This window comes from Gobio gobio (assembly GCF_949357685.1).
Source record: "Gobio gobio genome assembly, chromosome: 10".
In the NCBI taxonomy this organism is placed as follows: Eukaryota; Metazoa; Chordata; class Actinopteri; order Cypriniformes; family Gobionidae; genus Gobio; species Gobio gobio.
The window spans coordinates 6,977,836-7,116,725 of record NC_137116.1 but is presented as its reverse complement, the minus strand read 5'-3'; the positions used below and the strand labels follow the sequence as shown (position 1 = coordinate 7,116,725).

General features: G+C 38.3%; 1 protein-coding gene across 1 annotated transcript; it reads right to left on the bottom strand.

Moving 5' to 3' along the window:
• Positions 1–26,287: 26,287 nt before the first annotated feature.
• Positions 26,288–98,115, bottom strand: tcf7l1b (transcription factor 7 like 1b). Its single transcript, XM_079827853.1, has 12 exons — positions 97,174–98,115; positions 96,995–97,067; positions 95,809–95,936; positions 48,330–48,413; positions 38,890–39,022; positions 38,703–38,805; positions 37,316–37,399; positions 34,764–34,904; positions 34,326–34,485; positions 31,687–31,794; positions 29,956–30,007; positions 26,288–27,193 (listed from the first exon to the last, which is right to left on the bottom strand). Exons 1-12 carry the CDS (start codon positions 97,357–97,359, stop codon positions 26,724–26,726), a joined length of 1,722 nt encoding a protein of 573 aa, XP_079683979.1. The 5' UTR covers positions 97,360–98,115; the 3' UTR covers positions 26,288–26,723.
• Between the last annotated feature and the right edge of the window lie 40,775 nt (positions 98,116–138,890).

Below are 138,890 nucleotides of genomic sequence, written 5' to 3'. Positions count from 1 at the left end.
AGCCTGATTGACAGTTGACTGTGTTAGGCATCGGAAATGCAAACGCAAAGAGGATTGCGATTCCATTTGAATTTTGTGCAGGTTGTGGCAGGACACGAAGGAAATAAAAGAGCAAATAGGTGATTTGCTATTGCTATTCCAAAATGGCAGGGTCATAACTTGCAAGACATTGGAAATGCAATTGCAAACAGACTTTGCTTTTCCATTTGAAATTTGGCAGTCATTGTGCGTTTGCCTAAACGAAAATGCAAATGGTAATGCGCGATTTGCAATTGCGTTTGGATTGTGTCACATATTATGCGTCCACAAATTGAAAACGCAATTGCAAATACCATTTGCAATTCCTTTTGAAAATTGTCCACGATATCCTTCCATATATATATATATATATATATTTATTTATTTATATATTTATTTATTTATTTGTTTATTTGTTTGTTTATTTATTTATTTATTTATTTATTTATTTATTTATTTATTTATTTATTTATTTATTTATTTATTTATTTTTAAATGCCATTATATTTGATCAATTAAAGGGATAGTTAACCTAAAAATGAAAATTATCCCATAATTTACTCACCCTCAAGCCATCCTAGGTGTATATGACTTTCTTCTTTCAGCCAAACACAATCAGAATTATATTTAAAAAAATGTCCTGGCTCTTCCCAGCTTTATAATGGCAGTTAATGGGTGATTCTGTTTTGAAGTGTATAAAAGTGCATCAATCCATCTTAAAAGTGCTGCACACCGCTCCGGAGGTTAATAAAGGCCTTCTGAAGCGTTTGTGTGAGAGAAATATCCTTATTTAAAACTTTACAAACTGTAATCTCTTATTTCCACTAAATGATGCATGCATTCACGAGAGACTGGCGTTCCAGCGTATGACGTAGGACATTGTAAGAACCGGTGAAATAGCATATTCTCACTGGAGCGTCCTACATCATAGGCTACAATTTTTTATAAAAAGTGAAAATTATAAAAAATAAACAAAAAAATACGTACAAACTAATACTAAACTGAAAAATATACACTTAAACTGCAATATTTAAAAGAATAAAATAAAAAAAGCACTTAAAGTTCTTTATGTTTTGTTTTGTTTTGTTCCCACTATTCACACAGCATAATGGTGGACTATGATGTGTCACCAGATCAGGAAAGTTCACAGAGTGGCTAACAAGTATAGAGATTTTTATTTTGTTTGTTTGTTTGTTTGTTTGTTTTGTTTTGTTTTTTGTTTTATTTTGTTTGTTTTGTTTTGTTTTGTTCCCACTATTCACACAGCATTAGGGTGGACTATGATGTGTCACCAGATCAGGAAAGTTTATAGAGTGGCTAACAAGTATAGACATTTTTATTTTGTTTGTTTGTTTGTTTGTTTGTTTGTTTGTTTGTTTGTTTTGTTTTGTTTTTTGTTTTATTTTGTTTGTTTTGTTTTGTTTTGTTCCCACTATTCACACAGCATAAGGGTGGACTATGATGTGTCACCAGATCAGGAAAGTTCACAGAGTGGCTGACAAGTATAGACATTTTTTTGTTTATTTATTTTATTTTAATTTGTTTTGTTTTGTTCCCACTATTCAAACAGCATAAGGGTAGACTATGATGTGTCACCAGATCAGGGAAGTTTATAGAGTGGCTAACAAGTATAGACATTTTTATTTTGTTTGTTTTATTTTATTTTATTTTATTTTTCGTTTTGTTTTGTTTTGTTTTTTGTTTTGTTTTGTTCCCACTATTCACACAGCATAAGGGTGGACTATGATGTGTCACCAGATCAGGAAAGTTTATAGAGTGGCTAACAAGTATAGACATTTTTATTTTGTTTGTTTTATTTTATTTTTCGTTTTGTTTTGTTTTTTATTTTGTTTGTTTAATTTTTTGTTTTGTTTTGTTTGTGTTGTTTTGTTCCCACTATTCACACAGCATAAGGGTGGACTATGATGTGTCACCAGATCAGGAAAGTTCACAGAGTGGCTGACAAGTATAGACGTTTTTTTGTTTGTTTATTTTATTTGTTTTGTTTTGTTTTGTTTTGTTCCCACTATTCACACAGCATAATTGTGGACTATGATGTGTCACCAGATCAGGAAAGTTTATAGAGTGGCTAACAAGTATAGACATTTTTATTTTGTTTGTTTTATTTTATTTTTCGTTTTGTTTTGTTTTTTGTTTTGTTTGTTTTGTTTTGTTTTGTTTTGTTCCCACTATTCACACAGCATAAGGGTGGACTATGATGTGTCACCAGATCAGGAAAGTTTATATAGTGGCTAACAAGTATAGATTTTTTTTGTTTTGTTTTGTTTTGTTCCCATCATTCACATATTTATAGTATATGGGTAGACAGAAAGTGTCATATAGACAAGTGTGATTTCTCCAGTGATATCTGTCAAGTAATCTTGAATATGGTTCGATGATTTAAGTTTGATGGTTTAAAAGTCTAAAGACTAAAGAGCACCAAATCAGTTTGCATATTAGCTAAATTATCTACATTATTTTTTTAGATTATAGATATTTTTTAGATTCAATATCAGTTTTACATATACAATTATTTTATTTATAACTGTATCCTTGTGAAAAACTTCATTGGCAGAGCATTGTTTCAGATTATTTAATAATTGTCAATTCTAAAGAAAGTAGAAATATATATATATATATATATATATATATATATATATATATATATATATATATATATATATATATATATATATATATATATATATATATATATATATATATATATATATATATATATATATATATATATATATATATATATATATATATATATATATATATATATATATATATATATATTCATGTACTTGTTGATAAATTAAAGATACAAGTCTGGACTGCAGAGGGCAGTGTAAGACCATGAATTTGTCAAAAGCCTTTGGTTTGCTGAACTATATGCCTAATTCTGACTAAACTACACATAAACCACCACCCCCAGCCCCCCCTCTCTCTCTTAAGAATAAGAGCCTTTCAATTAGGCTGTGCTAAACTTCAAATGCTTCAAGAACTATAAATGTGGTCTGTCAGTTCATTTTAATTAATCATCTCATTCATGAACACAATGTTGGAGCCTGAGAGTGAAATGTTTTTAAAACCGATTGAACTTCAGCTCAAAACTCCCAGCATGCATTGATAGGACCCTCTAGAGACTCTCCCGCTCCTCCTACAGGAGAACAGAACAGACTCTGAATCTTGAATGAGCCAGACTCCGTCGAAACACAACGCCAAACTCTGAAATAGGGCTTGAACACGCGCGTTACTGACAGAAGAAGAGCGGATGTTAGAACGCAAGCGGTCCAGCAGATTTATAATGCTTTCTAGTGTCTCTATCACAGCAGATGTCCTGTTTAATTTTAATAACTAATCTGAACGCTTTATGTTTCTCCAAGTCTTGGGTTTGGGTTCTTAAAGGAGTAGTTCACTCAAAATGAAGCTTCTCTCATCATTTACTCGCCCTCATGTCATTCCAAACCCGTATGACTTTCTGCCTCAAAGATTTTTCATGTTTTTTTGTTATTTGGGAAAGTGCAGCGTTCACATTCTGCCTGATATTTGCTTCTGTGTTCTGGAGAAGAAAGTCATACGGGGGGGGGTTTTGAACAACATGAAAGTTAGTAAATGACCTCTTTTTTGTCTTTTTTTGTGTGTGTTGTTGTTGGAAAAACCACCACATAAAAACTCCTTTGTTTTTCTCTTCCCCCTTCAGACCACGTGCGTGAGATTATCTTTTCCAATGTAAATATGTTCTACAGCAAAACCATTGGCCTAATCTTTATCTTGTATGACCTTAACGACTGCCATGAATAATTTGTTACAGCGACCGAAGATCTTGCACAACATGCAAATCATGTTAATGTTAATCAATGTTTTAGACGAAACCCCTGCAGCCTCAAATTCTCCTAATGATAGTCGTGGCATTTAGTACTGAATACCATCCCTCTTGCTCTTCATCTGCGCTTCCTTCTTTAAGGTCAAATGGTCGTAAATAAAACATTAGGAGGCAGTCTTGAGCGCATCGCCAGGTGATACCTGTCTTCAACTGAGACGCCGCGGACAAATGTAATGAGTGTTGATCAAGCAATCGATGAATATGTTAGCAGCAATGCATGCGGTCAGTGTAAGTGTCCATCACTGCGGACAGCATCACAGTTTCCTGCAGGTGCAACTTATGGAAAGGGTTTTAATGCCAAGGACACATAAATCTGAGAATCCCTTCCAAAAATTATAAAAGCAGTTCTACACTCACCTAAAGGATTATTAGGAACACCTGTTCAATTTCTCATTAATGCAATTATTTAATCAACCAATCACATGGCAGTTGCTTCAATGCATTTAGGGGTGTGGTCCTGGTCAAGACAATCTCCTGAACTCCAAACTGAATGTCAGAATGGGAAAGAAAGGTGATTTAAGCAATTTTGAGCGTGGCATGGTTGTTGGTGCCAGACGGGCCAGTCGGAGTATTTAAAAAATCTGCTCAGTTACTGGGGTTTCCACGCACAACCATTTCTAGGGTTTACAAAGAATGGTGTGAAAAGGGAAAAACATCCAGTATGCGGCAGTCCTGTAAGCGAAAGTGCCTTGTTGATGCTAGAGGTCAGAGGAGAATGGGCCGACTGATTCAAGCTGACAGAAGAGCAACTTTGACTGAAATAACCACTCGTTACAACCGAGGTATGCAGCAAAGCATTTGTGAAGCCACAACACGCACAACCTTGAGGCGGATGGGCTACAACAGCAGAAGACCCCACCGGGTACCACTCATCTCCACTACAAATAGGAAAAAGAGACAATTTGCACAAGCTCACCAAAACTGGACAGTTGAAGACTGGAAAAATGTTGCCTGGTCTGATGAGTCTCGATTTCTGTTGAGACATTCAGATGGTAGAGTCAGAATTTGGCGTAAACAGAATGAGAACATGGATCCATCATGTGGTGGTGTAATGGTGTGGGGGATGTTTTCTTGGCACACTTTAGGCCCCTTAGTGCCAATTGGGCATCGTTTAAATGCCACGGCCTACCTGAGCATTGTTTCTGAACATGTCCATCCCTTTATGACCACCATGTACCCATCCTCTGATGGCTACTTCCAGCAGGATAATGCACCATGTCACAAAGCTCTAATCATTTCAAATTGGTTTCTTGAACATGACAATGAGTTCACTGTACTAAAATGGCCCCCACAGTCACCAGATCTCAACCCAATAGAGCATCTTTGGGATGTGGTGGAACGGGAGCTTCGTGCCCTGGATGTGCATCCCACAAATCTCCATCAACTGCAAGATGTTATCCTATCAATATGGGCCAACATTTCTAAAGAATGCTTTCAGCTCCTTGTTGAATCAATGCCACGTAGAATTAAAGGATTAGTTCACTTTTAAATACATTTTTGCTGATAATTTACTCACCCCCATGTCATCCAAGATGCTCATGTCTTTCTTTCTGCAGTCGAAAATAAATTAAGGTTTTGGATGAAAACAGTCCAGGGTTTTCCTCCATATAATGGACTTCAATGGGCTACAAACGGTTCAAGGTCCAAATGACAGTTTCAGTGCAGCTTGGATGACATGGGGGTGAGTAAATTATCAGCAAAAGTTTATTTAAAAGTGAACTAATCCTTTAAGGCAGTTCTGAAGGCGAAAGGGGGTCAAACACAGTATTAGTATGGTGTTCCTAATAATCCTTTAGGTGAGTGTATTTTCAATTATAAAACCCCATTTATACATGCGTGAGGAAATATTAAGTTATGCTGTATTATAGAGACAATTTTTTGTTTTTTAAATTATTATTATTACAAATGTATTATTATAGTTTATATTTCACTGCATTAAAGCTAAAATGTAATCTTTTTTTGTGCCCATGATGTAAAAAATTATTGTTGGTTTAATAATTTAAAGTCCCCATGAAATCAAAATGGATGGTTTTTTTTTTTGTTTTTTTTGCCTTTTATTATGAATAGTCTTACTTTTATCTATAAGCTCCAAAACAATGACAACATTCGAATTTGGAAAATATAAGCATTCAAAACTAGGGGAACGATCAGACAGTGCACTATATAGGGGATAGGGAAAGATCAGACAATGCACTATATAGGGGATAGGGAAAGATCAGACAGTGCACTATATAGGGGATAGGGAATGATCAGACAGTGCACTATATAGGGGATAGGGAATGATCAGACAGTGCACTATATAGGGGATAGGGAAAGATCAGACAGTGCACTATATAGGGGATAGGGAATGATCAGACAGTGCACTATATAGGGGATAGGGAATGATCAGACAGTGCACTATATAGGGGATAGGGAAAGATCAGACAGTGCACTATATAGGGGACAGGGAATGATCAGACAGTGCACTATATAGGGGATAGGGAATGATCAGACAGTGCACTATATAGGGGATAGGGAACGATCAGACAGTGCACTATATAGGAGACAGGGAATGATCAGACAGTGCACTATATAGAGGATAGGGAAAGATCAGACAGTGCACTATATAGGGGATAGGGAACGATCAGACAGTGCACTATATAGGGGATGGGGAACGATCAGACAGTGCACTATATAGGGGACAGGGAACGATCAGACAGTGCACTATATAGGGGATAGGGAAGGATTCAGACAGTGCACTATATAGGGGATAGGGAACGATCAGACAGTGCAGTATATAGGGGATAGGGAATGATCAGACTATATAGGAAACAGGGAACGATCAGACAGTGCACTATATGGGGGATAGGGAACGATCAGACAGTGCACTATATAGGGGATAGGGAAGGATCAGACAGTGCACTATATAGGGGAAAGGGAACGGTCAGACAGTGCTCTATATAGGGGATAGGGAATTATCAGACTATATAGGGGACAGGGAACGATCAGACAGTGCACTATATAGAGGAAAGGGAACAATTTGACAGTGCACTATACAGGGGAAATCAATAAATAGGGGATAGTGACCGATCAGACAGTGCACTATATAGGGTATAGGGAACGATCAGACAGTGGACTATGTAGGGGATAGGGAACAATCAGACAGTGCACTATATAGGGGATAGGGAATGATTCAGACAGTGCACTATATAGGGGATAGGGAATAATCAGACAGTGCACTATATAGGGGATAGGGAACGATCTGACAGTGCACTATATAGGGGATAGGGAATGATCTGACAGTGCACTATATAGGGGATAGGGAACGATCATACAGTGCACTATATAGGGGAAAGGGAACGATCAGACAGTGCACTATATAGGGGATAGGGAATGATCTGACAGTGCAATATATAGGGGACAGGGAATGATCAGACAGTGCACTATATAGGGGACAGGGAACGATCTGACAGTGCACCATAAAGGGGAAAGGGAACGATCAGACAATACACTATATAGGGGATAGGGAATGATCAGACAGTATTATATAGGGGATAGGGAACGATCTGACAGTGCACCATATAGGGGAAAGGGAACGATCAGACAGTGCACTATATAAGGGATAGGGAATTATCAGACAGTACACTATATAGGGGATAGGGAATGATTCAGACAGTGCACTACATAGGGGATAGGGAACGATCAGACAGTGCACTATATAGGGGATAGGGAACTATCTGACAGTGCACTATATAGGGGATAGGGAATGATCAGACAGTGCACTATATAGGGGACAGGGAACGATCAGACAGTGCACTATATAGGGAATAGAGAACGATCAGACAGTGCACTATATAGGGGATAGGGAATGATCAGACAGTGCACTATATAGGGGATAGGGAATGATTCAGGCAGTGTACTATATAGGGGATAGGGAACGATCAGACCGTGCACTATATAGGGGATAGGGAACGATCAGACAGTGCAGTATATAGGGGATAGGGAATGATCAGACTATATAGGAAACAGGGAACGATCAGACAGTGCACTATATGGGGGATAGGGAACGATCAGACAGTGCACTATATAGGGGATAGGGAACGATCAGACAGTGCACTATATAGGGGATAGGGAAGGATCAGACAGTGCACTATATAGGGGAAAGGGAACGGTCAGACAGTGCTCTATATAGGGGATAGGGAATTATCAGACTATATAGGGGACAGGGAACGATCAGACAGTGCACTATATAGAGGAAAGGGAACAATCAGACAGTGCACTATATAGAGGAAAGGGAACAATCAGACAGTGCACTATATAGGGGATAGGGAATGATCAGACAGTGCACTATATTGGGGATAGGGAACGATCAGACAGTGCACTATATAGGGTATAGGGAACGATCAGACAGTGGACTATGTAGGGGATAGGGAACAATCAGACAGTGCACTATATAGGGGATAGGGAATGATTCAGACAGTGCACTATATAGGGGATAGGGAATGATCAGACAGTGCACTATATTGGGGATAGGGAACGATCTGACAGTGCACTATATAGGGGATAGGGAACGATCATACAGTGCACTATATAGGGGAAAGGGAACGATTAGACAGTGCACTATATAGGGGATAGGGAATGATCAGACAGTGAACTATATAGGGGATAGGGAATGATCTGACAGTGCAATATATAGGGGACAGGGAATGATCAGACAGTGCACTATATAGGGGACAGGGAACGATCTGACAGTGCACCATATAGGGGAAAGGGAACGATCAGACAATACACTATATAGGGGAAAGGGAACGATCAGACAATACACTATATAGGGGATAGGGAATGATCAGACAGTATTATATAGGGGATAGGGAACGATCTGACAGTGCACCATATAGGGGAAAGGGAACGATCAGACAGTGCACTATATAAGGGATAGGGAATTATCAGACAGTACACTATATAGGGGATAGGGAATGATTCAGACAGTGCACTACATAGGGGATAGGGAACGATCAGACAGTGCACTATATAGGGGATAGGGAACGATCTGACAGTGCACTATATAGGGGATAGGGAATGATCAGACAGTGCACTATATAGGGGACAGGGAACGATCAGACAGTGCACTATATAGGGAATAGAGAACGATCAGACAGTGCACTATATAGGGGATAGGGAATGATCAGACAGTGCACTATATAGGGGATAGGGAATGATCAGACAGTATTATATAGGGGATAGGGAACGATCTGACAGTGCACCATATAGGGGAAAGGGAACGATCAGACAGTGCACTATATAAGGGATAGGGAATTATCAGACAGTACACTATATAGGGGATAGGGAATGATTCAGACAGTGCACTACATAGGGGATAGGGAACGATCAGACAGTGCACTATATAGGGGATAGGGAATGATCAGACAGTGCACTATATAGGGGACAGGGAACGATCAGACAGTGCACTATATAGGGAATAGAGAACGATCAGACAGTGCACTATATAGGGGACAGGGAACGATCAGACAGTGCACTATATAAGGGATAGGGAATGATCAGACAGTGCACTATATAGGGGATAGGGAATGATCAGACAGTGCACTATATAGGGGATAGGGAATGATTCAGGCAGTGCACTATATAGGGGATAGGGAACGATCAGACCGTGCACTATATAGGGGATAGGGAACGATCAGACAGTGCACTATAGGGGATAGGGAAAGATCAGACAGAGCACGACATAGGGTGAAATCAAATCGCCGGCAGATCGGGCTGGGTTTACCCAGTCTAGGAAAAGTGTGCATGCATAAACTCCTTCAATAATATTGAAAAAGCACCTCATGAGTTGAGAATGAACTCAAATAAGAGAATCTGTTAAAACTTTTGACTGACTTTATTGAGTTGAAGGAAGATGAAGGCCAGAGAAAGACATAAACCGCCTATGAACCAGACATTGCTCTTCATGTGCACCGTTTCTATGAATCGTCAAGCTTTCAGTCCTGAAATAGAGTCAAGTTTGCAGCCTCACTTCATAGAAAATTATTGATGAAACCATGAAAGGCTACAAACTCTCCCTCACATTGAACCTGAAGTCTCATTCAGTCTTCAGTTTCTGTCATGACACAGTACAGCAAGTTTCATCAATCGCAAGTCAATGAATTCATGCGTCTGCATCAACCACATATGAATCGACCGTTCAGTTAATCAGCGAAATGAAAACGACGTTGTTTCACCTCTTTTAAAGACTGACAATCAGGCTGACGCTCTATTAATTTGGCATTGCACTCCAGACGTGCTGGAGCTGATTTATGTATTCTTTTGTCTTAATATTGATTGTCGGAGTAGAGGAATGTAAACACAATGTCAAGTGATTCAGACACATCAAAGGCCAGACCTGGCATGAATTCAGGATCAAAGCCGAGCCCACGGCAGAAGCTTGGCCAGGGGCCAGTGAGCTCTAATGAGCTGAATTAACATGTATTAATTCTGACCTTGTGAGGAGCAGACAGATGTCTCTTATGAGAGAGAGAGATCATCGCACACTTTGTTCAATGCACACATTTAAAGGAGAAGGTCTGCTGTTGTGTCCCGCTGGCCGCATCGGATTATTAAAGTCGCAATCCTGCAAATGAGAGAGATCGGAGTGAGAAGATAAATGTGAGACAGTGTGTCTAAAACATTTGGCAATACAAGGGTTAAAAACAGTATACATTTTATTTTGAATAATACAAATATATTTGTATTATTTTATGGCATTCAAAGAGTTCTGATATTTCATATAACAGCACTTGTACTACAGCTTTAGTGATGCAAAAATCAACAAGACATTTTTGAACTTTCTATTTATCCTGAATTTTTTTTATCACAGATTCAAATATGAAGTAGCACAACTGCGAGCATATCATAGAATGATTTGTGAAGGGTCATGTGACACTGAAGACTGGAGTAATGATGCTGAAAATTCAGCCTTGATCACAGGAATAAATTACATTTACTATACATTCACACAGAAAACAGTTATTTTAAATTACAATAATATTTTTCAATTTTACTGTGTTTCTTTGATCAAATAAATGCAGCCTTAGTGAGCAGAAAATACATCTTTCAAAAACATTTAAAAAATCTTACCGACCCCAAACAGTAAGTTCTCAATATTAACTTGTTTTTAAGCATATTAATCATATTTTATAGTACATGGCTCTGATTATCTCACACCTATATTATTATTGTAATAAATAAATGTTTAAATACTTAGGAATAAAAAAAAATAATTCATAATTAAACTCTCTTAAAATTCTCTCTCTCTCTCTGTCTCTCTCTCTCTCTATATATATATATATAAATAAGCATTATGTAATTAGAATGATATGTTATGCAAATATAATTTTATAAATAAATAAAAAAATCTAAATTGCAAGATGTAAAATCAGAATTATGAGAAAAAAGTTAAGTCAAAATTGTAGGTAAACATAATTCAGAGAAAAAAAGTTTGAATTTCTAAATATTTAGGAACAAAATATTTTTATTTCATAATAAAATACACACATATTTAACTATAATTATATCTAATTTAAATATAATAAAATACACATATATTTATGTGGTCATATATAATATATATTGTGGTATTATATTGTGATAATATATTATATATATTGTGGTATGTTATAATAATATATAATAATATATAATGTGGTATGTTATAAAAATATATATTGTGGTATGTGGTATTACATTTTTAAATATTTAGGAAAATATTTTATTTCATAATTATAATTTTATATATATATATATATATATATATATATATATATATATATATATATATATATATATATATATATATATATATATATATATATATATATATATATATATATATATATATATATATATATATATATACACATATATATATATGAAAAAAAATCTAAATTGCTAGATGTCAAATCAGAATTCAGAGAAAAATGTCAGAATTCCTAAATATTTTATTTCATAATCAAATACACATGCATTTAACTATAATTATACATCATTTAAATATAATGTTATAATTCTATAAATAATTGAATATTTATTTTATAACGAAATGATTATATAAATATATATTATTTATGACCACAATAATATATGAATTATTACATTTAAAATATAGAACCACAAATTTCTAACAAATAACAAAAATGCTAAATATATATATAAAAACTAAACAAAAAGATTACTGCTTAAAATACTAGCGAGGCGTATTCCACACAGACAATATTTTATAATAAAATGGCTGCCAATGCAATGAAGTGCAACACAATTAAATACTGTCTGAACTCATCAGGTAAACACAGAATTGTGCTGTGCCTGCAACTCCAGCCGAGTTAACAAGCACTTTTCCAAGACTTGACTTGGAGAAAACAAGCTTGAGAGAATAATCACAGATATCTTTCTGCAGCCAATCTCTCTAACAGGCCAGTCATATTAAAGTCACTCAGCCTGGCTCGTGTGGGTCGCGCAGTGTGTGTGTGTGTGTGTGTGTGTGTGTGTGTGTGTGACGGTGGGCGTATGGAGAATAGGCCAGCGCATCAGAGTCCTAGCCTTAAGGAGCCAGGCCTCCTCTGTTGTCTGACAACTCATTACCTTTAATTTGGTTGATGGGTCTAGAGCTGAGGGTACACACAGAGACACGGGGCCCCAGAGAGCATCGCGGGGCCCGGGATGATGCAAGCCATGTTTCTCGCTTCTCTAATGACTGCCGAGCAAAATAAAATATAAGCTTGTGTGTGCATGTGTGTGCGCGTGACTGACAGGTCTGTACCTCACCTGAGGGCAGAGAGGGAAATGAGCACTCAACGTGTGTCAACCTGTCTGTCTGCATGCGCACACACGCGCGCGCGCACGCGGCGTGTCATACAGACACATCTGACAGAGAGGGCAGAGCAACAGTATGCTGTTAAAACCGCTCATAGTTGAGTCATATGGGAACCAACACACACTGTAAGACATCATTAAGCAATTAGCGATAATGATGCGTTGGATTTCCTCACACTCGACTTGATTGGCTGTTGCTGCCAGTGTGAAGCGCGGCGTTTAGATTCCTCTCTGAGCTGGCCTGAATCTTGTTATGGCACATTAATATTATTCCAATGTACACACACACACACACACACGAATTCATGATAGGCGGCTGAGTGTTTTAGTGCGGTTGTTGTGCACAAATGAGCATCGGCGGGTCTAATTTTGTCCCGTTTGAGACTGATGCTGAGATATGGAAGATTATTTCCAGCACGGGATAAAAAAATAAACAATTCTGAGTTTATATCTTGCAATTCTTATTAGAAAAAAAAAAGAACTCAGAACTCACAATTCAGAAATCCAGTCCAAAATGTGAGATATAAACTCACAAATGTGAGAAACAAAGTCAGAATTATATGAAATAAGAAGTTGCAATTATCTTTTTTATTTTTTATTCCGCAAACAAAAAACGGAAAATTAAAAAAGGTGAGATATGAACGCGCAATTTCAAGAAAAAAAGACATTTACTTTTTATTTTTTATTCCATAAACAAACAAACAAACAAACAAACAGAATTGTGAGATGTAGCCTAAGATCAGAATTAGGAGAAAAAAAGTGAATATTGTGAGAAGAAAACTAAATTCTGAGGGGGAAAAATTCAAAATTGTAATATGTAAACTCAGAATTATGCAAATTGTTCAAATTATGAGACGTAAACTCAGAGATATAAACATGCAATTGCGAGAAGAAAAGTCAGAATTGTGAGATAAAAGGTTATTTGCCTTTTTTTATTTAATTTTTTATTCTGTGACTGAAACTAGCTTCCATATGGAGGCGTTGTGTTTGTTGGAAATGTACATTTTATGAGTGGGATTCTTTTGGACTTGACGTTTTAAGTGCGATCAGGAGGTGCGTGCCGTTCGACCGTGAGTGGACTACGAAGTGGACTTAACAGGGTGTTCCGCCATTTTAAGTGAGATTCCAGTCCGAAGGCAGGGAACATGTTATGTTCGAAGGCACTGCGAATGGCATAGGGAATAAGGGAGCATCGATGCATCATTTCACAGGCACTGTCCTGGCACTTCATATGCACTAACAGTCTTGTTGACTAAGGCCCTGTCCCAAATGGCACCCTAAACCCTCACGGTCTTCCACGAGTCCACACTTTCACAACGTAATGCCGCTTTGACTGCCGGGAAGAAGTCCGCTGCGTAACCCGCACCAGTGCGGGTTCGGCAGAAGTGCGCATCGAGGGCGCATATTGACCTCAAAGGGGGCGCTCGCGAGCACCCTTCTGAGACCTAAAATGACAAATGGGACACCCTGCCGTCTCGTGGACTTAACGGACACGCGCATGCAGTGGCCATTTAGTCCACAAGACCGAAAGTGCACATGAAGTGCACATGAAGCCTTACAATGGCCGCTGCGTGCGTGTCATTAGGAACTCAACAGCTGCTGATGCTGCCTTCCTGCATTGGATTTACCTAAGTTTGTTTTATTAAAGAACCTTTTGTTTGGAGAAACCGGTTTGAACCTTTTTCATCATCTTCATCTGAACCCAACCGTGGCAGAATACCGGACCGCAAAATGGATTTTATTAAGGAGCAACTCCGATCCCTATATCAAGGAGACCGGCCACTGGAGGATTTTGTAGAGGAGCTGTGCCATCAGGTATGTCGGGATGAGTTCTGGAGCGGGCTAAACAGCAAACTGCTCCAAATAATGCTTGTGGGGAACGATAACTGCTCATTATTTGAGTACATAGAATATGCACTGTATGTGGCTGGTTCTCCACTTGTTATTGAGGAGGAAGCCCGCACCGAACCATCTATACTCGTCCAAACCCAACTTGCCCAAGATCCTCCAGTGGACCACTCGCAGCCCAAACCAGAGCTCAACCCTCCATCATCCTGCAACATGACAGATATCTGGAGCCAGAGCCCACCGCAGAACGAGAGACTGAACCATTACCTGCCACGGACATCAAACCTGAGCCTAAGCCCGCAACGGAGCCAGAGCCAGCTGCCTGCCGCAAAATCCGTGCCTGTGGGAATATTGGTGGTGATAGATGAGAAGGAAAGCCTGATCGACTTGCAGTCGGATGTAATGCTTCCCACCATCCCACCCACAAACTTCCTCTGCTGTTGGTCCCTTCCTGGACAAATGTATTTGTCACCGCTGGTCCTGCCCAGCTCGGAATCTTCAATGCCTTCACCGTCGCTGGTCCTGTCCAGCCCTAGCTTGTCGTCACCACCAGTTCTGTCCATCACAGAGCCTTCATCCACACCCAGTCTTCCTCTTCTGCACGCTCCACCAAAGCCAGCCATTCCCTCGGCTTTGCCTCTGTTGTTCAGCCCTTCACTATCAGCCCTGATCCGCCTTGGAGCTTCCGGTCCCCCAGCTCTGCCCTGGCGTGAGGAGTCCTGGGCTCCGCCTCATCTCTCTGAGCCCTCAGTTCCACCTTGGACCATCGACCAATCGGTTCCGCCATGGCTCCTTGCCCCCTCGGCTACACCTGGGACAATTGTCCCTTCGGCTCCACCGGGCTCCCTCGTCCCACCGGCTTAGCCCTGGTCAGTCATCGCCCCACCATCGCCACGGACTTCCGGGCTGTCTGCAACGCTCCATACATCCACACCTACGGCTCCATTGGGCTCCTCAATCCCTCAGGCTCCACCGGGGTCCTCACTCACACCGACGTCACCTTGGTCCTTCGGCCCCTTGGTTCCACCTCGGCCACTCGTCGCCTAGATTCCACCTTGGTTTCCCTGTCCGTCAGTGTCACTGGGTCTCTCGGTCCATTGGCTGTCGCCTGGGCCTCACGATCTCCCTGAGTCACCTCAGTCGGTCGGGCTCAAAGGTCAACCTTCCCTCCATCACTGCCACGTGGGTCGCCTCCATGGCCATCTCCTGGGTCACTCTGGGATCTCGTAGGCTGTCCATTCCCTGGATCCTACCACCATCCACTCCTCCATGGCTCCTCCCACTGTCATCGCCTCCATGGTCTCTCCCACCAGCTCCTCCCTGGCGGGTACACCTTCTGCTCCTCCATGGTCTTCTTCATCTGTCTTTCTGCCTGCTTTTGCCAGCCCCCTGCCTGCCCCTTTCTCCAGCCCATCGCCTTCTTCTCACCCACCTCCAAAGCCCCCACCATCCCTCCCTCATCTCTTCTGTTTTGGTGCGAGATCACGTCATCCAGGAGGGGGCGTTATGTCACGTTTATGTTTCATTATCATGGACTTTTAGTTTGTTATTTTCAGTCCCATGTGTTCCTTTTTTCACTTTCCCACCATTCTATCTGTTGGCATTTAATGAGCTCAGCTGTTTGTCATTGTCTCCATCACTGTGAATTTAAGTTCCTCTTTGCGCTCACTTCAGTGACAACACAAGCTTGCTTTTCTCTTCTTTCTTTATCAGCTCCCAAAAGATACTGTTTGGATGTCACTTCAACTTCATTTTATTCTCTCTCTCATTATTTTGTTTCATTTAATTTAAAATAACAATGTGTTACGAGATGAATTGTTGTTATGAGCGAATTGCTGAGACTGAGACTGCTATTACCATAGATATTACAATAATTGGGAAATTTATATTTTTGACCACCTTTTCGGGAATTTAACATTAATAAAGAGTAAGTAAGCGTGTCAATAAAATAGGACATGTTTCACGTTTCTATCGAATGTGAGCATTTTGGGGAGAAGTGTGGTGAAATCTTAGCCTGGATGCCAGCCGAACTTAGCCCCGCCCTCAACATTTTTACTCGGGCAGTTCGGTCTGGACTTTCTCCGTAGAGAAGTAATTATGCCCGAACAGAAACTGTTCGGACCAATGAAATTGTCAGGGCGGGCTTTAGACGATGACGGACAGATGATAAACAGTAACGTAATCATCCACGTCACCAAAGAGCACTTGGGTTCAATTTGTTTTAATCCTAAACAGAGAACTTGTTCGTATATGCGTTCACCTTTACTATTTCTCTCAGAAATGATGATCGTGTTGGTAAGTACTCTGTGTATCCTTAAATTCTTTTTTTACAACACGTAAAAACACAACACGATGTGTTTACGCTCATCTTTTTCTTCTAACGTAACTTATTCCAGCGTGCGTGCAGACAGGGTTGCCAAGTTTTTACAACAAAACCACCCAATTGCTAACGTTCCTCAAAACTAGCCAAAAACAAGCCATTTAGGAAAAAAGGCATTTGGGGGGTAAAATATGTGTTATTTTGGCAAGGATGGCAGCTAAAATCGCATTCCTGGGTCTGTATATCACATAATTGGGGTCGCTTCAACCCGCAGACATGGCAACACAGTGCAGTTGAGTTCTGTTGACATTTGACAACTAACGTTATGCGTCGCTCCGTTGCTCTGATTGGTTGTAGGTCTTTCCAATTGAGGTCTTTCCTGGTTCGGTTGAAACACGCCCCATAATCACAGCCCAACGGAGCAGTATCAGACTCATATTCTGATTAGAATTGAGTATGACGACGTCAGGCTAGTGAAATCTGTGAATACTGTGATAATTACAGTACTCCAGTTCTCACTATATTTCATGTCGGAATTATGCAAATTAGTGTGTAGTGCTACTGTGTATGTTTCTAATTTCCTCTGCTTTTATTTATACTGTTGTTTTGTATTTATTATCATTTTCAGTAATTTGTCATGTATGAATAATAGGCTACAGAACCATCCTTTTTATTTAAAGGGATAGTTCACCCAAAATGAAAATGAGCCCATGCTTCGCTACAGAAGGCCTTTATTAACCGCTGGAGCCGTGTGCAGCACTTTTATGATGGATGGATGCACTTTTATGGACTTCATAATAGAAAGAGTCATTCACTGCTATTATAAAGCTTGGATTTAGCCAGGATATTTTTTAATATAACTCTGATTGTATTTGGATGACATGAGGATGAGTAAATGATGGGGTAATTTCAATTTTTGGATGAACTATCCCTTTAATGTGGTGGGTAATTTATTCCTTACCCTTTTTGTGAATGGTATCATGTTGAAGTCCATACGTTACGTTTCTATCGACTACGTTGTATTTGTACAGTCCATAGATTCGATAATTAAAAGCATTTTCATGAAGAGTTTCGTGGCTGAGGCGACCGCCTGTACTCTGTCAAAGCCACTAGATGACAAGCCTTCGACCATTAGCCAAAAAAGTGTAATGGCTAATGCTAAAGCTGGTACGCAGGAAAGGAGACCAGAGGCTGTTTTTGAATGCAAGTCAATGGAGAAGAGGCTTCACTACACACTGAATAAACCACTTTTGTGAGGAAAAAGCTTATCATTTAATGAATCGACTGCCTGTCTGCTAATCTTCAACATGTTTCACGCTAAGCAATACTTTTGTTGGGAATGATATGTAGATTTTACTATGATAAAAAGGTCATTTCATAAGAAATGGCAGATAAGGGAATGTCGCGACAGGTATGACTCTTTTACGGCATTACCATATTTAATAGTAAAATTGAGCGATATTGTATATTGTCTAAAGAAAGTAAAAAATACAGATGTTTTCTTTCTTTGGCTTTCAGGTTTTACCATGATAAGACTTGAATGATAATGACTATTATAACTGCATGTATGCACATGACGCTGATATTATGCATTTTAATGAATAAAGCGAAAATGAATTATTTAATTATTGTGTTATATTGTATGTTGTTTTATGAAAATCTATCGCTGCCAGTTTAGTCTTGTGTTGTAATGATTTATGACTCTGCTGTGTGCCTAATGATAATGATATAACACTTTTTAATGAATGAAGGTAAAACAATACATATAATGAATTAATTAAATATGTATTAAATTACAATTCCGCACAGTAAAGCTCATTCCACAAACAATGCAGCCCGACTGTACCTTTGCTAGCGATATAACACCAAATATAGAACATTTATTCACAAGACCAGCGCGCTAATCCACAAGAAATTGATTAAAAGAAAAATATGTACGATTTTTGGATTAAAATATCCAAAAACCACTAGAACTATGTTATATATTTTGTTGACAAAATTTTTCCCCAAATGTTTCCAAGAATGTTTAAATCCAGAGAAATAAGCAATTTATACCAGGACACGGACTGTGTCCATGTGTTGCCTATCAATGACATCATACCCGCGTTACCCTCGATTTCCGATTTTTCCGTTTTATTTTGAAGAAACCATGGAAACTTTATTAGACAGGTGAGCAACTGTTTGGATCATTCATCGACAGAAAACGAATAATTGTTATACAGCTCAACACAGTTAGTTTTATTGTTTAAATCTGGTTATCTTGATTCAGGGCCTTAACCACCATAGATATTGAGGGGGACAAGTCCCCCCAATAATTTGAAATGACCAAATTGTCCCCCCCAATATTTGAAATTCTTGCACTGCTCTGCTGCACTTCATTATGCATTATGTGTTAGGATGACAAAAAGGTTTAAAAGTTACATTTTAGTCTGGTTTGCCTCAGAGGTCTAACAGCGCTCGTCAATGTCAGAATGATTGAGATGGCCAATCAAGTCAAAGTAGGCGGGGTTTACGTTCTCTTTTGGCTCATCTTCACAGAGACGAGCGCGTCGCGGAGAGAGACTATTCTTTCTGGTGAAATCACAAAACAAATTGCACAAAACAAAATGAACAAAAAACATGTCCCTGCTCTTAATATACAACCATTGATGAACATCTTTGATTTTAATGAAGAAGAAGAAAGAAAAAAAAAAAACGATATGAGGGCGGATTAGAACCCTGAACCTTTGACGCGGTTTACAAAAATCTACCACCAGACCACTAGAGAATTCAAAATCAACAGCAGATCTATGTATTTATTTACTAATGTGAAGAATCTCGGGACTAGTAGCCTAATATATTTAACGCGAATTAATGCAAATATTGTTTGCAAATAGTCCCAAAAGGATTATTTCCCAACTGGAATTAGACCTAGAATTTCGTTCACTGTTCTGTTTCTTTATGCTTTATAAAAATAAAAAAAATTGGTCCCCCCAACGTTCAAGACATGGTTCCGGCCTTGTCTTGATTTACTGCGAGTAGGCCTACCATGTTTTACCATGCCTAATATGGATCTAGCTCACTGCAGTGTGAACAAGTGTCTTGTAGTCGAGTGAACGCACAGTGTAGCATTATAACATAACTTTCAACACACTCAAATGTGTGTAATTTGATAAAGAGCGCTGGGTTGTTCAACTGTGGCAGAATAAAAGCTCCGCGAAATCAAGGCGTCATCAAGCTATATGCCTTAGTTTTGAATAAGCGACCTCTAGCGGCGAAAAAATTACATATTGTGCCTTTAACTTAAACTGTAACTGACTGTCATATGATAAAACTTTGAACCGCGGGCACTGACGCCACTGCCATTACACGATATTCTGATGTGCCGCACTTGATCCAAGTTAGCCGTTACAGACCCTCTCATCTCCCAACCTGCCTCGGTTTTTGCGGGATCCTTCACCCGTCACGCGCTCACGTGAGGAACTCCCTCAGGAATATTCGAGGTCTGTCAGCGGTGTCACCTCCGCCCGTTCCCCAGCTGAGGGGGAAGTAAAGGGGAGCGTTTTTGGCATCTCTGGCCGCTTCTAAAGTCCCTAAAAAGCAGAGGACTCTACCTTGTGTATTTCTCACTAATTGAAAAGACTAATGAGCTCCCTGGAGCTCCATCCTATTACCGCGCACTTAATTACAGCGCCAGCATCAGCTTCAGCCAAACCACAAATAAAGACGCAATGCGAGAAAGCGAGAAGGCAGGGTTTGACCTGCTTTTTGTCGTTGTTTTGGGACTTTGCATTCCAGGAAGGAACAGATGTCTATTATTTTTTTTAAAACCGTGTTTATTTTTGGCAGACATTTTTGTTGCTCTGGCTCATCTGTTTATTTTCCAGTGCGGTTTGCCTAAATTCCACCTATTAAAGATTTAACTCGAATTCCTCTTGTATCAGCAGGGTTTCTCGAGCAGTTTATTATGCCATCATTCTGGGCTCTGGATGTTGTTTTTAGAGGATTACAAAACCCCGACATTTCTGAGATTTACTTCCCACGAATAGGGTACATTTTGGTGTTCCGTGACTTTAAAAACTCATTAACTAATATTGTAGTTGTGAAATATTACATAAACTATAATTTATCTAATAAACTGAAAAGTATTTTGGTTTATTATGGTCTACTTGGAAGGTCTTGACCTTCTTTTGACTACATTCAACAATTTAAATCATACAAATGCAATTGTAATTATATTCAATACATTTTAGTAAATACAAATTACATTTATATTTTAATTACGTTATATTTAGCAGTGTGGTACAACCCTGTTACTGCATGATTTCCCCCACTGCAAAAAAAGTTAAATTTCTTAATATGGTGAGAATAAACCAAATGTTTAAACAAAATGTAATGTTGACTGCATTAGTCAAGATCAACCTTCAAATTTATTGCAATTTAATGTAAATACATTACCATTTAGTAAGATTTATTTTTAAAGAAATTAATGCATTAAATTGATCAAGTGTTAGACATTCATAATGTTACAAAAAATATATCTCAGATAAATGCTATTCATTTTTGTTCGTTGATTTGCATGATTTCTGAAGGATCATGTGACACTGAAGACTGGAGTAATGACGATGAAAATTCTGCTTTGATCACAGGAATAAATTACATTTTAAAATATATTCACATAGAAAACAGGTCTTTTAAATTCTAATAATATTTTACAATATTAGTGTTTTACTGTAGCCTGACAGGCCACATCAAGATGTTGAGTCTGGGAACACACCATTGGCAGGGCTCAATCCGAGGGGCGGGATATACGGATGTCTTTCAAATTCCCTCTGCACGCAATAGGATAGCGCTACAACCAACCAGAGCAACGAAGAAGGTGAAGCGGAGCTATGCTGCGTTCCACTCCACTTTTAGACACACTTGCATACTTCCCTAAGCACTTACCCTCGGGGCAATCCCCGCCGCCATTTTGAAGTGCATTCCACTTGGTGAAGTGGACAAGGGAAGTTTATATGGACAGACCCTTGCGCCCTCGATTTTGACGAGTCTACTTCATATGTACACTTCAGGCAGATTCATATACCACAATGCAACACGATTGTGACGTCACCGCCATAGATATACATAATAAAGGCTAGATGTCTTACGGTGGAGTCTCATCACCGGTGGCCATCTTGTCACAGGCAAGTTTTCTGGCGGGCTCTGTGGTACCTGATGTAAGGCGAGTGATCTGCACGAACACAAATACTCTTATCTCACTGAAATCTTGACGGATTTACAAATGGTTTGGTTTCTTACAAACGTTATTAACGTGGCTATAATTCTGGAGGCTTGAACAAATTATGAATAATTATTCATAAGTATGCAGTGTCATAACTACATCTCTGACGTTTATAACAAACCAAACAGTTGGAAAATCGGTAGAAAATTGAGCAAGTTATGGTTAATTAAAAAGCACATGCACCATTAAAACAATGTTACGAGTGAGCGAGCTGACTGTGACAAGATGGCTGCCAGGTGCGGACGTCGACCTCCATTGGCCAGCAGCACGGACGAGACATCCAGAGGCGAACCAACATTGAGTGGGGGCCCCAGGCAAAGTTAATCAATGAGGCCCTATTAAATGTTTTTGTTTTATGTTAATATATCTTCATTATCTAATTTTATAACATACAAAAAGTAGTCAAAATACATCTAAAAATACATCTAAAAAAATTTATAATAATATATTTTTAAAATGTTTTAATTTTTAAAACATTAAAGTGCTTTTTGTTTAATTAACAAAATGTCAATTTTTATCTTCGTAATGTAAGATACAATATCTTCAAAATACAGTAAGCTTCATATTGATGACCAATTGTCACCTTGAAAACGGTGCTTTGTGTGTTGGTGACAGGAAAAATCCATTCTCCGCATATAGAAATATATGGTTATTATAATGTAATCTTTATTTTATTAGTTTATCAACTAGCCGTTAACTCAAACTAATTTAATGTAGAAGAGAGGGATATACTAATTAGCCTACTAATTAAATAATGGCAACTAAGTAAATGTGTTGATTAGGGCTGCCCCCGACTAAAGATTATTCTAGAGGACAAGTCATTCATTTAATCGCACATTTTAGCTAATTAGGCTGCTTAAATGTATACTGTGTGCATGGAAGCGGCGCGAACGCTTGCGAAAAGCACCAGCAAAAGTAATGATTATAAATGTGTTGGGAAAAAAATAACAAGGAGACATTTTATTTGTTTATTATTAAACTAGTATTTTCTGAGTCAGTGTCAGCTGGAGAGATGAAGCCGATGATGCTGCCTCTCATATGGACGCGCCTTTAGAGAGAAATACACTTTTCATACGGATTACATGTTACGCTTAGTTTCGGTCCATTTATGAGATGCGCTACAGACTATAGGACGAAAGAAAGCGCGCGTCCTGTTTGTTCTGTATGACCATAAATTATGGAGTATTTTAAGTTGTTTTTGCTGTCAGGAAAAAAAATGCCAGTGACCGCGCTGGCGCCTTCATGTCATGCAAGCACACTATACTTCAGCTTCCACACTCCACACAAACACTTGGATATGTGCCGAATAATAATGCATATTTATCTAGGTTAACATAAGAGCGAACGGCCAAACCAGACGGATAAGTTCTCTTCATGCTTAGTTGTTAAGCATGAAGAGAACTTTTCCGTCTGGTTCGCTCAAATCCTGCATTTTCTACAGTTTGAAGAAGGCGGCCGATGCGCCGTAGCGAAAGCATTAACGAGAGAGGGGCCCCACTAAGGGGGACGCAGAGATGTCGCTGCATGTTATATGACTATTTCTGATTGTTTAAAGGATCAGCCCTCGGGGGCCCCCTCAAAATGCAGGGCCCCAGGCAAGTGTCTGCCTTGCCTGCCCTATTGCGACGCCTCTGGAGACATCTAGCCTTTATTATGCATATCTATGGTCACCGCAAATCGCGTTTAATTTACCCCACCACAAACAACTCTTATGATATTTTAATTATTTTTTTTAAACATTTAAAACAACCCAAACGCACCTGTACACATATAGAATGCTGAATTAAACCAACTAGGCTACTGGGCGGCTGGGCAGTAAAAAGGACTGGGCGGCAGTGGCTCATGTAGGTTGTCTACAAACTGGAAGGTTGGTGGTTCGATCCCCGGTTCCACCTGACCAAGTGCCGAGGTGTCCATGAGCAAGACACCAAACCCCAGCTGCTCCCGACGAGCTGGATGGCGCCTTGCATGGCTGACACCGCCGTCGGTGTATGAACGAGTGTGTGAATGGGTGAATGTGAGGCAAATGTAAAGCGCTTTGGATGGCCGTAGGCAGGGCCGGCTCTGTAAATCTGGGGGCCCTAAGCAGGATAATTTTGGGGCCCTGCCTTGCAGTGAATAATGGAGTATTGCACCGCAAACCAGCAACTGTATACAATCTAACACATTTCATCTGTATATCTTTTAACATGATTGCCTACAATTATTTTACTGCTTATTAAAGTACACTCACTGAAACAGTAAAAGTAAAGATTACAGATTTGCAAATTTCTTTCATACATAAGGTCAATTTGTTGTAAACAAATAAATATTAATAATTTAGCATTAACAATATATTGCTAACTTACAACATTAGCCATAGTGGTATGCGGCTCGCTATGCTCAACTGAAGCAGCAGTAGAGTCACCTCCTCCAGCTGTTGAGATTACAATATAATTAATAATAAATACAGTATGCAGAGTAAAGTACAATTAGACAACATAGTGAATTATGATTATAAAACTAATTTTTTTATTGGCAAGAGGAAAATTAGCTATGTTGAAGTTGCGCACAAAACTATTCAAAAGAAAGGCAGTGGGAAATATTTACTCGTGTCATCTCTGGTGTCAGCCTCCTGAGATGTTTCTCCACGACCACCAAAATATTTAAGAATGGCTCCTCCTGAGAAAGTGACATTTAGTTTTTTACAATTATGTTAAGGGTAAATTAAAAGAAATCCAATGTTAAATTATATTATTTAATTATTGGTTGATTAACTCTTACATACTGTTCATATTTGAAACCTTCACAGCATGGAGTGATATACTTTTTACCTTTTATGATTACATACAGTACTACATTCACTGTAAAAAAAAATCAGGTGCCCAATTGAAAATTTTCTAGTGAGCGATCACATCTAAAATTTTCAGTTGGCCAAATGTAATTTCTTGAATTTTAATTGAATTAAATTGCATCAATTCACATTTATTCAATTTGGCCAACTGAAAAATTTAGATGTGATCGCTCACTAGAAAATTTTCAATTGGGGACCTGCTTTTTTTTTTACAGTGTTCTTTACTAAAATTTACCACAAATCCATTTTGCTTTTAGGTGTCTTGTATCGATCAGCATTCAATAATGTTTCAGAGAGGACACTGTGTTTTCTTTAGGTTTAAATGGTCTGGGCGATTTAGCTTAACAATATATAAAATATTTCATAATAGTATATAGATTAATATTTAATAATAATCTTTAATTGCCTATTCAGTTAAGACCATAAGAAAAAGCTTGTATTTAACTGCTTTATTTAACTTAATTTTGACTGTCAAATGATTGCTCTTTCTCTTCCTTTTTACTTTCTTTCTCTCGAATGTTCAATAATTAAACTATTTTTATTGTAATTAAGCGTCTATTGAGACAAAGATTTTTCGTTTTTTTCTTTCCCAGAACTAGTGTAGGTCATGTAACGTTAACTGTTAAAAAGAAAATACATTCATAGGAGGTGGGTCTGTCTCTACGCGGTCTGTAGCCCAGAGCTGGGGCCGACGGCTGGACCATAGCGCAAGCAATGTTGATTCAGCATAATCGACGGACAGCTAACGTTATGCTGCGTTCACACCAAACGCAAATAGAGTGTCTGGCGCGAGTGATTTGATTTCAATGTTAAGTCGATGGAAAGGCGCGTTGACGTGCGTCTGGAGGTCCCGCGGCGCGGAAGGCGCTTTTCGCGTGGTGCGAATGACGCGCGTCTTGCGTGATAAACTGCGGCGACGCTGGCGAGTGCAATCTGTAGTTAGGGGGCCCCCTAGTGGCGGCGGGGCTCTAAGCAGCCGCTTAGTTCGCTTATAGGGAGAGCCGGCTCTGGCCGTGGGTCTGTTAAAAGCGCTATATAAATGCAGTCCATTTACCATTCCAACTATCTCCTACTAAGTGACAGCTACATTTTGGCTACATTTCAATCATTTTTTAATTATTTAATTAAAAAAAAAAAAGTAATATTTATTGTTTAATAAACAGTTAATTTTTTTCCATTTCCATGACTTATCCATGCCTGGAAAATTACAACAAAAAAACAACAACAACAACCACTGAATAAATAAACTTAACTCCAAGACGACAATAAAATCCATTTTTAGAAACAATTTACAAGTTTTATTTATCAAGTTCACACACTTCAAAACTGGGGTAGAGGGGGGTCATTGCAAAGAGGTCTAATAAATTGCCAGAACTATGAATTAAACTCCAAAACTACCATTAATTACAGGCAAGCTTAACTTTTTTTGTTCCTTCTTGTCTTTTAAAAGTAGTTTTTAATACATGTATTCTTTATACAAGATTACTGAATAAATGCATCAAATAAGAAACCAGTTCCAAAGTAGACATTACAAAAAATACATTGTTTTATACAGACACAGAAAAGCGGATGATCAAATATTGACCAATAATATTTATTTCCTTTTCACTTATCAAAAAAGTTAACCTGACATCTATTTCTCCAAAAAGGTAAAAAGCAATATACAGCATTATTTAAAAGACATTAAGAAAGAATTGCTTTAGAAGAGTCAGTCAGCTGATTTGGTTACCAAAGAGAGCGGCTGAGACTGGAACAAAGCATGATGGGAGTGAAGGGCGGCCTGATGGAACGGGGAGGGCGGAGACAGGAGGGAGGCATGCAAGGAAGCGAAGGGGTGTGGCCGAGACAGAAGAGGCGGAGTTGACTGACTGCTTGAGGAGATGCTGGGCTGGGAGGAGGAGGAGGAGGAGAAGGATGATGATGAAGGGCATGAGGAGGAGGAGGGTTTGGACAGGAGAGGGAAGTGAGGCTGATGGTGGCGATCGGGTTTGGTGGTGAGTGACAGCGGCTGAGCCTGCTCAGAGTGAGTGGGGGCCGGAGCAGCGGGTGAAGCCAGGGCCGCGGAGGGCGTGGCCGGGGAGTCCAGCATGCTGCCGTGGGAGGAGCCTGGGCTGTCAATCATCTTCTCCTGAGGGAGGTACTGCATGCACGGTACCTTCTTGTTATGTACCGAGAAATCTGAAAGAAGACGGAAATCACAACATTAATGCCAAGAACTTCCAACGGTTCAGAGTAAACATTTCTGCACCATCTTTACAGGGTACCCAAAAACACTGAAGTCACGAAACACATCACAAACATTATATTTAGAGCCACTGAGACGATTTCCCACCAAATTCTCATCATAATAAGGTTCGGTCACATGATACTTTTCGACTTCCATTCACATGGATGTGAATGCAAAAAGACCAAAGTTTCGTATTTTGCTGCATTCCAACGCTCAAGTTTGGTAAACTCTGGCTGCTGTCAGTTTTTGGGATTGACAACCGCATTTACTTGCAGGTGCGAGTGTCAAAATGTAACCATGAGATGGCGACTTTTGTTCATACAGATAAGAGTAATGCATCATTCGAAACTATTATTTGTGTAAACTCACAATAACAACTAGAGGTCGACCGATTGATCGGTTTATCAGATTAATCTGCACTGATAATGATCGCTGGAACAATCTGTTATCTGGAAAAATTCACACGAATTTTCCCGGGTTGTGCTGGAGCGGCTGAGAAGGGTCAGCTGTCATTATACAGTACGAGAGCGGTCTCAAGAGGCCGAATAAAACTATCACTGACACTTCAGATGCGGATTTAAAACACAATGAAACGGTGTGTATTCAGTACACTACCGTATGTGATGGCAACACGACTTTTCACATCTGTTTGCATGAGTTTATATCCAGCTGGTTGCTTTTATGCATTCATTATGCAGGGAATTTGCATATTTAAAGGGATAGTTCACCCAAAAATCAGAGTTATATTAAATAATATCCTGGCTGTTGAATGTGGGAAGAGATTTTGAAGCCCAAAAAAGTGCATCCATTCATTATAAAAGTGTTCCACACGGCTCCAGTGGTTAATAAAGGCCTTCTGAAGCGAACCCATGCGTTTGTGTAAGAAAAGTACAAAAGTATCTTTACAGCCTAAAATAACTAGCTTCCGACAGACTGACGTACACATTGATTTACAGGTGAACCTGACCTGACACATGACGTGTTGATGAATGATAGAGCACAACAAAACACCGGTCATGAATTAGAAGTCTAAAAGGAGAATTTTTAAAGAGAAATGCTGGAGGATTTCGATATTAGAGAAGAGGGGCTTGAGTTTGTTGCCCAGCCCTATTTGTTTGAACCGCAAGAGGCATCAAAGCTTACGCTACTCCTACATCGCGTCAGGGGTTACTCTTTTGACGCAAGCCGACGTGCATAGGTCACCCCTGATGCTAGTTATTTTAGTTTATAAACTTTTAAATATGGATATTTTTTCTTACACAAACGGCTTGGCTTCAGAAGGCCTTCATTAATCCATGGAGCCGTGTGGAGCACTTTTATAATGGATGGATGCACTTTTATGGAACTTTCAAAATCTCGATCCCCATTCACTGCCATTATAAAGCTTGGACTAGCCAGGACAATTTTAAATAGAACTCTGATTGTATTCGTCTGAAAGAAGAATGTCATATACACCTAGGATGACTTGAGGGCGAGTAAATCATGGGCTAATTTTCATTTTTGGGTGATATATCCCTTTAAAACTAGTGACATGAGAAAGCAAACTGTACCGTCATGCAGCCGACAGAAACACATTTGATTTCAGTTCTTTTTTCATCGTCACTGTAATACATATTTTGCTATTTTGATTAGATAATCAAGTGTTCAAGCAAGTGTAAGAGTATACATACAATATACACGTGGCTAATTTCAATGCTATTGTGTTTGTGTAGATCTTTAAGCATGATTGTTGAGGTCAATAAAAGTATTGTTCATTGTTAACGTCAACATGTACTAATACATTTAAAAGTTGTTTATCTTAACCTTAGTTAATACACTATGAATGATCATGGTATAATTCATGGTTCTGCACTGATTTTAAAATTTTTTGTAATAAAGTTCAGCACAATTTTATGAGTTGTTTGTTTTCATTCAGTATCTATTTGAAAAACTATTGTTTGATTAACCGGTTATCGGCCAGCGTGGGCCAACCTAGCTATCGTTATCAGCAAAATCCACTGTCGACCTCTAATAACAACAAAATGTGTTTTTGTAAAGTTAAGAAAAAAAAACAATGCGCTTTCTGCTGTCTCGGTCTCTGTGGACTGGAGCGTTATGAACGACTAGTAAAACTCTTTAGACAGGGGCAGCTCTATAGAAATATGACACATTTTGTCTTGTATTGTATTGTATTAATGAGAATTCAGTGGGAAATGTACTTAGTAGACATGATGCTTCATTGTCTTTAAGATTATTGACTTTCTTTTGATTTCTTCCGGACAGTTTTCATGAGATTCACCCATACAATACTGAACACAAAATGGAAATGGCGTCATGTGTCGATCTGTTGACGTCACGGTACTCAAACTGTGGATGAGATCACAACGCTGACACTGGCTGTCTGAGGAGCCGTTCACACAGGACACGGCCTTGAGCGCAACAGAGCAGAATAAACACTCTGTGCGCTTATATCTGATTCACTGCACTGACATCGCTAATGGTGCAAGATGATGGAAACACAGAAAGATGTGCATTTGTAGAGCAGCGACTCTGTGTGAACGGCCCCTGAGCCTGCAGACGTACTGTACCTGCCTGCGCTAGCACTGGACCTCATAAGCTGCATGTCAGCAAGGAGGAGAGAGCGGGGTTAGAAACGCACAGGAGAGAGAAAAGTGTGAGTGTGTGTGAGAGAGTGTGTGTGTGTGTGTGTGTGTGTGTGTCCGTCGGTCCTCACCCTCTGCTGTTGAGTCTGTCTTATTATCTCTCTTCCTCTTCTTCCGCTTGCCCTGGAGAGCACATACACACACAGAGAGAGAGCGAGAGAGGGCGAGAGAGATGGAAACAGAGATAATGTCAGAAATACAGAAGGAAGTCAAAAAATACACTATGTAGGACAAATGTAGGTTTTTGAAAGTGAAATAGCAGTGCAATTTTATAATAATAATAATAATAATCCAATTTCCATGAATAGGGTAGAATATAGGAATATTCCCACACAAATTATTAGTGAAAAAGGAGGTGCAACTTTATTTTTATATTCTTATTAATTAACAACATGTACTTACTATAGGGTTAGGTTTAGTTGCATGTAAGTATGCATAACTTATAGTTATTACAATAGTAACTACATGTAACAAGGACTACGTTTCAGATATTTTTGCAGTTTCATTTTCTATTCAGCTTGATATACTTTAAAACACTGATTTGTGTGATTTTTTTGGTAAGAAACGCTTTACAGTAAGTTCCCCTTAGTTAATGCATTAACTAACTTTAACAATGAGCAATACATTTGTTACAGTATTTATTAATCTTCGTTAGTTATTTCCTAAAAGTGTTAATTGTTAGCTCAGTGATCATGTGAGCTCAAATCCATTAAATAATATTAACAGATACAACTTTTGATTTTAATAATGCGTTAGTAAATGTTTAAATTAATATTAACAAAGATTAATACATTAGTTTCAGTGTTAATTCATGTTATCTAACTACAAATTCAGAAAATATATTAAGACATTTTTAAAAAGGTTTCACCTGGAATCATTTTAGAATTTCTATCATATATTTAATTGAAAGATTCCATATAATTGTTATTATTACTATTGTTGTTATATAGGTTTGTTTTTTAAGAAAGATTGTAATCATTTTAAGCAATGTATTGAAATGATATTGTAATCATAATTATTTAAAAAAATAAAAAAATACTGTTTATTATTCCATGAATATAGCCATTGCTGCTGATATGGCGTTAAATCATAAATAAATAAATTACTATGAAAAACTTTACAATAAGTTTAATATGTAAACATTAAATCCTTTAACATTAACTAAAATGCTAACGTTAACAAAGATTATTAAATGTATTGCTCATTGTTTGTTAATGTTAATGAATGCATTAACTAATGGGAACTTCATGTAAAGTCTTACCAAAAACACAAATTGTGTAAAATGGAATGAGAATATTTACTTCTGTCATGCCGTAGAAAAGGTCAAAAGGGTATTTTTTGGGAGAGCAAAAACTAAGGAATGTTACTTTTTTTTTGTAATTATTAAAAAAACGTAACACTTTACAATAAGGTTCATTAGTTAACATTAGTTAACTACATTAGTTAACATGAACTAATAATTAACTGCACTTTGTTCATGTTAATTTCAACATTTACTAATGCATTATTAAAATCTTGTTAACATTAGTAAATGCACTGTAAACGAACATGAACAAACCATGAACAGCTGCATTTTATTTAACTAACGTTAACAAAGATGAACTAATGCTGATCAGAGTTTATGTTGTTCATGGTTAGTTCATGTTAACTAATAAAACCTTATTGTAAAGTGTTACCAAAAAAACAATGCATGATTTAAGAGGAGATACCAAAGTGTACCGTCTTCACAGAAAGTGCCAAATGTGAGCATAAGGCTGTGTGTGTGAGTGTGTGTGCGTCGGATCCTGAAGTGCCTGACTCACGTAGTTATCTCGGGCCGACCAGCCAGGGTAGAGTTGAGAGTGCAGCTGCCGCTCTTTCCTGGCCAGCTCGTAGTATTTGGCCTGTTCCTCTCGTGATAGTGAATGCCACTGCAAACACAAAAACCACAGTCAGCCAAAGGGCAAACACACACATATACTGTTCATACAGGCACTGCTTACACGACACATATACCAGTCTGACCACACACACACACACCCATGTCTTGTGTGTACATGCAACGTGTGTGTAGAAATAGTCACTGCTGGTTGAGGTGGGTGAGAGTTTTAAAAGGTTTTTGACAGAAGTCTCATGCCGAGGTAGGAAAACAATCTATATACCATAGTATTGCGATATTTTGCATGGCAATACTGTATCAGGACATGGACGGCAAGTATCCATCTTTTATCAGGGCCTGAATGTTTGCACAGGATTGTGGTTATTGCAAATAATTTTACTCATACCGCATATAATGCAGGAAAACATTAAAGGGTTAGTTCACCCAAAAATTCTGTCATTAATTCCTCACCCTCATGTCGTTCCAAACCCGTAAGACCTTCGTTCATCTTCAGAACACAAATGAAGATATTTTGGATGAAATCCGAGAGCTCATCCCTTCATAGACAGCAATTTAATGAACACTTTCAAGGTCCAGAAAGGAAGTAAAGACATCGTTAAAATCGTCCATGTGACTCAAGTGGTTCAACATTAATGTTATGAAGCCACGAGAATACTTTTTGTGCGCAAAACAAACAAAAATAACGACTTTATGCAACAATCTCAGACGCAGTTTACATCGTTACCGCAAGTGCAGAGCTTCCTAGTTCTACGTCAGTTGCCGACTCACCATTGGCCGATGATGTTTACGTGAGCACCATGACGCATGCGTATGATGCTGGCCAATAAAGAGCCGCTATTCTGACGTAGAACTAGGAAGCTCTGCACTTGCGGTAACAAAGTAACCTGCGTAGGAGATTGTTGCATAAAGTCGCTATTTTTGTTTGTTTTGCGCACAAAAAGTATTCTCGTGGCTTCATAACATTAAGGTTGAACCACTGGAGTCACATGGACTATTTTAACGACGTCTTTACTTCCTTTCCTGACCTTGAAAGTGTTCATTAAATTGCTGTCTATGGAAGGGTCAGAGAGCTCTTGGATTTCATCAAAAATATCTTCCTTTGTGTTCTGAAGATGAACGAAGGTCTTATGGGTTCGGATCGACATGAGGGTGGGCAATTAATGACAGAATTTTTGGGTGAACTAACCCTTTAAATCGATTTGATATCAGACTGTAATGTCAGAAACAGCTTGATTTATTCCTGTGATGCAAAGCTGTATTTTCAGTCTTCAGTGTCACATAATCCTTCAGAAATCATTCTAACGTCCTGATTTTTTTTCTTATTAATATTAATTCTGAAAACAGTTGTGCTGCTTAATATTTTTCTAAAAATCATGATACATTTTTTACATTTCAACAGAACAGCACTTATTTGAAAGCGATATTTTGTGATAATGTATATGTCTTTACTGTCACTTTTGTTAAATTTAATGCATCCTTGCTAAATAAAAGTATTCATTTCTTTGGTAACACTTCAGTTTAGGGTCCAATTCTCGCTATTAACAAGTAATCAAATACTAATGCATTATTCTACATGACCATATTCTTCATCCCTTAATCCTAAACTTAACAATTACCTTACTAACTATTAATAAGCAGTAATGAGGAGTTTATTGAGGCAAAAGTCGTAGTTAATAGTTAGTAGTGAGAATTGGACCCTAATCTACAGTGTGACAGTTTTTTTTTTTTTTTTTTTTAATCTTACTGACCCTAAACCTTTGAATATTAGTGTGTGTGTGTGTGTGTGTGTGTGTGTGTGTGTCTGTGTGTGTGTATACACACATCAGCTTCAGTTTTATTAAATAATGAATCAGTTAAGGAACAAACAGAACAACATAAGCCACAAAGAAAAAACTAACTTTTTTTGGGCAAAGTTGAAACCTCTAGTTTTTAGTGCAGTGGTTGATTGTAGGCGGCATGTTGATGTTGTCGGACACATTAGTGTTTACACAACAAACGTGCAAATTGACTACATCGCAATCATCGTAAAATTTCAAATATATATCTTTGATCAGCGCAAACAGAGCCGTGTGACTCATGTTTGCATGTCTCGCTGGCGGGACCAAACCTTGCCCTGTATGTGATTTTAAAATGTAAGACGATATCTAGATTTCACTTCTACTGGTAATAAAGTTTCGATAGGCTACATGGTTTTCACTATGAGATGGATTGTCTAATTAAGTCAGATGGGCTACAGGTTGTTTTTAATGGTAAGCCAAAGTGTTTATTTCTTAAATGTTATCACTGGTACATTTTTACCAGTATTTACCATACTCTCAATACAAAAATTAAAATATGAAATTTAAAAAATATTTTCAAATAAAAGCATTTTCTTTATAAAATACATGATTTGGTCTTCAAAAAGCCTTTTTCCAAAAGGTGCATCTTGAAAAAGGTGGGTTGTCTTATATTCGGAACAATATGGTAATATCAGCATTTGTTGCTGACCACTTGTGATTGGTAGGGGACAGAACAGCATAACAAATAGGACATGACGGCATCACACACACACTGTTCACTCACCCTGCGCCCGAGGATCTGGTTGATGGCGGCACTTTCTTTTAGCGTGCACTCGGCCACCACTTTTGCCCTCATCTCTTTCATATAGAGCATGAAGGCGTTTAGAGGCTTCTTTATGTGAGGTTTCTTCTCGTCGTCCTTCTTATTCGGGCCTGGAGACTTTCTGCAAACATACACCACAGGTGGGTCAGACTTTGCACTGGATGCGAGGGAGTGACAGTGAGAAAGACAGATCTGGAGGACTGTGTAGCACTGTGGTGAGTTAGTAGACAAAACAGCGATAAACTTATTTTCTCCAAAATATCAGAGTCGTTTGCAGGTGAGAGTGTGAAGCTAATGCTGTTTAGTTGAATGGAGCATTAATAGGGGGCCTGTCTATTTAGAATAAAAGCAAGAAGAAAACAAAAACAGCAGGAAGGTGTGTTGTATGCTTGTGCTTACGTGTGAGCCGCTGGGCTGAGTTCTCCGTTGGGTTCTTGTTTAATAGCCGGAGAGACGATGGCTGGGTGAGGGATGCCTGTCTGATGAAGACCGTGATGATGATGAGGAACAATATGAGGAGAAAAGCGACTGGACACCAAACTGTAAAGAAATAGAGCGGTAGATTACCATTATTGCCTTCTGAAACCAGGGAAAGCACATCTACGCCCTCCTATCTTAATGGATTTTGGACTTTGTGGCCAGCGGAATACTGTTAGCGAACATACAAATGAACCTGTTATTTAGTTAAATTAATCTGATGTACTAAACTAAAACTGAAATAAAAAACATTTAAAAACAAAAAACTAAATAATGACAAAACAACAGAACTATTCACTTGTACTTACTAACTTTTAACTAAAATTAAAACGAAAGCAGAATTAAATTGAATTAAAAATATTAACAAAAACAAAACTACACAGTAACATAGTAAAGTAAAGTAAAATAACACTAGTATGGCAAAATCTGTTACAGTGTATTTATAAATGCAGAAATAGTTAGTTGTGCCCCTAAAGTTTCTAAATGTGCTCCTAAATTTTTCAATTTATGAGCGCAGGTGCACCTTGGGGAAAAAGTAAGCATCAAGCCCTCAAATGGCTATCTTTACTCTAAAGCAAAACCTTTTCAACTCAGGACCAAATAAAGGAGGGATTTAAATCAAACACTATGAATAGGGCACTTCTCAAAGTAGCTACAGAAAGTGTAGTCCTTGTGTATCACACAAATGCCAGTGGAGAAACAAGCACGGCTGGGCTGTACTGACAATGGCTGCAAAGGTCTGGAAGAAGATGGGCTATTGATCACTATGAACTCTGTATGAATAATTCAACAAATTCCTCACACACACACACACACTGAGAACAAGAGAAGCTCAGTGTAGATTATTCTTATTTAATCCAGTGTTACCACTAAATTAAGAACAGTTCTTCATCAACTCAGATCCATTTCATCTTGAGCGATTGTGAATGAACTCTGACAGCTGACATACAGAGGTAAAACAGGAGACAAATTCAGTATTAAATCCCCTTCAAAAAGAGAAAAATTACAAGAAACATGGATTACGGCAGTCAGAAGAGAGCAATTAGTTCTTGTCAACACCACAAAATAATTTGTCATTATATAAATAATTAGCTCACCTTTACAGTAAGACTACATATTAATTAATTCAACAAACTATAAAACAAATAAAACAAACTAAATAAGTTGGCAAAACTCAAAAATTGAGGCAATCACTTTAAGTTAACAAATTGAGCAAGTAAACAGAATTGCAGACTTTTATTTTGTAATCATACATTTTAATTGCTCTGAACTTGAAATTTTTGAGTAAGCTAATTCATACATTTAATTAAAAAATATAATGTAATCTCAAATTTTTAGTAGTGGAAACTTGACTAGCTTTAACTAGCTAATTCAAGAAATGCCACCTTGCTAATTGGTCACACAATACTTTAGTAGCATTAGCATAGCACTTGCTGAATGAGGACAGCAATATAACACATTTAACATAAATCTGTTCTCAAACTAAGCTCATGCTCCACTTGTCACATGATGGAAACCCTACAAAAAACCAACATAACAGAAACTCTTCTAAACTAGCATAACAAATCATTAAACACTAATAAATCTCCCGCTTAACATTAATCTTGCACAAAAAAACCCATTATATAACACTTAATTTTGGCATTTACTCCCCCTTTTGATTGTCATGGCAAAGCATGCTGGGAAATAGAAATCCCAGCCCAGTTTCAGTTAAATTTAGAAAATGAAAAGAAACACGTTCATAAAACTCAAAACAATGAAACAAATTAGATTACTTAATGTGTCAGTTTTGAGAACTCAAAATATATATATATTTTTTATTTAATTTGAGTTGGCTCTACTTAAACACATTAATTATTTTGAGTTTTAGGGTTTACAGTGGTAATTATGCATAATTTACTGTTATTACTATAGTAAGTAGTACATGCAACATGAGCCCTTTAAAAAAAGTATTACCAAATAAATTATACACCTTTTATTACATTTATCATTAAGTACTTTGTCCTCGTTTTCAGATTTTGCCATTCAAATTTTAGCAATACTGCTGGGGACGTTGCTAATACGAATTCAGGGTTGTGTAGAAATATTGTTAAATCCATCACAAAAGTGTTGACTGGCTTGTTTGTCGACATAATGTAAATTCTTCATCATCTTCCAACTTCATCTGCCTCTATTTCGAGTGTAATGTCAACATCTCAAATCCTATCAACAACCGATGCTCGGAAGCAAGTACCCGCATTACATTTTTTCTTTTTCGATAATCGGTTTTACTCTGGCATACATCACAATACGGAAGAAAGGATCTGTCACTACTTCAGTTTCATCGCTGCATTGATGCCACGGTAATATAACCTTTTAATAACTTAAGCCCACATGTGTGTGTGTGTGTGTGTAAGTGTAAGTGTAATGAACCGGAAATAAAAGTGTAGAGTGAAGAAAGAGAGAACAAAATTTATCAGGAAACACACACTCACCTGGACATGGATGCGTTCATGGCGAGAGCTTGGTAAGGGTGACGGAAACCACCAGCTGTGATGGGGTACATGTGCTGACCCTGCCTGAGAAGAACAGACAGAATCAGTATGAATCAGACAATATCTTCCATACAGCTGCTTTATAGCGGAATCGCTTTTGATTCATAATTGAAGAATTTTGCAACATCGACACTGTTATTGAACTGAACATAATCAGCATTGAGCTGAATACTAAAACTATTGTCTTCTGTAATTCTGTAACTTGTTTCATAATTGATGAACTTTACAGAGTTATTGAACTCGACTGAATCAACGCTGAACTGACTTGAGCTGAATAATGACACTATAATCTTTTAGAGCGGCTTAGGTGAACAAGAGCAAATCAGTATGAATCAGACAATATGAATCCTGGAATCAATTTTGACATTGTTATTTAACTGAATAATGACACTATTGTCGTCTGTAAAGCTGTATAGAGCTGAAATGAAATGGTTTCATAATTGATGAATTTTACTGAGTTATTGAACTCGACTGAATCAATGCTAAACTGAATCAATGGAACTGAATCAACTGAGCTGAATAATGACACTATATTTTAGAGCTGCTTTATAGCTTAATAATGACAATTTTTTTGCAAAATTGACACTGTAATTGAACTGAACTGAATCAATATTAAACTGAATTGTTTCATAATTGTAACAATTCTTCTGTAGAGCTACATAGAGCTAAATTGTCAAGTTCATCAATTATGAAACAATTTCAGAGTTATTGAACTCCAATCAACTGAACTGACTTGAGCTGAACAAATGACACGATTATATTTTAGAGCTGCTTTATAGCTTAATAACTGACACATTTTTGCAACATCGACACTGTTATTGAACTGAATCAATATTATACTGAATAATGATACTATTGTCTTCAGTAGAGCTGCATAGAGCTCAACTGAAATTGTTTCATAATTGATGAACTTTACAGAGTTATTGAACTGAACTGAATCAACTGAACTGACTTATAACTAAATAATGACACTAATGTCTTTGTAGAGTTGCTTTATATCTGAATAATTGACAAATTTTGCAATACTGACATTGTTATTGAACTGAATCGAATCATGACACTTGTTTTCAGTTGAACTTGTTTCATAACTGAAGAACACAGTTATTGAACTGAACCGACTTCAGCTGAATAATGACACTACTGTCTTTTTAGAGCTGCTTTACAGAGAATTTAACTAATATTTTATGAAGTTTGGATCATTGATTCTGCTATTTTCCAGTTTATCACTGTGAAGCTGCTTTGAAACAATCTGTGCTGTATAAAGCTATAGAAATAAAGGTGACTTGACTTGAATCAGGGTGTGTGGGTAGTAAATAATAAGACTCACTGCGGGACGAGCCACCCCAATGGGTGTGGGATCTGCCCCATGGCCCCAGGGGACAGTGGGTAGTAGGGCGACAGCTCTGAGGGGTGAGGGGTCCGAGGAATACCTGAACCAGAGGAACACAGTCAGTAATTCACATGGTGGAAGACAGAAACACAAGTTAAATATGGGTCAGGAGAGTGTGTAATACCTGTCTTTGGGTCCAGTATCTCTGGCGAGAGGTGGGATGGAGGAGTTCCTGGAGAAAAGTGTTCATTGCTGTAGGTGATGAGGGGGGTCAGGGGATGCATGTGAGCATGCTGGACCACCGGGACCTTATTAGACTGAAAGAGAGAGCGAGAGAGGGTCAGGTCAAGAAGCTTTATAAAGACAGCAAATCAAAATTCCCCCTTTTTTCAGAAGTGTTTGCAAATGTAAGCATCACTTTTACTCATATATAGGGTTGGTGAGTTGAACAGCATCCAATCGGTACGAACTAAAGCAAATCATTGAATAATTTAAGACTAAGTCAGTAATTCTACAGAGCGCATCACTGTTTCAGCAGCCTTTGTTCCAGAAGTATTCTTCTGAGTTACAAGCCATGAACCAAAACAACCAGCTACAAGGTGAATCAAATAAAACAAAATTAATGGTTGTTTTAAGGTGACATTGTTTTAGTGTAATTATACAAAAAGGACTGTGTAATATTAACTTCTTTATATAGGGTTCTGGTTAGGCTTTGTTTTATGGTGAATTACTTGTAATTATGCATAATTTACTGTTATTACTATAGTAAGTAGTGCATGTAACATGAATAACTACGTCACCTTGAAAAAAAGGTTACCAAATAAATGATATAATCTTTATAATTGAACATTTATCCCTCAAACTTTGATTTGATGCAAAAATGTATTTGAAAATTGGACAAAAAGGTACAAGACTGAGTACTTAACGGCTTTATTGAGGAAAAGAACTACAATCCCATGAAGCATTGCGAATGACAATAGAATTAAAAACAAATAAAGAAATACATTGAATTAAAGATGTTGATATGTATTACACTTGAACAAAGCATCAAATATTTAAGTAGTTTGAGAGCTTAGGGAAAGCGTTGTTGAAAGGATCTTGATTCTCTCATTGTTTGAGATTTCTCTGCAGAATCATGGGTAATGCAGTGCTTTCCATCAGTATTTCCGCTGATTATTTCAATAAGTTGAAATCATATGGGCTGATGGATTTAACAAAATCATATTCCATTGATTAACATCCTGAGAGCTCACAGTATGTCTGTCTTTAACAGTTTATAAGTTATTGTTCAAACTCAATTCCCCTATGGAGAAAATTAATGGGATTTTTACTTCCAAGAACTTGCAGTTGCACTACATTTAACATTCAATTATTTTTGCTCTTTTTACATTTATAAATGAATGACTTGAACACCTGATGCAGTTATCATTGTTTACTTAGCTCTTTATTTATTACCGACAGCTCGCTTGTCTTGAATAATTGATAACCTGAAGCAATGATCCTTAATTGAGAAATACTTGCCATTGGTTTAATTTAATTAGTTGAGCATTTAGCAGAATGCGTGACAGATGTAAAACCACAATGGTTCTTGTGTAAAAGAGGCCAACGGTTGCTTATGTATGAGATATATGAGGATATATATCTGTGTGTGTGTGGGTGACCAGTAGTGCTGCAGGATATTGAAGTGCGATGCGATAATTTGCTAAATGTGAAATACGATACGATCATGTACAAAACAGAAATTGAATAATCAAATGTAAAAATAAAACTGCGTAGTCTTCACTGTATGAATTAAATAAACACGGATTCTTATTAAAGCCATAAAAGTTATTCAGTCACGAGTGAGTGATTTTCTCTTTGTCTTTTGTTGTTTAATATTAATGACAGATGCCAGCAGGTTTATTAGGCTGCTGTCACTTTAAGAGCTAATGCACGGATCCAAAATACTGTTACAGATGCATTTTCTTTCTCAATCGTTTACGTTCACTTAAGGCATAATTCACTGTTTATGTGAATACTCACTAAGACAGCCATTTTGACCTAATTTTCTGCGTATTTGGCCATACTACTTCCGCGGCTTATTATGCTTAACTCTTTTTAACATTATGCCCATCACATGTATGTAACAGTCATGTGTCCAGCCTATTCTCTGCTCAACCTAAAATATTGACTTTATATAACTTAGCAAGCCATTGCAATATGCATTTCATATGTACATTTGTGATATTGCAATATATTGTGCAGCACTAATGACAAGCATGAAGCAATCTGGCCGAGCCCCAAGGAATGCTGGGAGAGCTGAGCGCCGTGCCAGACAGCCACACACCCAATGCCACACCAAAGCCCTGTTTACACATAACGTACCTGACAATGTCTCACACAACAATCACTCAATGCACTGATAACTCCAAGGCAACACACGAGTAGAGCATGACATACATGCACAGCATGTAATTAAAACATTCATTCAGGGTAATGAAACCCAAATCCTCACGAATGAATGAAGTTGCACAAACTAGTTCACATTTGTCTGTTTGTTAGAAAAAGCGAGCGGGAGATGTTGTGGTTCAGGCAGCACATCTGTAGGACTGGGGAATGACTGCATCAATATTTCATCATCCTGAAAACATTGCTGAAACCACAGCGAAGTGATTCTGGAGTTTGGGTGTAAGCAGAACTGCTTTATAAAAGGTGAGGAAAGACATTATAGACCAGCTCACTCATTTATCTAATATAACTTCACAACCAGAGTGGTGGCAAAGATCATGTTGAATATTGTCAAAATGGTGTGATGGCTTGGTTTGATGTTATGTAGACAAACTAACTTTGGTTGCTTATTATAAAAGTACAATGTTTTTTTCGATGTTACAAAACCGATATCCCAGTGTAATGCAGAGATAACCAGCTATTTGTTTCTGTAAAAAAAAAACGTGTGTGGATCACCGATTTTGAAGTCAATAATTATTTTAATGTTATAGCCTATAAATGATAAAATGGCCAGTTTTTAAAATATTGTGAAATATAACTCCACGTTTTAAATACTAGAAAATTTAGAAGTGAATTTAGGCATCGATGTATGGATATTCATTCTGAGATCTGCACAAATATTATATTTAACAGTTTAACACTCTAGTAGTGGTGGTGTCAAAAATATCGATGTTTCGATATGTATCGATGCTGATATCTGAAACGATACCAATACTCCTTTCTACAGTATCAATACACCGATGCCAGCTACACTTTCTGGCTCTCCTCTCCGACCGACAGTGAGTTCACACACACCCGCCTCCTCTCATTCACTCCGGTTAAATAGTGTTGGTGTGACGGGTCTGAATTTCCACTCATTCCCGCAGATTTCACGCTCATATCTGAAGCGCGCACACATACAGTAATAAAAGCTGCCTCTGACATACAAGTGCAAAAATTAGCTCCTTTTCCAAACTTCTTAATGGTCAAATACACTCCAAAAAAAAAAAGTCACAATGCCCATCTTGGTGAGTATTAACGTGAACACAGTAAGTCGTAAATGGTACAGGAAGAATGTGTAACAGGAACAGTATTTTGGATCCATGTGTGCGTCAGGTCTTAAAGGGACAGCAGTGAATAAACGTGCCACTCTTCATGTTGTTAATGTTATTCAAACTACAAAAAGACAAACGATCACTTACTGCTCTTGGTTGTAAAATAAGAGCTGGAAAAGTTGTTTAGAGGCAGAGAAAGTTATTTGGATGAAAACAAGCTTTTCCCTTTGGAATGGGTTGATTTATTAACTAAGACCACTGGGAATGTGTCTTAATTTGTAGTCTAATGTCTTGTATTCTGAAGTCCTGATCAAAATCCTGTCAATAGGGGGCAGACTACAGCAGTCGATCTGTGACGTTTAAAGACTCAACAGCTTTTAAAATTCACTAACAAGCTGTCAACTATTCCCAGTCTGCCAAGTTGAGGGCATTTTGGTATTCACTATCTACAGGACACGAGTGTGAGAGAGTGCGTCAAAAACCAGAGCTGCAGTGAGGAAAGCTAAATGGCATTAGTGTCGGTCTGGAGCTGGCGGAGGGTTTGCGCAGATTGAGTCTGTGGCGGTTCTGGCCAAGAGGGCATGGCTCTGCTGGGACGGGCAAAGGAGACGGGCCTGCTGTTGGCCGTGGAGGCCGTGTTCAAGAGGGTAGGAGGATTTCACTCAACCAAACATGATTCTGAATCCTTCACATCTGAGATAAATTAGTAGGCAAACAGCCCCTGGGTACAAGAGTTACCAACAAACCAAACAACCTCCTGAGTCCCGTGTGTGTGTGTGTTGCTCTCTCTTTTCCAGTGGGAGGTTCTGAGTCTTTGTGGAGTCCTTTCAAAAAAGGAGGAAAGAAAAAGAAAAGGAAAAAAGGAGAATGCATGGCATGCTGGGATAGCCGAGGCTTGTTTATCACCAATGCAGGAAGCGGATGCAAGAGTGGGCAGAACATGACATCAGCATTTAGAGAGAGAGACACAGACACACACACATAAATGGGGACATTGCATAGACTTCTATTGTTTTTATATGCAGCTATTTATAAATACTTTAACCTAACAGAAACATTTCTGCATTTTTGTACATTTAAGAAACTTGGTCACACTTTATATTGTGTGTTGACAACTACTAAGCACTTTGCATATTGCAAAACACTTGTGCTGCTATTGAGGTGGGATACGGGTACGGTTAGGGACAGGTTTTTGTTGGTATGGGTAGGTTTAAGGGTGGGTGGAGGTGTAAAGGAACGGTCAACAGTGCAATTTTAGATTTAATTACCAAAATTACATGCATTTAAATGCTAGTACACAGAGAGAGACCCTTTATTTTTTATACAGTTTTTGGGAGATTATCAGATTTAGCTCAATATTGTTATCCCCAAAATATGGTTAAGCAGGAACACACATACACAAAATGCTTAAGTTGACTTTATATTTTGTTTCTGCGTGTGTAGCTGCTGTAATACTAAAAATACTCTGTAAAATGTTTAATTGGGGAAATTTAAATACTAATTCCCAAACAGAAATGAAAACTAAAAAGTATTAATTGACAAGGCTGTCAGTAGATGTTGAAATTGTTATTTTCAGTCATTGTTTTGATGAGGAAAGAAGGCAGATTCGAACCATGAGCATCACGGCTTAAAGTCATGGACCAATATGCCATGGGATGAGACCCTCAGAATGACCTTTAAATCCAGCCTATTTGAACCCTATTTGGCTGAACTGAATCAACACTCTGACTCGGGCTGAATAACACTTTTGTCTTCTGTAGAGCTGATTACAGCTGAATTGAACTTGTTTCATAATCACTGAACTTTACACAGATATTGAACTGAATCAACACTGAGCTGACTTCAGCTGAATAATGACACTATTGTCTTTTTTAGAACTGCTTCACAGCAGAATTTGAAAAAAAAGTGGCTTGATTTGATGTAAAAGATATATTTTTACATGTCGCTGACATCTCGGTGTCTTTTTCTGGATGGGACTCCAGTGAGACAGAGGGATCATGGAAATGTACGACTGTTCTCACAATTCTCTACTGTGTCGTACTGAAAAACTCCCACACAATCGGCGGTTGGTTGTGTACAATATGGATCCCAATCCTCAAGCCACAAAGCTTTCCCATCTGAGGCCTCGCCACTACGCTAACTTAATCAACTGCCCTAGCTTATCACATGCTGACACACACTAAACAGTGAGGGCCCTGTTGTATTCACACAGACACACACACTAAAGGTGGTGCAGCAGAATACCAAGCAAACCTGTCTCCTGAATTATTGAACGCTCTGTAGTGAACAGAATAACACATTAGCATAGTGACCTTATGGGCTCAATCTGACAAAGCTTAGCGTGCGAGTGTGTTTGTGGGAGGATGTGGGATTGGGAAAGAAATAAAAGGATGAATACTAACGGCGGATTGTCCTGTTTGTTTAATCCAACTCTTTTGTTTTGTACAATTTTCAGGATTTAGAGGTCAATCATACATTTTCTGGAAGGGTGGACAGGATCAGGAAATGATGCAAGCTAGATATAAACCTATGTTGCCTGTCTGATAACCACAAAACAAGTCAACACTCGTTTCTTTCTCAGATCATAAGAATAAAACAGGTAATTGTGTTTAAAATCAGAAAGTCACAAAAGATATGAAGTCACAATTACAAAAAATACTCACAACTGTGAGATATAAAGTTGCTATTACAAGAAAATGCAAGTTACATTTACGACAGGTTCCTGTAATTGCAAATTTCAAATAATTTCTCATAACTGCAAATTAATGTCTTATTATTGCACTTGTAATTTGCATACGTGATTTAAAAAGTATTCATTATGAGAAATAGTTGTACATTTTAGATATAAATTTGCTATTGCAAGCAAATGCGAGTTAGTCACAATTACAAGAAATTCTTACAATTGGGACTTTCCTGTAAATCACAACTTTTGCGTAATTTCTCTCATATCTGCAACTTAATTTCCTATAATTGCACTTATAATTTGCACGTGATATATAAAGTAACAATTATGAGAAATAGTCGCAACTTTTAGATATAAAGTTACTACTACAAGAAATTGTGAGTTTGTCACAATTACAAGAAATTCTTACAATTGCGACAGGTTCCTGTAATTGCAACTTTCACATAATTTCTCACAACTGCAACTTAATGTCTTATTATTGCACTTGTAATTTGCATATGTGAATTATAAAGTAACAATTATGAGAAATAGTCACAACTATGGGGTATAAAGTTGCTATTACAAGAAAATGCAAGTTAGTCACAATTACAAGAAATTCTTACAATTACGACAAAATAGTTGCAATTCCAAGAAAAAGTCAACTACAAAAAGTCACATTTGCCTTTTTTCGTTTTTTTACTGAGGCAGACATGTGCCTCCATAGATTGTGACAATGTATTACATATTTTAGCCATTAAAAACCCACATCAGAATATAAATGTAATAATCTATTTTTCTTTGCTGAATAAGCGAACAATTTCAATAATGATGAAAAAAAAAGTCAACCTATGATCAATAAGATGGAAACACACGTATCGCATTAGAACCGAGCTCTGTCTTTAGTATAACACGTGTGATATTTTTCAGGTATGCAGTGGACACTTGTTGTTTGGTGATAGTTTTCGCTCACCAGCGCAGGTCGTATTCATGGCGCCATTCTCCTCTATAAATAAAAACCTTGAAGACGCACCTGAGCTAACCCTTCAGTCACCCTCTTCTCACTCTGACGCAAATTCCCCTCATCGAGTCTGACGTTCAAGATCAGATGTTGTTCTCAAACAATCCTCTAGCCAACGCCAAGGTTAAGCAAATCCCTTCACTTCAGCTGTACGCCAATAAAGGGCCAGAGGGGCGTCAGGGTGGAGGAACGAAGACCGTTTTCTCATCAAATCCTCAATACTGGCTGTTCAAGTACAGCTAATTGGATTGCCATTACCCATCTACACGATTCCCTGCATGCATTTTATAACGTTATATTAAGTAAATACAATAAAGGCCTAATGGCCCGGCTGGGTGGTGAGACAAGGCATGCTGTGTTTTTAAGGACAATCCCATGGTCCTTCAGAGGTTAGAGAGAGTTCAGGGGTTATTGGGACAAAGCGAGTCTGAACCGGGCCAGTGGAGACTGAAACAAACACACACTCAATGCCCTCTGGCTGCCAAAGAGTCATTGTCAGTCATCCTTCAGTATTTATAATTTATTATGTCTCCCGGTAAGAGGGAGATTTCACTAATAGTAGCTGAACTGTTCTTTAAAGGATGGACATAACTGGTCATTAGGTTCTCATTACTGTATTTAGTCATGCAATTTCATCAGATAGAGGAATAATCAAATTGTTTAAAATGTCATGAGACTTTGATTCACATATTTTTAAATGTATGGTGGCCACACAAGTCACACTTGAAAAACGAATTGTGCAAAGTCACTCTTCCGCCACACTCTACATTTAAACCGGTTTAGTACGGGTCAGTCCGCCTGACTCTATATCTGAGGTTAATGTTGTGTGTTTGCATGTTTCATCCTGACATATACACAACATGCTCCACCACAGAATGTAACGCTCTGGTTAAATTTATCACCTCTCATCAGCTTACCAGAGGTGAATCAAACCACACACGTCAGCCGAGGACACAAACTACCACATGATGCAAACCTTCTTGACATCCAACCAGCCTGACTGGATTCACACAGATCTGGCCAACAGGGAAGCTTGTTGTTATCCGACAGCGATCACTGCACACTAAGGAGTGGCATAGATGTAGCACACATTCTGGTTTGAGCCAGAATCATTTTGGAAATATAGCTTTCATTACTTGCAGTGTACCTGCAGGCAACCAAAATTGATTTTAAGACTTGATTAAAAACTTGACTTTAAGTGACCATGTAGAAATTGAATACGTTTTGTTTTCAAATACTTTGTAGGTAGGAAGCAGTGGGCTTTTTAATTCGTTGCCTGTTTTTAGTGCATGCCAAACAACAGCACTATCAATCACTTTGCATGGCCGTCCACATCAGTTACACAAATCAATACAAGCTCAGGTAGCCTTTATGTGTCGATAAAGATTACCTGACAACACCGATTAAAAACATCTCAGAGATTCGGTACAGAAAAATACATCTGAATGCGATTGGCTTAATTGCAGCACGGCCTTGTATAGGTCAATAAAGAGAAGGAAGACATCACAGGAAGAATTTTGGGCATGACATTTTGATGAAAGAATATGAGGGGGAAAGAACTAAAAACATGCACGGATGAATCATTCACTATAAGACCAGTAAGAAAATGCAGCTTATGCATCTAGAGTGCATGCTTTCACTGCGTAATTTACTCCAGTAAAATGCTAAAATGTCCCCAAAATTCAAGATAAGGCAGCAAAAATGACCCTGTGTGTATTTTATATTTATATCATTTAATATAGTTAAGATGAATTATGTTGATACAGATTTAATTTGATTGGTAAAAGCCCTATTGTGTCATTATTAGAATTGAATTTATTGATTAAATGTAACAAAGATGATGCATATATATTAGTTAGGTTAGAAATGGCTTTATAAAGGTAAAACATTTCCATAAAATATTGTCCGATTATCGTTATCAATAAAATCCTAGAAAATATGAAGATAGAATTTTTTTGTCAATATCGCACACACCTACTTCACACATGCCTTCATGAACTTTTTGAAGCTTTACATTTTGGGCTTTCATTAGATGAGAGAATATTAAAAACATCTTCATTTGAGATTCATCCTCATCGTGATTCATCATCTTCATTTGTTTCATTTCAAAGATGAATGAAAGTCTTGTGGGTTTGGAACGACATGAATGTGAATTAAATAATGACAATTTTCCTTTTGGGGTGAACATTCACTAGAATCAGAAAGTGCTGCATTGTGCGTCTTATTTTCAAACAGTATATCCATTGGTGCATTATTCAAAACAAACTTAATTTTTGTGAAATGCTTGAAGTGCATTTGTGCCATCAGTCTGTCCAATAAATGCCTGTTAGTTTTAGATTTTTCCATCTGATGCAAAGTGTAAATACTTTCTGTTGCCGCTGTATGTTTGCATGTGTGTGTGTGTATACTTGTGAGATACTCACTAAGTGTCCTGGAGTAGGTGATCGTGAGTCTTTGAGTGCTGCTGTGCCTGGAACATCCAGAAGAGGCCATTTCATCTGCAAATACTGTGAAAAACAACGAAAAAACACAGATTAGACACCAATACTGTGTTTTAATTCACATTTTTCTTTTAAAGTCAACATGAAACGGAAGTTTCGTTCATCTTTTCTTCCCTCTTGTGCCGTGTTTCTGAGTGCAACTGCTTCACAAACAAGAATAAATGTAGGGTGGGGCTTGATTTTGTCTGTGAGGAATTGATTGGATGGTTGTGGTTTTCTATTGGTGGATCTCATGTGAGCAGCCGGTTGCCCCGCCCTCGTCATCAGAGAACAGACGTCGCTGAGAGGGAGGGGAAGTTATTCTGATTCAAGGATACCAGGAACATGAATTTCAAACAATAATGATGTGCACGGCTAAATCATTCATAATAAATACTGCAATATTCCATAAAAAGAATTGTCCATTTTGACTTCATGGTGACTTTAAAGTCCAATGGAAAAGCTTTGGCAGAAAACAGGTGCAGAAACTTCACCTCAGTGGGTGGCAAAGTCAACCAACACGTTTTGTCAGACCCGTTTACAAAAGCACCTTTTAAAACAGAGCAGTCTTGTGTCTTTGTGTGTGTCTAGACAGGTTTTTTTTCCTGATGACTAACTGTGATTGAATGAGTGAAACAAATGTCAAATTGAAAAGAGACTTAACAGAATCTTCCAGCATGAGATCTGCCTCTCAGAGGGTCATAAATAAGTCGAATGGTCAGCGGAGAGCAGTTCTTCTGGCAGACACCTGTGTCTGTATCTTGTACGAGAGAGAGAGTGTGTGTGTGTGTGTGTGTGTGTAACGGAGAGAGAGTGAGAGTGTGAAATCTGTGTTTGTCGGAGAAAGTGTTCCTCCCAGAGCCCAGCTGTGGGAGTCTATCGAGGGAGTGTATGTATGTGTGTGTGTGTGTGTGTATGTATGTGTGTGTGTGTGTGTGTGTCGTATAGGGGACAGCTGAGAGGAAATCCCATGGAGAGAGGTGGGAAAACTGGACCGTGGTAAAAACACAGCCACATCTATAATGCTCAAGTGAATAGCCCTGCACTTTTGACCTCTCCCTGTATCACTTCAACCACCAAACTATCCCGCTCTCTTCGTGTGGCCTGTGTCTATTCCACCGTGGGCCAAACAGGTGCGCTGATAACCACTAATGCACAATGCGCATTGTGATGAATGCAGAGGTTGTGTTCAGATCTTCTTGTTTTGCTCCATTTGGTCTTACGGTCAGAGCTGAAGTCTCAGTGGAGTTCAGTTCAGACATCTGGTTTGTATATCAGATTTTAACTGCCGGATACAGCAGATCTTCATGTGCACAGATTTCTTTAGGCTGCTCAAGAATTTAAAATTCATTAAAACACATTTAGTCGGAGCTAATATTCTCGTACGAGTGTTCGAGCAGAGCGCATTAAAGTCAGCAGGAAATCAAAACTGATCCTGTTTGCTTTCTTAACGCCTGTTCCTGCTCCTAAAGGTACACTGAAAAAAAACTGTAGGACTCAACTTTCACTCCGAAACTGCTAGTAAATTTCACATATAATTAAAGGAAATGGCATGTAACGTACAATATTTTGAATTAGAAAGACTGAAATAATATTTTCTTGTAAAACGTACTTCAGTAATCTTACGACTTTACAGTGTACACTACAGAAAATTATTTATTTTAGAAATTAATAGAGCCAGAAGAGAAACGGCAACATTGAAATTATAAATTTTCTGATAAATCTCATAACTGATAAAAAAATTCTAAACCATTTTGTCTAAATATAATAAGTTAATAAATAAATAAATAAATAATGCATAAAAAATATATATATTTGGAAAATACCCAAAATGGTGTGATATATCATTCAACCCTAATAAAAAAAATGCTCTTGACCCCTTAACTGTCAGCAGGACGCTTGGTGCTTTTTTTGTCGCCTTTTTTTCATATCACACAACAAATCATCATAAATTAGGAATCAATACGAAAGCTTACGAACTCAAAATTCTTCCTTTGAAAACATTTTTGAAATTGGATGTTGCGTTACCATGGAAAAGGTACTCAAAATTCTTCTAGCAGGCTCCTCCCCTTGTGGGCAGTGTCAGGTTTCATATTACAACATTTATTTGAACTACTTTATAAACCAAAATCTTTTCTAATCTTGACAAAACACATATCGCCGAAAAGGTCTGAGTCTCAAAGTTCCATATTTACAAATACAAAAGCACTGGAGTTATCAAGGACAGCATGCTGCACACTGGTTGGATGATGGCCTCTCTTAAAATCAAACCAATTGTGTTTCTTAATGCTAATTGGCGAATTATCCACATTGTTTATGCAATCAGCATCTGACTTGTTCAAGACAAACTCTCCAGTCCACCTGCTGTGATTTTAAGCACAAATAAACATGCCACATCATGTTAATATGATGTAAATATGATCATTGAATTCAATAAACTGGTCATGGTCTTGGATGATGTCGCTCATGACCACAAATCCAGCCGGAAAAGCAAAGCCTCATCCGTGCCACTAATAAATGAATGTGGGGTCCGGTCCACTTTTACATCTTCGACCTTGCTTTTAAACAGAGTGATCATAGGAAGGAAGTTTACACGGCTATGGTTAAAAATGGAAAAGACATTATAGCACAAAAGGAAGAGGGGAGGGAGCGGGAGTGACAGAGAAAGAAAAAAACACTTTCAGGAATGGGTTTTGTCTGAACAGGCCAAGGGTATTGTTTCCTGACAGCTGGGTGACTCGGGGGGGCAGGTTGGGCCCCTCATTCCCATCCACAAGAGAGGAAATTCTTGGGGTCGACATCAGTCATCTCCCCTACTATCCCCTGCCACACACACACACACACACACACACACACACACATCCCTAAACCGATGCTAGAGAAGGAATAAAGAGCTAAAGAGAAACAGAAGGCATCCATTATTACGCTCTTTACTTGGTCATGTATTATCCCACTACAGGAGTCCAGGCCAAGATATAAACGCACAGATCTACATATTAAGTCATAAAAAGTATTGTTAACATTACAACGGCTTCCAGTAAAGATGCCTCGTTCCAGTAAAGGTCCCTAGATCGGTCTCCGATCATTACCAGAGCTTTAAACAAGACTTTACAATGATTCAAAAATGAAATGCTACATTCTTAATCATAAAAACATATGGTTTTGTGAAAGAAAACTGTAAAGACAAATATATATATTTTTAATTATTATTATTATTACTATTTATTACCATTTCCATAGTGACATTTTCAATCAATCAAACAAATGTTTAACATGTAAAATGTGGTCATTTTTAAAATGTAAGATTTCCATGATACATAATATTTTGAAATATATTAAACAAACAAACGAACGAATGAATAAATAAATATTTTTTTAACCTGTAAAATCTGGTCATTTTTAAAATGTAATTTCATAAGTGACTTTCAATTATGTAATGGTAAATAAAAAAAGAAAATAAAAAAATTAAAATTTGATTGTTTTTAAATTTAAGATTTCCATAGGTGACATTTTCAAATTTGTAATAGTAATTAAAAAAAACTAAATGTTACTTGGTCATTTTTAAAACGTAATATTTGCATATGCTTTTCAAATATCTTAAATATATATAAATGGATTTATAAAATAAGATATAAAGCTTATTTTCTCCAATTTATCCACTTATTTTATCCATTAGGTCGCCCATATACCCTCCCCTCGAAGAAATCAGGACAGAAGTGGTTGAAAGTTGATCAAAATGACGGATCAAAACACCAGGTGTAAACGGGAATGTGTGTCCCTCGTCTACTTGTGAGCGGATCTTAAATGTCACCTGGTGTAGACAGGGCCTCAGTCCAATGGAATTTGATTAAATTGTAAAACAGAGAAGTGGCATGGGAATTAACGGGAATATATACAGGAATTAATGGGAATAAACTGGAATTTTGCTAAATTACAGGTTAGCCTATAACAGGAAACTTAAATGTAGTTGGAAAAAAAACTTGCAGCATAATTTTGGTCAAACAACCAGATTTAATGCACTTTAAGTTGAATTTGTACCCTGCACGTACACACGTACACACACACACGCACGCACGCACGCACCCTTCAGAAATAACTAATATGATTTATTATCAATGTTGGAAACAGCTGTGCTGCTAAATATTTTTTTATAACCGGTGATGCTTTTCTCAGGATTCTTTGATGAATAAAAAGTTAAAAAGAACAGCATTTATTTAAAATAGAAATGTTTTAAATAAGCAGCAAAACTGTTTCCAACATTGATTATCAATGTATCAAATGAGCATATTAGAATGATTTCTGAAGGATCATGTGACACTGAAATAAATAACATTCATAACAATTGCTGCAATAAAAATGTACTAAATTAGAAGTAATTAATTGGAAAATATATCAATATGCAAAACAAATGCAAAAAATAACTAACATGTCTGCTTATGAAATAAAATGCTTATATTTATGCTTGTATATGATACAGTTTATATAGATTTCCAATTAATTCCCATAAATTCCTGTTAAGTTTCCAAATAGGAATATTTCCAAATTTCCCCAGATTAATGCTGCATTCCAGACAACCCGTAACCCGTGTTTTTTCAACCTTCTACCCGTGAAAGTGCACTGGAATGTCAGTCAAACCCGTGAACTCATGCTAGATCGATGTACTCCCAGTTACTTGCTCGGACGTCACATAGCCCGCGAAACAACAATGGCAGCCCAATGAAAAGTTTCCGGAAATGAACTGGAAACTTTCTGCCCCTTTGCAACCCTAACTGTGACACGGTCACCTCTAACTGTGACACGGTCACCTCTAACTGTGTTTACACCGCCACGGGCGCGTCTTGGACGAAAAATGGCGTAAAATGTAGAAGTGCTCCGCTTGAGAGAATTTCCAGAGAGTGCAGTCCAGTAAATTTGGTTCCGACCACATTAGTTCACAAGCAAAAGGTTTGATAAGAAGGTGCGCAACACTATTTATAGGCAACATTTTCGCTCTAGAAAGCTTGCTTTTTCTGCATAAATGCTGCACTTCAACCAGGACAGTTATTGTAATGTAGGCTACACACAAATTAATATTAATGTTAATTAGAGAGTAGAGACCAAGGCTTGTCCAGACAAGATGAGGAAACCCTTCACCACCCAACATCACAAGTTCACTCCCATCTTCAACTAAAATTATTTATTTTCTCCTTTTTGGGGCTTTTCAGTCATTTTCAACACCTCAGCCCAACACAATTCCTGTCGCTGTAGCACACTGGCATCCTGTCCATTTAGCACTTCAGCTCTATCCAAACACTGGTGCCGCTGTGGTCAGACCCTGGCCTACTAAAACTGTCCTCAAGTTGGCCCAGAGAGAGAAAAAAAGGCCTCTCTTGCTGGTCAGCAGAATTCAGCTCCTAAAGACAAGGCTGCTTACAATCGGAAAAGTGCTTTGGGCGGAACGAGAAAGTGGAGCGTTTCTGCGCTGCAATCCTGTAATAAGTGTTTACAATGACATGAGACTGGAAACACACACATAAACTCAATTTGCCAATTACATTTTACAGTACACTTCAGGCGCTGAGCTAATGTGTTGCAGGTGCCCTTGAGTTGTGCTTAAAACAAGACAGACCTGGCACCAAATAGCGATTCAGAAGAGGAGAGCGAAGGAGGAGCACCGCAAACATGTGTCAACCACTGCATTGAGACCATATAAGCGTGATTTTAACACGACCTTGAGGAAAAATCTAGCAATATACAGTAGCCACAAACAACAGGCAACGTTTCTATTACACAACTAAAATGTTATAAAATGGACAGTTCTGGCTTTAAAAATGTATACACAGTTACAAAAACTATATTACAAGGTGGGAGAATTGTTCATTGTGATTATAATTATTCATTTTTATATAAAATATTTTTTACATTACATTATATTATGGCTCTGGAAAGCAAGCTTGAATTTGTATCTATAAAATCAAATGTATTTACTACTGTTATTTTATTAATATTACTATAATCATTATCACAAATGTAATTATTTACTGAATATCTGTTACACAAACTATTCAAAACAATTTGTGCATTACATTCAAAACATTCAAAAATTAACAATTAAATTAATTATTTACTGAATATGCTAAACAAACTATATTACTAGGTGGAAGAATTGTTTGTAGTGAATAGAATTAATAATTTTTATATTACATTTATATTAAAATAAAATGCATTTACTACTGTTATTTTAATATTATTATCATCATCATAAATGTAATTATTTATTGAATATCTGTTACACAAAGTATATTACAAGGTCAAGGAATTGTTTATAGTGATTATAATTTATTATATTATACATATACATTTTTTGGCTCTGTAAAGCAAGCTTGAGTTTAAAATCTACAATATAAAAATCAAATATATTTACTACAGTTATTATTATTATAAATTAATCAATCATTAAATAAAACAAGTTGTTATCTTTAAATCTATAAATTATTTGAATATCTGTGTTACATGTGAAGAATTGTTTATAGTGATATTTATTTTTTATATCATAATAAACTTTGTGTTGTGTTTTTTGGCTCTGCAAAGCAAACTTGAGTTTTAAAATCTACTATATAAAAACAAATGCATTTACTATGGTTAATATTATTTATCGTCATCATTATTACAAATGTGAAAAACTGTTGCTGACTTTGCATTTAGTTTCTAAGCTGAATCAAACATTCCGATGCATTTGGATGCTGGAACATTTTCCGTCGGATTAGAGACCCTACATTGTGCCTAAAACTTTCCCGCCAAGCTGCACAGACTCCGAGTAGTGGGTCCCGTTTCCTCATCCTACATAGAGTCTCTCAACTTTAAAACTAGGCCTCTCATAGGCCGTCATCCTCCAGCTATCTGATCCATTTCTCTAATTGTCTTCCAGCTCTCTGCCTCGGCCTCCAACGCTCAGAGCGAACATCAGTCGAACGCTCTCCTAATGAGAGGGAGAACACAGATGCGACAAAAGGTGGCGGAGAATGTTCCAGAGAAAAGCCAAGCACCGGGCCCTTTGGTTTGGTGAACAGAGAGAATATGGCATATGCTCTAGGGCCCACTAGGTGCCAGCGCCAGAGTCCAATTGTTCGCCTCCTTTCATGGAGAGAGACACGAACGGGGGGCCAGGAGGCTTTGTCAGCTCGGAGGAGACGAGGCAGCGCTGCCAGGGATGCTGTGAGGCAGATGTGAGGGACATTTGTTACTGAGGGAAAGCGCGGCGGCTGCCAACAGCACCCAAATAGAATCGGCCTGACAAACTTACAGCTCCGCTGTCGAGGTAATGAGGGGCTGACATGCTTTCAATTGCTCGCTCGAGATCTGTGCCGCTCGCTTTAGAAAGTTTTTAGGCTAAAAAGTTAAGTCTAAAAGCCTGGGTGATGATGGAATCTGCTTTACCATCACCCTTTAATAATTTTAGCTTTCTAATGCACAAATTTACATTTTTATAATACATGACAATAGTGGCTAGGTAAGTGACAAGCAGGGCAAGTTTATTTCAATAGCACAATTAAGAGAAAAAATAAAGATATACAAAAACTAAGAAAATGTTTAGCTGGTTATACACCGTTTTGTTTGTACTTCTAAACTCAATAACTAACAAAAATCAGCTTATTTTAAAAAGCAAACAGAATTTACATAAAATTTTGGTAATATCAAACCATAAACAAACTTACACTACACTCTGAAAAAATATATGGTGCAATATAGCACTTAAAGTGGTTCTTTGGCTCGTAATCATAGGGGAAATCTAGGTGCTTTGGAATGACTAGGTGCTATATAGCAACGCTACCATTTACAGAATCTGTTAAGATATGGTGCCATATAACACCATTTTTTTAGTGTACCGTTCAAACGTTTTTTCTCAAAGGAATTAATACTTTTTATTCAGCAATGATTCATTAAATTGATCTAAAGAGACTTTTATAATATTAAAAAAGGTTTCCATTTCAAATACGCTGTTCTTTGGAACTATATATTTATCAAAGACTGTATCACGGTTTCCACAGAAAACAGTTTTCAACATTGATAATAATCAAAAATGTTTCTTGAGCATCAAATCATCATATGAGTGATTTGTGAAGGATCATGTGACACTGAAGACTGGAGTAAATGATGCTGAAAATTCAGCTTTGATCACAGGAATAAATTACATTTTACTATATATTCACATAGAAAACGGTTCCCTTATATTATAATAATATTTCACAATTTTTACTGTATTTTGATCAAATAAATCCCACCTTAGTGAGCAATAGAGACTTTTCGAACCCCAAACTTTTGAACAGTAGTGCAAGTAGATGTTTATCAAAATCAAATGATCTAGAGAACTAAGTAACCACAGTTGTATGGTATAATTCCACTATTATACCTTAAAAAATAATAGAATATTTATATTCAGCACAGAAAGCGATCCTACTCATAACCACGGCTGAACTCCACACATGCCCTCAGCTCTGGCGGATCATGCCAATCACCCAGCGTGTGGCCTGTACTTATTTAGGACCCCCTGATGAACCCAAATGGGCCTCCCTGTGGCCGGTGTGTTAAAGTGTTAATCACATCTCTCTATCTGAGCAGCCCAGCGCTGATAACACACACACACCGTCCTGCCCCACACGATGGCCTATTGTCAGAACATGCCATCAGCTTAATACTAGTCATTTACACAACTACTGTTAGTCCAACCTGACCACACAATCAGCGCTTACCACAGACCGCACACAAAAGAGGCGAGAACGGCCGCCTGCTTCAAACCGGGCTCCTTTGTTTAAGTGTGTTGTGGGTAATTAAACGATTATATAAATCATTCTTAAGCAAACAAGATACAATCATGCTAATTGGAAGGAGAGATTAACTATCAGTGAAACTGGGCGGAACTGAAGCGGCACTAGATCAGCACACAATGCTTTGTCAGATCATGTGGAATGCAACCAAACTTCAGAGATTAAACTTGAGCAATGATAGCGATTTGGGTAAATGAGCCCGGCATTCAAAGACGAGGAAACCAGATAGCTTGCTGGCACGCTAGGTATAAGGTTGATAATAAAAATCACTGGTCTTAATGCCTATAGATCAACATCCCAGAGCGATTTCCTTCAACACTAACAGAATCCCAAACTCTGCCACATTAGTGAGTCCGCTCGGCATGCAGGTATGTTTGTTTTGGCCATTGGAGTTGTTTACCAGCGTGGCTAGACGAAACATTTCAATGAGGCTTTTTTTGCGCTTTCCACACATAGTTTTCTTACTCTGTCCGACTGATTGTCAGAACCCCAAAATGATTCCACCCTCTTCTCCTGGTCTCCGCAGGCCTGTTTTCACATTGCACTTTCTGGCGCCAAACTGCGGTATGTAGTAGTGTTGTCAAAAATATTGATACTTAAATATATGAAACAATTCCAATACTCTTTTTCTGCAGTATCGATACAAATATACCAGCGGCGCGTTCTCACTCTCTCTTCTCTCTGCCGGCGAATTCACAGTTTGATACACACCCGTCTCCTAGTCTCATTCACAGTGCTAGTATTGTGCATAATTTTAGTCAGTCCCAAAGGTTTCACGTTCACACCACTGATCTAAATAAGTGGCGCTCTGGTAGCTGGTAGCTCACGAGCACCAAATAGTTATTTTCTGTGGTTTATTGCAGTGAAATACATCTTGCCGACTTTTCAGGTAAACAGTTTTGGATCGTAAATAGTTGAGAGAAAACGCATGTTGTGTAACTGTATATTGGATCTGTGCATTAAGCTCTTAAAGTGACAGCAGCCTAATAAACCTGCTGATGTCGGTCATGTTGATCAAAGAACAAGCGACAAAGAAAATGACTCCCTGATCTTGACTGAATAACTGTTGTAACTTTAATGGTAAGCATTAATCAGTGGTATTTTACTTTTGATCAGCCTACTTTCATTTCTGCAGTATTTCTTACCTCAATACTACTGTAGGTCCCACCTGAAAAACTTAAAGCCATGTTTATTTCATTTGTCTCTTTATTCTAATGTATTTATTTGTCTTTTTTTTGTAAATTAAATTCAACGATTCGAATAAAGCCTCCCTGCTTTGTGTGCAAGTTATTGCAACAAAATTACCCAAATAATAAATAAAAAATTATGTGTGTGACGGTATATATGTGGTCGTTCTCCTTGTGGTATCGAAACAGCATGTAAGGAATATCAAAATTTTTGGTCCATATTTTAAATAATACAGCAAATTGTTGAAAAGGATTTGTTCAATTTCATTTGATTATATTATATTAATTTATAATATATATTTTATGCATTCATTTGATTACCACCATTTTTTATTATTACAATTTAATTAAATAATTAAAAACAAATCCAGAAAATTTTAACTGGAAAACACAGAATTTGGGGAGAAAAATCGAATGGATTTGATAGGGCCCAAAAATGTTTGCGTCATCAATTTGAGAACCAAACTAATTACTGACTGCAGGTTACAGAATACATCAGTTACACTGTTTTTAAATGATCTGCCTCTTTAGATTTAGCACATGAACTTCATACTTTAATATAAAAATGATTATTATTTTAAATAAATTACATTTGTTACTTAAGATGATACATAATCATTAAGACTGACCGATTTCATATTAGTTGCAAACTCCCCATAGTCCCATTGCAAGCTGACACAGTCAGGAGAAAAGTGTAATTTCCTTCCTTGACTGCATTTCTGCATTTTGTAGTTGCCTTTACAACTTTGGGAACCTACAAAACTCAATCTAGGTGGGCAGCTCAATAGGTTTTGAGACGCAGTCTGTATTCAAACCGTGTGCCAAACGCAAAACTATATGAGACACTGCAAGAAAGTATTTTGAATATAGCAAGCGTCTGTTTCTAAGTGAAAATCTGGATGAATGTGCACCAAGATGGTGGTGCACTCCATCTAATTTCCCGTTTTGCCACTTGTGGAGACATGACAGGAATTAGGGACTTGCATAGGAACTGGCAGATTCAAGCTGCATCACATGAGCACCATTTGCCACATTTTTGACAATTCCCTTCCTGTCCTTTTATGAATGAATGAAATCCATGGCGAACGCTAAAGCTAGGCAAATTACAACTATAGACTCCAAGTGTTTGGCTTGAGGTCACCATCAACAGGTTGGCGTATCTGAAGTATGTATCTAGTAATGGCTGCCATGCTTGAAGTATCCCCGAGTCTTTGGCCGAGTGAAGTTAAGTGCCTTTGACAGGGCTCTGCTGCTCTCCGGCGTCTATTGTGACCTGCGCGCCCTCCTTGCACTTCCATTCATTGCCTGAAAACACTAAAAACCCAGTCAAAGGTCAACCTGCCACAATGCACACATTTCCATGGCAACATGGCCTTATTACGGCCGAGCTCACGGGCCTCTTAACACACTCTTGTGCACAAAAGAACTATTAGTAAGGAAGGACGGATGGAGATGCGTGTGAGCTTCTATGAGACGGGGCAAAGGTTTAACTGAACAATTGAGAGATTCCAAGGTCTGACCAGGACTGATGGATGGATTCTGCTTTTAAGGTAAGCAACAGTCCATCAAAAGGGGCCAGGACAGCATGGAGAGCCCATTTCCCACTCTATTGAAGACCACTCTTGTTTATTATAGCTACGAAGCAGCACAACGATCATTGAGAACATCCTTTTAAAAAGCATTCATTCATCTGCGCACTTTAGCATGGAAATAAGAAGGTACTTACAGTGTTGACATGCGAAAAATGCAATGCTGAAATGGTCATTTTCAATCAGAATTTGCTAGTAAATTTCACAAATACCACAAGGTAAGTAACACACTGATTAAAATGTACATTTTGAAGTATAAAGGCAGAAATAGTATTTTCTTGTAACTCTAACAATCTGTTTTATTCACAACTTCGAGAAAATATATATCTTTTTTACAGTGTACTAAAGTTTCAACCAGATGCATCTCTGTCTTGAGCAAAATAATGGTCAATTAAAGTGCATTAAAATCATTGCAACATTCACAAAATGTCACAATTATAGTGCCAGCCAAATCATCATCAATACATTGTGAATGTTCACTAAACTGCCAAGTTCTGGTGGAGATTTGCATGAGTTATGTGGCTGGAAACTTAGATAACCAATGCCCATGTTATCATATTAAACATGTCACTTTTGCACCATTGCTTGCTCATTTTAAATAGTTGTCGAGGAGGAAATGTAGCCATGATTCGGTCGTCATCTATGACCTCCACTAGAAGTGAATCAGAAGAGACTGTTAAGATTTTATAACCGCATAGTTTGAATAATACCATTTTATTGGCCATAGAAGGGCTTTTATTCACACCACACTCGTAGAATGACAGACAGAGCTGATGGAGTCGAGCGCTATGGAATAATTGAGCTATTGTACTCAAGAACACAACGCAAGGTCAATCGAAACCTTACACATAATCAGAAGCACAAGAAAATAATCGGGGCATCTGGCGAGAGCTGGCGTTCTGTCAGCGCTGAGGGCAGGCGGCCATATTGTTTAAGTCAATTACCAGTGTGTTCTGAGATTTTTCAGTACCTGGCATATCTTGTTACCAGATTCTTCAGCAAATGCTAAACTCACAAAAAGGGCAACAATTTTAACCCTTAAGGCTGATGGATAAAGAGCATTAAACTATATTGATGGCTCTTGGGGAGGTTCTAGCTTGAGGAACTAGAGGACCGATTGAGTCAGCTGAGGTGTGTGTGAATACACTCAACAAAAAAATAAAAAATGATGGGTCATTTTATTGGGTTATTTTTAACATTTCTACCCATGTGCTGGGTAGTTTTTCTGTAACAACAGCTGGGTCATCACATACCTACCCAGCGCTGGGTCAATGTAACCCAATTTTGGGTAGTCTGTGCCAAACCGGTTAAAACTGGATACATTTTTAACGGTCATTTTGTTTTCTGTTCTGAGAGAAAACTTCCTGAGGGGAAATTCCTGAATGAAATTAAGGTTGGTATTACATTGTATTCCTATAAAATTATTACTGTACAAAGAGGAAAATGTTTGTAGTCTCATTGTATTGCTGTTGATCTAGTGGTCACGCTATGCATTTGACGGTTGAAACAAATGCCTGACAGGTAAACCTGTTTTTTTTATGTAACTTTTTAAAAATGAATATATAAGATTGTCATTTAATGAATGGAACAGCCTACTGATACCAGTGTTCTTCCCACAGATTCCCATTCCTGTCACGTCCTAAAACATTTACTAAATGCTTTTGAGTATTTTATGACTGTAAAAGATATTTTTATTTTTTTAAAAATATTGTATATGAACTGTTCCTGTCCTATGTATTTTTCGATTTTAGAGTATTTAAAATGAAAAACCTTCCATTTTAAATTGACTGACCGAGCACTGATTCAAAAAACAACCCAGCAAATGGGTTAAATGTAGGGCTGCACGATTAATCCAAAAACAAGTCAAAAACGAAATCCAGAACCTCTAACCGACGTGATTTTCCCATGTCAGTTACAGTCACGTGACCCCGCCCTGTCAGTCACATCAAGTGCAGTTTGCAGGCACACGGAAAGATTCAGGAGCAGTTATCTTTGCTTATACAATCTGGATGCTCAGTGTACATATGGTAATTGCATGTTTTACACAGTTTATACTGGTAAGTTAATCGCCGTTCTTATATGCGCTACTACACGCACAGACAGCCCCGAAGCGAGATCACTTTCACTTGCGTCCTCATGAAGTTTGTCAATTAAATGCGTTTAAAGGCTTGCCAGTTTGAACATTCAAGCGATTGTGCAATATTCAAGAACAACAATGTGGAAAACATTTCCGTTCAGTGCTCATGAGCTTTTTTCTGTGACACAGAGAGCCGAGCCGTGTCATGTCTCTGACAACGCACGTGCCCTGAAGCCAGATCACTTTCACTTGCGTCCTCACAAAACGTTGTCAATTGTATGCGTTTTAAGGCCTGCCAGTTTGAACACTGCAGCGATTTTAAACCATCGGATGTGTCATTATATTGAACTAATAGGCTGATACTTTGTGACACACGAACACTCATACAGACAGTAGCTCGCACATCACGTGAAGATCGGGCGCAGAGAGGAGCGCAGAAAACTCATTGTCAACGCTGCCCTGTGATTCATCCCTAAAGTAGCTTAGAAACTCAACCGTTATAGCATAGATTTGTCTACATTTGAAGTAAATACAAACCACAGCTTCATAATTAATAGAGGTGGTATGACTAATTCACACAAACAATCAGTCTCATTAATGCATTCAAATAAATGTAATGCAGGCCTATTGTTCCAAGTTATCTGTATCTGATGTACAACAAACAGAAATCAGTAAGAAATGTATGACCCATAGACAATAACTGCTGAAAGTGAGCTGAAGTATTTTAAAATCACAAAGAAATGCACTTTTTCCATTCGAAAAAGATATCCCACCTTTAAAAGTCAAGCATATTTACAGTACAAACCTTGTTAGTGAACTATGAGGGCAAAAAAAGGAAAGCAAAAAAAAATTCAAAATAATCGTTCATTAAATCATAATCAAGGTAGAATGTTAATTTAATCGAGATTTAGATTTTAGGTCAAATCATTCCAGTCCTAGTTAAATGTAAATGTCTTAAATAATCCATTTGGGTTGCTTTTAACCCAGCCTTTTTTAGAGTGTACACTGGCTATGAGGCCAAGTCTACTTCTAAGGGCTGAAACGTGTGAATACAAACACTCAATTTTCATTTCAATGTGTCAGAATGCAGTTCATAACACAATGCAAGTATGAATAGCATTCTCAGTACGTATGAACAATATATCGGCATCAGCCAATAATCACGTGGAATTTAATCAGTAAATTAGGCTGATATATATGTAAGCTAGGGATGCATGATATTATCAGCACGACATCAGCATTGACTGATAATGAAAAATTGGCCCAATATGAAAATATTATGCCAATATGCCTTGCAGATAAGATAATGTGTTGGTTATGCGTCTGCAATTGCTAGCGACCAGATCACGGCAGCAGAGTTGTCATTCTGGAAGTGAACTTTTGCATGTATGGTGTCGTTTTCAAACAAAGGGGGAAAAAAAAAAATAGATATGTATAGTGGTATCAGCCAAAACTAAATATTGGCAAAAATCCAATATCGTGCAACCCTAATTTAAGACATTAAATTATAGGCAGATGAACACGATTCTACATTATTTTACATTTCTTTTTATTAAATAAAAAATAAAATATTAAAATGAAAGGTTTACTTGGAGCCAGTAAGATTTTAATTCAAAAGTGTTTATTTTTTGCTACTTACTTTTATGTGAACGTTATATTTTAGGTTTCATAAATGAAAATTGGCTATAGGAAAATACAATATCTGTGTTATAAAGGTTCTGAGCAAGTTAGTTAAACATTTATAGCTATTTATGTGAATAACAACAGATCCAAATGGATCCATACAACATAAGATGCATGTTAGTTGTAATAGAGCAAATTATATTTGGACAAGCGAAAGAAAGAACTACAACACCCCAGAACTAAAAAAAAAAAACACACACCCACACACACACACACACCCACACACACACACACACCCACACACACACACACACACCCACACACACACACACACACACACACACACACACACACACACACTTCAATGAGCAGAGGTAGCGTTACATGGACATTAAGACCCGTTTAAAATTATTTAAGGAATTTAAGACTTTTTAAGGCCTTAAATTTTGATTTTGAAATTTGAGACTTTTTTTAGACCCCGCGGAAACCCTGGAATAACAACAGATCCAAACGGATCCATTAAAAAAAAATGAATGTTATGAACGTAAAACAGGACAACACACTTGGCATGCATTGGCTACGTATATTTGAATACTAGAATGGAGTACAATTGTGCTATAAAATCTGTAGCCCAATTTACTGTCTTGACAAACTCTGTCCAGATGTGAGCGTACGAGGCATTCATTCCACATGCCCGCTCAGTCGGCAACACAAATTATACACGTTTATTAAGCTTACACAGACTTAAGATTTCAAAATGATGCACAAGTTTCACTTTTAAACCCCAACTTTTTTTAAAAGCTCTCCAAGGCTGAAAGAAGAGAAAACAAATATTTGCTCGCGTGTAAATCTGATCATGCAGCTCCTCAATAAGGGCTTGTGCTACGAGAGCCTGAACACACACTGCTACCATTTAAACTGGCCTTTTCACTGCTATGACACATCATTTTAGAAAGAGAGAGAGAGAGAGAGAGAGAGAGAGGGAGATGGTGGAAGGAACAGACAGGGCTAAATTAAACACATTTGTTTCTGCTCACACATACCACAAGCCTTATGAAAACAGAGCACTGATTGTGTTCGTTCTTAAGCCCCTCTGACAGAAACACACACACACACAGCTGTCTATAGAGGGCTGGATGTATGTTTGGCTCAGTAGTGGAGGCATATAGAAACAGGTCCAGAACTCCTGTGTGCTCGGACTGAGCTTTACACACCAACACAGCCTCTACACATCCTTCTTGACCATGAAACACGCACACAGACAGCAGGGAAGCTCCCTTACTCACTCAAGCGCCGCAAAAACATGTGTTTTCACGCACAAAGTCAAGACAGAGAGACAAACTATGTGCACAAATGACAATAGTTCACCCAAAAAATGATAATTTACTCTTTTTAAACCCATATGTCTTCCATTGAACACAAAAAGAGACATTTAGCTGAATATCCAAGCTGCTCTTTTCCCATATGATGAACATGAATGGGGACCATGACTGTCAAGAAATGTTTTCAGTAAATAATTTAACCCGTTTACGTGCTTTCGTGCTGCCGACTTCACACTGGATTTTTTTTTTATTTAGTGAGTGACACTCAACAACTCAAATATAAAAGCTAAACATGCCACATACCTTTGGAAAGCTGAGATTCTTGTGAATTGAATGTTGTAAACCATTTCAAGATGCAGTGAACACAGCAGGCACAATCAGTGTCTTCGTCAGACCACCAAACTACGCTGACCGCCAACAAATTTTTACGAATTCAAATTAAAAGTGTCCTGGTTATCCAAACATCATCTGTCTCCATGCAAAAAAAACGCTGTAATTCCAGTCTTTAGGGTCCAGGCAATCCAAATTCAGTGAAATATTTAGTCTATAACACATTTATATAGCAATAAACAGCCACAGAATGTAGTAGTACCATTTCCAAAAAGCGGAGAGTGCTATCCAGTCTTCTGTCAGCACTATATGTGCTGAATGGAAAACTTCACGAGAAAAGGTAAACAATGAAGTTCGGCATATCTAAAATGGCCGCTTGACCTCTGCACTTTTGATTGACAGCTCATTTCAAACAATTGGGGCAAGCTGTGAGGGCTTTGGAGATTCAGAGAGCCAGTCAGGCTGGCTAAATATCCATGCTAAAGCCCGGCCACCTTCACTCTCTTTGATTGACAGTGTTTCAATCCAATTGCATCAGAGATTGAAAATGACTGACTCTTCTGATAGCCAATGAACTTCTGAAAAGATTAACACAGCGTTTTAGTGGGAGGGTCGACCTTTGTTCTTATTTTGGCTGCGCGTCATCAATGCGTGCGCTGAGGCTGGTATTGCGCAATCGCGCATTCACAGAGGAAACCCTGGGGTTTTCCGTGTTAGACGCTAAATATAAGGCGGAAATGCACGGTTCTCACTCGAATAGGCAATTGAGCAATGCTATCGGAGTGAGTGATCAGTTGGAGGAGGAAATTTCTGAAGAAGAATGAAGTTGAGCCATATTGACTCGTCAGAAGAGGATGCATTGCCCGAGGTGGGACTTCCAAAACAACAAGGTAGTGTTTTATTATATTATAACTGCATGTTTTATTGTATTGTACTGCGTTTGGTGTGTTCTTCTCAGCTAACCTCAGCCGTTTTTGTTTGGATACAGCAGGCGTGTGTGTCGAGCGCACGCGCGTGTGTTTGTGTTCTTGTGTGCGTGCATATCTGCGTGTTAGTGTTTTATTATATTATAACTGCATGTTTTATTGTATTGTACTGCGTTTGGTGTGTTCTTCTCGGCTAACCTCTGCCGTTTTTGTTTGGATACAGCAGGCGTGTGTGTGTCGAGCGCGCGCGCGCGTGTGTTTGTTTGTTTGTGTTCTTGCGTGCGTGCATGTCTGCGTGTTAGTGTTTTTTAAATGGATTTATTTATTCTTTGTTTTTTTATGTCACAGATTATCATTGAGACCGAGAGAGCATTTTGGACACGGAGAGGAGCACGCCTGCAGAGATGCCACACATTCCCAGAGAGGCAGAGGAGGAGGAGAGAGTGACATGTAAAGTGTGCTAAAAGTTTGATATTAGATATTCTTATTATATATGAGTGTGAGTTGTAATATTAAAGAGCTTTATAAATACTATAACACTTAATTTGTCTTTATTTGCACAAAGTTTAGTTTCATGAATTGCAAAAACACTATAATATACACTATAAAAAAACACTATAAATGTTCATGTCTCAGCAATTATTCAAATCTGGATAAGGAATAGAACAGCTCTAAGTGTAACCTTTCATTAGAGCCCAAAAGTATGTCTGTACATAAAAGCATTCAAGAATAGCAGCATTGTATGTGTCAATGGTTACAAAGGGTCATTTGGAGTCTCCAAGTGGCTTTTTTTGGAAAGCGCCTAGACATGAACTTAGATAAGCATGTGCAAAACACTCATTTTCTAAAGGTATAGTTATCAAATAAGAAATTGGACTTGGTAAGGCTTCATGCTGTGATCCCATTGTGTTTTCCAGCTAATAGCTCCCAGCTACAGTCATATGCAGGCATCTTTTTACAACATTTTTTTTAGCTGAATTACATATTTTCTTTTTTCAGTGTTTTAAAAGTTCTATTACTCAATACCAGTATGACTTGCAGTGATTCTGACTGTTTAGGAACAAACCTTAGATTGTCACCTTTTAAAAGAGACCAAAAATATGCATATACTCCAAATGGTTCAAGAACAGCATGCAATTTACTTTGGGTATGTTTTTTTAGGCGTTTTTGGGAAATTTTGCAGGAATGATAAGTTAACCCTAAAGCCTGCTGTATCATATTTGATACTAAATTTCAAAGGCCTCTAAATGATCAACATGATCAAAACTTTGCTGCAAAACCTGTTGCACACAGTCTACTAATGCCTTCTGTCATCTGAATGAGTTTGTAGCTTTTATCTATAGCTGTGCCATTTTAGCAAGTAAAGGACCTTTTAGAATAACTGTAAAAACATCCTTCAGCTCGTGGTTCGCATGCTTTTTTGCTGTGAAATGATGAACACTTAGTGGACTGAATTTCACTCAAAATACCAGGATCAAATATGATCATCAGGCTTTTGTAAAGGTTTATATATTCATCTGTCAATCATCATCACTGTAGTGTATTGCATTATGAGTTTTAAAACTAAAGAGCTTTGATCATAAAACTAAGCATTTAAATAGCTTGCTAAGATTGGGAGATATAGATTGACAACTGATATTTATATGCATTTTATGTAAGTAGTCTGTTATACTTCAGGGTTCGGTATAGTTTGAATTTTAGCGATTCCAATTCCAATTCTACTTTTTGATTCCGATTCTTATCGATTCCCACTTTCGATTCCAGTAAGGGGAAAAATATGAAGTCAAACATAACTATTCTGTGGCTTTTTGCAAAACATTCTGTCGTAGCTGAATACCACCAACAAAAATAAGCAGCCTAAAGAACAAATAATAAACTAGACTAAATAATATAAATCTCAAACATTAAAAGACCATACAGTCCGTCATACAATAAGAATATAAGCAAATTAGCAATAGCACAAATAAATCCAACCGAACAAAGTTTACATTACAAGCATCAGGATTTCATCTTACTTTTTGGCCACATAAATATTTGCACAACATTGCATAGTTTTGCTCAGTTCGGCTACAATTTAGGTGTTTTTTCCTCCATGTCAGTGTTCCATATTCTCACTATATCATACTATATATGAGCTATAAAAGACATCAAATATGATACTCAATCAAAAAAACAGGCACATTTCTTCAACATGTTCAATAAACAGTTCGATTTAATACTTTTTTCTGATTATTATTTCATATTTTAGGCTTTCCAGAGTTAAGTTTTAATCTGTTCCTCACAAAAAGCTTCGTAAGACTACTGATACAACTTCTATATATTTTTTTTCCTTTTTGACAGTTCTTGGTCCCTATCCACTGTTATCATATGGAAGAGTAGCATTAACGTCCCTCAAAACCTGTTTTTCTTCCACTGAAGAGAGTAAAATCAACGTTAGAGTGAGTAAACGATGACAGAATTTTCAGTTTTGGAACTCCTTTTGTTACCCGCTGATCTCTTCATTCATGGGTAAGATAATCTTTATTCATAACGCCCAGGGCAAAATCTTTGGCTGTCAACACCAGTGGGCCTTCTTCAAAAACACGCTCCATCATCCGTGTTGTTTTAGAGGAGAACAAACAGGAAAGCTCGCAACACAATGAGAAAAGCAAACAGCATCCAGTCCAACTGACTGTGTGAGGTTTTGATGAAGTCCACAGAGGGTCTGCGTAGTGTGGTCGAGGGCCAGGTCGAGGGTCCGAGGGGTCAGGAGCCCTCTCACCTCGACACGGTTCAAAAACTCACCCCGAGACAGGGATAATGGAGGGGAAGCCAAACACAACCGGAATCGGCTTTTTGGAGAATTCGCTGGTCGCTAATGGAGCGGACTGTGTGCGTGACACGTTTGAGAAATTAGCTGGAAAAGTTAAACTAACAAGCTAACAAAGTCCATTGTTTTTATTCCCGACTGAAGACTTTGAATGGGATTAGAAGCCTACCGTGACTGGAAATTCATTGTGTCGCAAGGTGGGTTTGAATAGTGAGAATGTTTGGAACACAAATGCTATTTTGGCCTTATTTTTTCATCATCGGTATCAAAATAAATGGGACGCTGAAATCACAAAAAAACTTTGCAAGTAGTCAAAGAATGAGACACATCCCTGCCATAAACGGCTAATAAATACATTTACGTCAACGCACTGGCGTCCTGAAGGTCTCGTAAAAGCTCCCATCGCTAAGTAACTCTCTCAAAATCACTTCTCGTGTGTTCATAACGTATTGGAAATGAGAAGGACTTTCCATGCAATTCAGCTACCAGGCTGAAGTCAGGTGGAGGTGGAATTTGTTTTGTATAGAAAAGCAAGAATGCGTCACACTATTTAAATGAGGTGTGAACAATGGAGAAGGAATTAAGATTTCTAGAACTTTTAATGCGTAAATCTCCTCAACACCCTATTACAGCGACAACTACAGCCAAACTACGATTGTACCAGTTCGCAGGTATTTACACCAAACCCTTCCAGAGAGTCTGACTAAGAGAAAGAGGGCATGAAACACACAGTGAGACAAAGAAGGGAAAACAAAGCGCTCACAGCACAGGAACTAAGGAACAGAAGTCACACAAGAAAATCAAGAATTTATAACGTGAACCTGCATGATTTGGTCAACATTGGACAAATACTGTGATTTGAACTGCAGTATGAGAAACATTTAATATCTTGTTTTGCAGTTGCTTGGATATCAAGGCTAAAAGAAAAAAGGCATAAAATCAAATTGAAACGGTCTCATGATGACCAGGGTGTCCAAATAAAGTCACGTTTCGCCCCCATGTTCTGATGCCAGTAGAAAGTTACTCTGTACACTCTCGGAAAAAAAAAGGTTCTATGTGGCACCAAAAATGGTTCTTGGCTCGTAATCATAGGGGAACCTTTTTAGCGCTATATAGAACCAATTTTGGTGCTTCAGTGGTTCTTCAGCGGTTCTTCGACTAAGGTGCTATATAGCACCTCTGAAGAACCGCTGAAGCACCAAAATTGGTTCTATATAGCGCTAAAAAAGGTTCCCCCTATGATTAAGAGCCAAGAACCATTTTTGGTGCCGTAAGAACCTTTTTTTTAGTGTAGGGGTGTTAGTAAAAATAATAATAATGCATATATAACGTAAATTATTACTACTAACTACAAATAATAATAAAAGTTGTATTTTGTTTTAAAAATTATTTTATTATTATTATTATTATTATTATTATTAGTAGTAGTAGTAGATTTATATTGTTTTATAATAATAAAAATGATAAATATGTATGTGTAACAATTTACTATAACTACAAATAAAAATTTTTTTTTGGTTTTAATCATTTACATATCATTCATAGTGGTTGTAGCAGATTTATATTGTTTTTATAATAATAATAATAATAATAATAATAAAACGTAATTTACTACAACAAATAATCATACAAATGTGTATGTTTTAATAATTTATAGGTTTATTATTCACAGTAGTAGTAGATTTATAACATTTAATAATAATTCTTATATTTTTTAAACAAATCATTTATATTATTTATTATTACTGTTTATTTTTGTAATAATGATAGTAGCAGTAGTAGTAGTAGTAGTAGTAGTAGTAGTAGTAGTAGTAGATTAATTAATTATATTGTTTTCTATTATGAAATATCAAGTGTCATATTTAATATAATTTCATAATATTTTGGGTAACAATTTACAATAAGGATTCATTTGTTAACATTAGTTAACTACATTAGTCAACAAGAACTAACAATGAAAAATATTTTTCAGGCATTTATTAATCTTAGTTAATGTTAATTTGATCATTTATTAACAAACGATTAAAAACAAGTGGTATCTGTTAACATAGTTGCATGCACTGAGAACTAGCATTAACAAAGGTTAATAAATGCTGTGAGAATATATTGTTAGTTGTTAGTTCATTAATTAAAGAAAGCATCCGACACCTGAATAATGAGTTTAAAAGGTCCCATGATGTGGATTTTTTTTATTATTTTATAATGTTTCCTGAGGTGCACTTATATTGTTAGAATGATTTTTACATCATAAAATGTTATAATTTAGAAATAAAAGGCATTTTTCTATCCTGATTTTAGCCCTCTGGCTTGAATGCTGTGAGACTTCAGTGGAAATGCCCACTGCTGTGATTGGCTGACACCTTTGCATTTGAAATGCGCATTACATGTGGAACCCCTCTCGAATACTTTTACTAAGTTTTTTTTACTATTACAGCTGTCGAGATGAACGAAACATGAAAGTGTTGATTATAGCATTATTTTTTAGATCTTTTCTCATCACATGAAAAGCTACAGTCTGTTGATCGCGCGAATGCAGTGATCTCTTCATTGAAACGCCATTTCTCTCACAAAATGCTTTCACCACAACTAACAGCAAACACAATATCGATATGAATACAGTAAGAGCTTCGTTGTGCAGCGTAACAGTGTCATTCATTATAACGGCAGTTTGGGCAAGTGTGCAGATACACTCGCGACGTTTGATTGACAGCTCCGAACATTATACAGAGAGAGTTCTCTGATTGCTCTCTGTAGTTTAATCACAATTTAAATAAATTAAATAATATTTTTGTGCTACTAAGAGAAACAATGGGAAGTTGATCGTTTAGTCACTGGCTTGATTCATTGATGCATAAACAGTATTAAACGATTTAGAAAGAAAGTCTTTGTGAACTTGAATAATTAGCTACACATCAGAAATCACTGATCACAGATCAGGCATTAATGAACACTGTTACTCACTGTTTGTGGCCGTGCTGTCGAATCCATATCGTAAAAGTCTGTTTGTAAAGCCTGTGCTGACATTGCGACTGAATTAAATGTAAAAAAATAAACTGAACACATTTTCTCCAAATCCTCTGGGCGGGAAAAGCAGAGAAAGGGGAGGTAACCTTTCCCCGTATGATGACATATAGGGAAGATTCCAGATCGGCCCGTCTGAGCTTTCATTTTCTCAAAGGCAGAGCAGGACACCCAGAGCTTGGTTAACACCCATCTCCATTTCTAGCCACTGGAGGACCATAGACAGGCTAGAGGAACTCATATTCATGTTAAAAAAAACTCCTAAAGTGAAATTTTCATGTCATGGGACTTTTAAACAACTGAGCACACAGGCTGATGTCTTTAGTTCTGGCTTTCACCTATTTGGCTCTTTACTTCGAGGTCAGACAGTGTTTTGCATCCAAGGCTGCGAGAGGCTCACTTAGTTTTCAAATTTTACATGAATATGCTTCACTCAATTTACTTACCAATTACAAAGAAACTCTGCCATGAACTTCTTCAGGAGATCCAAACCTCATTGAATGGCAATAATGCTTTATAAAGATCTGGCGATTCAGATACAGAAGGATGTATTCAAATCAAGGTAAAGCTCCCACTTCAAATGACACAATTTAATGTGATTTCTGAAGATTCATTTCAACACAACTTCACATGAAACACGTATAAGCCTATATAGGAACTACTGAGATTGATCTTCAAGGTCGAGGACCTGCTATTGTAAAACAATTTTTTTCATTAGAAAACAGTGAATGAGGAACGCTGAACTGCAGTGAACCGATACATGAAAGAAATTCATTGCGAGTCTCTACCCATCATGCTTTGTGCTCAGGAAAAGGCTTTGTGGAAGACAAAAAAAAACTAATATTTATGTGGATGTTCCATCTTAAAAAGACATTGATTCAGACACACGTCTCGAGAAACTCACTCAGCTTCTGACCCTGAACCTTGCCCTTTCACCGTTAACCTAAAGGACAAACAAAGTAGTGACTGACAGCTGAAGTGAGTGTGTGTGTGTGTGTGTGTGTGTGTGTGTTGGCACCAGAGCAGTGCACTGGATCCCTATGAGGTGTTACATTCCCCCACGGCCCCGGCAGTGAATTTTCACTCAGTGAGACTAATTCTGGGTCAAAGTCTCAGTGCCATTTAATCACATTTGTTTGGCAACAATTCTGCATTAACCGAAACATGTCAGAGATTAACAGCTAAAGAAAGAGGAGAAAAACAGACAGAAAGAGGAGAGAGAGAGAGGAATGGGTTGTTATTAAAACAGTGCTGTTCCTGTTTAGGGTTTTTACTGAGCTTAAGCTAATATAAGTAATAACACAGCAGGGGACTGGAAGGGAAAAAAACTATAAAACACAAGTGTGTTCCCACTGACTCAACTCCAGGAGCATGTGTGCTATAATCTTATGAACTTAGGGGATGTTTACACAACGTTGTACTTTTGAAAAGTTTAGCGTACAGATGACAATATTGTCAAAGCGATCCCGTGTTCACACGGATCCACAAGAACGACTAAAAATGCTTTATCATGCACATAATTTTTTTCCATTAAATTTTTTCCCAAATTCATTTTTTTTACATTTAAATTTTCTAGATCCTGTTTTAAAAAACGTTAGACTTTATTTTATTGGTTCAATTACATTTTAGTAAATCAAAAAGCATGTCTAACTAAATGAAGTCATGAAACGTATACAATTTAACAACAATTTATTAATTATTGTAATTAATTTAACAAAAATGACATGTTTAGGGCCCTATGAAATATGTTTTATATATACTTTCACCTCAAATTCTGTTTTTTTGCTGTTGTTTTTTTTGTTTTTTTATTACCAAATTTTGTGTTTACTGTTTTTTAGATATTTAGATTCCATTTTAACAGCTTCATTATATTTGAATAAATAAAAAAGCCTGTCTAGTTAATTGCATTCATATTCAAAAATATTAATTAAAAATATTTTAATTTTTATGTCAGAAATTCTGTGTTGTGTATTTAAATTTTTCTGGCTATCAAATGGAGTCATACACATTAATTTAATTTATCTTTTAATTAAATAAAATTAATTAAAAATGATGTGCAGCACAAAAAAAATAAAGTGCTAATATTATTATTACATTGAGATGTAGCTAAATTCTACGGTACAACAGTAATATAATTTCTGTTAAGCAACTTTTATTTTGACGTGTTGCCGTGAAGACCTTTGAGTTTCTGTGTGTTAATGATGTGATGATAGTTTAATCAAATGAAACAATAAATCGCTGATGAAGTGACTAGATGAAGTTCATGGGTTCATGTCCTCACATAGTGAGACGGCAGTGGCTGAAAACACTGCAAGAATCACACTGAAGCATGTGTGTGTGTGTGTGTGTGTGTGTGTGTGTGTGTGTGTGTGTGTGTGTGTGTGTGTGTGTGTGTGAAATTAAACCATTCATTCACACAGACATGCAGGATTCATATTCAAAGTCTTTTTGTGGTTTAATATTCACATACACTAATCTATATCGTGATTTGATTTAAGTGTACTGGACCTGCTTTTTATTTATTCATCAAACATTTGACAAATTCAGTGAAATTCCGCATTTTACAGTAAATTCCATTTTTATGACTGGATTCCGTCCGCATTTTCCATATCTCCATATTAAACAGTTCAAAACTTTGAGGTTTTGAAGTGTTTTTTTAAAGAAATACTTTCATTCAGCAAGGAGGAATTAATTTGTTAAATTACTGTATAATATAACAATTATCGGTGTCAAATAAATGCTGTTCAAAGATTTCTTAAACAAATGATGAAAGTGTCCACAAAAATAATAAGCAGCACAACTGTAATAACTTTCAACTTTAAACCAACATGAATCTGGCTTATGATGTTTGGAGTGAATCAGGATGTTCAGTGAGTTTAGGAAGGGATTTGATTATATCATCAGGACTTGATTCAGTCTAAAATGTGTAAAGTTGCACGCTATTAAGGTTGCCAGATGGCTGGACTGAAGCTTTTGGAGAGAAAAAAATCAGGGATTGGAGATATCACCCAAAAAAGTTGTTTTAGTCATGATGTTGTAAAGTTGTTTAATCTTTTCTTTGGAATTAGACACATGACGAATTATGCTCAATTAATTAGTAATGTAAGGTGTATTAAAGTAAACAAGCTACATTTTGACTGTATATGACTCACATGACTCAACATAAGTATAACATTTTTCACATACATATTCACCCGAACTTCATGTTTGTATGATATAACATCCAAGATTGAGGCATATAATGGCTATATAATTGAGAGTGATCATGACTATTTTCTCATCATGCGCACACACACAGTAAAATCTTAAACGAGAGTAAGGTGTGTGTGTGTGTGTGTGTGTGTGTGTGTGTGTGTGTGTGTGTGTGTGTGTGTGTGTGTGTGTGTGTGTGTGTGTGTGTGTGTGTGTGTGTGTAGGCCTGAGCTGTAAGACTCTGAGCTGCTGCTCTGGTTTCTTTGTCCTGTCACACATGCCAGTCTAAAACACTCAAAGAGCCCATTCACTACCAGTGCTGCACTTGCCAACAGACACACACACACACACACACACACACACACACACACACACACTGTCCTTTCCTCTCTACAGTCCAACATAACACACACATTCCTTCTTAAGAGCTGTATGGACAACACACCATGGGCGCCTCGCTCCTGCTCCGCTAAAATGATCTTAGAAACTCAAATGCAGGCTAAATCCATCTTAGAAACGAACAATGGCGTGTCACGTGTGGGGGGAATCCCAGGGCCTGAACACACACGCTAAACCAGCCTTTATATCATAGGAAGTATGACAGGAAGGAATGAATGAGAGAAATCTTAATGCTCGATTCGGTAACTTCAGCCCAATTTTACAAAGACGCACTCAACTTTTCATGAGTTCATGAGTTTGTTATAAGATACATTTATGTTACCATTGATATAGAATGTGAATATGATTTGAAATATGTTATTAAAACAATCTAGACATGCATTTGTCTCGTTCACATAGATAAGAACAGTATTTATTTGCCTACCAAGATGGCCGTTAATGCTTTTATCCAGGACATGAACCCTAAGTGAAATACCACAGTACTAGAGCCCGACCGATTTATTGGTCTGCCGATTTTATCGGCCAATATGAGCCTGTTGCATATATATCGGTATCGGTGTATATGCCACCGATATGAACGTGCGCCCACGTATCTCACAGCACACGAATATTCACACAAAAATTGTCAAAATGCCTGCCTTGTCGAGTATCATCGTAAACATAACAGGGGTTGCACACACTAGTCGACTTTAATGCTGTCATGACGCTCAAAGCTTGACGTCGACTAGTCGCTGGCCTATAGAGGGCGCAACAGGATAAGCCATTTCCTGACACACACGCTCCGTTTCCAACAGTTAAAATGACAAATAGATTCATACTCTGAGAGCTCTCCACAAGACATGTTTGATTAAAATTGATCAGGTGAATTCACGTAAGTTAATCACCGTTCTAAACTAATGCTGTGCTGCATTGTAACACACACAGCTCGCAGAATCATTCAGTAGCGCAGAAATGTATTGTCAACACAGTTCTGTGATTTATCAATAAAATAGCTTAGAAACGTAAAATTTCTATCATATATTACTTAGAACTAAAACTCACAGCTTCACTATTAGAGAGACGCTGCCAGATATAATTAATTCACAAGCAATCGCTCTCTCTCTCTCTCTCTCTCTCTCTCTCTCTCTCTCACACTCACTAACGCATTCATATAAATGTAATCTTTACTTTATCTGTATCTGATTTAGAATGAGCAGAAACTGTGAGAAATAATAACGACCCAAAGACAAAAGAAATTATAAAAAGTTATGTACGAGCAATAGCCTGTGGGCAGCGCGGTGTTAAATATGCCATAGCTGTGCACAAGAAAACCCACGTTCAGTCTCAGCTCGAGGTTCAGGCTTATTTGTCCATTAATGACGTCATCAGTGACTCATTCAACCATAAACGTCGACTTTAAAAAAATTGAGTACCCCAGTAAAATATTAATAATATTACTTTCAATGGAGATTATCGTGTACCAACTAGGGCTGGGCCGATAAACGATATCATACCGAATCGTGATAAAATTGATGTACAATAACGATGATAAGCTCTGGAAATTTTTACTCAATATGGTTTAATTTAACAGTCAATCACACATCAGAAATAAACGCGACAACAGACAGTGTAGCTTTTAGCTTGCACGTCAAAATATATGCCCATTACCTACTGACATTGTAAGCTATTGGGAAAGAAACCATGACACAAGGAGGAAAAAAATGAGTGGAAGCGGAGACGAAAGTAAAAGTGAAAGTGCAAATCTCGAGTTATCATCCAAAGATGACGAAATTGTCGACAAATTCAGTTATATACTCATTTGAACCGCGCGCCACGTCAACCATTTATCCCCTCGGCTCAAAGTTCAAACAGCAGCGCAGCGCAGGCTTCCTGGAGCAGACGCATTTACTCTCTGACCGGTCTCGGTCACACGACCACTAAACAGCGCTGAGAGATCCAGTGAGAAGCTCTTGAATTCAGAGAAGAACATAAATGTCTCTGTGATTTTAAACTAGTTTAAAGTCAGATGAAACAGAGCTGACAAACACGATAAACGATACAGTCAGAAGTAAGGGTGTGAACCTACACTGGTCTCACGGTTTGGTTCGATTACGATTATCATGCCATCGATTCGGTTCGGTTCGGTTCGATATCACGATGCATCACAATGCACTCACTGCATCCTCATGTATATAATTTTGTCAGTCAGTTACATGAACTGAACCTTTAATTGTAACTGCTCAAAGAAAACACGCTTCTTGAATGTATCAAACATCAAACAAAACTAAAATCTGGGCACAGAAGACAACAGGAGCGTTTAGAACAAATACACAATATACTAAAAGACACTTCAGGAGGTGGTCAGGGCCGCATTAAAGTCAAAACTAAAGTCTAAATGCATCTAGTTGTTGAAACATTTTACTCTACCCAACAATGCTAAAAAACAAAAGTGAGAGCGTTATAGGCTATATTACATGTTATATGACAGCACTGCCGATACAGCGCACAAACTACCAAATACCAAAATACAAATAAAACCGAAAGCAAGTCGCAGGTGCTCAACATACAATCATATCCTAAAAGTTACGAAACCAAATGATCTTAGCAGTGCTGTTGCCACGCTCTCTCCTATTGTGGTCTTTGATCTTGAAATTAGCGGATGATCAATAAAATGCAGCTCATATCTGTTGTTTTCGGTGACGTTAACTCCATTAAATCTGCATATAGTGCGGGAATTGAAGATCGGATTTATATCCGTTTTGCGGGGATACATTTATGTGACCAAATGTAAATGAAATCGTTTTGATAAATCAGAGATCTGATCTGTATGAATTGACCAGGTGTAAATAGGCCCTTTAAGAACTTTAAAGGAACGTTGATATAATTTGATCCATTTTTGGCTGAGCTGGGTCCACCTTGGCACTGACAGGCGTTAACAGTTCACGATGAAAATGGTGTGGTTTCTGAAGTTAGTGGTATTATTACCCCATGCACATTTTATTTGTGCGTGACATGATTTACACACAGCGTTCGTCTTCTCCAGGTCGTGCTTACCAGGTTGTTCATAAAAGCCAAAATGTGCCCAGATGTCTTTAAAGTAGTTGGAGCATTTTTAATTACTCGCACTCGTGTCTCACCTCCCTCTGCCTTTGTATGCTACCGCGACAACGCACATACGTGACAAATGACGGCAGAAAAGCATCAGTACATTATAATCGATTATGGTCTATTACTGAACCAATACCGAATCGTCCTCGTCTACATCGCGATGCATCGAAGAAACGATTAATTTCGACACCCCTAGTCAGAAGGCTTTTCAATCTACAAATCTCCACCATGGATTTTAATGCAGTAGCCTAACACTAACTGCACCATGGTATTGTGTCAGAAATGAGGGATATTCATATAGAATTGGTGCTATATGGATGGTTTTAACTGTGGTTATCATGATCTAAATGTATAAAACTATGGATGACCAATGGTTAATTGGAATAAAACTCAATCAGTCAGAATTTTTCAATTTGACCATATAAAAATGAGGCGGTTCCAATTTTAACAGATGTCTCAGTTTTTTATATGAACATAAATTTACACCTGCATCCTAACTCAAGCTACTACTGTCAACTATGCATTTCTAATAGACAAAACATGTAATATTAATACTGCAGTTTGCACTGCAAACTGTGACCATATGATGCACAATACATGGCTCACGATAACGATAATATAACGATACAGCAATTCTGCGATAATCAATATATTTCTAGACAACCCTATAATGATACATCACGATATCGGTCTAAATATGAAAACAAAATGCCCATGAAAAGGTTAAGCGCAGATTCTATCTCTTTATTCAAGTCCAAAATGTTAGAAAACAGCACAAAGTTTTTCAGTCAGTATAAATTAAACTGAACATTTTCCATGAGATCAGGGTGATGGCGTTGTAAGTGGCTTTGCATGTTCAATTTGTTTAAAAAAAACAAAGCAAATTTATTTCACAAAAATTGTTGACACACACCCCTTTACTTAACATACACATAAATTGAACGAATATGACAAATAATGATGAATAAACAGTAGGCCTATAAGGTAAGGCTTTAAATAGCAGTCCCAAACTAGATTTTGTTAATACAATTAAGTTGGTATGGCCACCAGTCATTTAAAAATATACGAAATAGCACAAAGTGATAACATGGCATTTTGAATTTGAGGTTGTGGAAACAAGTTACCGTGGTGAATACACAATACTAACATGTACTGTAATGAAACATGGAAACTGCTCCTGGATAAAATGAACATCATACCTGCATGCAAATCCTTCCCAGCTAACACACAACGTACCAGTTATGTGATTTATTTGTACTTTACTTTTATTTCATGACTTGTGACATCACAAGTTCATAGTTTCTTTTGCGCTTTAGACAGGAAAGTTTGTTTTCTGAGACAAAAAAAAAAAAAGATGTAAAGAATAATGACACTGACATACACTATAGCTTGACATCTCATCTGATCGCAGAATGCGCAGATACTGAATCAGGACAAGGCGTTTTTCACAGGCACTCTGACAGAAGTGTGAACAGCTTCCACGCACGTCTTTCAAAATAAAGTAGCAGAAAAACATTTAGAATTCTGTTTAGTTTTTTAGTTAACTTATGTTCAAGTCTTTTGTTGAGCGGCAAAAAGTGAAGCGAGCAATGCTATGCATTTTGCTGCCTTCTACGTCACTTATAACTTACAACAAGGTTAAAACGGTTTCAGCTTTTTGCAGTAGCAACCTCACTGCAGAACATGAGATCCAGGGGGACGGAGACGGGTAGGTTTAGGGATATGTAAGTGGGAAGAGTTGGATCCAGATCCAGATCCAGGGGGTGGAGATGGATCCAGATCCAGGGGGTGGAGATGGGTAGGTTTAGGGTCCAGGAGGCAGATATGGGAAGGTTTCAATCGAACCAAGTGTAAAAGCACCAAAGAATAAGTCTGGATTTCACCTGCCCAGAGGTGATGGCAGTTTGATAGTGATGTTGTCTAGTGGAGCTATTCTAGTCAACTGAATGCATTTCACCCCAGTCACACCTAATCTTGATCAAATCAACAGTCCCGTGATGTCATTCCATGTGACCAGTTCCCCGTGATCTCACGGATCCAATGGAAACGGTGACTAGCCCGATTGGATACTTTGTAAAGCTGCACAGAAAGTCCGTCGACTGTTTGGGACTGTTGTTGTTGCAAAGTGTCTTGCCTGGAGCCGCCTTGTTAAACAAGCTAATCGTTTACATCTGGAGTTGCACGGAGAGGAGGGGAAGGAGTCGGGATGAAGCAGGAAAAACAGAGCAGGATATTCAGGAGGTGCTACATGAGCACAGAGGCATATCCTGTGACGATACCGAGAGCAAGACAAAACAAATAAAGCAAGAGGGAAAGAATAGCTTCATTCTTTCTTCAACGTGTAATGTTGGAGGTGTCGTCTTATCATTAGTATGCTGGCACTGCTGTGCTTCAGCTGTCTTTGCGGGAGAATATCAGTGCCACGGCTCTCCAGTGTTTTCATGGCCTCCGTCTGACCTGTGGGCCGAGGAAGGGCCTTAAAACAAATACGATAGTGATCAGAGATCCTCATCTGGACGTGACTGTGTCCAGGGGCCAGAGGGCCACGTGTATTCATACGACAGCGCTGATAGTAGTGAAAGGAGAGGTCTGGGGCTTGTTAGGTCAGAAACATACTCTAAGCAACATAGCATGGCATTCCAAGTGAACAGTCCTGTAGTACATAATGTGTGCTCTTGCGTTACTGTGGTGGCAACAAAACTCAATTACCTTTAGATGCCTGCGTTTATGCATTATTTCCTTAAACTGTTGCTCCTTCATGACAGTATTGGAGCTGAAAGAAAGAACTCGAGCGGGGAGGATGAAAAAGTGTACTATGCCATTAGCAACTCTACAAACCTTGTTTTACAACAACAAAAAAAGCATTTCAAAATTTTTAAAGGGGTTGTTGATTATGATTTGACTTTTTTAAACTTTAGTTAGTGTGTAATCTTGCTGTTTGAGCGTAAACAACATCTGCAAAGTTACGAAGCTCAAAGTTCAAAGCAACGGGAGATATTTACTTTGAAAGAAACCGCTTTTTAAGGACTACAAAAAACAGGCTGGGTGGGACTACAACGAATGACATCACCAACCCTAAAATTTACATAAACCCCGCCCCCGGGAACACACAACAAAGGCCATGTTGAGAAGAGGAAGAGTTGTTGTAGTCGAGCACATTTGGGAGTCGCTCAAGCTGTCATCCGTCTTTCACATTTATTGTAATACAGTACGAACACAAATGCAATAGCATGTCATAAAGCAAGATGACAACATAAGTTATAACCGTAATTAAACTAAACTATCCCTGTTCTCTCTTCATGCAGAAGATATTCTCCTACAACAGTTCCCACACCAGCGATTTATAGATTATCATGACAGAATATGCTAATCAATGACTTGAAGATAGTTAACTCATAAATTCATCAACTAACCATTCAGAAACGTCCCGTCTCATTCTACATGCTGTCACTTCTTCTTGAGTCTCTCCATCATTGTCCGACTCCGGTTTGAACATAAAAGACTGAACAGTTTCTGACATTTTCAGTGTGTCTGCGTGAGGTAGTCGGAGCTGATAACACGAGCTCTTGAAGCTCCGCCCTCTTCTAGAAAGGGGGTGGGAGCACCAGCTCATTTGCCTTTACAGGGACACACACAAAAACTGTGTTTTTGCTCACCCTAACCCTCAAAAAGTGACGATTTTAACATGCTATAAAATTATCTGTGGGGTATTTTGAGATAAAACTTCACATACACACTTTGCAGAAATCAGAGACTGGGGACATTATGTGACATTAAAGACTGGAATAATGATGCTGAAAATTCATCTTTGATCAAAGAAATAAATTACACTTTACAATATATTAAAATAGAAATTGATTTATTTTAAATTGTAATATTTCACAACATTACTGTATTTATGGTTCAAATAAACAGTTTTGGTGAGCATAAAAGTAGCAAACTTGAAGATAAGTAGCTGGAAACATTTGATATACCCAATGCATCATGGGAGTGGTAGTTCGCTGTCAAGCTGTTTTGGCATAGATCTCATTTCTAAGGTAACAGCAGCTTCTCTGTTTGGTGGAATGCAAAGTGTTTGGAAACTTCAGGATTGTAGGTAGTGTAGTTTAAATTAAATTATGCAACATATTATAACTTAATCTTAGCAATTACATAGATCAGTCCGATCCCAGCTAAAAGGGATACAGGACGGTATAAAAATGTCAAGTGTGCACATATATTTAGAAATTTTAATTTAGAAACAACTTTGTCATCCAATTTCTTTCATGCAGCTGTGAAACAATTACGCTTAATATTCCTTCCGTCCACACCTCCACTTTTTCTCTCCTTCACCCCCTTCCCTTTTACTTATTTCCTTATCATCACTATCACTTTTCCCTCCTTCCACCCACCAACTGTGCAGTACGTCAGCCCCGCTCTGCCTCCTCTTTCCAACTCTCTCCGCTAAGCTTTAACTGAAACCATCTGCTTGGAATACCAGACTGATGAAGGTCTGGTTGGGAGTTGCCCCCGCTCGCACCCCCCCTTCCCTCGCTCTCTTTCTGCACAATCAGATTTTATTAGCGTACACTCCAGCACTTAGTGTTCTGGTTTTAAGAGCACTGATGGCTCTTAATGTGAAATAAAACCCTGTTCTCTACGTGAGGGGCCACACATGATCCGGAGGGGCCCGCTGTAGTCGAGGGGGTGGAGGGTGTGCGGAGCCCTGCTATCAATCAGCCAAAGAGCCCTTATCACCCCGAAGAGAGACGGATGACCCCCACACCCCGCCAGGCCACAGGGGGTTAACCTTGGCCCGCCGGTCGGGGGCTTTAGCCTGGTCTACCACTGATACCGCACAGCCTACAGGGGCAAGTGGGTATTAGTGGGACATATGATAAGTGCATGCATGCATACTTGTATACTTAAAGGGCACGTGAAAAGACGGTATTAGTTTGAAATACCACAAGCATGCACAGAAAAACAGACCCATATTTCATTGTGACCAGCTTTATTTTTGACCTGTGAGCAGCTGTGATATCTTGCTGGACCAACATAAAGTGCATTGCATTGTTTTCCCAAGCATTTTCCACATTGTATAGAGCTAGAGCTTAGGCTGTTTACAGAGGTATATGCATTCTATATGGGTGTGGATGGAAAACACTCATGTGGGTGAAAGACAAGACTGAACATATGTTTGGCTCCCACATAGCCAGTGTTGTTATTGTCATCTAAAACTAAAAATGCTGAAATTAGATATAAAAATTAGATGGAAAACTAATTAAAAAAAAATTCTCAAATTATACAAATTAAAGCTAAATGGAAATTTAAAATAAAAAAAATTACAAGCACAAATGTAGTAATAAAAATAAAAGGGTTTTCAAAACATTAATAAATACTAATAAATAATAATAAAATAACACTGCTCAGTTTTAATAGAAGGAGAGAAGAAATAATGCAATGTAATGTCATGTAAAAAAAATGTAACAAATCATAAATAACTTTTCAAACATGTAACAATAAAAACATGAATAGACATTTGAGATTGTATATTTAATTAGTTGAAAACAAAAGTTTGTTTGGGGGGGGGGGGGGGTTCGTTTTTAACTAATTAAAGAGATAGTTTACCAAAAAAAAATACTTACTGACTTTTTATACTATGGACGTCAATAGGGCCCATCAACTGTTTAGTTTGTCAAAATATCTTTTTTTGTGTCCAGCAGAAGAAATAAATTCATACAGGTTTGAAACAAATTGAGGGCAAGTAAATAATGACAGAAATTTAATTTTGAGGTGAACTGTCCCTTTAAATACAGACCATTTGTTACACGTAGCACTAAAACATCTTTGGGTATTAATATGTCTATTTATTAATCATTTGAAGATTGATTTACATTGTTATTTTTTAATACATTGAAAATAAATTCTCATTTTAGTTTGTGATATTATTACTATCTCTCCATAAGTTTCTGTTCGTCACATTAAATATGACATCACCCCAGACTAAGACGGGTCTAAAAATTCAGGGGAGTGTCACTCTTCAAATCACACTCAATTAACGCATCATTCTCATAGAAAAGTCTCCACGGACCGTTGGCAGAAACACATCTGGAATATTCCATCAGAGAGACGGGGGCCAGGTCTTTGAGAGCAAGAAGTAAACAGTTTGAAAGCACCCACTACACCACCAGCTAACAAATATAGACACTGAACTAACAAATCAACTCCCACAGTAATGAAGAAGGCCCCTCTAAAGTCACTGCGTCCTTTTGCGCTCGTCCTGTTTTTAGCCGTAGTTTTTAATGTTAGATCATAGTGGTTAGTGGGTGTATTTGCTGAGCTAATGTTGATTTTAGCCAGCTCCCCTAAACTGAGCAAAACTAACACGGAGTCAAGTGAATAGTTAAGCTGCAGTCACATTAACAACATTTTGGGCGACATTTCACAGGCAAAAAAAGGTCCACTGTGAATTGTCAATAGTGTATGAATGTATGAAGCACAGATCACACAGATATGGAAGCTTGTTTTCGCCATGGAATTGACTTTTTTTTTAAAAAGGTAATTACTTTGGGTCATTTTTTTCTTCTTCTGGCAATCTCACTTTTTTCCCCTCAGAATTACGCGATATAAACTCCCAATTGCCCAATTTTAAGCTATAAAGTCCAAATTGTGAGATAAAACAATGACACTGACATATTTTAAGATGTATATGTGCAAGTTGCTTTCAGTTTAAACAGCTCAAGCATGCATTTTAGTCTGAGGCTATAGCTTAAACCAGGGGTTTGTCTCAAGATGCACACCAGTAATGATTTTTTCTAAGGCATGTTAATAAAAGCTACTTAGATGCCCTAATTGAACTAAGACTTCCTCAATCTAAACCCTGTCTGTGGAACCAGGCCAAAAACATAAACAGCGCACAATTCTGAATTTATAACTCCCAATTGCAAGTCAGCTCAAAATTTAGACCAAATTGTTTTCTGTTGGTCAACACCACAAATCCACATGACCAACATGAGCCTGATTGTAAATATGCATGGGGAAATTCCATGTGGATTCCTATTGATATAACTGGATTTCACCAGCAAAAATTCACCGGACAATGGTAAATGTGACCACACCTTAAGATTCAACATACCATTTTCGTCATATGGACATGGCAATGATGATATTGCAATGATAATGCAATGATAATATGACAAACATCTACTCCTCTGTGTAAGAAAGGTACAGATTTTGCTTATAAACTTGTTTACAAACCGCTGGTCCAAATTGCGAACTCTTAAAACTCGCAACTCTGAGAAAAAAAGTCAGCTCACAATTGATATAACTGGATTTCACCTGCAAATATTCACCGAACGATGGTTAATGTGACCACACCTTAAGAATCAACATACCACTTTCGTCTTCCAGACAACAAACATGACAAACATCTACCCTGGGTAAGAATGCTACAGATTACAAACTTGTTTACGAACCGCTGGTTTCAGGCGAAGAAAAAAAAAAAAAAAATAAATAAATAAATAAATCAAGCTACTGTATCTCTCCCCTATTCCCTCATATAACATATTAGTGGGAATCAGCACCACAGTCCGCTGAGAGTCTGAGAGAAACTTTAAAGATGGATAAACAACTTGTCTTGTCAAAAACATCCCAGTGCGGAATTAAAATGGGCGCCTCAAAGTGCCGCGCTTCTGTCTGAACCTGGCCGACTCCGAAGCGCCTGCCTCAGATTAATAAATTGATGAAAAAATACATTTATACACATGCTCATCCCAAGCAGCTTCAAAAGGCCTTTTCATTGATGTCACTGAACGTAGCGAGAGTGTGTGCGTGAGGAGGGCTGGCTGGTTTGCCAGTCCTCACGGGGGGTCGAATCTCTCCTGAAGGGCCTTGCTCTTGAAAAGCCAGTGAAGGCTATAAACAGAATATGTAATGGCAGGGACGGAACAGAGGGAGGGATGATGGGCAAGCTATGGGTGGCAGAAGGGGTTGACGCCAACTCCCGCTCTCCTAAGAGAAAGGAAGGAGGAGGGAAGGCCAAGGCTGGCAGTGTTTCACACAATTCAAAGAGTACAGAGCTCGCGCAATGCACTCATAGTTTTTCTAGGACACGAGTTGAATGGTTGATGGGTTTATAGTGAGTTTATGTTTGACAAGACCCTTCAACATCCCAACTCACCAGCCATCTAACAATGTGAGACAAATGCGAAAGGTCACAGAGAAAACCCTGAAAAAGTTTCTTTTCAAAGGACGTCAGCGCGCCAGTGCTAAGGTAAAAGATATACACACACACGCGCAAAAATACACCTTAGTAGTCGGTCGAAAATGAAACCGTGAAGGACAGAAATACAACCTATTCATTGGGCATCATTATTCGTGAAACAACCATTTTCCAAAAAACGACTTACAACCATCTTAAAGAGGACCTATTATGCTTTTATACATCTTCACCTTTCTTTAGTGTGTAATGTTGCAGTTTAAGCATGAAAAAGCTCTGAAAAGTCCCTCCAGCGGGAGTTCTTCTCTATATCAGTGTCACTGTTTCTGAACTCCCTGAAATGCCTCCATTGTAGTCTTGAGTTTTCTTCCGGGAACGAACATGTCACAAAGTTCCTTGTTTAAATTATTCCCACCCAAGGCATATGCAAAATAAAGGACTAGTCCAGCCCAACCAATCATATCACACTATGCTTTTCAGAAGGAGGGGCTTCATAAAGTCGGAGCATGAAAACTTATTCTAGTAGACCCTAAAAACAAACTTTCCATAATATGATTTTCCAAAGGGTCCAAAAAGTACCAGTGAACAAAAAAAAAAAATCCTGGGCCGCGAAAAATTAAAGGCCTTAAGACAGCATGACATTACACACTGCATTTTTGATCCCATTTATTTTTTATAAATTGAAAAGCATGAACAAAAACAGGATTATATTAAATGCAGAGTACACAAATGAACCTCCATCCAATGCATGGAACCTTTAGACAAAGGTAACGTGTTAACCAAATGACATTTGCTCGTTTTTAAGGCTGAAGAAACATGTAGAAGTCAGTCAAGACTGTTTACACAGTTGTGATAGCCGCATCAACAAAGAGAACATTTGGCAACTACCTTTTAGGTCTCTCGCTCACAGGTGAGCAAACACAAGCGGTTAGTCGATAATCATAATGGTCAGTCTGTTGAAGTTACAGATACACTCATCACTTGTAGCAGCAGGAGACATGAAGGGACAGTTCACCTGGTGTTTAATCCATTCACTTTTGTCCACTTTCAACCACTTGATTTCTTTGAGGGGACGGTCTTTGGGCTTTTTCAGATCTTTCAATCTAATGGACAAAATAAACTTGCACAATTTACTTATGAACGTGTCCGGATACGATGGAAAAACACACCAAGAGCATAAGCTTTAGTTTCTGCTCCGACAGACACAAGAGCAGTCGAATGCTGTGATTGAGAGATAGAAATCAGGAATGGTGAGAACATTGTGCTTGGGACGTTTTTCACTTTCAAACCAAACTTAGGTCTTCAGACGACAAAGTTTAAATCCCGTCTGGCTAGCGCTCTTCCCATAATGTTCACGCGTTAGGTCAGTAGGAGGAGAGTAGGGGGTCTTTAGTGCAGTGGCGGAGCCAGAGGGGTGTCCAGTGGCCCCTGACATCTGACTGGCCACCCTGGGTGCCACTCCAAAATTTAGATCACTACTTCCAATTCACATCCTATTGAAAGAAGCATTTATTTTGTATTACAAATGATATTCTTTCACAGTCTATGGACCCCCTAAAGTAGCCTTGGCCACCCCATGTATAAAAGTCTAGTTCCGCAACTGCTTTTATATTGTCTGTTTGAACACATTCAATCACATGAGCGTTTACACTAGGAAAGCAAACGTGTTTTCAACTACCTCTGGAAGTGGTCGAAAGTAGACAAGCTCAAAACGTTTTAAACCCCATTTACACCTGTATCTAGCGTCGTCCACTTGTGATCCAATCGACCAAAATGCATCTTAAAACCGGGTGTAAACTGGGCATTACTCACCCTCGTATCAGTACAAAACCAGTGTAAACTTTATTTCATGGAATAAAAAAAGCAGACATTTAGAAGAACATTCACGCTGCTCTTTTCCATACAGTGAAAGTGGCCAAAAATGAAAAAAGCAGCATAAAAGTATCATAAAACAGTCATATATATATATATATATATATATATATATATATATATATATATATATATATATATATATATATATATATATATATATATATATATGACACACCTGCCATATTCCAAGCCTACTGACTAATGCTGGTGTTTTTCTGTCATTTTTGGAGTTTGAAAGCAACCATCTCCATTCACTTACATTGTATATAGAAGAGCTGAGAGAACATTCTGTTATTTGTGTTTGGAGGAAAAAAGAAAATGGGCGACATGAGGGTGCGTAAATGACGACGACAACTTGCATTTTCTTTCCTTTTTAGAACAGGTAGGAACACACACTAACAGTTTACTCACACAAGGACAGGATATTTAAAAAAATAAACACACACACACAATAGGACTATTGACTCAACCGGGTCTCGAAGATTTTATTTGCTAGGAGCTGCTGGCTGAGTGAGAAAACCTAAATGTGTAAAAATGCCCAGCGCAAGCCTGGAATGCCGTAAAAGACATGTGGCATGAGCTATGATGATATGCTCAGGCATTACAAAAGTGTGTGTTTGTGTGCGAGTTTGCCCTGTGCTATTCTTCCCCCAAAGACAAGACTAAACAGTTTAAAATGCATTTCCACTGAGGTGTGTTTGTTTGCCGGTGTGGGCGGCGCAACACAAAAGCCACAGTTACAAGGTTTGGCGAGTCGCTCGGTTCCTTGTTCTGCAGACACGAGGTCCCAAAACCTGACTGCGTTAAAATAACACGGGACTGTGCTGAAAGCTTTTGCACTGGGAGGTAGAGACCGAAATTGAATGAAAAAGAGTCTGAAAACCGATTACGACCATGTGCTTCAATGGTTTTTCCAGGAGACTGAAGACTTGACCAGAAAATCATTTCAGCGTGTAAATGTGCATTAAAATACAATGTTAGAAACCGCCACAGGCCCTTGAAAAACATTTAGGATTGAATGCGTTCAGTACGTTTACAACACGTTACATGTCAAAACCTGTCATTGAAATGAATAGAGGCATTGCTGTGGCTTGAAAAGGGAACAGGTTGTAAAACAGGAGGACGACGACTGTTATGAGATTATCTTTTGTTTTTAGCTTTTGTTACATGTTGCGAGCTGGATTCAAACTCATTTCGCCCAAGTCAGCACCAAAGTTCAATATGCCTGCAATATTTTCTGCAGGCATATAAATATGAAAGTATTTATTTTGCCACACCAAATGAAAGTATTCACAATGTGGCTTAAATGTTATATTTCGCCAACAAATGCATTGTAAATATACCCTGAATACTCAATGTATGGAGTTCTCTCTATTCCCTAGCAGACGATCCCTCAGGCCAAGCTTGAGCATTCACCTCAGGTGACAAGCACTGAGAAGAGTAGAGCTGGTTGGCCGACACACTCAATCCTTAAAAACAGTCCCACTGGATTATTGAGGAATGTCAGCTCCGAGCAGACCCTAAATCAATTATGGGAAATCTGCACGCCTGCATTTCCCCACATCTTTCCCTTCTGTCACTTCATACCTCGGTTTCTTTCCATCTTCCACTTATTTCTGTCTCCTTTTCAGCTCTTTTTCTCCAAGCTCGGTTTTCTTCTACACAATGCTTTTTAAAGTTATCTGGACGGTTGTCCTCGCTGCTTGCTGAACAGAAATGTGAAATATCAAACAGCAAGCATTGAGGTATGAAGTGCTCATTGGCTTTGGCTAATCTTGTGCAGATCACAAAACACTTAAAAGAAAAGTTAAGGCTTTGGTGGGGGTGGCGATTTTCTTCTTTTTACCAGTTTATTTCATTGATGTGATGACGGCCTTCAGCTTTCACGATTGCATTCAAGGTTAGTTATTTGAATTAAAGTAAAGGTCTGAACACACACCCACTTTTCACCAACAGATTTTGATATATAAATGCCTAAAAAGGAAGGACAAGCTACATTTTCAAAAATCGGCCAGTTTGAGTATTGTCGTGATTACATAAAACACATTCTGGCGTTCAAAAACAGATGAGAGGAGCACAATGTGAATGAAAAATTTTACTAGAATAAATATATGCAAAAAATTGCAAATTTTATACCAAATTCTTAATAAATAGACTACAGCTAGCCAACCCATCTAAAATGACTATTTGGTTATTGCACAATTCCTATTGCATAAGCCCATCATATACTAAATAAAATGCAACTTTCCACTCAACAACAATAACCTCATCAATAATATGTAAAACCTTGAACGATTAAAGAATTAGTTCACTTTAGAATTTAAAAAAAATCCTGATAAATTTACTCGAAGGTTTTTGAGGAAAACATTCCAGGATTTTTCTCCATATAGTGGAACTTCAAAGGGGACCTACGGGATGAAGGTCCAAATTGCAGTTTCAATGCAGCTTCAAAGAGCTCAACATGATCCCAGTCAAGGAAAAAGGCTCTTATCTAGCGAAAAATTGATATATTTTTAACCACAAATGCTTCTACTTGCGCCCACGACTTCATGCATTACGTAATCGCGTTGGAAAGGTCACGTGTGACGTAGGCGGAAGTACCGACACAATGTTTACAAAGACTAAATCAAACGCCCTTTACAAAAAAAAAAAAAAAGGTAAACCAGCGATGTCAGACTATTTTGAAGTTGAAAACGAGAGAGTTTTGCGCCCTACCCGCCTACGTCCTTTCCAACCTTTCCAACGTGGCGCATCACAGAGCTAAGATGAGCATTAGTGGTTAAAAAGTATAGACATTTTTATTTTCTTTAGAAAATGACAGATGGTTTGGTTAGATAAGAGCCTTTTTCCTCGGCTGGGATCGTGTTGAGCTCCTTGAAGCCGGATTGAAACGGCAATTTGCACCTTCAGTTGAAGTCCACTATATGGAGAAAAATCCTGGAATGTTTTCCTCAAAAACCTTGACATCTCTTTTCAACTGAAGACAGAAAGACATGAACATCTTGGAGGACGTGGGGGTGAGTAAATCATCAGGAAATTTTAAATCTGAAGTGAACTACTCCTTTAAAGAATGGGTTTATTTGTATTCCTAAACAGGTATTCAAAACTCCACGTTCCCTTTGGCAACTTGACTTCTTCCCGTTTTTATGCACAACAGAGGAAATCTATAAATATTCCATGAAGTCTATGAATTCAGGGGAGCTTCTCAATTCCACCTCAGGGATATCAGAGCAACAGCACAAGAAATGTACATATTAGTTTAGAAGTGACATGATTAGATGTTTACTCTATTTGTGACGGCTTTAGGCTTCCCTTTGGCATTCATGGCCTGCATTGAGTGTTGTGCAATCTCAGATACCTCTAACATGATCTGTGTGCTTTACAGCAGTAGCCAAACAGTTGTTTGGTTAGGAGAGTGTTTGCTAAGAAAATAAATATAAATTACAAACACTATGCATGTAGTGCATCATATAAAAGGCAAGAGACCAAAATATTTCTGACATTTTTCAGTAAAATAATTTTAGAAGAAAAATTGCTATTGGGAAAAAAAATTCTCTGCTGTGGTAAAAGTGTAATGGCTTTCATCTTGACAAAGAACCTTCTTCTTTTATATTCAGTTCAGTTCCTCAAATTCTCCACTTCACAAAACATTCAGCCTACCGTAAAACAGTTGAACCTATTGAACACCTGGATGACATTGTCAAATTACTCAAATTCTGAATGAAAAACACTTTTTACTCCTACTCTCTAACACGCTCTACGTTTGTGCATTTGTTTAAAAGTTGGAGCGTAACCACAGGAGATCATTCTGATTTTGACGGGCTCCTTCAAGTTCTTCAGCTTTGTTTGGAAACGTCCTTATGTGATTTTGACAGCTGTGACTGAGGCTGTCTGAGAGAGAGCTTAAGATTAGTGTGTAAATATCTGAAGTATGCCAACTACTCATTGTCTGACGCTCAGCTCGCTCTAGAGGTGCCGATTGACAGGCTAAGCCCATCTGCCTCAATGACCTCCCGTTTTACTTGGTCCACGCACTGGGCTAGATCTGATAGGCTTAGGGACGAGAGTCGGAGATATCTCCTACTCCGGGATGATCTGTTTCTAGGAACTTTCAGATAAAATACGAGCACCAATCTGGAGGTTATGAACTTGTGCGATTCGAATAGAGTGAGGAATGATAAGAGCTAGATGCCTCTTTTTCAAAACAGGATGAGGTAACGCATTCGGTTATGAGGCTATTTTCTGTGGGAACAAAATCTTTTGACCATCTCCAATCAGCTAAACAAATTAAAATCAGTTATAATCCTTATCCTGAATGACATCATCTGAATGTTCGCTGGTAAGCTCATATTAGCCTCTGGCTCTTTAATGCGTATTGTATTAGCGGTAACAGAGGGCTTCTGTGCTCGTGACATTGGCTTAATTCACCAACATTCGAGTCAAGCAAGATGGGAACTAGATACTAAATTTCTCAGCCGATTATTCAGAATGATATCAGCCGATACCAATAGTTTGGATTTTTCTTATGGGAAAAGCAACCTCTCCCAAATAATGCTGCAAACTATACAGAGAACCCTCTCATTTGGTACACAATAATATTGGTTGCAATTGACAACGAAGGTATTTTATTCAACTGAGAGAATCGGCTAATTACACACAAATAAATAACTCAAATGTTACTTAATTGCACACCAAAAACAAGATATTTTTCATAAGCACTTGTCTTCATGACAAATTTATTCAAGCATACATGCATAATTAACAGTAAGTAAGCCTCTCTCTAGTGTTTCTTTATTGCTAACTAACAGACTGTGCACATCGGATGACTTTCCGGAGGTAACGTTAGGCTAAATACAATGTTAAGTGACCTATTGTTCATCTTTCCGCGGTTGAAAAGTGATTACATGAGTCATGAAACAGATTTCGGAAAGTCGTAGTGCATCTTTCAACATACCTTTTGATATTCAAGCATGTTTTTCGAGATATAACTTGTATTAAAGTGGAAGAGATAACTCGGACTGAGGCACTAAAGCAATCTGTCACGTCACATTTAGGAGTGTCAAAAGGGCATTTATCGTTTGAATTTCGTGATAAAATGGACAGAATTTGAAAGATGACACCGTTTCTTTTTAGAAGTAACAAAGCACAGGGATATTTGCGATTATTGGATGAGAGGCGTGCTACAAATAATGTGAAGTGTAGGGAAAAAACAGCGGGTCAAATAGAGCCTGCTTTTATTAAGCTATTTTTGAACTGTTAATGTGCTATTGTCACGTTAACTTGCCCTACATTCAACGTGAGACATTTTCTTCACACACACACAGTATGAGTTGTAGTCGGACACTATTATCCGCACCATTTTGATTGATCAGGGCCGATGGTATCCTGTCGTCGACTGTTTTTAAACATAATAGCTTTTATCAGTTGATACCGATTATTGGCCCATACAACGGTGCATCTATACGTTTCTGCGAATACTTGGCCATGGTATATGAATCATAACGGAAATCTTGCAAAAGTTTGCGAGTTGCAGGTACAGCCCGAGGCGATGTTGAGGGTGGGCTGAACCATGTTCCTTCAGGATAATTTAAGCAATAGGCTCTTCCCACAACAACACTCTATAGGCCGAGGAACAAAAGAGATCTGGGTACCACCACTACTATGCATCTAGTCAGTAAGGAGCAGCCATTAGGCTAATGAGGGCCTATGGAGATCCCAATGAAGCCATCAGCATTCACTCAGAATGACAATGTAAGACTAACGCCTCAAGAACTGAATGGAAGGGATTGGGAAGGAGGGAGAGCTCGTACGGACGAGTGAAAAGAAGCGGAGAGGCCAAGTAAAACTTGCGCGAGTGTCTGGAGGGAGGAGGCGGGGGGGAAAAGCAACTTTTCGTTCAAACGCTTGGCCGGGTCCAATCAAATCACATTGCGATTCAGAGTAAAGCAGGAGGATTTGAGCTTTGGAATAAACAATGGCTGTAAAACGTGTTGATTTGGGGAGATGGCTTACGTTATAGCCACAAAAAAAAAACACTCTGAGCTGAGGCGTTCTCCTTTTTTCTGTGCAAAGACCCAACCGTTCATTCTCTTTTTCTGCTGAGCGCTGACGCATAACACCACAGCAAAGCCATACATGAATGCCTGCTGAGTTCTTTGCAAATTGGGTTGAAAAGACCCAATGCTGGGGCTAAAAGGGCAGTCAACCTTTCCCAGACACGGACACAAAACTCAAAACACATCTATAGGCAAACTGCAGCCCTCGGACAAGACGAGCGAACACCCAGATAGAATTTCAGTGTGACAGACCTCTTCTCTCGGACAGACTAATCTTATTTTAAAGAAAGCTAAACAAGCAGCTCGAAAATGCTTAATTACAGCCCAGTGGCAGACAGCACTAAATTAGATTCACTGGGTATTAGATCAATTAGCCAACCATTTCACAGACAAACATGAGGAATCCTTAGCTAAATGAGGCCAAAACACCATAAAACACTTTAAGATTTTGGCAAATCTGATCCAGTAAACGGTGGCGATAGCCGAACATGATATCTTGAACCACAAAATAAATGAATGCAAATCTGTCAAATGCAAGTCAAACAGCTAGAGTACACAATTAAAACCAATTAAACCAGTTTAATAGCCTCAAACTTGAACTAATGCTAAAATGACATCAAGTCTCAGCAATCCACATCCACATGCATATTCCTTAAATAACATGAAATTACAAGTCTACGATGAATGGTGAACTATTAAATCTTTAAGGGCTAAAACTCCATTTCCATGAAAAGGGGCAGATTTTTTTCATGCTCTCAACTTGGTGGCTGTGGACAGTGAAGGCGAATATTCAAAATAGTTGTTGACCAGGGATCCTTTATAAGGAAACTTGTTGGTTTCTGTCCACACTAAACTCTCAACATGATGTTTCTCACTGGCTCTTAAAAACCTCCAGAGATGCACCGAGACAGACAGTGTGTTCACTCACCGTTCTTGCGCTTGGAGACAGGGCGCCGTTGGACAGGTAAGGATTGGAAAGATCTGGGATCATTAGGAATGGGTAGCCTGGATAATGCGGGCTCTTAAAAAATCCTCCATCTTGCTGTCTTCTCAAAGCTTTACAGTGGAGAGAGGAATGATTAGGGATCCATGTGTGGACAAACATTTACGTAAAGAACAAGTATGGCAAGCCGTTTTAACATTTATTCCTATTATTGACAATGCTGCTAGTACTTATTTTTGTAACTAATCAAATTTTTTTATTTTATAAATATCAATATTTTATTTTATAAAACTATTTCATTGCTACTGGTAATAAATGTCAAATTTTTACCATTGAATTCGGTTTCAGATATTCACTTCCAACTGCTATGTATCGTAATGGTTTCTGCTACCTAGTCCAGCTCTATTGTTCATTAAACAGTAGTACATAAGTAAAGAACAAGTATGGCAAGCTGTTTTAACATTTATTCTGATTATTGATAATGCTCCTAATACTTATTTTTGTAACTAATCCATTTTATTTCATTAGTACCTATTCATTAAACACTAGTATCCATTAGTAACAAGTAACTATTTAATTGCTTCTGGTAATAAATGTCACATTTGTACCATTGAATTCTATACCTGTGTTTCAGATATTCACTTCCAGCTAGTATGTTTCATAATGGTTCCTCAAGTCCAGCTCTATTGTTCATTAAACAGTAGTAGGGAGAATTCAGGTTGATTGGGACACTTTTCCCAAGTCATCTCAATGGCAAAAAATGTCCCAATCACCCTGAATTCTCCCCACTTATTTACTTACCCAGTGTCATAAAAATGGGTATTAGTATATACTTTCTATTCCCATTTTTAACTGTGTTCTCTCACTAGTTTGTTGATTTTTACCTGTAATATATAAGGATTAGTTTAAATAGCTACCTTAAAGTCTAAATTATTACTTTTTTTTAGAAAACTGATTTAAAATGTTGCTAGGAATTGGTATGCGCACTAAAAAATAGGTAATACTGAAACTATCATAATCACTGTACTATTTGAAAACAAGTACTGTGTAAAGTGGAAAAGATACTACTCAGAGTTAGATGACTTCCATGAGATTTTAAAGTAGGCTACTAGTAACAAAAACTAAAGAATTATTGTTAAATCGGACTGCCATAGAACCAGAGAGCTCTTACCTTCAGCGAAATACTCTCGGGCTTTCTCATAACTTTCATGATCGGGTCTTGGTTGAGGTCGCCTCTCGGCTTGCTGAAGGACAGACGAGGAACGGAGAAAAACACAGCAGAAAAGTTATTTTTCCGTCGGCAACAACCACATCCATGCGTCTGTCAACATGCGGTTGTGTCTGACTTACCTCAGAATCCGATGAACTGCTGTTATTTTCCGACTCATTCACTAGAGAGGACTTCACGTCGTCTAAATCTCTTTCTGCTGACACGTTTTCGGAGATTTTGTCCTCTTGTTCGCCCTCATCTTTGAATGAGATCATTTCATCGTTCGCCCCCAACTCATCCCCTCCGCCTCCGTTAAGCTGTGGCATGTTTACGAGCGTCTTGCAACGGTAACAAAATCTAGAGTTTGTGTTGACTCTGAAGTGCACGAGAACGGTGCAGGGCAAAAAACACGAGATATTTCAGAAATAATCCTTGACACATGAATTTAAATCCAATTTGTCCATGATTTTTTGTGATCACACAAAGCTCTACAGTTTCATCGGTGTATCCCTGCAAGAAACTCCGCAAACTCCAGCGAAGCGCTGTGTCCTCTGCTGCTTGTCGTCCTGGCAAACTTACCAAAAACACTAATGAAAGAGTATCTTCCCCCGATTCTACATTCCACAATGACCGAACAAATCGAGCGCAAAAAGTTGAGCGACTTTTTCTTTAAAAAACGCAACCGTCAGTTAAACGCGCGTGAACAAAAGTTGCAACGGTCGCGGCGCCTCCGTAGTCTCTTATCCCAAAGACGTGTTTTAGTCACGTAAAACGCAGATTCCTCCTCAAATCAGCTGCTCGTTTCTTCCACGTTTCGAATTACAACCGTCATGTTAGATCAACGGTCACTGAAAACGGTGTGTTTGGACGCGGAGAGATTCCGTTGCCCTGTACGTTGAGCTGCTGATGGGGAATGCGCAAGCACGCAGCAGCGCGTGAGTGAGTGTGTGTGTGTGTGTATGTGTACTGGACGAGCAGAACGCAGAGGAGGAGTTAAGCGCTGAAAAACGACACTCCATTCAACACACACACACACACACACACACACACACACACACACACACACACACACACACACACACACACACACACACACACACACACACACACACACACACACACACACACACACACACACACACACACACACACACACACACACACACACACACACACACACACACACACACACACACACACACACACACACACACACACACACACACACACACACACACACACACACACACACACACACACACACACACGGAGAAGTTTAAAGGAACAGTTTGTTCAGGGCTTGATTCTTGAAATAGTTCAATGACACTAGGGCTTGGGATTGTGTTATTTAAGCAATATTGCAAGATCACGAGCGCTGTTCTTCGGAAATAGAAATGACAGTAGGATTGTTTTTTTTTTAATATAAAACACTGAACTCAAACAAGTTATTACTAATCAAGTAGCTTACGTTTCTGACAAAATTCTCAAGTTAGTTTGTATATTTCTTCGTGAACGAAAAGTTCCAAATGAAGCTAAAGCGTCTTTGAGCTGACCGGAACAGCGTGAGTGGATCGGACCGGAGTGGCAGAGATTCCCCTCTCCACTCAAAGCGCTCTGAAGTCACTCCACTCCAACTCCACCCCCCGTTTTCCGTTTCCCGCTATAGTGAGACTGAGAGAAACCCGCTCTGAGGGTAACGCGGCCTTCAAAGTCACCGTGAAATCAGAATTCCTTGTTTTTATGGAATATCGCATTATTATAAATGATTCATCAGTGAACATATATATTTTTTTAATTCATCTTTAAACAAAAATCGTTCCCTCTGACAGCGACATCTCTGATGTTTACTGGCAAGGACAGGACCTGTCACTCACATAAGACAACCAATAGCAAACCCTCCAATCAATTCCCCTTGGACAAAATCAAGCCCCGCCCTACATTTATTCTAGTTTGAGAAGTCGTTTCTATGGAAGCGGTTCTGATTTTATAACTCATAAAATGTTTTTAGGTCACACAATTCTGACTTTATGTCACACAATTCTGACTTTATATCTCACAATTCTGACTTTGTCACACAATTCTGACTTTATATCTCACAATTCTGACTTTGTCACACAATTCTGACTTTATATCACACAATTCTGACTTTATATCTCGCAATTCTGACTTTATATCACAATTCTGACTTTAATTCTCACAATTCTGACTTTATATCTCACAATTCTGACTTTATATCTCACAATTCTGACTTTATAATTCACAATTCTGACTTTATAATTCACAATTCTGACTTTATGTCACACAATTCTGACTTTATATCTCACAATTCTGACTTTATAACTCGCAATTCTGACTTTATATCCCACAATTCTGACTTTATATCTCACAATTCTGACTTTATAACTCGCAATTCTGACTTTATATCACACAATTCTGACTTTGTCACACAATTCTGACTTTATATCACACAATTCTGACTTTATATCACACAATTCTGACTTTATTTCTCGCAATTCTGACTTTATATCTCATAATTCTGACTTTATATCACAATTCTGACTTTATATCTCACAATTCTGACTTTATATCTCACAATTCTGACTTTATATCACACAATTGTGACTTTATATCAAGCAATTCTGACTTTATATCAAGCAATTCTGACTTTATATCACACAATTCTGACTTTATGTCACACAATTCTGACTTTATAACTCGCAATTCTGACTTTATATCACACAATTCTGACTTTATAACTCGCAATTCTGACTTTATATCTCACAATTCTGACTTTATATCACACAATTCTGACTTTATATCACACAATTCTGACTTTATATCACAATTCTGACTTTATATCACACAATTCTGACTTTATATCACACAATTCTGACTTTATATCACACAATTCCAACTTTATATCTCGCAATTCTGACTTTATATCTCACAATTCTGACTTTATAAACTCGCAATTCTGACTTTATATCAAGCAATTCTGACTTTATATCACACAATTCTGACTTTATATCTCACAATTCTGACTTTATATCTCACAATTCTGACTTTATTTCACACAATTCTGACTTTACATCACACAATTCCGACTTTATATCTCACAATTCTGACTTTATATCACACAATTCCGACTTTATATCTCGCAATTCTGACTTTATAACTCGTAATTCTGACTTTATATCACACAATTCCGACTTTATATCTCACAATTCTGACTTTATATCACACAATTCTGACTTTATAACTCGTAATTCTGACTTTATATCACACAATTCCGACTTTATATCTCGCAATTCTGACTTTATAACTCGTAATTCTGACTTTATATCACACAATTCCGACTTTATATCTCACAATTCTGACTTTATATCACACAATTCTGACTTTATAACTCGTAATTCTGACTTTATATCACACAATTCTGACTTTATAACTCGTAATTCTGACTTTATATCTCACAATTCCGACTTTATATCTCGCAATTCTGACTTTATATCTCACAATTCTGACTTTATATCACGCAATTCTGACTTTATATCTCACAATTCTGACTTTATATCTCACAATTCTGACTTTATATCTCGCAATTCTGACTTTATATCACACAATTCTGACTTTATAACTCGTAATTCTGACTTTATATCAAACAATTGTGACTTTATAACTCATAATTCTGACTTTATATCACACAATTCTGACTTTATAACTTGTAATTCTGACTTTATATCTCGTAATTCGAGATGTAAACTCACAATTGTAGGATAAAAAGTTGCAATTATCTTTTAAAATGTTTTATTCTGTGGCTGAAACGAGCTTCCATACGTTTCAACACGTCACAATAGGGAAGAAAAGACTAAATTTTCACTACATTTTTGAAAATTAAATTACTTTAGATAAGTGATAGAAATCAAAATATCAAAATAAAAAGAAAAAATTAAAAATGCATTTATTATGCTATAATAAAAATGGCAGAAAGCTTCCATATTAATTTTTCACCTTGTAATGCCAGAGAAAACACCAACATGCTGGCATTCAAAAACCCACTTAATCTGTTATAATAATATTTATGTTTATATACTGAGTTATGGAGTCAATGTTATGGAGTGAACCCTATAGTATGGCTTTGTGGTTTTAGCAGTCATATGTTACAGTTACAATTACATACATGCACTTAGTAAGTTAGCAGTGTATCATTATTGCTCATACTTGGGCTTTCAATAAAACGTGGCTGCCTATAGTAGGTATAGTTGTAGAAAGGTGATTTTTTGTTTTTTAAATCGGTGCTACCCAAGCGGCAACCTCCTGCAGTTTCTCTTGAAGCCAATACGGAAGTGACTTAAACTGCAATTCATCGACTGGCCGCTAGAGACACACTCCAGAAGGGAGCAGAATCTCTTTGAGCCCCATGTTAAAATGTCCAACTTTACAGCAGAAAAACACATGTTTCAGCCTGGTACAAATTGTGGTTTTGGTCTATACGGCTAATTTTGCCCTTCATGGCAACTGTGAGGGGGTGAATTTTTGAAACTCATTCATTTACATTATATAAAGCCTTAAAGTTCGGCATAATTCGAGTGACAGGTGGATAGCCATTTATTTTTTGCCCATTTTCTGTTATCCGGGTGTGACGCGCTGCCAAGATGGCAACAGCCAGCTCGTCCATACTTTACGCTTCAAAACTGCTCTTCAGAATCCTATGGGTGACGTCACGGACACTACGTCCGTATTTTTTTACAGTCTATGGTGCTTCATGAGAAAACAGAGAAAAGGGCTGTTGTCTTCCCTTTTGCAAAATAGTTAAGAAAACTTCAACACCCATAATGCACTGGACATGTTGCCGTCCAATGCCAATCCCACCAGTCTGCTTACACACTTACCAGAGTCAAATACCGCTTTGCTTTAGTAGGAAATACCTCTAAGCAAACTTTTAGGTAATTCTGTTCAAAGAGAAGACAAAGTATGGTACATTTTTCAGTGATGAACCAACCCTAGCAATAACTGTTCTGTCAATCCCTGTCGATCCGACTGTCGGCGCGGGCGGGGATACAAAAATGTTGATTTATACACTGTAAAAAAGCCAACTAATTTAAAGTTCTCCAAATAAACATAAAACAGTAACGGACAAAAGTCCGTTAGTGCCTCAGTGACAACTTCACTCAGAGAAGCCGTCAATCTCAGCTGTCAATCATGACGTCACACCCCCCGTTTTTATAGCATCACATAACTCACTAAAACTAAACTTATTTAAAAAACAAACACTTGAAATGAAATCATCGTAATAAAAACTGCCTAAAATGACAGAAACCATCTTTAGGAAACAATTATTTGAAGTGTAATTGAATTGTTTAGTGTGTCTCGCGTCCATTCAAATACATGGAGAGGTGGAGTTTAGGAGCTATACTGGGACCAGCCACCAGGGGGCAATCGAGGCGCGGAAGCTTCAGTTTCTGACAGGAGCGCTGCGGTAATGCGCGAAATTGACAGGAATCGCCAAAATAAGGAAGAAGAAGAAGAAGAAGGAGGGTTGATGCCAAGCGGCAACCTCCCGCTGTTTCTCTTGAAGCCAATACGGAAGTGCCTTAAACTGCAATTCATCGACTGGCCGCTAGGGACAGGCTCCAGAAGGGAGCAGAATCTCTTTGAGCCCCATGTTAAAATGCCCAACTTTATAGCAGAATAAAACATGTTTTCAGCCTGGTACAAATTGTGATTTTGGTCTATACGGCTAATTTTGCCCTTCATGACAACTGTGAGGGGGGTGATTTTTTTTTATAACTCATTCGTTTACATTATATAAAGCCTTAAAGTTCTGCATAATTAAGGGCGTGGCCACTTCGAGTGACAGGTGGATAGCCATTTATCTGCTGTCTGTTAGTCATCGCGTCACTTAAGCTCCGCCCATGTCCCGCCTTTTTGCCCATTTTCTGTTATCCGGGAGTGACGCGCGATGACGAGCTGCCAAGATGGCAACGCCCATCTCGTCCATAATTTGCGCTTCAGAACGTCTCATCAGAATCCTATGGGTGACGTCACGGACACTACGTCCATATTTTTTTACAGTCTATGGTTGATGCTGGTCGGTAGCAAGCCTGCAGCGCTCCTGTCAGAAACTGAAGCTTCCGCGCCTCGATTGCCCCCTGGTGGCTGGTCCCAGTATAGCTCCTAAACTCCACCTCTCCATGTATTTGAATGGACGCGAGACACACTAAACAATTCAATTACACTTCAAATAATTGTTTCCTAAAGATGGTTTCTGTCATTTTAGGCAGTTTTTATTACGATGATTTCATTTCAAGTGTTCGTTTTTTAAATAAGTTTAGTTTTAGTGAGTTATGTGATGCTATAAAAACGGGGGGTGTGACGTCATGATTGACAGCTGAGATTGACGGCTTCTCTGAGTGAAGTTGTCACTGAGGCACTAACGGACTTTTGTCTGGATTTTTGGGAGGAGATTGGAGCTTTAGCTTTCATTTCTACATTTCTATAACTGTTTATTTCACACCAACATAATGAATTGTTCTGCATTTGTGAGAGTGTGGGCGGGCTTTTGATAATCACGCCTCTACTTCCTGCTCTCTACTGCGCAACTCCGGTCCCGAGATGTCAGCGCCGTGTGCGGCCTATGAAAGCTTCAACTCTGGTCAGCGGAAGTCAATGAAGTTGCGTCGTCCATATTTTTTTACGGTCTATGGTCAGTAGTGGTGTGCTCCCGATGCTTCTGCAGAATCACTGGTATGCATTAATCATTTCTATATTTGACTGTATGTTATTTGTCATATATGATGTATATTGTGCTCTTCCCAAACTGATGGCCTGATCTAATTGACCAGTGTTGCCGATTTCGCTCACTTTTGATTGCTTTCCAATGCTGACGAGCGGCATCCTGCCTAGTCAATCCAGCGTTTCTGCACAGTCACTGGTATGTATTAACGACACACTGACGGGAATGTTATTTGTATTGTTTACTGTAACGCTTGTCTATACACAGATATTTTACCGCCGGCGCTCACTGGAAGACTACATTACCCATCACGGCTTAAGAGCTACAGCAAACTACGGTAACTCAAATAGCTCAAAAAGCACAGCACGTTTTTTTTCTCGTAGTGACTCTCTGCATTCCAAATGGTATAATGTTATATATTTTAAAAGTAATAAGTAATAGTTTTTATAGTGAATAATTAATCATGATTTAAGCTTATTAATTTGTCTTCCTGTCAGTCATATGTATTTTATTATATTATATTATCTTTTTTATGGAAGATGAAGTTTATGTACTTCATTGTCCAAAGTGGTAGATTGTACAGCACTTTGGTCAGCAGCTGTTTTAAATGTGCTTAAGAAATAAAATGCCTTGCCTTATTAGACATTTTTTTAAAAGTAGAAATCAGTTTAGATATTTCAAGACATTGTTAATTACAATAACTAGCTGAAAGAATTCTTGTTAAAAAATAAACAAACAAATTGAGACTTGACTTGGACTTGGCCTTTCAGTCATGTACATGCAGTGAGATTTGACATGTGTTCAAGGCCTTTTTGCATTCATTCAAAATGGTGTCTAAAGACATGCAGGAACCAGTGGAATTTTTGCAGTAAGCAACAACTAGCTGTTTTTTAATCAGCCATGAGATTCTACTTTGAATGAACACACATAGAGAGGAAAATAGGTAGTAAATAACTTAATATCAGTTTTCAATATTATAAACTTCATAATATCAGTCTGTTTTTCACTCAAAGCGTGTCAATTGGGACATAGTGCATGTTTTATTGAAAAAAAAAAACAAGATTTTACATCTTTTTGATGCCACTGTATGGAAAAGAGCAATCTGTACATTCTGTTACATGAGGGAGAGTAAAAGATGACAGAATAATCATTTTTGGGTGTTCTGTACCTTTGCCCTCCCAAAGCAATTGATATCCCTATTTTTAATTAATAAGAGTTAAGGTCGTAGAGCACCTGCAGATTTTAAAATCTAAATGTGTATATATATATATATATTTTCCTTTTAGGTGAGTGACACTACCACACATTGGAAAAGAACAGCTCTTGAGGGATTGACACTTTTCCTGCATGAAAACTCTTTACTCAAGATATGTCTGGTAAATTACAATTTTTGTACCCTATTTCTAAGTCCTTTTTTAAACTATATATATTTTAGATTTAATCAGTTTATTTACACAATAATAATTAATCATTTAATAATGTTGTTGTTATATTTAAATGTACACTTCCATTAATACCCCCTCCTATCAATTTTATCTCCCAGGAAACTGATCCTGTAGATCACAGCACCAAAGGTATAAAGATCGGAAACTGGTCGAAGATGATGTTGCCACTGTTACATCACTACCAACCGTGACCAATTTAGCCATAATCCTGGAAGAGGCCATTGTTCTTGAGGACATTACTAATCAACCAGCAGCATTCGCTTACTTGTTCAGACTAATGTATGCACTGAATATGGAATATCCAGGGGAACTGAACTTTCAAATTAATTCTGAAGATTTTCATGGATCTTATTGGTACTGTTTCTGAAAGAGTGCAGTCACTAAAGTCTAAATTTTGCTAAATGGACAAAGCCTTTTTGCAAATGTCATGGCAACATTTTAATGACATTATTCCACTGGACACTGTTTATAATATACTTTCATAGTTAATTACTAAAATAATACTGTTTTATGTCAATGTTTAGATTCATGTTAAGTATTTACTGGTTTCAACCTTTGCTTTAAAAGTTTAATTCACCCCAAAATTAAAATTCTGTTATCTACTACATCTAACCTCAAGTTGTTTCAAAACTGTTTCTTTCTTCTGCTGAACACAAAAGAACTGCCGTAGTATTTTATGGCTACCTTCAACTGTTTTAGTTGCCAGCATTCTTCAAAAAAATGTTCTTTTGTGTTCAAACTATAAGGGTAAATAAATGATGACTGACTTTTCATTTTTTAATGAACTAAACCTGCAGGCTTTTTTTCTTTAATATGCATTGGTATGTTAATTAATTTGGTAGGCTATTTATTAAATTACGAGACTTGGTGCTATGATGTCATTGTTGTGCATCGGACACAAACTTTTTGAATAAATAAAAAAAAAAAAAAATTAACTGTCTTTTATTTAATTAGATTATTTTAATAATGAATAATTCAGGGCTCGACATTAACGCTTGTCCGGGACAAGTGGATTTTTTTGAAGGGGCAAGTGAAACATTTTTTTACTTGCCTGACGGACAAGTAGGCTATCCTGGTTAAAACGTCAAAACAAAAAATAACTAGGGAATCAACAAAGTGCAATAATGATTCTGCATTCAGTTAGTGTAAGTGGCGATCGATAGTGGATAATATAAAACGAACAGACAAGGGTTGTGCTGTTGAGGCTCGCGCAGCCTCTCGAGGAGAAAATCGAAAACAAATAAGCGCAGCTCACACACAGAAACTCCGTTAAAATACACAGTTAAAATTGTGCAGTTTTTATATTTATAACATATGATACAGTTAAGCAACATTACACTAACAAGAGTGTTGTTTTCCTGAATACCATCACGACTGAAAATGACACTGATTTCATACGCCAGTTCCATAAACAATTATTTAACATTGTCACTTATATTTCAGAAGCAATATGGACTGTTTTTGTTCTATTTCAGCAGCGAAAATAGTTCCAAACAAATATCACAGCAGAACCGTAACGCATCTCACAGAAATAGTGTGTGTTAGTGAATGATTCAGCGTTTTAATGAATCGGTTGAATCATAGATTCAATGACCTATTCGTAAACGACCGCCAAATTCTTGAATGAATCAGCCGTTTCACTGAATCGACTCAATGACTCACTCATTAAGACGGTCACATGCTGCCCCCTACTGGTGGTTTAGTTTCATCTTTCCAACATTTCTTTTTTGTATATTCAAAAATATTTAAAATAATCTCATTACATTATTTAATGCAGCTGTAATGTTTCAGTGTAAATTATTGAATTTGATTGGTAACAGCCTATAGTGTCTTATTCTAATGGAATTTAGATCAAATTTAAGAATATAAAAGGAGAGCTGAAGCATATCCTATATTTAATAAGATTATGGAAAAATTACCTTTATAAAAAAGGTACAAATATGCATATTTAAATATTAATTCAAAGCTGATTAAACACTGGTGAGAATATTGCTTCAAAATAGATTCTATTTACAAAAAAAAATCCGGACAAGCAAATGTTTTACTCGGACAAGTGAATGACAGATTGTGTGAATCTGTGAACAAGTGTGTGAACAGGCTTAATGTCGAGCCCTGTATAATGAATCAATATAGGCCTATAGATAATTGTGCCAACAAAAAATACTTCGTTCTGTAATTCATTAAGTAAACACGACTATTTATGTTGTGACAACTTATGATTTTAACGTACATTTTTGAGTGGGGTGAACTTCAGTCGCTGTTTGTGGAGTTTACTCAAACACGCGCTTGCGATAAGTTGCCTAATTATTTTAAGTTGACTCAACTCTTTTTTTAACAGTGTACACTACCAACAGTGTAACTATACAAAGTGGCGAAGTTACACTTTAAGGTAAGAAAACATTTGCATAATTTGTGCTGCTGACATGTGTGATGCCTCAAATCATGCTGCTTGTTTTTTTTTTAAAGATATATTTTTTTGTATACAGAGTATTCACGCAAAGTGGGAAAGAGAACTGGGAACGGACCACAAGTTGGGACTTGTCCCGAATGGGTCGCTACATGTCAGAGCTCAGCCAAAAAATCTATAAGTTCGGACTCATGAGGCTTGTGGAGGAGAGGAGTGATATTACTTTTCTAAGTAAAAAAAAAAAAAAAAAAACATCTACAAACTTACATTGAGGGAGGGATGTTTTTTGGATTATATTACTATAAAAGTGAGGTTTTTGTTCCCTTGTCATGGTCCATTGATACGTGAGCAAAAATCAATGATGTCAAGCTTTCCCAGACTGTCAGTTCATGTGTCACTGATCGCCCCCATCACCACAGATCACAAAAGAACAACTAGGGCGTAACCAGCAATGAAGGAGCCAGACACCAACGCCCCCCCCCCCCCCCCCCCCCCCCCATCCAAACACTGAACCGAGCTCCAGTCTTCAGCGGAATCACGGATTTCTGCCGGACGATCCACATATTTCCACACAACTGGAACGCTTATCATTCACCACATTCTAAACATCTCTCGCAGGTGTGCCGAGTTTTAAAAATTATGGCCAAATTGATAACGCTCTCAGCTACCAATATGAGTGTTAAATAATGCCACATTTAAACATGTTCAGTAGACGTGTGAAGTCATGCTGGTTTGATTGATAAAGCCACACAGACAGCTCCTTATGCAGCACTATTCATGGTTTTATTTGTTTGTTTTTCTTTAAACTGGCGTTTCTTATTCATAGTTGACTTTAATTCTCCCTGTCTGTGAGGGTGTGATAATAGGAGTCTGTATAAGTCTCTAATGACATGGTGTTCTCATAATTGCTGGTTACTGCTGTGTGGGGCAGTGTGTACATGTGAGAGTGTGGAATAGTAAGGTAGGGCTTGTTGTAGGGATAAATAGGTCTGTTAGTGAAGGCTTTACCCTCATCGGTGATAAAATCCCCTCTCAGAACAGAGTGATCACCAAACCTCCCACAGAGAGAGCCCGAGGGACACTCTCTCTCCCTCTCTCTCTCTCTCTCTCTCTCTCACACACACACACTCTCACACACACACACACACACACACACACACACACACACACACACACACACACACACACACACACACACACACACACACACACACACACACTCTCTCTCACACACACACACACACACACACACACACACACACACACACATACACACTCTCTCACACAATCACACAAACTCACAACCACACACACACACACACACACACTCTCTCTCTCTCACACACAAACTCTCTCTCTCTCACACACACACACGCTCTCTCTCTCTCTCTCTCTCTCACACACACACACACACACATATACACACTCTCGCTCACACACACACTCACTTAGTCTCTCACACACACACACACACACACACACACACACACACACACACACACACACACACTCAGTCACACACACTCTCACACACACACACACACACACACACACACACACACACACACACACACACACACACACACACACACACACACACACACACACACACACACACACACACACACACACACATTCACTTAGTCACTCACACACATACACACTCTCTCTCACACACACACTCACTTAGTCACTCACACACATACACACTCTCTCTCTCACACACACACACACACACACACACACACACACACACACACACACACACACACACTCACTTAGTCACTCACACACATACGCACATCTCATTAAGAAAATTAAAAAATTAAGTTTTGTTTTCAAATAATTTACATTACGTCACCATTATTGCAAATTCCCTCACCTCACATTCTAATATGCTGGGATATAACTTCATAAAGGCAACACGGTTGAAAATGTAATATAACATTAGAAAGAGAAAGAAATGTTGATAATTACTATAGTTGCTATCTATTATGGCAACAGTGGTGCCAGTTTTACAGTTGACTAACATTGTGCTATAGGTCATGAAAATACAACATGCCTCTTAGAAAGATGATTTAATGCTTGTATATTAATATTTTCAATAATCACTTTGACCAATCATAGAAACAGGGTTGATATTTTAAGATCATTCCTTAAAAATGTAACAAAATGAAGTGCTCAAACAGAGGACACTTTAACTTTAAGTCTTTTTGAAAGTACATAATGTAAGTAAAATATATAATTACACATAAAGCGATTAAAGACCAATAGCTTATTTTTCCATATATCTTTTGTGTATTTCATTAAAATGTGCATATTTGTTCATTTGGTGTGCTTTTTTAACACAAGAACACGTTTGTACAATCTCCCATGTGGATCTGCTGGCCATAAGCGTATCAAACACGCACGGAAATAGAAAGAGGCGATAATAAAAGTTAATTCAGACAATTAAACGAAGTTATGCAAGCACACCTACTGTGACTCACTGTACATTCAGATCCGTAATACAAAAACAAAGACGATATGTCACAATGCACGTGTCAAGTTAAGCACACTCTCAGTTGCTGGCTCCTCTGAGCTGCTTTGATGACAGTAAATCTGATCATGATGGGAACTCTCCCGTGTGGTTTTAGGAGGCTAAAAATGGAGAATAAGCTGGCATAAGAATCCGCCTTCTCGAAGAATGCACTTCGTTTGGACGAACTGCTGCGAATGAGCACTGGAGGGTGCGTCTGAGGGCAAGCACACAAACACGTGTCAGTGGTTGTGTGTTTTATTGTGTTCTTGTTGTATTTGCCCCTTCCAGTGTTTATGTCGCTTCACCATGCAAATCTCTGCTGCAGGTTTATGTCTCTCTCTCTGCTGATGAGGTGTTTGCTGAGGTGATTACTCCGTACGGGTCATTGGTTTTTGGACTGTAGTGCTTCTTTAGCAAATCCAGAGTATACTGTGTGTCCACGGCTCATCACGGGACTGCTTAACTCAGCCGCTGCGAGAAGACGTGGCTTTGGCCCACCAGGTTCACTGATTAGACTGAGAGAATAAAAGGAGGCCTCTGAATGATTCATGTTGTTTGATTCCACACGAGGCGGTTTTGTTTTTCCGCTAGTAGCAAAATTAAAGTCTTTTCAAGTACCCAGCTCGATGGCATGGGGCTTTATTTGGGTCCAGATCTATTAATTATTCAACTAAATATGTATTTTAAAAACGCTATTCATATATAAGCTACTGTTCAAAAGTTTGCGAGTCAGAAAGATTTTTCTCTTTTGGAAGAAATGAATACACGCATTGACTTGATCAAAAGACATTTATAATTCTATATCAAATAAATTCTGTTCTTTAGAACTCTCTATTCATCAAAGAATCCAGTTTTTTTTTTTAAATCAAATATTAATGAGAACAACTCTTTTCAATAATAATATGCCATTAAAGGAATAAAGCACAATTTAAAATATATAAATATAGAAAACGCCTATTTTAAAGGTGGGGTAAGTGGTATTTAAAAAATGCTTTAGAAAAGTGTCTCGGGCCGAGTACCAAAACAAACGTATAGCTAAGGGGTGCCATGGTCTCTGGCACCAAGATGTTAGCAGCAGATCCTTCAAGTTCTGTAAGTTGTGAGGTGGGGCTTCCATGGATCGGACTTGTTTGTTCAGCACATCCCACAGACGCTCGATTGGATTGAGATCTGGGGAATTTGGAGGCCAAGTCAACACCTCAAACTCGTCATTGTGCTTCTCAAACCAATCCTGAAACATTTTTGTTTGAAGAGATGTGAAGAGATAATCAATGTTATTCACTTCACCTGTCATAATGTTATGCCCTATTGGTGTATAGACACGTATAGACCATAGACTGGGCAAAGAGAAAAAATGGGCAAAGAGGCGGGACGTGGGCGGAGCTGAAGTGACGTGATGACTAACAGCAGACAAACAGCAATCCACCTGTCACTCAAAGTGGCCACGCCCTTAATTATGCAGAACTTTAAGGCTTTATATAATATAAATGAATGAGTTATACAAAAAATTCACCCTCCGCACATTTGTCATGAAGGGCAAAATTTGCCGTACAGACCAAAACCACAATTTGTACCAGGCTGTAAACATGTGTTTTTCTGCTGTAAAGTTGGCCATTTTAACATGGGGCTCAATGAGATTCTGCTCCCTTCTGGAGCCTGTCCCTAGCGGCCAGACGATGAATTGCAGTTTAAGGCATTTCAGTATTTGCTTCAAGAGAAACTGTTTGGCAAAAACACACTGTTTTCGTGTATGTCCCTTTAAATGCAAATGAGCTGGTGCTCCCTGTCTGTTCTTTCAAAAGAGGGCGGAGCTTCAACAGCTTGTGCAACAACAACAGAACATGTCAGTGTTCAGTTCGAAACAGACTCGGACAATAATGCCTCCAGAGCCAGAGAATACAAGAAAGCATGAAAAGAGAACAGGTATAGTTTATGTTAATTACAGTTATAACTTATGTTGCCAATCTCGCCATCTTGCTTTTATCCACTATTAGTACAAGCATGTTGTAGCGGACCCTGTCCAAATGATGGCCAAAACTTTACTGATTAATTTTTATGATTACACAAAAGATGAAGCGTCTGTTTTCACTCTGGAAAATCACAGTGAGAGCTGAATAAAACACAGTACAAGAAGTGCGCATTAAAGTCTTGTCCATAAACACTCTTTCTCCCTTGCATTATCATCAACATACACAGCGTATTACACAAAACACTCCTTACAACTAACAGTAAACAAATATATACATAACTTATGCCTTTTCAGGGGGGTATTCCAGAAAGCAGGTTATGTGGCATACCCGGGTATGTTTAAGAGTAAGTACGTGGATAACCTCAACTTTCGGTTCCAAAAATGGAGGTAACTTTCAGGGTATGTAAGTAACCATAGCAACTCACTCTCTGCTCCGGAGCAGCTCATGATCCAGAGTTAGTTTGCTTAAGAGGTATTCAGATGTGTTTTATATATAGTTCTTAAATAATATAACCAAATTTCTTTCAGTTATATAATATACAATATTATATATTCATTCTAAACAATTAGAATAAAAATATTATAACAAGGTAATGTTTAAATGTTAATTCAATTCAAATATATACATTATTTATTGTCATCTCACACATGGATCTGCAATCGATTAAAGGTGCCCTATGTAAAACATTTTGAGTAAACTATCCAAAAACCACTAGGCCAGTGTTATATAGTTTGTTCAGTTGAGTACTTACAATATCCCAAATGTTTCCAACTATTTGTAAATTGTGAGAAAATTGCTATTTTAGCCAAGGAACCGGGACGTGTGAGGGAGTCGCCTGTCGATTGAGTCATATCTGCGTTACCGTCGTTTTCCAGTTTTATTTTGCAGAAACGCTTTACTCTCACTGCAGTGTGAACAAGTGTCATAGCAGCCGCTGAGAGAACGCACAGAGTAACATCATAACATCATTATCAACACACTCAGATGTATGTAATATGATAAACAGAGCTGCGTTACTTCACACTCATGACCGGAAAAGCGGAAGCGGCGCCGACGTGGCATAATAAAAGTCCTGCTGTGAGGCGTGTGTCACGCTCATCTTAATAACAATCGCTCCAGCGGCCTTGCTTAGCTCCACAACACTCGGTCCTGCTCTGCTTCATACTACAGTCACGTTAATAATCGCAACCATGAACATGATTTCTGTCTGAGTCCTATCCCGATTCTTTCCCACCGGCTGTAAGGTGAAGACCACATGTCACTCAAATGTGGCGTCATTAAACTACGCCTTTGTTTTGAACAGGCGACCTCTAGCGGACGGAAAAGTTACATAGTGCAGCTTTAATTAGCATCAAACAAACGATATAATCCTTAATCTCAGTGAATAAAGATTACTTATTAAACGAAGACATTGAAAAAATGATTGCATAACCACCAAATAGGTGGCGATGTGCACCAAGTAGGTTATGTAAATCGGCATTAAACAAAAGAAGAAGAGGAAGTAGAATCGCACGCTTTTTCTTAGCGTCTGTTTCCATGGTGAATCATCGATTCGTCGCTCTGTTGAGAATGTCTTGTGTGTTAACCGGGAACATACACTGAGTTGTCTGAACTTACTCAAGGTATAGGCTATGTATTTCTGGAATACCCCCAGGGGGTGCTTAATAAACTGGTAAACTTTATATCCGTAAAACAACTCAGATGAACTGTAATAGCGTGCGCTCTCTCCCGTTCATTACTGCCGTGACCATTATCGCTCTGGAGACTATAAGCTGGATCACGAATAGCTGGTACTGATCCATCATTGAGCTTTAACTTTTTAGCAAACCTGTCTTGAATTGTCCCTCGTTCAGGCAATGCACCTGCATTGCTTACAAGACATTGCTGTCACTACAGCTACTCGAGCGCGGAGAAAATGGCGGACAGTGTACAACTGGCTGAGGGCGGAAACTATGCTAATACGGAGCAGTCTGTCAGCGCCATGGGTGGAAACGTGCATATTAAGGGGTGGTAATATTATAATAGATCCCCTTCCAACGTCAGAAGGGGAGAGAAATCTGAGTTTTTTCACATGCTTGCAGAAAAAAAGCTTACCAAAACAAAGTTCCTGGATTGTACTTTTTCACGTTTTCTGGGTTGGGGACCCGATTATAGCACTTAAACACGGAAAAAGTCAGATTTTCATGATATGTCCCCTTTAACTTATATTAAACTTACTTAAAAAAATCAAGTTGACTCTCGTATAGCTTAAATTAAATTGCTTAAATTATATTTTAACTAATTAAATGTAAGAACATTTGATCATATACTTTTTACAGTGTAGTGTATAATGACTTTAATTCACAATATCTATGATTTTTCATGTTTTTATTTTCTGAATTAAAATTCATGAGGCATAAAGATAATGAAAACCTAAAGTAATTTGGCAAAAGGTTTGTTTATTGTTTCTTATACTGAAAAAAATGATATGATCAATAAGTTATGACAATCAAAAAAGCAAAGCAATTTTAAACCTTTAAGTTATACAGGATTCAACACATTTTTAATGTAATTTAAGTTGAAATGATTTAAACATCCAAGTTGATTGTACTTAAAAATTTAAGGCAGCAACCTTTTTTTACAGTGAGGGAGAAAATCTGTTAATCTATTCATATAAAGACCTGTCAGAAAAAAACAATAATTCATTATATTTGTAAAAAAAAAAAAAAAAAAAAAAAATACTACCTTGATAATTATATATATAAAAAAATATTAAATAATGATTAGATGTGTAGACAAACATATGTCTATGAAAATATGAAATCTTGTTGAAATGGTATATAAATTAATCAAAACCAAAGTAGTTCAAAACGTACTACAAAGAGTAAACATTTTAGATTATTACATTTTATTATAAGATCTTGGCACATATGTTTTAAACTAGATATTTAAGATCTTGCACACTCTTGATAGTATGGAACAGATATATTGTATTACTATTAGCTATATTTTCAAGCCTTTCACGTCAACAACAACAAAAGATATGATGAACATGTTCTCCTCCCTTGCGATGCCCAATCATATACATTATCGTATTAGTATTTGTCTTCGTTTTGCATCGACCGCATCAGCGCCGGGTGAAAACCACCGCTGTAAATATTCACCCTCAGAGTTTGTTCCTCTCAGGCACGTTTCCACGTCTCTCATACATTCTTCCTTCACAAATCAGAGTTTATTATTGTCCTCCTCGGGAGGGAGAGACTGACAGAGCACATTATTAATTGAATTAATTTGAGTGTCTCTATAATCCTGTCAGTAGTTTTGCTGAATTAAACCGAGCGGAAGAGACAGAAGTAGCTCAATGCTGTTGTCAGCCATGTGTCAGCATGAAGCCGCCTGACTGACAGACCAGCAGAGCCTCCCAGGGCCTCATTAGGACACCCTTCCCCGTGTGTGTGTGTGTGTGTGTGTGGTGTGCTTATTATGTGTATACATACATTTGTGCATGTGTGTGAGTGTCTTGATGCAATCTGGCAGGTGCGTACACTCACACCTCTCTGCCCAAGGTGGATCGTTTGCCTGAACAATACAAGTCAGCTCCAGCTTAAGTTGCAGGCATGTGAAAACTAGCCTGTAGGGACAGTTTCCAATATCTGTTCACACTGCTACATTTACTGCTGAAAATCTAATACCTTTTATTGTATTCAAAACGTCAAACCAGCACGTTCTCGTATTCTGCACGCGTAATCGATCATCCGTGCGTTTTTTGGCACTCCCTCCAACCGTTGTTGATCGTACAACTTCACAATAGCATTTACATTAAACCGCACTCAGCAAATGTGGGCTTGAAATCAAATCGTCTGCATGTGAAAATGTAACTACAAGTATTTGGGCTTGTATTTATGTGTGTATGTTTAAATAACCATGTACATTTGCATGATGGTTAGATATTCGGTCCCTACTGACATCATTACCTGCACACACACAACCCACGCGAGGGTTCCTGCAACTTATATTTTATTCAACAAATCCAATGTTTCATTTCCCCTCAGGTAGTCACTCACTCAACAGACATTGCTCTTAAATTATGAATGTCTGGTTTGTCTCTTTTACACACACACTGGCAAGAATACACACCTGCGTCATTTCCAGAGACGTGCTCATAGAGAATAAATAATGCGATGGTGTGAAGTGACAGTAGTGTGTTAAAGTGGATACCACGCACCCACTGCAGTGTGAACCGCTGGGTTTTACCCCTAACAAGAATATACTAGGTTATATTCAAACATCGCCTTAATGTCAATACAGGCTTGTTCAGAGAGCCAGCAAAAATACAATGATTTTTTTCCCCTTGCCTGTCCGACTCAAATCTCTTGCAGTTTTTTTGTGGTTTGTCCTAAAAGAAAACACATGAAATCCAAACATGATTTGAAATCTGCTTAAAAATATTATTATTTTTGCTCAAGTCTCACATTTTCACCAAAACAGCTCTTTTTTGCTTTCAGGATTTGTATTTTGCCTTAATGAAAAACATCAAAGTGAAACATCCATTGTTAGAATACACATATGGTGAATCTATGCAAGTTTGCAACTGGATCTGATCAATCAAATCTAATCTGGCCACATTTTAACAGTAAGTTTAAAAAAAAAAAATCAAACTGGTGTGAACGTGTGTTTGAAATCAAAATTGACAACTATTTGTGTTTTCTGGAAAATTGCAGTATTATAAATGATTTATCCGAATTGTATTATTTAATTAATGTGCCTCATAATCTTGAATCAGAATAACTTCCCCTCCTGCTCAGTGACATCTCTTCTCTTATGACGAGGGCGGGGCAACCTGTCACTCACATGAGATCCACCAATAGCAAACCACAACCATCCAATCAATTCCCCACAGACAAAATCAAGCCTCGCCCTACATTTTTTCTTGTTTGAGAAGTGTTTCGCTCTGATATATGGCACAACAGGGAAGAAATGACTATTGAAACTTCAGTTTCACGCCGACTTTAAGATGACAAAATACAAGCATCTTCATATAGCCTACTGTAGTCCCCTGCACAAGTACAAGAATATATACGGAACAAAATGATAAATGCAACACTTTTGTTTTTGCCCCCATTTTTCATGAGCTGAACTCAAAGATCTAAGACTTTTTCTATGTACACAAAAGGCCTATTTCTCTCAAATATTGTTCACAAATCTGTCTAAATCTGTGTTAGTGAGCACTTCTCCTTTGCCGAGATAATCCATCCACCTGTGTAACCGGTGTGCAGAGGTGGGTAGTAACGAATTACATTTACTTCGTTACATTTACTTGAGTACATTTTTTGGGTAACTTGTACTTTTAGAGTAGATTTAAAGATGGGTACTTTTACTCTTACTCAAGTAAATTTCTTGTGAAAAAACTGTACTTTTACTTAGTTACATTCGGTGGCGTTCCTCCGTTACTGTCAAATGGTAATAATTATATTATATATATTAAAATAAGTGAATAACTTTCGCAAGTCTCGCGAAACGTTGGAGAGGCTGCTTCGCGAGAGGTTGCTACGCATCACCCGCTTATAATTAGCGCGCGTTTAGTCGGAAGATGTGTGTGAGCTACGGGAGGCAGATTGCCCGTGGCCTCAAGTTCAGTCTATGTTTTCACTCCAAGATGTCAAAAAGAATAGTTTCATAATGCGATGCATGTTGTGTGCACCAAAACGAACTGACATCTCTCAGCATACAAGAATTCCACCCTGAAAAGAACATGTAGCGGTAAGTGTCACAATGATGCCTATATTTGAACACTATTAACGGTCATTTGGTAACTATGGGAAATTTTCCCTTATTATAATACTATTTCACACACTGTCCGAGTGTTTTCCTCATATGCGCTCTTGTGCAAGCAATGAATCGTTTGAATCCTCCAAACAATACACGTACACGAACAAACGTTCTCATCTTCACATTTACATATCCTTTTCTTCACAAAACGAAACAAATTGAATAGCCTAATGTGACGTCTTGCATTTATACACAAATCCGGACAGACACCTGTCTGAAGTGTAGAAAATACATACAAATAAAAACAGTATTGTATTTTATTCCTACCTAAAGAATAGCCTATATACTTATACAAATATAAGAACAAAGTATGTTTTAAGAAGAGCTCTAGTTAGCCCAGCACACCATTAATTTACACTGTTTAACCATTAATCACACACACACACACACACACACACACACACACACACACACACACACACACACACACACACACACACATATATATACATATATATACATATATATATATATATATATATATATATATATATATATATATATATATATATATATATATATATATATATATATATATATATATATATATATATATATATATATATATATATATATATATATATATATATATAAGGTTCATTAGTTTACATTAGTTAACATGAACTAATAATGAACTGCACTTATAAAGCACTTATTTATCTTTGTTAATTTAAACATTTACTAATGCATTATTAAAATATTGTTAACATTAGTCAATGCACTGTGAACTAACATGATACTGTATCATAAATAAACCATGAACAGCTGGATTTTTATGAACTAACGTTGACAAAGATTAACTAATGCTGAACAGAGGTGTTGTTCATGGTTAGTTCATGTTAACTAATACATTAACTAATGTTAACTAATACAACCTTATTGTAAAGTGTTACAGAGAGGTGTGTGAAAGCTCTCCAAGTAGCCTGAAATTCAGGGTTTTCGCTTATCAATCAGATCGAAAGTAACTAGTAACTAACTACTTGAGTAGTTTTCTCATCGAATACTTTTTTACTCTTACTCAAGTAAATATTACGATTGTTACTTTTACTTTTACTTGAGTAAATATTTCAGTAAGTACTTGTACTTTTACTTGAGTACAGATTTTGGCTACTCTACCCACCTCTGCCGGTGTGGCATATCAAGATGCTGATTAGACAGAATGATGTGCCTTACGCAAAAGGCCACTCTAAAAATGTCCACCAGAGCTGTTGCCCGTGCATTGAATGTTAATTTCTCTACCATAAGCCGTCTCCAAAGGCGTTTCAGAGAATTTGGCAGAACATCCAACCGGCCTCACAACCGCAGACCACACTCTAAAAAAAAAAGGTTCTATATGGCCCCAAAAATGGTTCTTGGCTCGTAATCATAGGGGAACCTTTTTTAGTGCTATATAGCACCAATTTTGGTGCTTTAGTGGTTCTTCAGAGGTTCTTCACCGGTTCTTTGACTAAGGTGCTATATAGCACCGCTGAAGAACCACTGAAGCACCAAAATATAGCACTAATAAAGGTTGCCCTATGATTACGAGCCAAGAACCATTTTTGGTGCCATATAGAACCATTTTTTTTAGAGTGCACGTGTAACTACACCAGCCAATCATTACTGTGATTGGATGTAAAAATTTCTGCTTCAGATGCAATCAATAAATTATTTATACTTTGATTTATGTATTGTGCCGGTTCAGAAATGAATCTGAACAGAAAATGAATACAAATGCTCACAAAATGTAAGATATTGTTGCAAAAAAGTACTTGTATGAGATCTGGATTTTTATATTATAACGTGATATTGTCACAGACACGTCAGGTTCCAACCTCCACCAATCACAACGCACGCCATCGCCTGAGTACTGATCACCATCACCTGCACCTCATCACGGCACTCATCACCAGCACTATATAACACACACTCACACAGCACTCCATGTCCGGTCTCGTTCGCATATACTATGTGCTATGCTTACCTCAAGGACTTCTCTTCGCATACTTACCTGTCTCCTTCCCTTTGTGTTCCTCGTCTGCTGTGTGGGTGTGTTCCAGTCAGTTCCTCAGTTCTCCAGCGATCTCCAAGCTCCAACGTTCATCTATCTGCAAAACAAAGGACAGTAACTATCTCTATCATATCCATTCAACGTCCATCTACAACCAGTTTACTCACCTGTGTTACTTCATCTGCTCTACTGTGGTCAAATAAACTACCATTACCTGTTACATCTGTGTCTGCCTCCTGTGTACTGTAACAGATATACACGGCAATTAAGCAATATCACATGCTTTTTTCCAAAAATTTGAGCATGACTGCAAACATTCAATACTTTAAAAAAAAAAAAAAACATTATTCTCAACATTATTTATGCATTTGTAATTTACCAATCCAGATGCATCTTCTGTACCACCTCTGCAGTGCAAAGATTAATTTTGTTGTTAATGATTTCATTTGAATGGTAATAGTGTCTTATTCTAATTATATGTATTGATTAAAAATAAGTAATTTCTCAGGCGGTAATGTGGATCTTTATGAATTTAAGGAGTGCTGGTCTGGTCTTGGTCTTGACTCGGTCTCGTCCTGCTTTGGTCTTGACTACAACACTAGACATTAGCATAAACTGTGTTTCTACTCTCAATGAATTATTCCTATGGCAGAGGAACAATTTGAAGAAAACATTGCTGAGCAAGTGAGCTAAAGTCTTTCTGTTCATGTCTGTTAGAATCTATATGCAACAAAAATTGTTTTCTGTATTTCTTGTTTCCTAATCTAGTTTTCTTGCATTGTATACTACAAACATTGTTCTGTGACAAATTACTTCATTTTTAAATAGCTTTGGATATAAGTGTCCGCTAAATGAATCAATATAATAAAATAAAAAATTTTAGCGCATACTCCTAAATGACAAAGTGTTTTTAGCAGATATACACATTTAAAATGTACAGTCCTTTCTTCCTCAAAAAACAAAATTATCGATGACTCCTCTGGCACTACATGGATTTTCCTCCAATCAAATGCTCTGGAGAGTGAAAATACCACGCCCCCTAATATCACCTGCAGCCATCTAACAAATCATGGCTCATGACTGTAACAAGCCAAAGGCTATTGGCCTGCTCGTCAAGTGACTAAATGTGGAAATATGTTTATAGTTAACTACCATAATAATAATTTGGTTTAATGTTGGAGCTGTGTGCAAAGTATGTACAATGGTACAGTGCGCTCGTAAAAAAATTAGCCAAGCATTCGTGTCCATGCTTGCATATTTATTCTCTTTTCGTGTGTGGGTTGAAGGCTGACATAAAATGTATTTACTTAGCACCGTCAGCTGTCCAACAATCTACTTTGAAGTTCTTTGTGCAAATCACATTCATGACTCTCATGCTCCTAGTGTGGCATGTTCAGAAGGAAATACTATATATTACAATCATGACCATTATGACTTCCTGTTCTTCCGTCACACTGGAAATGGAAGGTTAAATCGAGTGCATTGAATTGTGGGGTAATTCTGCACAGAAATGTTTGGCAGCTGTATTAGGGCATCTGGGGATTCACTGCATACAGAACATTTGCATATATTGTGCACAGCTTATTAAATACAGCTTATGTTTGTATGTGGCAATAATGTGGTTTTCAGTGCGGGTGTGTGTGTGTGTGTGTCAGGGTTGAAATGAGCGCAAGTGTGCGCTGGAGAGAGTGACAACGAGTGCAGATCCCTGTCTCTCACGGCTGCTCTTTCATGTGTTGCCAGACTGAACTGATGTAGGTCTCCCCATCAAAGCTCTGTTTAATTCAGTCCTAATGAGGGGTTCCTGTCCCTGCCCCTCTGCTTACTGTATCAGCAACCTCCACAGCTCCCCCGTTAATATCTCTGCTCTGTTAACTCACGCTTATGTGTATGTATGCGCACATCGATACAGAACAAGAACCAAAACTGCATCTTACTGGGCAATTTTTTATTTTTTTTTAGAATTATATGTATATGTTTTTAGACCTTTTTTTGAGCAATAAGCACACGAAAGACATGACATGATGTTGCAAGCTAAATTTAAACTTACATTGCTGAGCGCTCAAGATCCTATCTTGGGCAAAGCAGTGCAGGGGTGCGAACGGACCGGGCAGGGCCGTTCGCGCCCCTGCCCTGCTTTGCCCAAGATATGGGCCAAATATGCTGGTTGCATCACCCTAAGGATGGCCCTGCAAAGTCATATCCCCCTTTGGACCCTAAAGCCATTTCATTGGCTGAGACATTTTTATGGATACTGTATTTAGTGCCAGTGTAACTGGTCCTACTCGCACCACTCCAAGCAGTATTCGAACCATCAACCAGCATGAGAAGTGGGCATATTAACAAGGATATTCAAGACCACAGCTCTAACTGGCCTCCGTTACACTCACCCCCCTAAACCTCACTCCCACCTGGGTCACGGCACCAATGTAAATAGTCCTACTTGTACCGCTCCAAATGGGATTCAAACCAGAGTCAACCGGAATGGGAGGTGGGCTTGTTAAAAAGAAATTAAAGACTGCAGTCTCTAGCTGGTCTCTGTTACACTCAACCCCTAAACTCCTATCCAGGAAAGGGTTTTACTTGCACCACTCCTAGTGGGATTCGAACCTGTGTCAACCTGTATGGGAGGCAGGCTTCTCACTCCCATCTGGGTCACGGCTAGCCTGACAAGGCTAGACTCACATCAAGATTTTGGGTCTGGAAACTCACCATTGACAGGGCTCAATCCGAGGGGCGGGATAAACGGTTGTCTTTCAAATTCCCTCTGCATGCAATTGGATAGCGCCATGAGCGCCAACCAACCAGAGCAAAGAAGAAGGTGAAGCCGAGCTAACGTTAGTTGATAGACTTTCGCCGTATCTGGTAGGCAAAACTTCGAACATATCTTTTCTTAAGAATGACTTCAGTGCCGTTCTTTTCTCAAAGAAAAACTTCCAGAGTCGCGGCCAAAGCCGATTCAAAAGACTTTTCTTTGTTTACGAGTAGAACCTCAGAAACTCTGCCGTGACGTGCCATCATTATGTTAAGCCCGCCGACCGACTCTACACATGCTGTGATTGGCCTGACCAGAGTTTGTTTTTTCCAGCTCTCAGGTCTACCGAGAGTTGCTAGACTACATTCACGGCAAATTGAATTTTCTGCCGCTAGGGTGCGTCTAGATTTCTAGGCTAGGTCAAGGCACCAATGTAACTGGTCCTACTTGCACCACTCTAAACGGGATTCGAGCCAATGTCAACTGGCATTGGAGGTGGGAGTGCTAAGGACATTAAAGACCACAGCCTCTAGCTGGCGTCCGTTACACCATTACACCGCCTAAATGTCACTCTCATCTGGGTCACAGTACCAATGTAACTGGTCCTACTTGCACCGCTCTAAACAGGATTTAAACCAGGAGATTATGATAAACGGAAGGCAGAAAGAAAGGCTCAGTCAAACTGTGGTATTAACGAAACGCTATTGGCTGTTTCAAAAAAGGGGAGGAGCTACTAACAGCTGGAGCCGTTTCAGGGGAAATTACGTTAACACGTTGAATAATGCTGCGCGTTTCAAAGCACTTCATTGGGCCTTTAACGTCTCTTCCGAAGGAACTAAATGTATTTAGTTTTAACCATGAAAATAGTGGCTTTTAAATTGCATATTACATTACAAAAACTAAAACGATTTCCCTTTCTCTGTATTTGCAGTTAACATTCAGTTGTTGTTGTTTTTACAGTGGGGGTATTGGTGAAACATTTACTATAATACCTAGAAATAAATATTGATTTAAAATAAACATTTATGTTAGTCAGTTATAGCTTTTGGTAGCTGATTCAGTGTCAATACCATCATGCTTTGTTTAAACATTAAATGAAGCCCAAATCAGCCAATAAAACATTTCCTCGCTGTGCACCTGTACATCAGTATCTCTTTCATCTGAGTTTATGAAGGCTTTTCCTTCCTGTCTGTTCCACAGGCTGACAGCCATCCTGAGAGGCAAACTGAACTGCAATCATGTGTTTTATTAAACAACTTCACATCCGTTTCACTCTCGGCAAGCAAGACCTGTGGGGTTTTTAACGGTACGACTGTCATATTAGATGACAGCTCTCACAATCTAAAGGGTATAAGAGAAAACTGATTAAAGAGGATAAAAAGTCAAGTTTTATCCTCAGGTGCCTAGTTTTATTCTTAAGTGTTGAGTCGTGCTTTGAGGTAAGAGATTCTGTTGGTGGCTGAACATGCTGTTTACATGAAAAAGTGCTAAAACAAAACGTTGAAATGTTTTAACTTTGGAGCAGTTTGATGGTGAAAAGAGATATTTCTGAGGTTATCCTGAAGCTTTTCATTTGACTGAAAAACAAAAACCACAAAAGAAAAGAAGAAAAAACTATTGGCCAAATGTACCGAAGCCATGCACAGAAAAAAAATGAAAAGGAAGTAATGTACGTTTGTCAGCCGTCTCTCAGGGTCTCTGATTGAAACTGTGCTCCTCAAAGGCCATGCAGCCTTTTAAGATGCATTATATTCTAGGGCTTCAAAGCTTGCCAAATGCAGCCTGTGTGCGAATGCAAGGACACTTGAAAACATTCTTGTGTTCTCCAAATGGACGCAAAGAGGTTCGGCAGCCATACCTGCAGTTTTGCTAATGTGCTCCCGCAGCTTGTTTTCCCTCATAACATTGTGGACTTGCACCTTGCCATGCGTTCTTTTGCCCAGTTCATCTATTAATATCTTCTTCCTAGTAAGCCAGAGTAGGTTGTGCTCTTTGAAATACTAATAAATACAACATAAATACATATTAAATAAACAGAACACGCTTAAGATTCCTTGAAAACATCATAAAGAACCTTAAAGGGATAGTTCACCAGGAAATGAAAATCCTGTCATCATTTACTCACCTTCATGTCACTCCAAGTCCTTTATGACTTCTGTGGAAAGGAGTAATTTTGCGGCTATGTTCCATACAAAGAAAATGGATGGTGACTAGGGGCTGTAAAACTCCAAAAAGGACCAAAAAAGTTCTCCATAAGTCTTCCGAAGCCACACGATAGCTTTGCATTGTTCACTGAAAATTTTGTGAACTCATGTTCAAATTGAATTTGTGCTTTCGCATATTCAAATTTGGTGCGTTATAAGACACATGGGAACAGTAGCTATGTTTCTATCCAAAGTTTTGAATTTAACTTGTGCGAATGTCACATAAAATATTAGTGATAAAGCAGCGTTTCCATCTCAAGTGTCAAAGAGAACAAAATTGTCACTTCCTTAGAAATTGGCACAAAATATCAGTAATAAAAATGGGTAAGAAACTGTTGCTCTTTTTCACTTCATCATTGATGACTTGCGTCTCAGATCGATCAGATGAAACGATTTCATGTTCTCTTGCGTTGGGATGCTGGCGTTTCGGAACACAATCGTGTGAGACGCTTCTGGAGGGAATTAAACCAAATCATTCTGATGACAGACTTTGGCTCAGGCATTTCAGAAACACCAAACCAACATTCGAGATACTGCGATGCCATTGGCCCGCTGGTTAGTCCAGTTATCCAATCACAGTCTCTGTTGAGACAAAAATCATGTGTTTTTTGATGCACATCGAGAGATTTATCCAGTAAAGTGTTTCCATCGTTGTTTTTGAGCATGTTTTCTTTTTATCCGCCTCAATTTGAGCATTTTTGAAATATATGCACATCTTGGCGTTTCCATCCAGCATTTTAGTCAAATGCGATGACCCCAAAAAATATAGTATAGCTAGTGCCACTGAAGCCGAACCTGGTACAATATGTCTAGAAACACCAAGACTGCATATTATGGTGTTTTTGACAGCTCTTGGTCACTATCCTTTCATTGTATTGAAAAGTGGAAAAGAACAACGTGAACATTCTTCAAAATGTATCTCTTTGTGTTCCATGCTAAATTTAATTTAAAGCCACAATATGTAATTTTTCACCGCTAGAGGTAGCTTATTTAAAACAAAGGCGTAGCTTGATGACGGCTTGATTTAACAGATCTTTTATTCTGCCGCAGTCGAGCGCTTCCGCTTCTTCCGCTAATGCGTATAAGTGTGTGTTGAATGTTATGTTATAATGCTACTCTATGCGTTCGCTCGGCTCTACTATGAGACACTAAGTCTACTAAGTCTACAAAGTCTAATAAAACACATCATATATTAAAGCGACAAAATAAAACCGAGAAATCGAGGGTAACGTGGGTATGATGTCATTAATAGGCGACGCACAGATATGATCAATGTCCTGGTTAAAATCACTTTATTTCTCTGGATTTAAATATTCTTTAGAAACATTTGGGATACTGTAAGTACACAAGTCAACAAAATATATAAAACACTGTTCTAGTGTTTTTTTTTTATATTTGAATCCAAAAATCTTACATTTTGTGCCTTTAACACAAATTATAATTTGCAGGAGAGACTTTTAATATGTCCTTGAGTTTGTCTCGAGTTGCCACATAGTTCCTGTCACCACAGACAGAATTGATGTAAATATTCTTGTCTATTACAGCATCAGCTACATCTGTGTTTTCTCAGCTGAGCACATTCTATCTGAAAGTTGCCATCAGATGATGGATCCGGCCCCTTGTGCAAGAGGTCGTCGACCTTATTTGAGTCCTGTGCAGAACCTCACTGGTCTGACATACACAGGATGTTTGGCATTAACCAGTGGCCATACGTCCGAGCAAAAGCATGGATGACGGAGGACAGCTGGAAGTAACATTATACGTCTCTCTCTATCTCTCATTCCTCTGCTCTGCCACTCTCTCTTTTTTCCCACTGCCGCACTTATGAATCCACCCTTTGTCTCAGACTTTAAATGGCTATGCAGATAGATCCAGAATATGGGCGATTAGATCATCTGATCTTCCCTGGTGAGATAAGCTGATAACCCTGAAATGGTAACAACATTTTTTGTTAGTTGACTTCAGATTCTTTCATCAATGTCAACGCCAAAATGAGCTCATTCACTGTTAAAATGAAAATGTACCCTATTTATTTTGTAAAATGCATGTTAAAGATTTTATTGTGAACCACAAGTGCCTTGAAACGTGCAGCATTATTCAATGTGTTGATGTAATTTACACTGAAACAGGAAGACAGGGTGGGAAATATTGAGAATATCCCCTTTTTAAAAATAGCCAATAGCGTTTAGTTTATATCACAGCTCGTCCAGAGCCGTTGAGCTCGATAAAGCCAGTTTCCTCCTTATCTCTAACCGTTTCTCCTCCCCCTGTCCTCCATTTTGCTTTAAAATACAGCATTCTGTGCAGAATTCAAACAGGGCCGATACATTTTCTGGTCTGCGCCGACTAGAACACATGATCCGCTCTGTGCTGTCGTGTCTCTGGACCGGAGCTGGGGCGGTTCCTGTGACACTAACGTGAAACCAGACTTCTTTCGCTCCAATGGAAAGCATATTTACACTGTCACTCCTTATCCTCTATATAGTGCACTGTCTGATCACTCCTTATCCTCTATATAGTGCACTGTATGATCACTCCTTATCCTCTATATAGTGCACTGTCTGATCACTCCCTATCCCCTATATAGTGCACTGTCTGATCACTCCCTATCCCCTATATAGTGCACTGTCTGATCACTCCCTATCCCCTATATAGTGCACTGTCTGATCACTCCCTATCCCCTATATAGTGCACTGTCTGATCACTCCCTATCCCCTATATAGTGCACTGTCTGATCACTCCTTATCCTCTATATAGTGCACTGTCTGATCACTCCTTATCCTCTATATAGTGCACTGTCTGAATCGTTCCCTATCCCCTATTTAGTGCACTGTCTGAATCGTTCACTATTCCCTATATAGTGCACTGTCTGAATCGTTCCCTATCCCCTATATAGTGCACTGTCTGAATCGTTCCCTATCCTCTATATAGTGCACTGTCTGAATCGTTCACTATTCCCTATATAGTGCACTGTCTGAATCGTTCCCTATCCCCTATATAGTGCACTGTCTGAATCGTTCCCTATCCTCTATATAGTGCACTGTCTGAATCGTTCACTATTCCCTATATAGTGCACTGTCTGAATCGTTCCCTATCCCCTATATAGTGCACTGTCTGATCACTCCTTATCCTCTATATAGTGCACTGTCTGAATCGTTCCCTATCCCCTATATAGTGCACTGTCTGATCGCTCCATATCCTCTATATAGTGCACTGTCTGATTGTTCCCTATCCCCTATATAGTGCACTGTCTGATCGCTCCTTATCCTCTATATAGTGCACTGTCTGATTGTTCCCTATCCCCTATATAGTGCACTGTCTGATCGCTCCTTATCCTCTATATAGTGCACTGTCTGATCGCTCCTTATCCCCTATATAGTGCACTGTCAGATTGCTCCCTATCCTCTATATAGTGCACTGTCTGAATCAATCCCTATCCTTTATATAGTGCACTGTCTGAATCACTCTCTATCCCCTATATAGTGCACTGTCTGAATCAATCCCTATCCTTTATATAGTGCACTGTCTGAATCACTCTCTATCCCCTATATAGTGCACTGTCTGAATCAATCCCTATCCTTTATATAGTGCACTGTCTGAATCACTCTCTATCCCCTATATAGTGCACTGTCTGATCGCTCCTTATCCTCTATATAGTGCACTGTCTGATCGCTCCTTATCCCCTATATAGTGCACTGTCTGAATCACTCCCTATCCTCTATATCAGGGGTTTTCAAACTTTTTGTGTGTGTGGACCACTATTTGTAATCAAAAAATTTTGCGGACCACCTTATAACACAAATAATAAAATATGTCTACACACAGTCCTACCTGAATTATTCCGCACCTCTAAATAGGCTTACTAGCACTAAAACTATAACTAGTCATCACATCAGTACAACAGGCTTGTTAAAGGAAAGTTTACTGCAGACAACGGCTGCTACATATTTAATTTATTTATTCTGGCTCATAGATGCATCCGACTCACTGTCAATCTCTTAATTTTTTGTAACTTCTGCCTCTGTCTCTTTTCTCTTCAAAGAACCTGTTGCTATCCACCGATCCATAACAGCACTGAACTTGAACGTCACTTGAACTTGAACGCACAATAACTTGACAATTAAATACAAATGTTATATCAATATAGGCCTACATATTCTTTTTACTTTTTATTTTTTATGGGAATTTCCTGGTAAAATGAAGGTAAAAAAATATTATTTTATTTTATTTTATTTTGCCTTTCCACGGACCACCTGCAGTACCCTCACGGACCACTAGTGGTCCGCGGACCACAGTTTGGGAATGACTGCTCTATATAGTGCACTGTCTGAATCAATCCCTATCCTTTATATAGTGCACTGTCTGAATCACTCTCTATCCCCTATATAGTGCACTGTCTGATCGCTCCTTATCCTCTATATAGTGCACTGTCTGATCGCTCCTTATCCCCTATATAGTGCACTGTCTGAATCACTCCTTATCCCCTATATAGTGCACTGTCTGATCACTCCCTATCCCCTATATAGTGCACTGTCTGATCACTCCCTATCCCCTATATAGTGCACTGTCTGATCGCTCCTTATCCTCTATATAGTGCACTGTCTGATCACTCCCTATCCCCTATATAGTGCACTGTCTGATCGCTCCTTATCCTCTATATAGTGCACTGTCTGATCACTCCCTATCCCCTATATAGTGCACTGTCTGATCACTCCCTATCCCCTATATAGTGCACTGTCTGAATCAATCCCTATCCTTTATATAGTGCACTGTCTGAATCACTCCTTATCCCCTATATAGTGCACTGTCTGATCACTCCTTATCCTCTATATAGTGCACTGTCTGATCGTTCTCTATCCCCTATATAGTGCACTGTCTGATCGCTCCTTATCCCCTATATAGTGCACTGTCTGAATCACTCCCTATCCTTTATATAGTGCACTGTCTGAATCACTCTCTATCCCCTATGTAGTGCACTGTCTGATCGCTCCTTATCCTCTATATAGTGCACTGTCTGATCGCTCCTTATCCCCTATATAGTGCACTGTCTGAATCACTCCTTATCCCCTATATAGTGCACTGTCTGAATCAATCCCTATCCTTTATATAGTGCACTGTCTGAATCACTCCTTATCCCCTATATAGTGCACTGTCTGAATCGTTCCCTATCCCCTATATAGTGCACTGTCAGATCGCTCCTTATCCCCTATATAGTGCACTGTCTGAATCGTTCCCTATCCCCTATATAGTGCACTGTCAGATTGTTCCTTATCCCCTATATAGTGCACTGTCTGAATCACTCCCTATCCCCTATATAGTGCACTGTCAGATCGCTCCTTATCCCCTATATAGTGCACTGTCAGATTGTTCCTTATCCCCTATATAGTGCACTGTCTGAATCGTTCCCTATCCCCTATATAGTGCACTGTCAGATCGCTCCTTATCCCCTATATAGTGCACTGTCAGATTGTTCCTTATCCCCTATATAGTGCACTGTCTGAATCACTCCCTATCCCCTATATAGTGCACTGTCAGATCGCTCCTTATCCCCTATATAGTGCACTGTCAGATTGTTCCTTATCCCCTATATAGTGCACTGTCTGATCGCTCCTTATCCCCTATATAGTGCACTGTCTGAATCACTCCCTATCCTTTATATAGTGCACTGTCTGAATCACTCTCTATCCCCTATGTAGTGCACTGTCTGATCGCTCCTTATCCTCTATATAGTGCACTGTCTGATCGCTCCTTATCCCCTATATAGTGCACTGTCTGAATCACTCCTTATCCCCTATATAGTGCACTGTCTGAATCAATCCCTATCCTTTATATAGTGCACTGTCTGAATCACTCCTTATCCCCTATATAGTGCACTGTCTGAATCGTTCCCTATCCCCTATATAGTGCACTGTCAGATCGCTCCTTATCCCCTATATAGTGCACTGTCTGAATCGTTCCCTATCCCCTATATAGTGCACTGTCAGATTGTTCCTTATCCCCTATATAGTGCACTGTCTGAATCACTCCCTATCCCCTATATAGTGCACTGTCAGATCGCTCCTTATCCCCTATATAGTGCACTGTCAGATTGTTCCTTATCCCCTATATAGTGCACTGTCTGAATCGTTCCCTATCCCCTATATAGTGCACTGTCAGATTGTTCCTTTTCCCCTATATAGTGCACTGTCTGATTGTTCTCTACAGCTACACATGTAAACACATACTGGATCAGAACATCCTGACCAAACCTGCCAGATCCATTGAACAATACAAGTTAAAGATGTTGATGCACTAAATCCATCTAATGTTTGCATTGTCTAATAAAGCAAAAACCTATTCACTGAAAATTATTATATTTAGCAGGAATAGGTCCTGTAAAGTAAATTACATTGTATCACTCAAACCTGGCAAATTAACTAAACTTATTGGCAATGTAAAATGTTGTCAACCCATGTAATGGCAAACAGACTTTCCAACTAATGGAAATATTTACTTATTTACATGGAATATTTACATAGTAGAATAGTAGTACATTTCTCTCTCGCACATGCATTACCCCACAAAATCACATCTACGTCCTGCAGCAGAGCATTAACCAGGTGGTCGCCCTATAGTCCATGGTGATGATGTAATAGGTAGGTGTGGCTCTGTAATGGTATGACGTAGAGGCTATGGCATAGGTCCGATGCAGAAGTATAGATCAGCCTTAAGGCTGTCTGTCCAGTCCACCAAAGCATTTTTGCATATTTTTCCAGTTGTTTTCAATGGGAGCGCCACATTTTTAAAACGCCATGAGCTTAATGAGTCTATTTCACTTTTTTACTGGTCGCTGAGAGTTGAAGAATGTTCAACATTGAGTAAAACGCAACGCTCATCACTGTCACTTTTTACCCAGCCATCCAATCACAGTGGAGGAGGGGCGGGACAAATACAACACCGACCACCCACCACATTCTGCGTGTACTACATCAACGGATGAAAACAAGCAGTATAATAACAGAACAAAATCATTTAAAACAAGAGCCAGAGCAAACACTTTACATTATATTTTATTTTTTTATATAGAAACAATACAGAAACAAACTATCTGTGAAATGAGATACTAGTAACACTTCTGCGGATATTTTCCGTATCATAAAAAGCAAAGAGTCTCAACTGGAAAAAAAACACTGCTCTGCTAAAAACGCTCTCAAGCGCCCACAGCGAGATGTTTTCAGCAGAGCGCCTGTCGTTTTCAGCTGGATAAAAACGCTTTGGTTGACACGCGGCCTAAGCCTTAAAGGATTAGTTCACCCCAAAATGAAAATCTCCGGATAATTTACTCACCCCCATCTCATCCAAGATGTTCATGTCTTTCTTTCTTCAGTCGAAAAGAAATTACGTTTTTTGAAGAAAAAATTCCAGGATTTTTCATCATACAATGCTTTTCCGTTGCATCCAAAATGCTGAAGGTCCAAATCAATGCAGTTTCAAAGCGCTTCGTGTGAAGACTAATACAAATGCCCTTTACCAAAAACACTCAATTTTCAACTTCAAAATCGTCTGATATCGTTTTACCTTTTTTTTTTGCTAAAGTGTGTTTGTATTAGTCTTCACACGTGCGCTTTGTAAACACAGGGGCGGTAGGCCTACTTCTGCCTACGTCTAGCGTGACCTTTTCGATGTGATTGCATCATCCTTAGCACCTCGCAGAGCTGCGCAAGATGAACAATTTAGGTTTAAAAGTATATTCTTTTTTTAACTTTTTTTTATTGACCGATCGTTTCGCTAGATAAGGCCCTATTAGGCCCCTTTAAAGGGATAGTTTACCCAAAAATGTAAATTCTGTCATCAATTCCTCACCCTCATCCAAACACGCAAGACCTTCGATCATCTTCAGAACACAAATGAAGATATTTTTGATTAAATCTGAGAGCTCTCTGATCCCTCCATAGACAGCAATTTAATGAACACTTTCAAGGTGCAGAAAGGAAGTAAAGACATCGTTAAAATAGTCCATGTGACTCCAGTGGTTCAACCTTAATTTTATGAAGCGAAGAGAATACTTTTTGTGCGCAAAAACAAACAAAAATAACAACTTTATTCAACAATTTTGTTCTGAATGAATGAGGCATTTATATAGCGCTTTCATATGTATTCACCCATAGCGCTTTACTACTATGTCAGGGGTCTCTACTCAACCACCACAAGTGCACCAGCCACAGTACAACGGTGCCAGTGCCCTCACCACACACCAGCTAGGTGGAGAGGAGAGAGGGTGAAAGAGCCAATTCAATGGATGGGGATTATTAGGAGGCCCTGTTCTAGCCTGTGTCAGTCTCCTACGCTGTTTCCGTTGTAAAAACAGTGCAGCTCCTGCATCATCAGCACACACGTGTCGTGGTGCTCACGTGAACAGCATCGGCTGCCGTAGACACAGGCTAGAACGAAATTGTATAGAAAAATATCTTAATTTGTGTTCCGAAGATGAACAAAGGCCTTACAGGTTTAGAACTACATGAGGATGAGGAATTAATGACTGAATGAAAGGAATGACATTTTTTTGGGGTGAACTAACCTTTTACTTGTATATTTTATGTACATATTACTGAAATGCCCTCAAATGGGCCTCATATCGTAATTTTTCAAACACTTGTATGCAAGCGTGTGTCTCTAGATTATTGTAATGCTCTACTGGGTGGTTGCCCTGCTCGCTTAATAAACAAACTCCAGCTGGTCCAAAACGCAATAGCTCGAGTTCTTACTAGAACCAGGAAGTATGACCATATTAGCCCGGTTCTGTCAACACTGCACTGGCTCCCTATTAAACATTGCATACATTTTAAAATCTTGCTTATTACTTACAAAGCACTAAATGGTTTAGCTCCCCAGTAATTGAGCGAGCTCTTAACATATTATACTCCATCACGTCTACTGCGGTCTCAAAATTCTGGCTAGTCGATAATATCGAGAATATCGAAATCAACTGCAGGCAGTCGATCCATTTCCTATTTAGCACCTAAACTCTGGAACAGTCTTCCTAGCATTGTTCGGGAAGCAGACACACTCTGTCAGTTTAAATCAAGCCTGTAGTGCTCCTCTCAGAAACTGAAGCCTCCGCGCCTCGATTGCCCCCCGGTGGTTGGTCCCAGTATAGCTCATAAGCCCCACCCCTCGTGGATTCTAATGGATGCGAGATAAACTAAACAATCAAATTACACTTCATATAATTTTTTCCCAAAGTTGGTTTCTGTCATTTTAGGCAGTTTTTATCACAATGATTTCATTTCAAGTGTTCGTTTTTTAAATAAGTTTAGTTTTAGTGAGTTATTTGATGCAATAAAAACGGGGGGTGTGACCTCATGATTGACAGCTGAGATTGACGGCTTCTCTGAGTGAAGTTGTCACTGAGGCACTAACGGACTTTTGTCGGGATTTTTGGGAGGAGATTGGTGCTTTAGCTTTCATTTCTACATTTCCATAACTGTTTATTTCACACCATCATAATGAATTGTTCTGCATCTGTGAGAGTGTGGGCGGGCTTTTGATAATCGCGCCTCTACTTCCTGCTCTCTACTGCGCAGACTCGGTCCCAAGATGTCAGCGCCGTGTGCGGCCTCCGAAAGCTTCAACTCTGGTCAGCGGAAGTCAATGAAGTCGCGTCGTCCATATTTTTTTATGGTCTATGGTTTAAATCTAGACTAAAAACACATCTCTGTACTATGGCATACACATAAAATACTTTTTCAATTAAATGATTGTTAGGCTGCATTGGGTCAGCCGGAACCGGAAACACTTCCCATAACACCTGATGTACTCGTTACATCATTAAAGGATGGCATCTACTCTAATGTTAGTCTCTCTATTTTATCCCGAGGTATACAGCAGTCAGCCGGATCTAGGCCGTGTCCAGATCAGACGGTGGACCTGCACCCAGACATGACCAACGCATGACCCTGAAGCAGAGACCGTGTCAATTAGACTCCCCCTGAAATTGCCTCATCGACACGGCATCCTCAATAAACCCGTCTCCGGCGCGATGACTCCGCTCGTTCGATATTCCTATTTAATGTGAAATTAATCAAAATCAACTCACTGACACAAATACTCTTAAACAAACAAACCAAAACACAGACTAAGAATATCAAAAGAAACACAGATAAAAACAGTACTTGTCAGCTAACGTTAGCGGCTTGACATCAGGATGCACACGAAGCTCGCGCAGCCCGTCATCCGCAGTGGCCATAGCTTATTTCACATAGATCGCTCACAACCCGATGAAAGTTCAAACAGCTGATGACATCAGCGGGGGGTAGCGCCGACACGTCGCTCGGCCTCTGGGGCGTTCTATCATTACACATCAAAATTTGATTGGCTGATAACCCACATCAGTCAAAGTTATGATCCAATGGAAAATGGCAGCTTCAACTGAAGGCTAGCTATCCTACTAGTGCTGGTCCACAGAGCTGTGATGCGTTTAGATGATGAAAATACAGCTCAGCCTCACAAAAAATAACCACATTCATTCTGGAAATATAATTGTAACGTACTGAAATGGACAGTAATTGAATTTAGACACGTTCAGACAGACATTAATATAATTATGAAAAAATATATAATTTTGATTTTGACAGGGCCAGCAGAGAAGGCCCTGATGGCCCACCACTGTCAATACGTCATCCTAAATAAACCCGTCTCCGGCGTGTTGCCTTCGATCTTTCAAATCTTGCACCTTAATAATTGTTTAATCAATACGGCATCCTCAATTAACCCGTCTCCGGCGTGTTGCCTATGATCTTTCGTATATTCCGATCTAATATGACCTCTGACCTGTAAAGTTGCCAGAATAATAATCATACGCTGTTTGTTAATTGGCCCGAGGAGAACTGGCCTGGTTTCTCCCAAGGTTTATTTTGCTGCATTATGCCACCTGATGGGGTTTTGGTTTCCTTGCCACTGTCGCCTTTGGCTTGGCTTGCTCAGTTGGGGACACAAAATGTTTGACTAAATATCCAAATAAATCGAATTAGTGAACTAAATTAACCATATAAACTAAATTACTGATCTAATGCCCACATTGTCACTGTATGATAATTGAACTGAGCTGGATGACATCACCATTTTCTCCAGAGCGGCTATACGGCCGAATAAAATTCTGTTGTATTATTTTTCTGTTTAACACTGTGAAGCTGCTTTGAAACAATCTGCATTGTAAAAAGCGCTATATAAATAAAGTTGACTTGACTTTTTTTCTTGACTTGACTCTGTGCTCCGTATGGTCAGTCCATCAGTGGAATTCACTGCAATACAACAGCAGGACAGTTGAGTAAGATTCATTTTGTTTGGATTATAGATTTTCATCAGCTAATGATCTTTTACCCCTCTCAGGTTAACTTTTTGTGCAGAAAAATTGTGGAAATAAGACAATAATGCAAGCTGCCACAAATAAGCACAGAGTTTGCGTTAAATTATAAAATCCTGGAAGGACAGAATGTATAAAGTGCTATATAAATTGACTGAAGTAAATAGAGGCGTGAGTTTAAACGACTTAGACTGCTAAAAACCCATGCATCCTCATTCCTGGAAAGGGCCATTGTACCTTTTGTGAATGGCTCTTGTGAAATAGTTTGTGTAAGGGGCAAATTAAGGTATATGTGTAGCACATCAGGGTCTCACACCTGCCCTTTAGGTCAACCACGGGAATGAAGACCGTCCACCTCCCAGCTGGCCTCTTCAGACACAATGAACTCTGCTCCTCGTCTGTGTGGTCCTCAGATTAGCTGTTTTAGACCCGGCTTAACTTCCCTTCAGCCCTCTATTCTTCTCCTCACTCCGACACTGGGTTTAGCCTTTCCAGGATGCGTTTGGACGGTCTGTTTTAAACATTGAGACAGGAACCCCCCAGGGGGCAGTTGAGGGGATGTCAGGGGGGCAGTTGAGGAGGTCAGGGAGATCCAGTTATTCTGTTTCCTACCGCTGGCCTTGGGAAACGCTGAGCCACCACCGCAACCCCGATGCCTGTTCCCATGCACATGCAGTCTCTCTCTCTCTCTCTCTCTGGCTCTGTTTCGCAGCATTTCATTCCCAACATACACGCAGACCAGCCCTATAAAGCAGCGTGTCTGGAAACCATCATTTTTATGTGTTGCTGTGTTAAAAGTCAAGACCATAAAATTACACGATTACGACACAGCCATTTTCAGGCACTGGGTAGATTGCGGCCTGCAGTCCTGTTCTGAGAGCACGTTCTGTGTAGAGCTGGGAAAAATAGCACTAACCTGTTGCTCTCCCCCTTTCTCGGTTCTCAGAGTCATCGTTCTGGAAAACACTAATGGGGACAGAACAGGAAACAAACATTCTCGGTGGGCACTGCTCTGATTATATCAGTAGGGCTATTTTTGACACGGCAGAATAAAATGCTTTGTGCAAGAAACATCTCGCTGATTTGTTTTCCTTATGGGTGAATCTTACAAAGCCTTCCAAGAACAAGTCTGGCTCATATTTCGCCTCACAAAATCACAACAAAGAAGTAAGTCTAGCATAAAATAAAAGGACGTCTATTTTTGTACAATGATATTAATCATATTATTTGTCATTTTTATAATAGTGCATTTGATAGCATGTGGTGTTTTTAAAGACTTAATATCTTTTATTATTTGAACTATATCAATCCGTTATATTTGCAATATCTATTCAGTTCAGTCTCTCAATTTAATTTATATCATTTAAAGGATGTTTAATAAATAATATAATTAATATAATATAATATGACAATACATTTCGAGATTTAGAAAAACATTTGCAAGTAAATTTATTTTGTTTAAATAATGTTTAGATAGTTTAAAGGGGTGGTAAACAACGATTTCACTATTCTAACTTTAGCTAGCGTGTAATGTTGCTGCTTGAGCATAAACAACATCTGCAAAGTTACAACGTTCAAAGTTTAAAGCAAAGGGAGATATTTGCTTTTAAAGAAATCAGTTTCTAAGGACTACAGCAAACGGCCAGTAGGCGACTACACACATTCCTCCAGGGTTGGTGACATCACCAGGCTCAATATTTACATAAACCCCTCCTCCGAGAATATTAAATAAGGGGGGTGAGGCCATTTTGTATCGCGGCGCTGTTATATAGTAGGCTTATAACTACAACAGCGTAGTTATAACTGTACGCTGTTGTATAGTAGGCTGGAGTGTTGTTGCCGCGATGCAGAGGAAACGCTGTTATTTTCATCCGGATTGCAGGTCTGGGGTACTTGCTCTGTTCAGCCTTCCTTGGGACGGGGGTGCGTTGCAGAGCGTTTAACATACAGCATGTTATATGCACGTGTGTTTGAGTCAGCGGGGAATCAGGCGCGCGCAGGGCTCCCTGCAGCACATCTCACGGAGGAGAACATCCACCGTCTTCGCGATTTCAATGCCAGATTTGCACAACGTCAGCTGCGTGAAAAAAACACTGCCGGTGCGTGGATGCAGGACGCGCGCGCTGCACATTTCACGGAGGACAACACAAACTTCCACAAACTTCGCGAGTTCAATACAGGATATGCACAACGGCTTGTCCTGAAAGCTGGATTTACAAACAGAAGCTGTTTACGGGCCACAACCTGTAAGTCTGATTTATTTTTCATCGATGTGTTTTCCTGTAATAGGTTGTAGCAAGGAAGTAAACAGATGACAGCGCTGTTCTGCAAACCAGTCTGTTAAATGCTCATTCATACTTAACGTTATCCGACGAACACCTAACGTTACAAACATTAACGTTAAAATCTCAACAGCGAACCTGGCATTAGTGTAAATGATTCTTTGAGTAGAGCTTTTATGTATTGTTTATCTACAGGCATGCTAAACATGCTTCTGTGTGTGATTTGGCTAACTTACTAGTTAAAGCCAGTGCTTAGTGTTTGTTTTGGGTTAGTTCTTGCGACAGATATTTGGCTATAATCGTTCTAAAAATACAAAAGTTAAAGTGCCATTCAGTAGCGATCATTATAGATCCGCAGTCTTTACTCTCGAGGACTGAACAGGTTCTGCTCGATCATC

What these genes read in the sequence shown, in the direction of transcription:
- tcf7l1b (XM_079827853.1), bottom strand. Translation starts at nt 97,359, where the DNA reads ATGCCACAGCTTAACGGAGGCGGAGGGGATGAGTTGGGGGCGAACGAT. An exon ending in CCGAGAGTATTTCGCTGAAG is followed by an intron (nt 95,937 to 96,994) that starts GTAAGAGCTCTC and finishes TCCACTGTAAAG; the next exon opens with CTTTGAGAAGACAGCAAGAT. An exon ending in GACAGACTCAACAGCAGAGG is followed by an intron (nt 27,194 to 29,955) that starts GTGAGGACCGAC and finishes GTCTTCTTTCAG; the next exon opens with ATTTCTCGGTACATAACAAG.